The following is a 144,179-nucleotide window of genomic DNA, read 5'->3' as shown; positions in this document are numbered from 1 at the left end:
GGGCCACCGGGCTGGGGGCGCCGTCACTTGTTGCGACCAATGAACGGTGTGCAATGCTGGAGCGTTGTTGTTTCTAATATCGTCTTGAGCCGTGCAGGGGATCCCCCCCGCAGCCCGCACCCCACTGCTCTGCCGCTGTGGGAGGGGAGAAGGAGCCGCACCCCGACAGCCGACCCAGGTGGGCGCTGATGCCCGAGGGGCGCAGATTCATCCCGCCCCGGGGCATCCGCCCCAGTGGTCCAGCCGCCAGCCCCGCACTCCGCCGAGCATCCTGCTTGACCCGGGAACAGCGCGGGACCCAGCTCATCGCGGCTGCTCACCTACTTCCAAGTCGCGGTCGCTAGGATTCCCGCCACTCCTCTCAGACCCATCCTCCCCACCCTTGCCACTTTTCGGAGTCCCCCGCCCCCGCCTCCCGGGGGGAGCTGCGGGGCAGTTGCACGCGGAGCCGCGGAGCTGCGAGGACGCCCGGCAGGAGCTGCCCTCGGTAGCCGAGCCCGCACTCCCTGCCCTTCGCTTCGCCCCGCCGCCGCCGCCGCCGCTGCCGCCGCCGAGCCCGAACCCCCGCCGCCCTCGCTCCGCGCCTCGCCGCTAACCCTCCCGCCGGTCCCGAGCTCCGCCACCGCGGAGTGCGTGCAGCGGGGCCGGCGCGATGCGGCAGCTGTGCCGGGGCCGCGTGCTGGGCATCTCGGTGGCGATCGCGCACGGAGTCTTCTCCGGCTCGCTCAACATCCTGCTCAAGTTCCTCATCAGCCGCTACCAGTTCTCCTTCCTGACCCTGGTGCAGTGCCTGACCAGCTCCACCGCGGCGCTGAGCCTGGAGCTGCTGCGGCGCCTGGGGCTCATCGCCGTGCCCCCCTTCGGCCTGAGCCTGGCTCGCTCCTTCGCGGGGGTCGCGGTGCTCTCCACGCTGCAGTCCAGCCTCACCCTCTGGTCGCTGCGCGGCCTCAGCCTGCCCATGTACGTAGTCTTCAAGCGCTGCCTGCCCCTAGTCACCATGCTCATCGGCGTGCTGGTGCTCAAGAACGGCGCGCCCTCGCCGGGGGTGCTGGCGGCCGTGCTCATCACCACCTGCGGCGCCGCCCTGGCAGGTGAGCGGGACCCGCGCCAACCCCGGGTCCACCCACCCCACCCACCCGGGAGAGATCGCGGGGACCACTCGGTGCAACGCCCTCAGTGCCAGATGGGGAGACTGAGGCAGAGTGAGGCAGGCAGCGAGCTTTTGAGTGGTCCTAGGGCTCACAAAAGGGACTTGGCTCCCGAGACCCAGCAGCAGCCTTCCTCAGCCTTCCAGCCTCCTCCATCAGCGCTCCCCACCCCCAGGTGCCCCGGCTTCCGCCCCCCGCCCCTTTTCTCAGCGCGTCGCCCCCACCCGGGTCTTTCTTGTTCAGCCCTTTTCCTGCGGGAGGGATGGAGAGTCGCCTGAGCCGAGAGCCCGAGTCCAGCCCCGGACTGAGCCGGAAGGAAGGGGGCCGGGAACTTCCTCGGATCACGCGGGGGTCGGGAAGCTAGAGAGATGGGAGGGAAGCCTGGGTGGCCCAGGCTCGTTTGGAGTACCCGGGCGCTAGGCAGAAGGGACCGGGCTGGGGTTCAGGGGCGGGAGGGGCGGGGAGGACCCTGCGGGATCCAGCTGCGGGCAGGGGGGCGGGGGGACTCTCTTCCCGGGGCTCGGCAGGCGCTCGGGTGAGGCCACTAGCTGGGGTTCCCACTCCCTGCCCACGGGGCGGGGTGGAGGAACCACCCACCCAGGTGACCTCCGTGCTGGTTCAGAGACGCCCAGGCGCCCACCCCCGAGAGCATCTGAGCTCTCGGGAGCCTTCCTCCCGGCCAAAGGAAGATGGGGTGCATTGACTGGGCTTGACTGTAGCATTCTGACACAGTAATGGATGGAGGCACGGAGGGCTTCTGTTGGGTACCCGGGAAATGTGTGGGCTTCAGAAGCGGGATGCGAAGTGTGTTTTTTTCCCAAAGCGACTTGCTACCTGGAGTGGATACCCACCCGCACCAACCCTGTGTCTCCTCTCTTTTTCTTTCCCGCGCTGGCTCGACCCGTCTTGCTGCACTCAGGAGCTGGCGACCTGACAGGCGACCCCATTGGGTACGTCACGGGCGTGCTGGCGGTGTTGGTGCACGCTGCCTACCTGGTGCTGATCCAGAAGGCGAGCGCAGACACGGAGCACGGGCCTCTCACCGCCCAGTATGTCATCGCGGTCTCCGCTACCCCTCTGCTGGTCATCTGCTCATTCGCCAGCACGGACTCGATCCACGCCTGGACCTACCCGGGCTGGAAGGACCCGACCATGGTTTCCATCTTCGTGGCCTGTATCCTGATCGGCTGTGCCATGAACTTCACCACACTGCATTGCACCTACATCAACTCGGCGGTGACCACCAGCTTCGTGGGCGTGGTGAAGAGCATAGCCACGATCACGGTGGGCATGGTGGCCTTCAGCGACGTGGAGCCCACCTCTCTGTTTATTGCCGGAGTCGTGGTGAACACCCTGGGCTCCATCATTTACTGCGTGGCCAAATTCGTGGAGACCAGAAGGCAGAGCAACTATGAGGATCTGGAGTCGCAGGCCGTGGGAGAGGAACCAGCGCCAAGTGGGGACCAGCTGCCGTTCGCTATGGAGGAGCTGCCCGCCGAGGGTGGAAGTAGCGGGTCAGAGGGTGCAGAAGGGGCGGGTGGCTCCCTACAGCAAGGTGGGCAAGAGGCAAGGGGCAGCCTCAGAGGGGTCTCAAGAATAGAAGAGCATTCTGATGAAGGCGGTAGGAGATCCTTCAAGGATGCCTACTTGGAGGTGTGGAGGTTAGTTAGGGGAACTAAGTACATGAAGAAGGATTATTTGATAGAAAACGAGGAGTTACCTAGTCCTTGAAAAAGACATGCGTGTATGTACATATGTACATACCGTTATTTTATATGGCAGAAATAAGGTCTAAGGAGGGGCCTCCAGTTTTCTTCTGAGGAGCAGGGAAAGGGAAGCAAACAAAAGCTGAAAGGGACCGACAGAGACGAATTAGCACCTATTTCTTATCTATTCATTACCTAGTGGGACTTTGCCTGGGGTGCCACAGAAGGAAGACACCCATGCAGGTGCTTAACACAATCAAAAGTGATTTCAGCTTCAGACTCCTGGACATGGGTTTTTTTTTTTTTGTCTTTATAATCATAACCAAATATTTGCATGTACCAAGAGTCCCTCAGCCACCCCTTCCAAAGATGGCTTGTAGCAATGATGACATCACTTAATAAATTCAAAGATCACATTCAGGGGCACATTTCTGATGACAGGACTATAGTTTTTATTGCCCGTGAGGCAAAGAGTATATTATTGAAATGACATTTATAAATACACTGAATTGTTTACTCTTCGGGTCATCTGCAATATCGTGTTTACTCGAATTTTTCTTCCTTCATTTTTTTTAAATGAGTATTCTATTATTCTATTCTATATTAATAGGAAATGTTGAAGCTATTTTGAAGATGTGTTCTTAGCTTTGATTATGAAGTCTAAGGTTTGCTCTTTGTAATTATATATCTTAAAGGCTGTTTGGGTCCCTTGCTTTATAATATTTATTATTGAATGCTGTAACCTTTTTAAAAGCCTGTTTTGCCTCCATGTAACCCTCTTTCAAGCAAATATAGTGGCTGGAACGTAAGTCAGTGTTGACTGAAGAACAGCCGAAGGGAGACAGGCCGCCTTGGAAAGCAACCCAATCACACTGCACACCCCCAAACTCTGTTACAAAAAAGAGCAACTGATATATTCGCATTATGATATTTTTCTATCTCATATTTGTCAAAAATAAAGTGTGAGTCTATCTGTAAAGGGGTGAATTGTCAGACTTTGTTTCAGACACGTTTGTGTTCTGCTGGGCAGTTTCCATGTGTGGAACACAGTGGCTGCTTGCAGGTACCAACCCTTTGGGGCGCTTTCTTCCGTCTGACCTTCTTCAACAGTGACATCTCACTTCTGACCCTCCTGCTTTTACCTTCCCAGGGTTGAGATTACCAGCACGCAATGCCCGGTCAATTGTGATGCTGTGAAGGGAGACCAGGGCTGCCTGTGTGCTCAGCAAGCTCTCTGCCAACTGAGCTACATTCCCAGCTGCCATGGGGAGCTTTTGCAATTACCCATGGCAGCTGGATTTAACATGATAAAAACAAATGACAACAAAGAGTTTCCGGTGAAGAAGACCATAAAGAAGTAAAATACCACCTCAGACTGAAGAAAGAAAGCCACCCACACTAGACAGCAGTATGAATGGAACTTGAGACAGAATAAATGGCAGCAGCCACCAATAGGGAATACAGGAGAGGGACCGTGACACCAACACTACTCTTGCCAGCCAGCATCTTCCTGAGAGGCTCAGATAGTGTCGTCTTACATTTTTCTGTCATTTACAGAAATCAAAACAACCTAAAAAAGCAGGAGCAGAAGTTAAGTTTTGGCCATTAGCAGGTCTCTGCAGTCTGGTAAGCAAATGGAATTGTGGCCGTGATTGCTCCTGCTTGCCTGCTTCTTCCAGGCAATACCAGCTGCTTCCAGGAGTGCCACAAAGGTCAGAAGTTAGAAGTGGATAAATAAGAAAAGTCAGAATTACAATGGCTTCTTAAAAGTTAAAATAAAAAGCACCAATTTTGACATCAGCATGCCAGAGGGCAATGTCCTGGTACACCAGTATAAAGCCAAGAATTAATTAAAAGCAACAAAGTTGAAGGAAGCCTGGGATTTCTTTTATACCATCAACGAATCCCACCTGGGATTTCATACCATCAAAAAATAATTGTTTTTTTACTGAACAAAAATCCCCTTTGGTCACAAGTGTGGGTTTGCACATATTGCAAAAAGATGAACCCTTTCTCCCCAACAAACTTGAAACATTCTTTTAGAGTTTATTAGAGAAGTAGGAGAGGTGGGGACATCAAGGATTCATGATTGTGGAGGTGGCAAGTCTGAAATCCATGGCAAACTCAGGCATGGCCCCTGTGCTGATGTCCTGAGGCAGAATTCCTCCCAGAAATCTTAGTGTTGGCCCTAAGGCTCAAAACTAATAGGAGGAGGCCTATCCTTGTTAATGGAGGGTAATTTGGTTTACTCAAAGTTTACTTATTAGTTCTAAATGTTAATTACATATTTAAGATGCCTCCATATCGGCACTTGGATGGCTATTTAATCAGATTGGTCTGACACTACAATCTATAGCCCAGTTGGAGGCGATTATGGTCATAGGATAAGAAAAACCCAGAAAGACGTATCAGGAAAGTTCTGTCACGCTATTTAGACAAAACTTGGGCGTCTCTACTTAAGGTCTCTCAGGCCAAGAGCAGACAGAACACAAGAGAAGACAGGTACCATAAGCAGATGGGTGGAAGCTAGGGAAGGCTCAAAAAGAAATGCTAAAATTTGAAAGCAAAAGCACCCAGCAAGACAGCAATGAAGAATTCCCGGGAGGAAGGACATCACAGGGGCACAAGTTAGTGGTGGGACTCCTTCCCTGGTCACTAGCCGCTGGCAGGCCAGATCCTTCCACTGTCTTTAGCTCTCAAGACCACAGAAGGAGCCTGCCTCACATGCCCTGTGACTTCACAGTAACTCGTCTCCGTAACACAACAAGGTGTCAGAGCGTTATCCTTGTGCTGGCCTCCTGAATGCTATCCAGCTCTCGGCTAATGCTTGAGGCAGAGGTTAATCAGAAACAGTGGGGAAAGGACTGGCAGAGCTGTGCAGATGAGAAGGTGGGGTGCTTATCACTGCAGAGAGCTAAGTCCAGCTGACCAGTGACCTAAACTCCAGTAAGACCAGTCAGTTTACAGAGCAGTCGCCCCTTGTCACAGGGCCTGACTCTCTAGGTCATTGATAGCAATGCTCAGAAACAACAAAACAAAACAAAACAAAACAAAAAAAACAACCACAGGTGAAATTCACAAATCCTAATCTAATTGGCAGGAGGGTTTTCTTTTTGCATAGTTTTGGGGTTTATTTACTTATTTGGAAAAGGATAATGAATTAATTTTGAGGTTATTTATTTTTATTTTTCTGAGATAGGCTTTTATATAGACCAGGCTGGCCTCACGTTCTTATGAGGCTGAGACTGGCCTTAAACTTCCCACCTTCCTGTCTCTGCTTTCAAATGCCAGGATTACAGGCATCACACCCAGCTCTCAGCTTAGGAATTATTTTCATGGACTCATCTGTAAGTTCACTGACTCTTTCCTTAGCTGAGTTTAGTCCACTGATGAGCCAGCCAGTCAGAGAAATTCTTTACTTTTTGTTGTTGTTGTTGTTGTTATGTGTTTTGGTTATCAACATCTAGCATTTCCTTTCGATCCGTCCTCAGTTTTCTCCATTGCGCTGCTCATTCTCCATGCTCAGAATCTGTTCTGGCGTGCTGTCTGCATTTTGCCTGAGAGACCTCAACGTGGTTGTTCATCATTCCCTCTCAGATCATTCTAAAGCCTGCGTTGTTCACATCCGAATCCAATGCAGAGGCTTGCTTCGTCTCTTTAGACCTGCTTGGTCTTCTTGCCATTCGGCACACCTGTTACCATGACTTTCCCTGAGGAGACATGAACAGATGCTATTCATCTCAGAAAGGGTACCAACCACAGGCCTAAGAAATGACTCCACCCAAGTCGAGTTTAGGGAAGTAATGAGTTTTGGAGGATTTCTTACACGGAGCAGGAGCAGGAGTGAGGGGTTATGGGAGCAGGAATGACTCAAAGACAGTGGCGTCACCCAAGGCCCACCTAGCACGAGCGATGACTCACAAAAGCCGCAACCTTGAGCTCTCTGCTTAACTTGTATCCTGCGCTCTCAAGAGTCTCCTCTCCTCCAGGTATTATTTATTTCTTACATAAGCTCAAGGAGGGGCCTCGTGACTCTTATAACCTCCTTGTGAATTTTAATTCGGAAGGCTCCTCACTATCTTTTTGGCGGGGGGAGATGTTTCACTTTGGAGGAAACAGCTCCACACCAGTACTTAATGATTTTCTTATTGTGGAAAGCCAGATGATCGATAATGCTGGAGGACAGGAGCCGAGGCAAAGAGGCCTCTAAATGAGAGGTGTCGTGTTCATAGGGCTAGAAATTGGGCTTTGTACTGTCTGCAGCAACCATAATGCTAGACTTCAATCTCCTCTGCTGTACTTGTTCTCTTTCTCTGATGTCTTCAGCTCCTTCTGCTGCAGTCCAGACATTATAATGGATCCCTGCTGGTGTGGTTATACGGTGTGGGGGTAAGAGAGATGCTCTACAATAGTGTGTAGGGACCACTTCGGGGGTAAATATCATTTTTCTCTTGTCTTAGTTAACTTTGACAACTTGGCACAGCCAACAGTCATCTGAGAGGAAAAGCCTCAAATAAGGAATTGCCTAGATCAGATTGGTCTTTGGGCATATATGTAAGGGATTGTCTTGACTATTAATTGTAGGAAGGATCAGCCCACTGTGGGTGACACCATTCCTTAAGCAGGTAGTCCCAGGATCCATAATGAATCTATAACACATGAGCCAGCAGTAAGCATACCTCTATGGCTCTTACCTTTAGGTTCTTGCCTTTCAGTTCCTGTCTTGAATTCCTTCAATGATAGACTTTGACCTGGAAATGTAATATGAAATAAACCCTTTCCCCTCCAAAGTTGCTTTTGGCAAGAGCATTTTATCCCAGCAATAGAAGAGAATATAAGACATTTTTCTATAAATGTTTATAATTTCTTTGTGTTGAGAAGTTGCCAACTCTTCTCATCTAGTTGTTTATACAACATATAAAGTGTTGTGAACCATGGTCACCCTGGACTGATGATTCTTAGGATCCTCTATTTAACTGTATTGTGCTTTGTGATAAGTCCCCCACCCTTCTTTCTAGGTTCTAACTCATAACTGTCCAATACTAGTTCTGTGAAGCCAACATTTTTAGCTTGCACATTTGAGTGAGAGCATGTGGTAGTTGTCTTTCTGGGCTTGACTTATTTAACTTTGTATTCTCCATTTCCATCCACGGTGCTCCAAGTAAAGGAATTTATTTTTTTAATTACTGAATAGTATTATATTATATAAATGTCATTTTATTCATTATTCACCCATCATCCACAGATGCATGCGTTCATGTATCCATCCATCCATCCATCCATCCATCCATCCATCCATCCATCCATCTATCCATCTACCCTGTGGGAGCTCGTTTTCAGGTTCCTTGTGGCTTTACCCAGCAGGTCCGCATAGAGAGGATGATTAGGACCACAGGCCTGAGTGCAGGTGTCTGAGATGGTCTGCACTTGGCTGTGCTTGGGGGAGGTCTTTTGCTCCACCCCTTGGCATCTCTATAAATACCCTGAGGCAGAGACAGTCAAGGCGTGTTGGAATAGGTTCCAGCCCCTCTCAAGGCTATCCTTTATTTTCTATCTGTTTATCTCCACAATCTAAATCTTTCTATCTAATATTTCCTGCTGCTCGCACTCAAGAAAACTCTGGGGAGCTATGGGGTTGGTGGGTAAATGCCCCGCACTACCCATCTTCAATCTATCAATCCTTTCTTCATCCATCCAAACCTTAGATGATTCTCTATCTTGGCTGTGCATTCTGTTTTTTTTTTTTTTGTTTTGTTTTTTTGAGACAGGAGACAGGGTTTCTCTGTGTAGCTTTGGCACCTTTCCTGTAGCCCAGGCTGGCCTTGAACTCAACAGAGATCTGCCTGCCTCTGCCTCCCATGTGTTGGGATTAAAGGCATGTGCCACCACCACCCAGCTGGCTATGCATTTTAATAAGTCCCAGTCTTAGTGGACCTATGATCTTAGGCATTCCCCTCTTTGTAAATGTTTCTTAGCTTCTCCCCTCCTCATAGATGAGACAGGAAAGCCAGAGGGGCTTAATGTAAGAGGAGTAAAGACCCTTCCCCGAGGTACAAGAAGCTCTGTTACATCTTGGTACCTGGAGAGGGAGTCTTCGTTGGGGAAAATGCTCTGGGCATGTCTCACAAAAGTCACTCTTCACCTTCCTCTGCCCAAAGGCTAAGGAACCCTTTTCAACTCCTTTCCAACTGTGGAATTCCTGGATGGCAAACCCATGAATGGATGAGTGCACCCGAGACTGTGGTCCCCAGTTAGCTATTCATTATAGTCATAGACAGCCACATTCATCCATGAATTATGAAAATCATCATTTAATCATTGCTACAAGTTACAGCCCCAGTGGTTTCTGATTCATGTAAGATCCTAGCTGTAACTTTCTCCATCCACTTAGCCCTCCAGAGTTAGGGATGACAGCTTGCTCCTTGTCTCCAGTTCTCAAATAGGTCCAAGAGAAGTCATTGATTTTTGGTTTGTTTATCACCCCCCCCCCCCCCGTGAGGATGGGCGTGAATGACAATTTATTTTTTAAGAAAAATGTATGTGTGTGTGTGTGTGTGTGTGTGTGTGTGTGTAATTCTGTCTGTAATTGACCAGAGAGAGTTGAGGCACTCTGACAAGCCAAGTAGAGGAAAAGGGCTCAGTTGCTGTTATAACTCAATATACCCGGCTAGCCAGCGTTTGGATCAATGGCTCCTCTAATACTCAAGTTAAAATAACTCTTTCACCTCTGTACCTTCTATAACTTTGAAAAGGTTAGTCCTCCACTGGGTTTCTCAGGGTTCCTGGCATATCCTCCCTCTCCTGCTTTCATTGCTCAATGCTGCTGATGGCTTCTGTGTTGATCATTAAAAAAAAAAAATCTTTAGAGTACAATTGAAATATGTTAGGTGCCCCCAAAATTGCTTATTTTAAGTGCTCAACTATTAGGCATATAAATAAATTAATTAATCAATTAATATATTTATAGAACTGGACAATCATTGCCACAGTGCTGGTTAGTTTTTGTCCTCTTGACACCAGCTAGCTTCATCTGCAAAGAGGGATACCTCAACTGAGAAGTTGTCTCCACCAGACTGATATGAATACACAAGCCTCTGGGAGCATTCTGTTGATTAATGATGGATGTGGGAAGGTCCAACCTACTGCAGGTGGTACCACTCCTGGGCAAGTGGTCCTGGGGTATACAAGAAACCAGGCTGAGACAGCCATGAGGATCAAGGCAAGTGTTCCTCCATTGTCTCTGCTTCAGTTCCTGCCCTGTCTTCCCTCAGTGATGGACTATAAGCTCTAAGATGAGATAAATCCTTTCCTCCCTAAGTGGCTTTTGCTCAGTGTTTTATAGCGGCAGAGAAACCTACTTAGGACAACCACTGTCTGATTTTAGAACATGTTTATCACCCTAAGAAGAAGTCATCCATCCATTGTAAGTTTCTCTTTCTAACCAATCTTGGCCAGCCCTGGGCGATTCTCACCTAGTTGGATTTGCTTGCCTATCTGGACCGATGAGTTCTTGCTCTTTAGAAATTGCTTTTCAGATTACTCTTCTCAACCTATTCCTGGACACTTATTTTACTGAAGATGCTGGTAATACAAAGCTAGCTTTGGGATACATTTTACAATTTACTGAATATTCAAAGCCTCCTAAGACAAGGGTGTTTCAATGTAGGAAAGGCAAAGTCTAGACTAGATTTTCCAGTCTCTTCTTGGGCCCTTCTTGCTGCTACATGGCTATTTCCTCTAATTCAGAAGGGAGCCTTTCCTCATGATCACCCTCACTGTGGACTCAAGCTCCCATTTTCTTAATAGTTTTTCTTAAGAAGTAACCAGAAGGGTTAGAAAGTGTTTTCCAAAATGAAAGGGCAGAATTACTTCATATAATTGTTAACTACTCTTTGGAATGTCAAAGACAGTTGCTATGGTTTAAATAGGAAATCATGTCCATAGGCTGGCGTTCTGAGCCACTGGACTCTACCTGGTGGTCCTAATTTAGAGATGATAGACACTAGACGAAGAGACCAAGTGGGAGGAAGTAGATCACTGAAGACAGGCTCTTGGAAGCATTGTCCCTGGACCTCTTCTGTGGTACTCTCTGATTCCTGTTGTGAACTATGTATGGCCTGCCCTCCTCTGATACAGGCTTCAGCAGCCATGATGCTCTCCCCAAGCCAAGGGCCCAAACAACCATGGACCGAACAATCTGAAACCAGGAGCCAACATGGTTGGCTCTCTCTTGAAGTAGGTTCTGTGAGTACTCCGTCACAGCCACAGCAAAGCTAACAATACAACAGTTTGTTAAAACATCACACACCAAACTCATATAGAGGGTTATCATGGGAAATTTTACCACCTGCGGAGTTTCTGGTCTGTCCATTTGCCCTCTCCCCTTCCCTAGGCTTCTTTGCACCGGAAACTCTAAAGTTGTTTGGTACCAGTCATGCTGTGCTGAAATCAGTCACCGCAGATGGGTGTCTCTTGGCTAATGATTGGCTTAGGGAAAGCACCCATGGCCAAGCTCTAGCAGAGGAGATGAAGGGACAAGTGTTTGAGAGAAGGGTCATGGGAGGGGCCTTTTTTTTATGCTAGGAAGAGACTCCCTTGATTCTGCCTTTAGGGGCAGGCGGTGGAGGTGATGTCTGATATTTTGCCACTCTGAGGGGACAATCACTAGGATGAGCACCATACTGAAGGCAGCTTCCAGGAACATGGGGAGGATCCTGGCTTCCTGCCTTTGCTGACATGCTAAGTAATGGGACAGGCATCATGGTCCCTCTCCCTGCTATGATGGCAAATATGTATGATGCACCCCTTTCTCTGTGTCACCCCTTTGGTGAATAGAAGAGAGAAAATTTGATTCAAATCATCTGATGCCAAATGTCCAGATAAAAAAATATTCGTCTTGATGTTTTGGGTAACATGATCAAATCTAGTGACTTCTTTTTTGCTACTGGGCTTCATGTAGACTGTACCTGTGTGTTTCCTGGTATTTAAGACTGCGTAACCAATAGGAAGTGCTGCTGATCCTGGGGCTGGCTTTTCATGCGGTTATGGCTAGAGTGCTATTGTGTGATTTATGATAACACTACCAGCTATGAATCTTTGCTCTGTAGCACCCCACCTTGGATTCACGGTCATGACTGCAATCCAATAGCCTGGCTATATGCAGAGTGCTTTCCCACTGATTGCTGGGCTCTCCAGAGGACTCCCATTCTTCCTCATCAATAATTGCTATGCCCAGGTCCCTGACAGCGGTCTATAATAAGCAACTCAGTTCAAAGGACTAGTTCCTGTTCTTCCTTAAGGAATAATGATCAGTTTTCTGATGAATTGGACAAGCAAAAAAAGTTTTACATTTTTGCAATGCACCTGGTGGCCATCTTCCAAACTCTGAAATATATTTCATAAACATTATTACTGAGTTGGTAAGCAGCCATTTCTGTAGGCACTTACTGTCAATGCAGTGGTACAAAGGGAAATCCACTTTGCTGAATATTACCTTAGCCTTCCAGAGCACTGCCGCACGCTCAGGACAGCATTGCCTTTCTCGGTTGATGAATGGCTTTGTAAGTAGAGAGCCTCTTCTTTAATTTCCTAACCATATGGAGAGATGATTGTAGAAAGGGAGACAAAGGCCAGACAGTAGACCTCAAAAAGGCGGCATTCCAGCCTCCTTATCTGCATTCATCCTTCGTGTGCCTACCGCCACTCTTGGACCATGGTCTAACCCTCAATGAATATATTAGTTGGCTGACTGACAAAAGAAAGCCAAGTCATTAAATGAAAGCTTGACTTTAGTTTTCTCATTCAGTAGGGAGCCACTGTGGATTATAATCTCCCTTTGAAATGGTCCGATAGCTAAGTCTGGCTTGCCCATAGTGTCAGCCTTGGAAAAGGAAGCGCTGTGAATTGAATTGATGCAGGAACAGGCTTTGTGGTGTCGGCATCAAAGGCAGCCAAGCAGGATGGCTTGGTGCAGAGACTGGACTTCCAACCAGCCCGAAGTGCCCCTGCCCCGCATCCTGGTGCCCCGGGGCTCACTTCAGCTAGCTTTTAGACCTTCCTTCACTCAAAGAAACTTTTTTTTTTTGAGTGGCTAGGATATTTGTCTAGAAAAATAAAACAGAACATTGTTAATGATCCAGACAGGGGAGATAGAAACAGGACAGACAAGAAACAAAGGGTGACGTTGTCCTGGACTTTCTTTTAATCTTTGAGCAGTATTTGAAATAGCTCTTGGCAGCTGCAAGTTTTTCTGCAAAATATCTGTGCCAGGATTTCTGTCTTTTCCCTGGGGATGGTGATCGATATAACTAATAAAAACGAAATGACTAGACTGGGTATATGATATTAGAAGCCTCCCTAACGTGGCCCCACTTGAAGCTATCCTGGAATCCTTGCCTAGCATGCCCCAAATGCAGAAATGTAGGCCTTAATGGGGTAGTTAGCAGCCACTAAGTTAAGAAGGATTTGTGTTAATGAAGGTAGGCAGTACATAAGGACAATGTAAAAAGAAAAAAAAAAAAGGAGCTAGCAAGAACGTGAACTGAAGGAAGAAAGAAGAGGAAGGATGGGATGGGAACAAGGCAGGGGAATCTCTGTCTCCTTCTTCCATCCCCTCTTCTCCCCATTCCTGTCTTAGGGTGACTATTGCTGTGATGAAATAGCATGAGCAAAGCAACTTGGGGAGCACAGGGTTTGACTTACATGTTCACATCACTGCTCATCATGGAAGGAAATGAGGACAGGAATTCAGTTGTGACAGGAACTAAGAGGCAGGAGCTGATGCAGAGGCCACGGAGGAGTGCTGCTTACTGGTGTGCTCATCATGGCTTGCTCAGCCTGCTTTCTTATAGAAGCCAGGACCACCAGCCCAGGGATGGCACTTCCCATAATGGGCTGGGCCCTCCCCCATCAATCACTAATTAAGATAATGTTCTACAGGCTTGTGTACAGCCCGATCTTACGGAGGCATTTTCTTAATTGAGGTTTCTTCCTCTCAGATGACTTTAGCATGTGTCAAGTTGACATAAAACTAGCCCTCTCTCTCTCTCTCTCTCTCCCCTCTTCTTCCCTCTTCCTCCTCCTTCTCCTATTATTATTATTATTATTACTATTATCATTATTCTGAAGATTAGACCTGGGGGCTCACACATGCTAGACACTCTACTACTGAGCTATGTCTTCGTTCCTTTTCCTACTTTTAAATATTGAGCCAGGGTCTTACTAAATTGCCCAGACTGTGCTTGTATTCACTGTATAGACTAAGCAAGACTTGAATTTACTATCCTCTGGCTTTCGTTTCCCCTGTTGCTGAGATCTTTGCTACCAGGCTTATCTAAGGAAATCTTTCTTTAAGAACATCAAGAGGATGACCTTAATGATAGCTAAGATAATTTTAGGAGTGCCACTGTCATGGAATATTATCCTAGTACCAACACAATTTAAGTCACACCCAAGAGAATCTGTGACTAGAAAATAATGATCATGAAGAAGAAAATGTAGTCACTTCTGTGTGGGATATTTGTACACTTTGTGAAGATGTGCTGTTGTGGTTGATGTAATAAAGAGTTGAATGGCCAATAGCTAGGCAGAAGAGGATAGGTGGGACTTCCGGGGAGAGACAGGAAGAAAAGGAGGAAACTAGGCCTTCGGATTTTGCCAGCAGACATAGAGAAGGTAGGATGGTCTGTACTGAGGATAAGTAAAAGCCATGTGGCAAAATGTAGATTAATAAAATCAGGTTAATTTGAGTTATAAAAGCTAATTGGGGACAAGCCTGGCTCAGGCCAAATTTTCATAGTTAATAAGTCTCCATGTTATTATTTGCGGGCTGGAGGTCCTGATGAAAATGTACAGCTACAGTCACTCACTCAGATGCAACAGCATAAAGGTTGTTATGGTTAGAGATGCTCTTTCAGAGTCCAGCAGAAGTTGTTGGTCCGGGAGAATTTGAAGTTTAGTAGTCCCATTAGGAAAGTCAGGGAAGCGGTTCCCTTTGGAAGGCAGCCAGCCAACTGCTGAGCAAGGTACCAGACCTAAGGGCCGAGTCTGCAGTTAGCATTTGGAGGGAGTAAGGAGTTGGGTGGAGACCCTGAAGCCAGCATGTGCCTTGTGGCAAAGTCTCCTGTTGCCTTGGGGCGCTTCATTTTCCTCTTTGAAAACCAAGGTGCTCAAAGAGTTCCAGGAATCCGTCCTTAAAACAAAATAATGAGTATATCCCAACTGCTTTTTAATTTTATATTCTTTCACTGTGAATTTAAACCAAGGTCTCACACACCCTAGATGGTCTGAGCCACATCCCCAGTGCTCAGCTCCTCGTCTGAAGTTAAAGATGCAATAATTGATTTGCTTTGCAGAAATACTCTAAACACAGTTTCTTTAAGTAGGATATTTTCACAATCTAAAAAGTCTTGCCAACCTCCTCTGGCTTTTCTAGAAGAGTCTATTAAACCTGACATGGGACCACATCCTGTGTTTTTATATATGTTTCTGTTTGTATGTTTATATATGTTTCTGTCCTCATTAGGCTAAGTGGCCATGGAGCAGGGCAGGGGTCAGTCTCTATTAGTTTTCCTGTGCCTTTGGGTTTTTCAATCTGGTTGGCACGAAGTAAGTGCTTACTTACTCAATGCACAAACCTCATCTGGTGCATCCAACATGTGTTTAGACTTATTAGAATTATTTTCTAAACTAACCTAAATTCCCCAAACACATTTATTATGAAAATGAACAACAACATACTGGCAACAAAGGGGCCCTTGAAAATTGGCAACTTGCTGAAATCCGCACTGAATTTTCTGTTTGGGGATTGTTGTGAAAATATCGGCACCAAATTACAGCCCAGACAACATCTAATCTCTCCTTCTCTTTTCATTAAGGTGAGTTATTATTCTCTTGCTGAAAAAATGAGGCTCTCCTTAAACCTGGGTGAGAAAGGTGTTATGTAAGTTAAACAGTTAGCGATACACGAGTTTTGTTGTTTGGCTTTATTTTCAGATTCAGTAATGGAAAAGGGTCCTCAGGGACTTTTGCAAGCCTAGACAAACAGGAAGAGCCCAACTGTGGAAGCCTAGCAAAGGCGGCCCTCTAAAAATGGTCTCTTCAGCACAGGTACCTCTGTGCATCCAAGGGCGTGCTCAGATTTCCGCTAGAGTGTACTATTAGCTCCTGATGAATAGTGACTGTGGTCATTTTTATTGACTTAACTTTGAGCACTCTCCCAAAGCTGGACATACTCCAGTTCAGTCTCCACATCTTTTAATTAACAAACATCCCTAAGCGTGTTAGAGAGTCTCTTGGTTGAACACCCTTAAGACACGGCATAGAAGGGGATATACTCCATTAGGTAATTATTTAAATGGGATGCTGCACACTTGGCTGAACAGACATCTTAATGAGCAAAACAGATATGTGCATATTTTGCATTTGAAATACTCAGTAATACTAGTATTCAAGATTCATAAAGAGTCCTTTGTCTGAGAAGGTCAATGAAATCCCTACCTCACTCATTAACACGCATCCTCAAGTGGCTTCCTCATTTCCCGCTATTCATGTGGCTCCCATGGATTGCCCAAGGAGGGGTGTTGTACTCCGCTAAGAGAATAATTGTCACTGTAAGCATGTCGGGGATATTTTCTTGAAATGATACAGAGTGGTTGAAGCTGAGTACAAGAATATAATCTGAGGTGTTTTGGAGGGAACCACTTGTGTGTGACGGTTTTGTTAGTTATCCTGGGGGACAGGTCTTTGAAAAAGAACGATAGAGACTGTGGGTCAGCTGAAGAAGCTACAGTTAGGATCCTGAGAGGACCGGGGTTGCTCCCCCTGATGCTCAACCTTGGTAGGTAGCTATTTTGCTTGTTGTCTGCGACAGTGGACTGACTTTAAAAGTGACTTTTATAACATTTTTACAACCAATCACCTAATTAACACATATCGATTAGCACTCTGCTGTGGATGGCACCTTGGACATCCCAGAAAGTGTAAGGCTTTGTTCTTTCTGGGAAGGTGTTTTCATAGAGAGAGCATTAATAAATTGAACATTAATAAATTGTTGAGTTACGCAGTTATTTGAGATGGAGTTATTTCCTAGGCAAGTTTATCAAAATTAGCCAACCTAAGATAGAAGTAGCTAGTTGGTAATTGACATAGGTTAAGTAGCTAAAGAGTTCAATTAGAAGGAGAAATACTGGCAGTGTTCTTATTGGTTGTTGAATCTCCTCTCAGAAAGAGTCAGGTAGGTGACTGGCCTGTTATCCAAAGCACCCTTGTTTTGGTTCTTGAGATCAATGCAAAAGCCAGGTTTCATATGGCATAGAGAAATGCAGATGAGGAGAGACAAATTTAGAGATGATAAAATCAAGAGAAATAGGCTGGTAGATGGCATTGAAGTCAATAGCATAAGCCCTCAGTCATAGGCTTTGGCTGACCGTGGGAGCTGTTGTAACTATATGCCTGTGTCCTTAGAGCTGATGATTATTCCAGTTATTAAATTATAAATGTTTATGATTGTTATGCCCAGATTTCGGGGACCCCCAAAAGACCACCACGGAGACAGAATCCCACATGTAAAGGCAAAGAGCCTTTATTTCAAGCTCAGGGGCTTGGTCTGTCTATCCCACACAGCGGTGAGAGCAGAGAACCCTGAGCTCAGGTGGGTTGGGGTTCTTATCATAGCAGAGGTTGGGGTGAAGGGATTTCTAGGGTTCGGGATCTTGATTGGCTGATAATTGTCTACGGGTATCTGTAGAACAAAAGCAGGTATGTGCTAGACTCAGGGACATCTGGCCACCTTATCTAATGGTTGGAATGTTTGGGATATTAGATACTTCCCCATCCCTGGGTGGATCCCTGGGTGGGGTCAGCTTAAGGCTTTTCCTGGGTCTGAGTGTTGCCTGCCAGTAAGCCTGTCACAGAAGCTGTGCCTGGGTCCCTAAGCCTTTCATGGCAGCTGTGTGGTCAAACTGTTTTAGGACCCCTCCACAATAATATTTATTGAATATTGTTCCAAACTATGTTGCTGTTTTTAAGAGATTTTAACTAATACATTTTTTATTGTTTTAAAAAGCCTTTGTTTCTGATTTTAAAAGAATTAATAGTTTTAGAAAGACAAGAAACACATGATAGGTGATCTACAAATCTAAGATAACAAAAAAGACAGAATTCAAAGCAAAGTATCAGGTTCTTTTCAGATGGGAAGCAAAAGAAAAATGAATTCCCTGAGGTTATGTAAATGACTAGGCTGATCAAAATAACTTGAAAAGTGTGTTAGCGCCAGAGCTACACAAACAGAATTTGTTTAAGAAACAAACGAGCCAGGCAGTGGTGGCGCATGCCTTTAATCCCAGCACTTGGGAGGGGGAGGCAGAGGCAGGTAGATCTCTGATCTTGATTTTAAAAGAATTAATAGTTTTAGAAAGACAAGAAACACATGATAGGTGATCTACAAATCTAAGAAAACAAAAAAGACAGAATTCAAAGCAAAGTATCAGGTTCTTTTCAGATGGGAAGCAAAAGATGTATTAGTGTATTACCTGAGATTGCTGTTTGCAGCCTGGAAGGTCAAGGCTTGAAACAGCTCAGGTGGGCTCAGCACATGAGTGATGCAAGAAAGCAACTGGTAGGGCTGGAGAGATAGCTCAGCGGTTAAAAGCCCTGGCTGCTCTTCCGGAGGTTCTGAGTTCAATTCCCAGCAACCACATGGTGACTCCCAACCATCTCTACTGGGATTTGACACCCTCTGTTTGTGTAGCTCTGGCGCTAACACACTTTTCAAGTTATTTTGATCAGCCTAGTCATTTACATAACCTCAGGGAATTCATTTTTCTTTTGCTTCCCATCTGAAAAGAACCTGATACTTTGCTTTGAATTCTGTCTTTTTTGTTATCTTAGATTTGTAGATCACCTATCATGTGTTTCTTGTCTTTCTAAAACTATTAATTCTTTTAAAATCAGGAACAAAGGCTTTTTAAAACAATAAAAATGTATTAGTTAAAATCTCTTAAAAACAGCAACATAGTTTGGAACAATATTCAATAAATATTATTGTGGAGGGGTCCTAAAACAGTTTGACCACAAGGTGTATTAGTGCTGAGCATGGTGGTGCTTGTCTTTAATCCCAGTACTTGAGAGACAGAGGCAGGTGGATTTCTGTGAGTTGAAGACTAGCCTGGTCTACACAGTGAGCACACCCTGTCTTAATTAAAAATGAGGGACAGAATAGCTGACGAAAAGCAAGTTGAAGGTTGGGGGCAGGAGTTTATTTTGACTCATGGATTGAGATAGTACAATTCACATGGCAAGGGTAGCACAGTGGTGTTCACGGAAGCAGGACTGTGGAGCTGGGACTCTTCACATATTCATAAACTAGGAAGCAGAATTTGGGCAAAAAGCAAGCTGGTCTATAAGTCTTAAGGCCTTCCCTTATGATCTGGTATCTGCCAGCCAGGCCCCATGTCCAACGGTCCCTGAAACCTCCCAAACATATATTGACTATTATTTCAAACCACGTCACTATTTCAAGAGATTTTTAACTTCTCCTCAAACAGTGCCATCAACTGGGGACCGAATATTTAAACACATGAGCCTGTGGGGAATAATTCCCATTCAAACCACAGCAGAAAGAGAAGCAATCACTCCAGAGAGTCTCTGTTAGGTTATGGATACAAACAACAAAATGGATAGTGCAAAGGAGACCTTCCTCCTGTACCTCAAGGAGCGTCATTGTTCTTTAGTTTATCTTTACCCTATGATGCCTGATGTACCATTACCTATCTGGCTACCAAGCTCCAGGAATCTGCCAGTCTCTGCCTTTCCAGTGCTTGGGACTGCAAACATGCACGGTCTTCCCTGGCTTTTTAATGTGGGTTCTGTTAAGTTAAATTTACATTCTCCTGCTTGCAAGCCAAGCACTTTACTCATTGGGCCAACTTCCCAGTCTATCATTGACTTTGGGCTTGGGAATCTTGTCTTCTTCTTGAAGTTTATGACAGGGACTCTGTTCCATCACTGGTCTGTTCCAGGAGGCTCCTTTCTTTATCCCACCCTTACTCAGGGAGGTAGGAGAAGCACCAGTTTCTTTCTTTCTTCCTTCCTTCCTCTCTCCCTCCCTCCCTTCCTTTCGAGTGCTCTATCTGCATATATGCCTTTAGGCCAGAAGAGGGTGTCAAATCCCAGTAGAGATGGTTGGGAGTCACCATGTGGTTGCTGGGAATTGAACTCAGAACCTCCGGAAGAGCAGCCAGGGCTTTTAACTGCTGAGCTATCTCTCCAGCCCTACCAGTTGCTTTCTTGAATCACTCATGTGCTGAGCCCACCTGAGCTGTTTCAAGCCTTGACCTTCCAGGCTGCAAACAGCAATCTCAGGTAGCCCACGGATGGATGGAGTTCGAACCTGAATATGGCTCTCTACAGAGCAGTGTTAAGAATGTCTGCAAACCAGGAATTAAGGCTGGGGACCTGTGGCATCTGAGGACAGGACCAACTCACAGTCCATGGAGGTTGTGTCAAGGCAACCAATGTTATTTCTAACACAGAGCTTTGTATTGCTGGAGGAAAGGACAGTGAGAGAACCCAATGGAAAGGGGAAGAGGGTTGACTCCGAGAATCTAAACAGGAATATTTCAGGTAACAAGCTGTCGCTAGTTTAAAAATTCACAAGTCTCTGTTAAGTTGAATTTCAAACACATCTCTTCTGTGATCTGCTAATAAGGACAGTTTGACATTCTCCCAGGTGAAATAATTTCAGTAGGAACCATGTGACATTATAATCAATTTAAGAAGCTCTCTACCTACTTCAAGTTTGTCAAAGTGTTTTTACATTTAAAGCTATAATTAGCTAGCCCTTCTAAATTCACTCTGAGGTAGAGAGTTGAATTACCAAGTAAGCTTTATAACCGTGAGAACAAAGAACAAAAAATTCTCCAAAGGATTCAGTCACTTAGGTGCTGGTAACCTGGGTGTGTTAATCTCATGACAACTTACCAGCAACATGCTCAGATGTGTTCACTATTGCACAATGCAGAGCAGAAGAAAGTTACAAGGTAAATTATTCATTTATTTACTTTTTGAGACAGGGTCTCATATAGCCCAGGCTGGCCTCGAACTCACTTTGGAACTAAGACTTCTGATACTATGCTTGTTTTACATTGTGCTGGGAATTAAACCCAGAGGATTTTTTTATTTTTAAACACCACCACCCAAACATCTTACCGTGTAGCCCAGTCTTTCCTATAACTCACTATGGAGCCCAAGGTGGCCTTAAACTTATGTCTTAGCACCCCAAGCTCTGAAATTACAAGTGTATGCCACCATGCCATGCCCAGAGAAATTTAAATTTAAATATTCTAAGAAGCCTGATATAAAGAAAACAATTTCTAAAACCCTCTATTGGGTGAACTCTTCTGAAACCGCCAAGGGAAGGTGTTGTGCTGAGCGTAAAGACTTCAACATGCTGAGCCAGCCACTTACGGCGCTAAAATCAACCCACTTCCTCCTAGACTTAAATAGAGTCTGGAAAGAATAGGATTGTGTGCTCATGTGTATAGATGGGAGTTAGAAGGGCAGGAATTCAAATAGATGGATTTTTGCATGGTCTGCCTGTCAATGGCTGGCTTCTGCAGTCGGCCACTTGGGTCTTAACTGCAAATTATACCAAACGCATCTGAGAGTGAGGTCTCCCAGCCCAGCCTTGACATTCCACTGATGGGGAAACAGATCTCTAAGGAGAAGTCACCACAACAAAGCCTTCGGTCACCCCAGGGCATTGGTCCTTTAGCCTCAGACAAACTTGGAAGGAATAGGTTTGTGTGACTCAATGGTAGAACACACATGCCCATCATGCGCAAGGCCCTGGTTCTAGTCCCAGTATCCGCCACTAATTCCTAGACCCACATTCCAGCTGTGTAGATACCAGCAGGAGGCTTTGGACAGACTAGACAACATTTCTGACTCAGTTTACCTGAAGCTTGAATAGAGGCAGTGCAAAAATGTCCGTGAGGTGGGATTTCTAGAGAACAAAGGGACAAACTCCAGTGAAGTCTCTGATGCATGGAAGTGTGCCTGGAGTATTGATCCCCAGACCATCTCCACTGTGAGTGTCAACTCCTAGACCACATACACCAGGAACATCAGCTCCCGGACCACATACACTAGTATTTGCTATTTTACCTGAGAATTAGTTTAGACCCAGAGTTCCTACTGAACAGGAAGTAAAAGAACATTAAAAATACGTGTATATGTACAGATGAATGTGTATGTATTATGCAGTAATTTTCTTTTTCAGTATTGGGGATTCTAACTTGTGAATGCTCGGCAAAACCTTTCTCTAGGCAAGAAATGGCATGTCACACTCAAAATTCACTTCTCCCTCTCTCTGTCTCTCTCTTAGACACACACACACACACACACACACACACACACACACACACACACACACACTTTGAGTTGCCTCCAGTGCTGGGCTCCCTTAACCGGAGTCTCCATCCCTGTGCCCTTCTGAGTTCCCAGACCCATTAGTCTCTGAACTCTGGATTCTCCCCGGGGTTCTTCACTAGGGCTAGAATCTAGGATCTACAGGGCTCTTGGGGTTTTCATTTTGCTCATCTGCCTGCTCTCTTTCATCTCTTTTCTAGAGCCCCTTACATACTGGGGGGCCTCCATGTCTCCTCACTGATGACTTCCACACCCCCCAGTAGCACCCAAATGTATCTTTCTACCCTGCTTTCTAACTGAATTCTGCTTTTCTGTATCGGTTGTCCAAGGGATATTTCCACTGATGAAATGCATCCCATCCAACTGTGCCCACGTGTGCCTCTGGCCCCACTTTTCCCTCCTCTTTGACACCCCTATTTTGAGCCCCAAATTGTACCATCAATGCCAGTGCCTTGGATTTCGTTCACTGACTCCATCCAGCTCACCAGCTCCTCTGGCTTTCTCCTTTCTTATAAATATCTCCGGAGGCTTATGTGTTTGTTCTTTTGTTCTCAGTATATAGGAGTTCCATGGTGCTTTTTGTCCCAGCCAGCTAGCCCTGACTGGAGTCACCTGGGGAGGAAGTAGCAACATAGGCTATGCACAGCAGTGCTTCTGTTAGTACAAACCCAGAATGATTCCCCTTTACTATGCCACCGATGACATCCCACCCATTCCAGAATGAAATCCAGACTCTTTTCTTACACAGCCTCCATGGAGCTCTGTGACGACCTCTCTTTTCCAAACCTCATTTTCCTATAGCATAATCTTACATCTAGGAAACATGCAGCTCAGACTATCGGCCATGTCTTCCCTTTCCTGGAACTACTTCTGTCCACCTTTCCATGGAATTTGAGCTGTTATCTCCTTTGAGAAGGCGTCTGTCACTCTCTGTATGTGGTCCCAGCCAGGGTAGGGGCCTGGCACATTGTGTTTTGTCCATCAGTAGACCTCCTGAGGATCTCTCCTTTTGAGCATATTTGTCTGGCTTTCTCGCTAGAGGCACGGACGATGTTCTTCTGAGGCCATGAACACCATGACGACACAGACCGGTCCTTCCACACACACAATCTGAGGGAGCTGAGCTGAGATTCGGTTAGAACAAGTCCTTTGGAAACTTGGGCTGTGCTGTGGAGGAGCCAGGAGACGTGAGTGCCTGTGAACTGAGCAGTTTATCAACTGTGCCACATTCTAGAACCAGCTCGAAAGTAATTTAAATAAAAAACTGAGAAACTCATCTTTTTCCCCAGTCCTCCCACATCCATCATTTCCCTGCTACCTGGGAGACTAAAAACCATATACGTTTCTGTTGCTTGCATGACCGTGTCAAAAGATCTGAAACATGTCAGATTATGAGCAGCCTCTTGAGGCTGCCACCCACAGCTCCAGACTCCTCCCAACCTGCTTTTTCCTAACTCGTCTCAAACTTATTACATATGCCTGGGAGCTTTCTCATCTCAGGAACAATTCATCCTCTTCATCTTGTTCCAACCTCCCTCTCCACCACCAATAAACCACTGTGGATAGAAGACAGTTATTGATTTGAAAAATCCTTTATTAAGCACCTCGAAGAAAGGCATAGAATGAGATCTTAAAGGAAACAACCGACAATTTGAATCTTTCTTGTAAATGCATCAAAGTGAAATATGGAATTTGAATCCCAATTGTAAAATAGGAAAAAAAGAATCCCAATTGTAAAATGGAAAACAGAGTGTCCATTAGCGGGAAATGGAAGCTAAATGGGGCTCCAACAATCCCATTGCAACAAAGATGTTTCTCCCTTTGAAGCGGCATAAGTCAATGCTGCTTGTGATGTGTTTGACCCCATCTGTTTCCCTTTAGAAGGACTAACATAAACCAGAGGCTAAAAATTCAAAGGTGAATGATTAAGCTTAATCTTACCTTTATTAATAACTCTCTTCATTGCTATTCTACATCAAAGTCTAGATCCACTTAATTTATAAGGAAAAGAATATCTAGTCCATGACTATGTGAGGCTGGGAAGTCATCGAGTTAAAAATGGTACGGGGCGGGAGGGGGGGAGCGTGCAACAGGGAGGCAATTTTGTGCCTTTTGTGGAAGTCAGTTTCTGAAGCAGCTACCTTACAATAATAAAGACTCCCATTGCCTAGGTGAGAGAACATCTCTTGCAGGTACTATTTAATCAGACTTCCTCCATTTTCAGTGCTTTCCTAATAAAATGGGAATGCAAGGATAATTATTTGAGCAGTTCCCCTTTCACAGTTAATAAGCAAGATCTATTTTTTTTTTCCCTACGCATCTTTTGAATCGGTAAACACAGACATTAATTCCTCAGCTGTGACCAAGCGCTCAGCTGTGAGCTGCTGTTGCTGCTGGGACAATTGAAAAGAGAAGAAATGAAACTGGGATTGCAAAGCCACAGTCGAGGCCCTTAGTGGCACAGGCTTCCATGTCAATTCCCAACTCACCTCTACACTCCTTCCTCTCTGCAAAGGGGCCGCCCAGCCTCGGCTTCCCTCTGATATCCTCTTCCCCTGCCTTGGCATCGATGTTTACATGGCACCTATTAATGGGACTTCGGCATATTGGGCTCACCAGTGAGTTTGAGTCCTGTGAAATGGAAATACTCTCTAGGAGACTGGGTTTCTGAGATTGGGAGGTGATGGGACCGGCTCCCTATTACTGGCTGAAGAGGACTTTTTTTTTAGGACTATTCTATTTATCCAGAGTTTTAGCATGATAATCTTGCATTGTGTTGATCTGGACAAGGTCTTTTTCTGAAAGGGAGATCATTGACTGAGTCATTTATTGGGGGAAAAAAATAACTACAGCACTATACATTCATGGAAGACATGGAGAAAAAGATTTTCAGGAAACCTAGTAAGTTATTTGTTTCATGGGTGTCAAAAAACCCAGAACGCAGGAGAGTCAACACAACATTCAAGGCAAAGAAGACTGTTGTTACTTTAAAATGTACTGAAGGGCTGGAGCTGGAGCTCAGTTGGTAGATCACTTGCCTCGCTTGCATGAAGCCTGAGGATTTCACCATGTTAAACTGGACAGGGTAGCATATGTCTGTAAGGTACTCAAGGTGGGCAATAGAGGCGGAAGGATTCTTGGCTACATAACAAAATCAAGGCTATTCTAGAATACATGAGGCCCTGACTTGAATAAAATAAGCAAACAAACAAAACAAAAGTATCTTCCTGTAAAGTCAGTAATTCGTTAATTGATATTGGTAAATGAGTCAACAAAGAGGTCAGTGGAGGACTGGGGGTGTAGTGCAGTTGAAAGTGTGCTTGCCTGGGGTGCATGAGCTCTGGATTAGACCCTAGTGCTGCATAAAACTGAGTGTGGTAGAACAAGCTTGTAATTCCAGCATTCAGGAGTGAGAGGCAGGAAGATCAGAAGGATAAGGTTAACCTTGGCTACACAGCAAATTCAAGGCCAGCCTGGCCTGTATGAGGCCATGCCTCAAAAACAGTCAAGCAAACAAAAACTTTAACATAAAGCTATTGTAATCAGACAATGGGATTGAAAAATTTGAGTCAATAAATATATCAATGGGAATGAGTATCAAGTTCAGAAATGGACCAAGAAAAACATAGTCCATTGATCTTCAAAAAGGGGAAAAGGCAATACAACAGAGAAAAGAGACTTTTCAACATATTTACATCGACTTGCAAAACAATGAATCTGATATAAGCCTTACCCACTTCAAAAAGCATAAACAAAAGTGGATCACAGACCTACATATGATGCAAACCCATAAAATGCTAGATAATAACACAGAAGAAAATCTACAGCGTTTAACAATGACCTTTCAGATGAAACATCAAAGACACAATTTGTGAAAGAAATAATAAACTGAACATCACTAAAATTATTTTTCCCCTTTCCAAAGGACAAATTTAAGAATGAAAAGACAGGCCACTGACTTGAAGAAAATACCTCATATCTCCTAAAGGCTGGTCATCCCAAATTCATAAAAGACCCTCAAGACTCAATGATTAAAAAACAAAAACAAAACAAAACAAAACAAAACAAACAAACAAACAAAAAACACTTTTCAAAAAAATGGGCCAAAGGCCTTCAGAGACACCACCGTAAAGAAAACTTACAAAAGGAAAGCAAACCTATGAAGAAGTCTCCACATTCCCCGTTACCAGGGGAATGTAAATAGAACAATAGTGAGAAGCTATACCTATCAGAATGGCCCGAATCTGGAGCCCTGGCAGCATTTCAGCATCGACAAACGCACAGAATAGCACAGCCACTTTGGAAGGCAGTTCGGTGGTTTCTTACAATATTAAACATACTCCTACCATGAGTAGCGGCAGTCAATAGCCCTTAGGAGTTGCCTGTGGTGGTTTGGAGGAGCTGCCCCCCTAGTCCAAGCATTTGGATACTTGGTCCCCAGTTTGGGGCAGCATTTGGGGAGATTTAGGAGGTATGGCCTTGTTAGAGAAGGTATATATATCAGTGGGGGAGGGCTCTAAGGTTTCAAAAGTCGCATACCATTCCAAGTTGACTCTTTCTCTGTTTCCTGTTTGTGGTTCAAGATGCAATCTCTCAGCTGTTCCTGCTGCCATGCCTGCCTGCAGCCTGCCATAGCTCCCTACCATCATGGCCATGGACTCTTATCCCTCTGGAACCTCAAGTACCACATAAACCCTTCCTTCTGAAAGTTGCCTTGGCCATGATGCTTTGCCACGGCGATAGAAAATTAACTAATACATCGTTCAATCAAGTTGAATACTTATGTCCATACAAAAGCCTGTGCAGGACGTATATAGTGTATCTATTCATAACTGCTCAAGCTTGAAATAAGGAATCCTTCAGAAGGTCAGTTGATAAATAAACTATGGAATTTCCAGATATAAGCCACAAAAAAGACGCAGAAGAAGTTAAAGTACCTGCTACTGATTGAAAGAAGTTCATCTATATGATTTCTACCATATGATATTCTGGAAAAGGCAAAATTATGGAGACACATAAAAAGTGATTATCAGTGGCTAAAGAGCAGGAGTAAATAAGTGGAGCACAGAGGACTTTTAGGGCAGTGAAATTGCTTTTTATAATGCTGTGTGTGATGATTAGCATTGACTGTCAACATAATGGGATCCAGGATCACCTAGAAGACACATCTCTGGGCATACCTGTGAGAGCCTATTTATGTTTTCTGAAGATTATCAAGATGAGGCTATTTGAGATAGAAAGATCCACCTTAACTGTGGATGTCACTGTTTCCCCTGGATGGGTGTCCTGGGCTGAAAAAAACAAGAGAGTGAGCTGAGCACAAGCAGTTGTCATTCTCTGTCACCTGGTCATGTTGGGGGAGGAACAAACAAGGACCCCAAGTTTATCTTCAGGGTCCTGATGTGAGGTTTAGGTTTAAATAGAGGCCCAGAGGTATGCATAACTAGGCAGTTCTGGTCAAGGTGTGGTCTCATCCATCACTGGCAATCTGGCTACAGACTCTCCTCCATAGTCTGATAAGTTGTCAGCACTGTGAAACCTCTTCTTGGGAGGAGACAAGTTCTTCTTGGTCGGTAGGCTTTAGCTAAAACCCTTTTTCTTCTTCGGCATAAGATTCTAGAGGTGCTGGGTTGCGGTGGCGCACGCCTTTAATCCCAGCACTCGGAAGGCAGAGCCAGGTGGATCTCTGTGAGTTCAAGGCCAGCCTGGGCTACAGAGTGAGTTCCAGAAAAGGCGCAAAGCTACACAGAGAAACCCTGTCTCAAAAAACAAAACAAAACAAAACAAAAAAAAAAAAACAAAACCAAAAATACCCAAAACTCTAGAGGTAATTCTAATTCCTTGGGGAACACTGTGTCAATAATCTGGTGGTCAATGTTAGGGACACAAGTATGTGTCCTTAGAATGTCTTCTTCCTTTCAGGACAGTTACAAGTTGAGTGAACACTTAATACTTCATGACTCTACAAAACAAAGGTAAATCTATTTGGTGTTGTGAAGCCAGAAACCAACAGCAGCCAGGGATGGGATGGGGTGGGGGGATCAAATATGTCCTCTTAATGTTAATGCTAGGATTGGAAGGGTGTGGCCTTGAATTTCCTCTTCTTGTCATTCTCTTCTTCCTGGCATGTTGTCTTCAGCCATCTTCACCCAGTACTTGGTGACTGGAAACTTGAGGGTAGACCCAGGTCCTACAGGTGGATCCTAACAGTCAGCTGGAGAGTGAAAGAGGAGATGATTAAATCTTCCCTAAACACATGTATTTAAGTACCTCACTCAAGTCTGATCCCAGCATTCCGAGGCATCATTTTGCATTTCCATTCATAACACTCTTTGGGAGAGCATGCTGTTAGGTTATATTGCTACATCTTTAAGTGGTAGTATATTTTCAAATGAAGACATGCAAATGGCCATAGAAATACATGAAAAATTATTCAATATCTTTAGCCTTTAGGGAAATGCAAATTAAAAATGCAGAACTACATTGAGATTCCATCTCATCCCCGTTAGAATGTCTACATTTCTACCCTGTTGGTGGGGATGTAAATTAGTATAGCCATTAGGGAACTCTGTGTGGAGGTTCCTCACCAAGCTAAAAATAGAACGGCTGTACATTTCTGAGATTTGCCTCAAAAAGAAAAAAAAAAAAAGAAGAAGAAAAAGAAAAAAAGGGAAGAAACCAAAGTCAGCTGAGTATACCAGCACACCAACGTTGATTGCAACTCTAGACACAATAGCCAAGTTGTGGAATCACCCTAGAGTCCATCCATGAAAAAGGAAAAATTCCCTTGAAATGCTGTGGAGTCTTATTATCCTCCCCATTTTATGAATGAGGATCTGGAGGCTCAGAAATAATTGACCAGGAGTTTTATGCAAAATGGAGTTGTATGTAGCCATGAAGAATGGGATTATGCCATTTGAGAAAGACAGGTAGATCTAGAGATCATCATAGTAAGTTAATAAGCCAGACTTAGCAGGATGAGCATCACACATTTTCTACCATGTATGTAATCTGGAGGATGGGGAGAGGACATGAAAATAAAAGGGGAACTATCATGAATGTAGAAGGAGGAAAGGAGAGGGTAATAGAGGGGGTATGGCCAGAGCATACTTTCTGCATGTGTTTTCACATGAAACTCTCTACCTGTGCAACTACTAAAAATAATTAATACCAAACCCCAATAAGAATCTATTTGGGAATATATATATATGTATATATTATATATATACATATATTCATTTACTCATATATACATATATATGAGTCCTTATATGTACAAATACAGTAAAGGACAGAGCTTGTCCTTTAGCATTTGTTTTGAGATGGAGGAACAGGCTTGAGCAGAAAGAGGGCATGAGTCAGTGTAAGTGGAAGAGAGAGGCCAGCAGGAGACAGAGGGGAAGGTTGAGGCCTTCAGAGCACGACAGCCCCATTATGACACCTTGCAATTGAGAAAGCTGTGGAAGCAAGGTTACCCCCACCTTCCCCTGCCTTTCTTGAAAAGTGGCCGTGAGGGATCCTCTGACTTTCCTCACCCGAAAGCAGACTGCTAGACTCCCATCCCAGAGGAGTCCTGGCCTCACACAGAAGCCGCTAAGGAGCTGAGCTGCCTACCCTCCCCGTTTATCACCATTAGACCATCTTCCTTTCTGGCCAGTCATACTTCTCCACGACTGTTCATCACTTATTAAACCCAACCACACTTATTAAACCCACCCCACAGTTTCCCTTGGGGTCTTTGGGCTTCATTTCTGAGGGCTTTAGTGCCATGTAAAGTATCACTTAAGCAGATTTGCATGCTCCCCTTTTGTAAATCTGTCTTGTGTTAGGGGTGTCGGCTGTGAACCTTGTCATGGGTGAAGATAAGATAATGCTTTTTCTCCCCTATGGACTGTGTTCACAGTCAGTCAACTGGCTGTGTGTGTTTGTATGAGAGAGAGAGAGAGAGAGAGAGAGAGAGAGAGAGAGAGAGAGAGAGAGAGAGAGAGAGAGAGAGAGAGAGAGGCGAGGAGTCCTCATTAGGAGGTTTAGAGATACTTTCCTTGGGCTGAACACATCCACAACCTGTATTAAACAGCGGCCATAGACGAGCACTTTGCCAAATGACCCGCCCCCATCTCTCTACTTCAACCTCCCCTTGAAATGCTGTAAAGTGGTCTTATTTTTCCTGTTTTATGAATGGGGATCCTGAGGCTCAGAGAAACTAAATAAAAGAAGAACTCAGTAGTAAGTAAGAAGAAATGAAGTAAGGCTCTTAACAAAGTTTAGGGAGGTAAGTGCTGGGCTTCCTGTGAGAATAGCGTCCACAAACACATAGAACCCCATCTTTGAAGATACTTTTACATTTTTATTCAGAATACCCTGTGAGTATTTAGGCAGTATTGCACTATGCATAGATTATTGTGTATTTTCAAGGGAAGAAATTTACACGGCCATACAAATAATACAAATCCTTGCTGGACCTTTGGCTCAGGAAACTATGCTTGGTGCTTCCTGGCAACCACACCTGTGCCCTCAGCCACTGTACCGCAAATGTGGACAAAACAGTCTGGGGGACAGTGTTGGGGTGGGGACTGGAAAGAGGCAGAGCAGGGCCTGACTGTTAGCATTTCCGCCTTTGAGTTCCCAGAGGACCAAATTTAGAATTGTATGTTTCCTCGAACATTTTAAAGTTGATTATCTAAAACTTTCAACTTAAATGTGGATAGTTGCAAATGACTCAATCTCTACTTTTGCTTTATTTGACATAAGTTTTAATGTCTTCATTGGAGTCTTATTTAAATACAATAAAAATTTTTTAATTTTATTTCCTCATCTTTTAAACTCTTTGAAATTATATTTTAATTCTACCTACTAGTAAAATTTTTATCATATATTTTCTGTGCTTGGAAGCTTGAATATACTTATGGAACAAATACCATATAATTCAAAATGGAAATTGGCTTTTAATTTCCTTTGACTATAGGGCCCCAAGTATTTAAAGGTCTTCTGGGTTCATCACATCTACTCATCACAATTATCGGTTTTATTCTGTTGGTTCTTAGTGTCTTTATATTATGAGTATTAAAGTTTTTAAATAGCAACCTAAATTCTATTATGAGTACAACTCTTATGATATGATAGGCTATTAAAAAGTTATTTTACGTGGTCATGGAATACTATTATTGTTAGTGAGAACAGATAGGGTTCAGCTTCCATTCTCACTATTACTTTTTATAGATGTTAAATGTTGAGAAACTTCATTCACTGTAATAAGTTGGTATGAATGAGAAGAGTTTTGGTACAGAAAAGGCACTCATTTCTCAAGATATAGGTAGACATGTATGGCTGTGGTCCCACAAGGTTACGTTGCGTAGTGGTGTGCTAGCTGTCCTTTCTTCATTTTTTAAGTGGCTGTGAGGCAGGAGAGGAGCATGAGGAAAGGAAACAGCTAGCAGAGGAAGACTGGATCACCTTTTAACTGAGCTACTTGCAAACAACAGAGCATGTTAGGGCCTGGAGGGATGGCTCAGTGGTTAAGAGGACTTATTGCTCTTGCAGAGGACCCAGGTTCAGTTCCCAGCATCCACATAGTGGCTCACAACCATTTGCAACTTCAGTTCCAAGGGATCTGACATGCTCTTCTGACCTCTGCTGGTACCAGACACACATGTGATTCACGTACATAGATGCAGGCAAAACACGTACATAAATAAAATAAAATAAGTAAATCTAAAACCAAATGTTCAAACAAATAAAAACAGAGCATGTACAAGAAAAACCCAGTGACTGCCATCACAGGAGAAAGTGAGTACTGTTTAAATGACTTATGAAAGGCTAGAAGTCATGGCCCTTGTACCTTTTCCAGCTCTCTAGTCCACTTGCGTTTTCTAGAGTGCCTCTCTCTTCCTTAACAAACTCTTTCTACATCTATCCCCATCCATTTGTGCCTGGTCCAGTTCTTTGAATGGGACAAGAACCTAGAGATCTGAGTGGATGCCCTCTGGACTCAGCTCTGTGCCTGTAGCATCTCTATGGTTAGCATAAAGACAAAACTGTCAAATGTTGAGTTTTTCAGAATGTATCCCTGCCATTAAATGACCCACAAGTATACATCCTAACAGAGTCATATGATCTACATGAAGGATTGGATGTCACTTGGTTTGAAAAGTAGTGACCCACTCAACATCTCAACACCAACACTCTGAAGTCAGCTTAGGCCTGGACACACCTAGACACACCTTCCTTAAATAGCAAACTTCTCAAGTTTTCTTTGGGAAAAGCTACAATAATCCATTCTCGGATTGTTTGAAATTGACTTTTCAAGGACAGAAATGCCTCAGAAACCATATCAATGGTCAACGATGTTTTGATGTTACAAGCTCAAAATCCACCCAAAGAAACAGGTGACCTGTAAAGAGGTGTGACTGTTTACACCTGGGCAAAAGAACCAGAAAATTCTGGTTTCTGAACATCTCACCAACAAGCAACTTTACCCCTTTTCTTTCCAATAAACTTCATTCCTAGCTGATATGGAAGGCAAATTTCGGTGTCCCATTTGTGTGTGTGTGTGTGTGTGTGTGTGTGTGTGTGTGTGTGTGTGTGTGTGTCTGTTTGTCTGTGTCTCTCTCCCTCGGTTTCTCTTTCTTCCCTCTTCTTTCCTGGCCTCTTGGCTTGATGGCTGCACACACACAAAAAGACCTTTCCTTTTGAAAACTCAGGTTCCTTTGCTCTATGAAGGTTAACCCCCATTTGGTAGCAAACCCAAGATTTTAAATTGCTATCATCCTGGATGGCTCTAAGGGTTTTAAGCCCTGAGGAAATGTTAAGACCTGGTAATCTAAAGTTACTAAACGGAAATTAGCAGCTTTGGAGACCATTGAGGATGGACCTTCCTTCATATTTAGCTTTGGACCCCATCTCTGTTTCTCCAAAAATATCTGAAAGAACAACTTCACAATCACCTCTCTTTAGGAATTAAAATACCAGATGAAAAGGTGAAGGTATCAGGGCTCTGTTGAACCCTGTTAACTGTCAAAAGAATGGAATCTGAGTTCCATTTCTGACCCTGGGTGGAGATACGCCATTCTGATAAACTACAGAGGCAAGAACATCTCATAATACACACTCCTCTCTTAGAATTAATCCATGTAGACCTAACAATCACCTGGGTGGAAGACCACCCCACAGGAAATCGGATTCACCTGAAGACATGGTGTGGCAAAGGGAGGAATAATTATCCCCCCTTAATGAGATAACATACTTACCCCTCCCAGAAGCCCCTCGCCCATGCAGTTGCCTACAGAACTTCCTCTCAACAGTGCAGCCAAGTCGATCTGCTTTTCTGAATCCTGACTAAAAACCACAACTTTCTTTTTTCTATCTCTTTATCAGATACCAGCCAAAAGTCTGACAATATTTCCCCCAACATTCTGGGAGTCCTCACTGTTTCTCTGAAGGTAACCCCCCTCCAGGTCTTCTATCTCTCTACTTACTTAAAAGTCAAGGACTTCTCCTCCTCTTCTCTGGCTCCTTCTTCCTGGTAGTGTGGGGATTTGGAACTTATCTGCCCTGTTGTTTTTTCTTTCAAAGTCTAACAAAATGATCCTTGAGTTCCCTTCTGAGTCAGTCTTTAGATTTCGTTATCAAGGAGACCAAGAACCCATAGGAAAGAGGGTAGAATTCCCCAGTGACAGTAGGTGAGGCGAGTGCTTCCTTTTCTTTGTGGTGAAGGATGTTAGAAAATAAGGGATGGGCATAGAGAGCTGCTGTGTTCTCTGGATAGTCTCAGGCTCATCAGGGTCACAGGGTCTTCTTCAGCTCAATGGTTTTACCAAAACAAAACAAAACAAAACAAAACAAAACAAGCAACTTATAGAGACTTGAGGAATCTGTGAACCGATTTCCATAATGATATACAAGGAGCCCTGGAGCAGGGAGTGGTGGACTTTAATGAGAAGAGGGTAAGACTACTCTGAAGGCTGGGGTGGAGGAGGATGAGAGCAGGGTGTAGAGAGGTCAATGAGTAGGGAGAAGGTAGCGGGGTCAGGTAGGAGAATCGAGAACTGAAGGACACAAATAATTCGTTTACTTTTGTGCCTGGCCTGTTGGTGTCCTTCACTGGCCCCTGGCACATGCCACCGGCATAAGACTCAGAACCCAGTGATATTGACGTGTGTGCAGAAAACCAGCCTGACAGAACAAGGCACGTTTGACTGAGAGGCTGAACATTGGATTTAATGAAGAAAGGCACCAGGATGAAGACCAGAGTGGCGTTCACCAAGGAAGTCCGATCAGAAGATAAAGAGGGGACAGTTTGGAAGGAGGACTCATGATCAAGGCTGTGCAGGTGGCTTTTGTGTCCCTGGTTTCTGTCATTAGCACAGATTTATATGCGGATGTTGCTTCGGCAGCCCAAATTAAGTTAAAACGTCCTTTGAGCTGCAATAATTCAGCCCCGGTTCTTTCTCAACTGGAAATAGGATCTTTCTTCACTAAAACTTCCTCTGGCCTTTCGTTTGTGTGGGACCTGGTTTCTAGGGCAACGTATACGATCGTTTCTGGTGTCATGCAGAAGCAGGCTATGTTTCTGATCCATCTAACTCACTTGCAAATTGACAGGTCTGGATTAATTCAGGGAAATGTTTGCTTTTGGATTGACATGGTTAGGGATGTAATTCAAAATCACCCTGGTTAGGGTTAGACTCCAGCTGGAAAATCAATTAAGCTAATATTTAAAAACCATCTCTAAATGAGAATGGAAGTGAAACAAGATTAAAATTTAAAATCTTCGCTTGAATTCCAAGTTCAAGGAACCGAATTGCTAACTAATTCTGAATACGTGATGTCAAAATTGGGAGGAAAAAAATGAAAATGGGTTTCTCAGTTTTTAGCATAACTTTTAACTGTGTTCGCTGAAATAAACCGTTTATTGGCTTTTTGCTGAAATTCTGCTCACTGTAGCTTTTAAGCAAACACACACACACACACACACACACACACACACACACACACCCTAGATAATGTATTGTGTAATATGACACCATGGGATGTTCCTGGGTAGATGGTAGCTATTTCATTCAGCGCACTCACCTGGTTGGTCCCAAGCAGGTCATATCCTGAAGTGGGAATTAAGAGGGAGTCCTTAATTCATAAAGTGGTTGGGAGAAAATTTTTACTTAGGCATTCTCATCATTCTAACAACTTGTTTCTTTCTCTTCCCAAAGACAACTCATTAGCAAATGCCACCTAAGTGGTACTTCCTTTGTGACTTCGCAGCTGTCATTGTCAGGCATTCATCAGGCCCGAAGTGCCCTTCTGTGTATTTCTGGAAAGCTATTCATCCGCCTTTAGCTGAACAAACGGAGCTGTTTAAACTGTTAAAATACAGTGCCATAGTCATTTGTTTGTGCATTTTCAAGTTGCATTTAAATGAAAGGTTCAGGCTAATTGGTTCTAGGAATAGTATCAAAAAGCAGTCCTAGAGGGCGGGTAATTAAGTGCCTGCGTTCTGGGCCGAAGCCGACCTCGCACGGAAGGGCGTCGTGGATCTGTCTTCCCGGTGCCTCTGTTTATCTCTACCAGCTTGGTGGCTGAGGGTGGTGGGGGTCGCGGGTGGTGGGGGTTGCGGCTGGAAGCGGTCGCGGGTGGTGGCCTGCGGGCGGCCCGCAGAGGAGGAAAGGCGTTAATTATGGCACAGTGCGCGCAGACTTGAGTTCCGGGAGGCCAGGACCCGTCCTGCCTGCCACGATCTGTGCCCCCAAAGGGGCTCCCAGCCTAATGTCAAAAGCTGCCTTGCAATTCTGAGCCATTTTTCAACTTGTGTGCTTTAAGTGAGGTAGGAATGGGATAGCTGGGGGCTTGGAGCCTCGGCCACTTCCCATCTTCCTATCCTCCAGAGATCCCAACCACCGTCCTCACCCCACCCTCCCACCCACCTCGGGAGCATGCCAACTTCTCTCACCCTGCAAGTATTCCTATGCCCTTGGCATCGTGACACGAACTAGCAAATAAAAAACGCTAGGAAGGAGGGAAAGAGTTGGGGGGGGGGGAACTGTGGGAAAAGAAAAAGCCCCCATTTCTCACTCGATTTTGATCCGGTAGCCAGGCATTTTCGTTTTGCGGTAGGAGGGGCACATTAGCTCTCCTGAGCTAAAAAAGTGAGATGCCACCATCCTGACAACATCGTCAAAGTGTCCAAAGCTGCCACACTAGGTATTAGAGACAGCGGTGATAAGCCTGGGGATGCGGGATTGGAGAGATCTAATTTTCGTTTCTTTAGACAGGGTCTCATGTATCTACCACGAGGGGCTGGAACTTGGTTTTTAGCCAAGGATGACTTTGAATTTCTGATCTTCCGGTCTCCACCTCCAGCATGCTCAGATTAATGACACGGACCTCCACAGTTAGGTTACCCACAATCTTGGTTTTCAGAGAAATTGCCTGCTGTGGAGTTCATACGGAAGCCAGATGGTTGTCGTTTGGTTCTGTTTGATCAGTTATAATGCTGGGACTCCGGCACACCATTCAGTTGCCCTGTGCTACCTTAGCTCATTTGTGAATCATTCATCAGTTTGTTTTCCCCCGTCTTCAGTCTTACTATAAGATTATGGTTCAAAAAGTTGAGGTCCTTCAACAGTAATACTCTTATACAGTTTGCTTACAAAGTATTTCTTCCTTTATTCATGCCAGCTGTTTCTTACACATGCAGGATAGTTGTGTGGAAATCCTAGCTTTAAAAATGACTTTTTAGAAGGACCAGAAGCAAAGAGAGTGAATCAGTTCATTCTCTGGGAGTTGATGGCTCATCTATACGTAGACACATATATGAATTTTAAGGTGACAAATCCCTCACCCTTAAAAGTTGAGGAAAATATTTCAACCTGTGTCAGACAAAAGGTTAGTGCTAATGCGTAAGAAAGACATTACAGTCAACAAGAAAAATTCAAATGCACCATTAAACAACAGGGAAAAGCCATTTTCCAAAGAATTAAATTACAAGTGGGAGTTAATTAATAAAGAAATGTTCGTATAGTAATAAGTATAAATATATATTTGAAAAGTTTTCATTTCTCAAAACTGACAAGAAGAAATTAGTGTTGGTAAAGGTCCGAGGGGTCAGAGGTGCATGCTGACTAGAAGCACCTTAATATCAGCCACTATAGCAATGGTTCTCAACCTTCCTAATGCTGCGACTTGTGTTTTAGTGACCTCCAACCATATAATTATTTCCATTGCTACTTCATAACTGTCATTTTGCTACTGTTATGAATCATAATGTAAACATCTGTTTTGGGGTGGTCTTAGCCGATCCCTGTGAAAGGGTCATTTGACCCCCAAAGGAGTCATAACCCACAGGTTGAGAAGCACTGTACTAGAGTATTAAAGAGGGAAGAGACTTTGATCTGGAGTTCACCTTAAAAAGATTAGCCCTGAGAAAATCCTGGTCATAGATATTCCTATGTTTGTAAGAATGATGGTCAGTGTTGTTTACAACAGTAAGAGAGGGGAAAAAACACAAAGCAAAACAGGGAGTTGGTTGAATCTATAAAGACAATAATTGAGAACTGTATTTATTTGTGTATATACACTTACATTTATGTGAACAGATATTGATAGAATACTACTAGGGTTATTGAATTATTTAAATAATTATATGGATATATATTGAGTACATAAAAATTTATGTATTTAACACTGTTTTTTCCAGTTCTGGAGACCGAACTCAAGCATTCTGCTCATGTCCTGTACCATGGACCTACGGCCCACCTCTGTGTTATATTTTTAAGTGAAGAAGACTTGTGCAGTTTGGGAAAGCAATACAACATAGTGGTTTAGTACATGCAGCCAGACTGATGGATGGAATCTACTCATTTTAAGACATCGGAAAGGTTGTTGGACTTTGATTAAGTAGCTTGATATGTGAATGAAGGTAAGAAATGCAGAATGTGGAAGGTAAAGCTGGAATCAAATGAAGTTTAGCTGTGGACTCAGAGCCTAAATTCTTAACTGAATGGCTACACTGAGCAAAAATAAGTAAACAGAGATGAAGGGACACGAGAGGGAAATGGATAGAGATGGTACAAGACACAGAATCATCTATGCTGGAAGTCCTTTTAAGAGAAGGTTTTATACTGCTGCCGTCTTTGAATTCCCAGCATTTTGCTCCATGCCTGGTACCTGATGGATACTAGTGGAATAGATACAAAGGCCTGATACAAGAGCAGAAATTCTAATCCTTTGTTATGGGGCCATTGGCTGGACACTCAAATTCTCAACTAAATAAAACAAAGAAGAGAAGAAAGGCAGACAAGAATAGGCCAGCATGGAGATGCTGGTAGAGACGTGGGAAATGATACAGGAGGACCTCCAGTCGCTCAGCTCCATGAGCTCTTCTCTTGAAGGCTGCTCCAACTATTTATTAGTGGTCTCTGGGTCTCTAATTAGAATCCCTTGTTTCCTTCTGCTTCCTAAAGGGTTGGAGAGATGCCCTGAGGGCTGTCTCCAGAGGCCTTTAGCCCTTCTAATCAGCCAGATGGCAGCCGCAGGAAGTGGCTGCTAAAGTGACAGTCACAAGGTGGTGTTGACAGCTGAGGGCTTCGGTTGAGCTGAGGGGCCACCAAGAAGCTAGTGCCTGGAGTGTCTTATCCTGGGACCCTAACACGAGCTTTGGTGGTTGGGGTTTCCTGTATGAACCAGGAATAACCAAACAGCACAACTGTTTCATAGAATTAACAGAAAGTGGCTTTGATAAAAATCCCGAGATGAAAATGTCTGTGTGGGAACGTTGGTAATCCATCCCTGCTCTTAAGATTCTCAAAATCGACCCACTTTGAAAGTTGTCTGGAGTATACATGGTGATGTGCCCAAGTATTTGTTTACTTATTGTGTTTACATGAAATACTTTAAAGAAGAAAATAGATTCCGACTTGTTAGGAACTCTCTGTAAATTCCCAGATCTGTGAGGGAAAAGGGACCAGAGAAACATATCTATCACCAGGGGTTTTTCTTATCATTGTAGCCCTAAACGTCTTGGCTCTCTTGCAAGGGCAGTATACTGGTTCTGATGTGTCAGCGGAAAGGGAGCAGAGTCTAGTACAAATGCTGCTGAGCCCTTTGGAAAGATGGCAAACAGAGGCCCTGCCTGTGTGGACTCAAGCTACAGACCTCACTAGGCACCTGTTCTTAGAACTGGGATAATGTCCAATCCTATAATTGCTGAAAGACATGCACCTGCCGCTTAATTTCCGTGGTGCCCCCAGTGAATTATACCTAATACTAGACAGCAAAGATCATGTTTGTTCATCCCTCTTTCTTTCTGTTTGTCCATCCGCCCACTTATCTACCTCAAAGACAGGGTGATTATTTGCGACTGGATGTAACAGGCTGCTGCTGTTGGCACAAATTCTCTCTCATGGGGATTTGTGATATGATGGATCGTGGCTAAATGGATTGCAGCTTCCTATCAAAACAGCACTATAATCGACAGCTCAGATCAGCTCAAACTTTTAGGAAAAATTACAAAGAAGACACAAAATATTTGCCAGACATATTCAAATACTCGCCCCCCCTGCCCTACACCAAAAATGGCAAGACTCTCCAAGACACAGAATCTGATGAATGGAAGGGACTTTAACAAACTCTTAATTTCATAACTGAGAACATAAAGATTTGAAGAGAAGAAAGTATTTACCCAGCATCACCCATTTAACTCAGAAAAATTAAGGTGGAAATCCTGTTCTCACATCTATATTTCTTTTCTGATATCCTATTTATGTCCCCCCCCCCGAAACCCTCTCTCCCCCTCCCTCCCTCCCTCCCTCTCTTCCTCCCTCCTCCCTCATCTGTCTGTCTGTCTGTCTACATATCTATGCACTCATGCATTCATCATAGGGATAAAGGAAACACTCCCTCTATCCCCCGGCCCCCAAAAGTTTGGAAATGGAGTCCCCTGAAGTGAGCAGGCAGTACACAGATTCAGAGAAGAGGTATGTCAGTTAATTATAAACATGGCCGCCTCACAGGTAAGTGTATGTCCAGCAGCTTAGTGACAGCTCGAAGATGAAATGCCCTCTTTCTAGAGGAGAAGTGGAGGATGGAAACAGTCTTAGAGGGCAAAGGAAGATTTTTTTTTTAGGGTCTATGAATGAACCCCGAGAACAGAGCTCAGTCTGTGATGAAGTTTTCCTGTGCCCTGATGTGGTGTCTACCTCTAGCTTTTCTGACCACTTAACCCTCTGGAGGATCTGCCCAAAGAGGGGATCATTGGAGATGGCTGGTGTCAACATTTGAGGGAAAAAGGGATTCGGGGCGTGGAAGAAGATCAGAGAGACCTTAGTTCTGAGGCTGTTATTTTTGTTCAAAGTTCTTAGCACGTTGATGCATCAGACTTTGAAGTATTGGTTCCTGAGCCTCAATATTACATGTCTTCTTTCACATTGTTTAAACAAGGGACTAGAACATACATGTGCATATGGCATGATGAGACATAGCCGTAGTTAATGTGCCTAAATTAATGGCTAGTAAAATATAAATGTGAGAAAGATAATACATTTAAAAGTTGTATCAAGCTTTATCAAGTTGTAGCAAAATATGATGGGAGTCATGGAGAAGCCTGCTACTCCTAATAAAACTGCTCTCTGAGCTGGCAATTAAATGGGCTCTATGATTGGCTGGAACTCTGTCTCTCAACCCCTCTCCCCCAGTCCTGGGCAGTGTCTGTGGCTCAGGGGTCACCCTACCTTCTTGCCTCTGGGCCACTTGAACACACAGGTGTCAGATGTATTTACCCTTTGGAAAAGGTGTGTATTCAGGCCAGGCGCATGAGAGAAGAGGAGCTTGCGGCAGCCAGGGGGTGGGGGTGGGGGGACTCCAACAAGGTGTCTTCTATCTTGGGGTGACTTTCTGGGGGAGATCAGGTTAGAACTTCATTATCTGAGGCACCCCAACTAAGCCAGCCATTGCTGTTTATTGTTTAAGCATATTGCTGCCCTTGTTTGCAGCCCTACATGCACACATGGATGCAAATATTCCTTTCTCTCTCTTCTTCTGTCCTGTTGTCAATCTCCATGACACACAGCCTCTCTGCTTGGCGTGTGGGACAGTACGTGAATGTGTTCCTGACTCTAAGGTGCTTGTTATTATGGTAGGGCTTCTCAACCTTGGTGGCTCCCACCCCCCACCCCCTCCCCCATTATCATGCTCCTAAGGAACATATTTGGATTTCTTTTCGGATGCCCTCTCTGAAAATGTAATGGCATCGATGCACCGTGTATGTACACTGCATGTAGATCCATGCCTCATGCATTAAACAGTAATATGTTCTTGAGGAATGGCCTAAAGGAAGAGACAGAAACGGGCTATCATAATGAGGCATGTTATTATAAGGATGGGGTTATTTCGAGAAGATGGGGCATTGCAGTTTCCTTTACATAACACCCCCGTACTGTGTGCATAATTACAAAGTATCGCTGGAGATTGTTTTGTCTCGAGGCCATTCTATCCCCTTCTTTCCCCACCTCACGCTTCAGCCTCTCGTGCAGCCGACAACATTCTGGAGACTTAAGGGTGAAAAGAAGCAGGAAGGGCGGTGTGAGGGTTGTGAGGGGCACAGGGTGGTGTGTCACAAGCTCTGGTTTTATTCTTTCCTGTCTCCGCCCCAAAGTATCTTTCTAATATTTCTCTTCCTTTTCATTTTTGCCGTCGTCTCTGGAAGGCTGCATCCTCTCCAGTCTGGGTAACGATCACTCTTAAACACTTATTTTGTCTTTCAGGTAGGGGCGAAGGAATGAGAAAGTTTGATACACTCCGGCTGGCTGAAGGTAAGAGTTGGGGGAAGGGGGATTTGGAGGGAGCGGCTCAACTGTCCTACACCACCCTGGTATGGCTGAGCGCTGGTTTGCCCTTGCTCCCATGTGGAGGGATAGCCGATGTCAGTGGTTCCTCTAAAGAATGTATCCTTCTAATACCATAGAGTCTCGGAGGAAAGGAGTCATGGAAGCAAGGGACCCCAAAATGAAACTCCTATTCTCAGGCATTGGATGGCCGTCCTTCTGTCCATGCACAGACAGAACTTAGCAGCTGCCACACGGTGGCAGCAACATCTCTGGCTGTTTAGCCTGGTGGGTGATGGCTCAGTTTCTTCTCCTTTTTTCCCCTTTATCCCTTCAGAACAAGTCCTTCTTTGGGAACTGAGGGGCACCAGAGTATGTATTTCAGTGAGTTTTCTTATTGTTTCTCTTTACCTAAGTTATCAAGTCTCGGAAACATCATCTCAGGTACTTTTATCACCCTTTCTTAAAAGCTCATATTTTAAATCTGACTCATTAGATCTGTGGAGCTGGTGGTTGTGCCACTGGGTTGTGGGGACAAGGGAGGTGACCAGATGTTCTAATTGAGTCTGCCAGTCTTGCTTCTGGCAGTGGTCAGGTGCCCTGGAAGAAGTCCCAGGCAGGCTCCACTGTGCCCCTTATCTGAACCGAGCTTATGAACTGGCCTACTTCCAGAGGAGAATGGCCAGAGAAGAGAGGGATCTGGAAACCAGAAGTGACAGGGATACTCGGAAGGGAAGGGAACATTTGCAGAGGAGAAATGATGTGACAGCTTCATTTAAATATTGGAAGGGCTGCTGTCACTGAGAGGAGTTTAGAATCCGGTTGCTTGAATATTAGCTTTGGAAGGGAATCTTAGAAATCCCATAAAACACTCTTCATTTTATAGGAAGAAAAAAAAAGGCCAAGAAGATGACACTTGTTCATTGTTACAGGATTAGCTGGTAGCTGACAGAGCTGAGTCCACAGCACAGGTCTTTTGGCTACACCCAGATACGTTCACCATTCAGGTTGTGAGCTATAAGGATGGGTGAGGTGAGGAAGGAGGGTTGAAGCAGCAGTTGCATGTACAGGGAATTTCTGAATCACACCGAGGGCCAGCCACAGCCTAGCCGCTAGAAAACCCATTCACTCCAGATTCCACACACACTTGTGTGATTGCCATTTGCCTCAAAATGGTAGGCAGTAACTCACAGTGAAAGAAAATATGTGTGTGTACTCATGGATGGAAGAGTGTTTGGAAAGTCCTGGCCTTTATTCAAGTTTACCAAGGGTCAAAAAAAAAAAAAAAAAAAAAATCCCTGGCCCAGGCTGCCCAGTGTGCAAGAGTTTACAGCCTGTGTCCTGGGGGTGTGAACATGGAGCGTCCATGGGCAGCTTCACTAGGATTTGCACTTGTCTTCAATCTTCAAAGTCCTTAAGCAATACAGACAGAGCATCCAAGATTTGAAACGCTCCAATATCCAAAATGTTTCAGCTCCCACATTATGTCACAAGTGGAAAATTCCACACATGATCTTACAGGATTGGTTACCGCCAAAACGCAGGTGCACTGAAAACATAATATTTTATGGCCTTCGGGCTATGTGTACAAAGTGCATAGGAAGCATAAACAAATTCATGTCTTGACTTGGGTTCTAGCCCCAAGATATTTCATCATGCATATGCAAATATCCCACCTCCACCCCGGTCTAAAAGCTGAAACACTCTCAAATGTTCTGGAGAGGGGATAGCCAACTTTCATATGATTAAATGTGTTGTCACCTTTCCAGTCACTGATTTATTGTCTCGATTGATGTCCCAGATGACGCATGTCCTGTGTAGCTTTGATCTGCATAGTAAGAAATGGGTACAAGCTGTTTCCTAGGTACAAAACACTACAGTAATCAAGCATTGAATGGCTGTTACAGTAAGGTGGAGGGGGGAGAGCATACAAAGGAAAAATGAAGCCCTACACTCCATTCTACAGCAGCACAGATTGCTTGCTAGTACTAGAAGGAAGGATGGTGATTTTGCTTCTCAAATGTGTCACATACATTGTAGATGCCAAAATGACTTTAGGTAGGCCACTTTCAAATGAAATTATTGTGCATATATTTTCAAAATGTACTCCACACATCGAAATGAACATATTATATAGCTTTGCTGAGGATAAGCTAAAGAAATGACTTTGTTAAAAATGTAGATCAGAGATAGCAGCTATTATTCAATGCTCTGAATGCAGCTCTTCATTTAATATTTAATTCGTTGAACTCTATTTTTAAGAAAACCTGAATTGAAGCAAAAAAAAAAAAGTTGCATCTTTTGCCCAAATTCTTGTGTATAGAGAAGGCAAATCTGCTTGAATCCAGACAGACTCAGAAGCATTTGAATTGCATATCCAGACTTTCCAACCATCAGAGAACATTCCACTCTAGAATCTGATCAGACCTTGGACAAAGAGCTTTGGGTCCCTGGGTCCCAGAACACAACAAGTCCTCCTTAAGTCTTTGTTGAATGGACGACTGGATAAAAAGTGCATGGTAGATTCTGATTCTGGCGGAAATGCTAAGGTGACGTGTGATTGTGTGGTGCTTGGGTAAGCCTGACCTAGTTCACAGGTCCCGGGAGTGTTCTCAGGCACTACCCTGGGCTTCAAGACTCCAAGGCCTCTCTGAGGGTGGACGGGCTAGAGGCACATCTCCACCCCATTCTTCAGCTTCATCTTTAATTTTCTCACGGGTCTCTCCTGCTGCTGAATATGAAGCAAAACCAAAGTGAAGCCCCAAAGCCCCGATCACCCGCAGTGGACTGGAACAACATCATTCAACGGATGAAGCAACAGGGAGTCGCAGGATGGAGAGCAAAGCAAATGTGTACATTCTTTCTGATTTCAGCCCACTGGAAAATATTTCAGGAGTACCGATGTCCAGTAGGTGTCTAGTAGGTGGAGGCATAGTTACAGGGACTAACAATGACCTATGTAAGGATGTGTTTAAATGCTGGGTACAAAAACATGAGTTTTTATCACACATATCCCCCAAAACTGGTGATTTGGAAGAACAAATTTAGGAGGGACAGGTGGAATTAGTTAATCTAATTTTTTATTGGCTAATGGGTGTTTGGGTATAATATAGCAAAAAAAATTGCTCAAACTAATATGTTATTAACTCGTAGATGAAAGATAATTAATGTTTTCATATAACACATAAGTACAAGATGGATTATAGGCAGGAACTAGTAACATTAACAAGAGAAAAAAAATACTTCTAACATGGATGGCTTGAAGTATGATGTAAGGAGCTCCTGAGGGACCTTGAACGATTGATACAGGTAAGAATCCAGGGAAGGGGAAGATGTAGGAAAATAGGGTGGAGCTTGGGATAAACATCCGTGATTGGTGATGGGTGTTGGCTGGGAGTGTGGTGAATGTGGAAACTGTCATCAATCCAATCCTGTTTCATTGTTTACTTGAAATAAAAGATGAAGGAATTTTTGAGAATTTTAAGTCATGTAGAAATGGAAGAGATATACATAATGACCAATAACAATTATTTTAAAAGTTTCTTTAAGTATACATTTTTGTTACGCTTTATGATCTAGAAATGTTTTTTTTTTTGTTGTTGTTTTTTGAGACAGGGTTTCTATGTGTAGCTTTGGAGCCTTTCCTGGAACTTACTCTGTAGTCCAAGCTGGCCTCGAACTCACAGAGATCTATCTGCCTTTGCCTCTGCCTCTGCCCCTCGAGTGCTGGGATTAAAGGTATGTGCGTGCCACCATCGCCTGGCTTTAGAAATGTTTTAAAAACATAGTATACCAAATTTCTGGAAAAGATGTAAATTGCTAAGTTTAAACTGATTTTAAAAATTGCAAGCATATTTTTGTGAACTATATAGATTTTGATGTTTAGTGTAATCTTGTACCATGTTGTTTTTTTTTTTTCAGTGCTATGGATTGAGCCCAGGGTCTCATGCATGCTTGGCAAGTGCTCCCCCATTGGGCTTAATCTCCACCCTGTAATGTGATTTTATTATTATTATTATTATTATTATTATTAACTTATCAGGCAATGTATATATGGAAATTATTGAATTTGTGTTAGGAGAAATAAGGCTTGACATATACAATTCTAGAAATAACGCTAGTGTAAAGATCAACTTTATGGTGGTTTGGATGAGAATGGCCCTAATAGTCTCACATATTTGAATGTTTGCTTCCTAGTTGGTGGACTGTTTAGGAAGGATTAGCAAGTGTGGCCTTGTAGGAGAGGTGTGTCACTGTTGGTGGAATTTGAGGTTTCAAAAGCCCATGCCCAGCCTCTCTCTCTTTCTCTCTCTCTTCCTGCCTGTAACTTGTGGATCAGCTATGAGCTCTCAGATACTGCTCTCAACACTGCCTACCTGCTGCCATGCTTTGCACCATGATGGTCGTGGACTCACCCTCTGAAACTGTAAGCAAGGCCCCAATTAAATTCTTTCTTTTATAAGCTGCTTTGGTGATGGTGTCTTCACAGCAATAGAATAGTAACTAAGAAAAACTTCAAAGATTACCTACAAAAAATTAGAAAAGATTGCCAATGGAAGAATGCTATTAAAAATAAACTGCAATACTCTTAATAAAAGCACTGGTACCATAGTAGATATAGATTACTGAAGTCACAGGTTAGGCTCCATTTTGTAAGAGCATTCCCTGTATGGTGCAGATGATGTATGAGTTTCCTATGGCTGCTGTAAGGAAACATCACAGTTCAGCTTCAAACAATGTAACTTATTCTTCTATTTTTACAGAAGCCAAAAGTCTGACATCAAGACCTTGGTAGAGAATGAACTTGATGAAGTTTCGGGGTACCAGTTTCTCTCAGCTTCTATGGCTCTGTCTATGTCATGGCTTTAGTAATGCCATTTCTGCCTCTGTCTTCGTAAGGCTGTCTGTCTTTGTCCTATGTCTCTGAACTCATCTGGCTTTCTCCTCTCCTCTATAATATCACACTAATCATCTGGATTTAGGGCACACCCTACTCTTAGATGACCTCACCTTCAGCAATCACATCGGCAATGACCCTATTTCCAAATGAGGAAAATGGTAATGTCTCTCTGGAGGACACAAAATGTCCTACAATAGACAGTAACATAAAAATGGAAGGAAAGAAATAATTGCTCAATAAACGGAAAATAGATTTTTTTTTAAATTATGGGAGTTAAGGTGAGGGAGTTCGATGGATTCCTTGGTGGAAAATAGGTTTCAAATGAATAAAGTTAAACATAAAATATGAAAAGGTAAAAAAGGAAAGGAAGAAAATACAGGTGCCTATTTATTGCTTCTTAGGAAGTCAATGACTCTAACTGCAAAGGTAACAGCAGATGTTTATGAACATTTAAATCAATAAAAAATGTAGGAAAATTAAAATGAAAATAAAAGATAAAACCAAGAAGAACCATATACAACGAATACAATGAACACATGCAGAATTCTTTGAATTCAATATGAAAAAGCCTAAAATATCAATGGAAACTTAAAGTGGTAAAAAATTAGGAGAAGCTAAAACACTAACCATGCACTAAGTACACATTACTAACCTACCTCTGTACTGATATTGCTCTTATCAAGGCCATCAATGACCTTCCTAAATCAATTCTGCACTTTCACATTACTTTTCCTGCCAAAAATTATTGTCACTGGTCCCATGTTCCTTTTAAAGTCTTCTCTGTCACATTGACACCTCTGGGTCTGTGTTCAGCTCACCTGCCATCCTCCTTAGGCTGATCCCATCTCTGTAACTAGCTCCATTTTCCATATCATTAGCATTGCTCAAACATCTAGAGGTCATGGCTGATATCTCTTCATTCTAAAGGCTACACCCAATTCACTAGCCAGTTCTTTATTGTCAAAATGTGCCAAGTCTGATCACTTCTTCACATCTGCAGTCCCACATCCCCTGAGGTCAAGCTCCATTGCCTCTCACAGGCTGCTGCTTCCTTCCGGTCTTGATTCCTGCAGTGAAATCTTTACACCAGCCCCAGAAATTGGTCTTCTCCATTCAGGAATGCATATGCAGTGTCCACAGCCTAAGTTATACAAAACAGCATAACACAACGCCCCCTTTCCCATCCCCCAGATCACCAAATTCTTTTCCCAGAAGCAATACAGTCTCTTGTATTTCCTTCTAGACTTACGCTATGAATTCACCAGCAAACTCACTTCCATCCAGTGTCTGCAACTTGTGTTAGAATGATTGATCTTCCATCAGCCTATCAGATACTCCCATTATACTCAGAATATAACCTAAATGGATGGTGAGGCTGTCTGTGTCACCTAGAATAACCCACCTGCCCCCAAAAGGACCACTTAACACCAGTGCCTTCTTGCAGTTCCTAGATACAGCACGTTCATTCTTTTCTCTGCATATTTGCACAGACTTGGAATGTGCTTATCTTATTTTCTCTCTGTTCCTTGAGACTTTTGATTACCTATGACCTCAACAAAGAGGCTTTCCCTGATTCCTGTCTAAAATACCACTTTATGCCTAACAACACCAATACCTTGCTGTACAGTTCTTCACAGATCATCTGCCTTGAAATTGTCTTTATCTGCCCCTGGTGGCAGGTAAAGTCTATACAGGAAATAGTTTGCTCACTACTGTAGGTACAGGACCTACATCTACGTGTGGTGTATGGTGGCATCTAATAAAAATAGCTGAAGAAAGAAAATATGTAAAAAAAATCTGTTGTTTATCTCATGTGAAATTGGCAAACTTCAAGTTTTATAAATATTGGTAATCAAGCTGATAGGAGCTACTATTGGGATTTATAAGCTGTTACCATCTTATCCACTGGATGTCAATGAGAAAATGTGCATCAAGAAAGTTGCTATAGCCAGGCATGGTAGTTCGTATCTGTCATCTCAGCACTCATGAGTCTGTGAAATGAGGATCACTGGGAGTTTGAAGTCATCTGGGTATAACAGAAATTGTTAGAAGGTCTTATTAATAAAAACAAACCCAGAGCCAGGTATTGGGGTGAATGCTGAAAGATCAGAGAGACAGAGCAGGCTACAGCTATCTCACCTTGCCAATTCCTCAGCTGATCCTGTTTTTTCAGACTGGAAACCTCTGAATCCTCATCCAAATGAATCTCAGCTGAACTGTTGCTCAAAAGCCTAAAAGTTTAACAGGCTAGTTCCTGGTCCTCACACCTTATATACCTTTCTGCTTCCTGCCATCACTTCCTTAGATTAAAAGGCATGAGTCACCATGCTTGGCTGTTTCCAGTGTGGCTTTGAACTCACAGAGATCCAGACAGATCTTTGCCTCTGGAATGCTAGGATTATAGGCGTGTGCTACCGCTGCCTAACCTCTATGTTTAATATTATGGCTGTTCTGTTCTCTGACCCCCAGATAAGTTTATTGGGGTGCACAATATATTAACCACATCTGGGCTCCATTGTGAGATTCTGTTTCTAAGAAAAAAAATAAAAAAGTTCTTAATCTATGTGTCCTTTCCTTGTGTGTCCAGGAATCTGTCCCAGGGAAACATTTTGGGTAGCATAGACACCAAAGATGTACATTAGAACCATCACTTCCTGTAGGACTAGTTAAATAAGTTACTACAGATGCATAAAGCTATTATAAGGTTATTCAATAATATGTAGTGACGTAGGACAATGGAATGCTATGTTAGGCAAGAAGGAAATATAAAAACACACTGAAATATAAGTTGAGCACATTTTTCCCCACCTGGCTCTGTTGACAAGCAATGATATTGTCAGAAAAAGCCTTTGCTGAAATCAAGTGAATATATGAGAAGCTGACACCCTAGAATAATTTGATGAGTAGACAGAAATACATCAGATTCCCTGAAGTGAGAGGTCTGGAAGATGGTAATCAGAGCAAAACAAAGGGAAATGTTGAGTTCAAATTCAGAAGCGGTATTTCAAATCAGAACTTGCCCATTTCTATGCTGTCCTAACTCCCAGGGTTTTATCTGCATTCTAGAGATGAAAACTTTGCTGCTTGGCCAGGATCTAGTCTAGTGGAAACTGATTGTCCAGCCCAGGAGTTGGTTTCCCTGGAGAAGCAGAGAACTGTGCAGCAGTATTGATGAGGTCCTTCTAAACTCCCAAGAGGGGTCGATTTTTCCTAAGCAAGATGCCCATACCTAAGAGCTTGTGCCTGTCTGATTAGGTGACCTGGCATGAAACAGGAAATCAGCCCTCTCCTCCCCCTGCCCGCCGCCACCCCGCCTCTGCCTCTCCCTTTCCCCCTCCCTCGCTACTTCCTTCTCCTTCTCTCTTCTCCCCAGGGTGTACACAAAAACATCTGTGCAGTGTGTGCATGTCAGTGTGTAGGTGTGCATGCATGTGGAGACCAGAGCGGGATATGTGGTGTCTTCCTGCATCACTTTCAGTCCTGCTGTTCTGAGACAGGGTCTCTCACTGAACTGATGATACCTTTGCCGTTTGGGCTAGGTTGGCTGGCCAGCAAGCTCTGGGGGAATCTGCCTGTTTCCAACCCTCAAGACTGGGGTTACAAGCACTTGCAGTCACGCCTACCTTTTTATGCAGGTGTTGGGGGACAAGCTCAGATCCTCATGTCACATAGCAAGTGCTCTTACCCACGGAGCCGTCACTGTAGCTCCAGACACACCTTCATCATTAGGCACTCTGGTTTCTTCTTAAACTCCCTGCCTTCTCTCTATTATTTTTTCTAGCCACAATCCTCTGAATTTCTAGGGAAAATTCCATTTTGTCTCAGCTTCCTTTATTGTTACTGTGATAAAATATCCTGATAAAAGCACCTTATAGCTAGGCAGTGGTGGCACATGCCTTTAATTCCAGCACTCGGGAGGCAGAGGCAGGTGAATCTCTGTGAGTTCGAGGCCAGCCTGGTCTACAGAGTGAGTTCCAGGACGGGGACCAAAACTACACAGAGAGACCCTGTCTCAAAAAACAAAAAAACAAAAAAAGCACCTTATATGAGACAGGGTTCACAATTCCAGGTTACAGTCCATCACCCTAGGGGAAACCAAGGCAGCAAAAACTTGAAATAAATAGCTAGTCCCAATGACATCCATAGTCAAGAGCAGACAGCAATGACTTAATTCATGTAGGCTAATGCTCAGCCCCCTTCCTTTTTATCACCCAGTTGTCAGCCCAGCCCACGATATGGTACTGCCCACATCCAGGGTGCGTCCTTCATCTTCCCTCCTCCTCAACCCCATTGAGAAAATTCCCCACAAGCATGTTCACAGGCTGAAGGAAGATGGACAATTCCTCATGGAAGCTCCCTCCACAGGGGATTCTTAATCCATGTCAGGCTGACAGGAGCCACCACCACTTACTCCTTCCCACATGCTGGATAGCAGAAATGACCTGGACTCATGTACGCCTGCCAGCTACTAGACCAGTGGTTCTCAACCTGTGGGCTGCAACCCCTCTGGCAAACCTCTGTCTGCAAAAATATTTCCATTATGATTCATAACAGTAGCAAAATTACAGTTATGAAGTAGCAACAAAAGTAATTTTATGGTGGGGGGTCACTGCAATGTGTGAGGAACTGTATTAAAGGGTGGCAGCATCAGGAAGGTTGGGAGCCACTGGACTAGACAGTAACACCATCATAACTCTAGTTCACCTTCTATGTAGTTCTTTTTTGTTTTGGTTTTGGTTTTTCTTTCGAGACAGGGTTTCTCTGTGTAGCTTTGCGCCTTTCCTGGAACTCACTTTGGAGACCAGGCTGGCCTCGAACTCACAGAGATCCGCCTGCCTCTGCCTCCCGAGTGTTGGGATTAAAGGCGTGTGCCACCACCACCTAGCCTATGTAGTTCTTATATTCAAGGCCCTTGTGCTCTCTAAGACAGGGCTCTTGCATGCCTTCTTCTCGTGTGTAGCTTTCTGCGTGTGTCAAGCCTGAAAAGATGTAGGGAGGTCATGGAAATGGTGTAATTTTTTTTTATCTGCTATAAATCATTCTTTTTTTTATACCTCTATCCCCCTGGATATTAACAATGAATGTATCCTCATGAGGAAATGTGGGTTTTGGTTTCTGTGGGCTGGCCGGAGAGCCAATCTAACCCATCTGCCAACTCCAGGTCCACAGAGACACCCTGTCTCAAAAAAAATACAGTGGAGTAGAGGACAGAGGAAGATACTCAGCATTGACATCTGGCTGCCACACACGAGTGCACACCTGCATGCACAGGGATACCTGCACACATACAGTCACTCATTCACCTATCCCTACACACACACACACACACACACACACACACACACACACATATACATACAGGTACACACACACACACACAAACACAAGAGGAATAAAAATGTCATTACTCACAGAAGACGTGACTGTTATGTGTATAAGATCCCAAAATGTGGATGGACAAACTGTCTGAATACATACATTTATTTGGCAAGTTTGTTGGATACATATACATGTGTGATTTCTCGGTGTTCCACCATTAGGCTGTATCCCCAACTCTTCCTTTAGTTTTTTAAGACGGTGTCTCACTGAGTTCAGGCTAGTCTTGAAATTACCATGTAGCCGAGGATGGCTTTGAACTTGCAGACCTGCCACAGCCTCCCTAGTAATTTTATGACTCAGCAACAATGAATTTCAAATGAAATTAAAAGCTCTCCGTGTGTGGTATGTAGAAAAGGAACTCAACTATGAGAATAGTAATGGCACTCAGTAACATCCAAGAGAGAGAGAGAGAGAGAGAGAGAGAGAGAGAGAGAGAGAGAGAGAGAATGAGTCTAGAGATCATGCAACTTTGTTAAAAACTGACCCTTTCTTTTGCCCAGAAAATATGCTCACACCACTAAAAGTCTTGGCAGAGTTCAGGGAGAATCCTTGCTAGGAGACAGTGAGCTTCCTATCTTTAGGGGACTGAGATGAGCCGGCTCTTATCTGCTGACCTGCTCACAATGAGCTAGAGATGGACTCAGCTTGGAAACGCCCCCCCCATCCCCCTTTATTTCTTATGGAGGGTCTGATGGCCAGCTCTAGGGGCTAGCTTTAAGCTGTAAGACTAGCACTCAACAATGGCACCAGCTACTATAACTGTGCCCCTAAAGACTGTCTATGGCAGAATCGCCCCTTTCCTGACCAGATGAAAGACTCAGGTTATCAGAAAAATTCCTTTGGCCCCTTTCCTATTGTATGTGCGTGGAAAGGTGAGAGCTTATAGCCCCAGTTTGTGCCTACCTTGTCTCTTCTACCTCACATGGCCAGGAAGAAGGAATAAAGAGTGTTTGTTGTCTGTCAATAAAATAAAACACCACAAGGTTCTGGAAAGAGAGAACAGTGACTATTGCTCATAGAGGATTACATAATTTTATAACTTTGAACGACAACACATCCATCTAATTACCACCAATATGTCACCATGTTTGAAAATGTGAAAGGGCTTTTGGATTTATTAATTTCTTGAATCTTCACAACTTTAGAATAGTCAGTTACCTCTTGTGAAGCAAGCACTTGTGTATTTTTCTTATTGCCACTTTACTTTTTCTGACCCGCGATTGCTTTCTTACTGCATCTGACTAGTTTTTCTAAACCATTTCCTATGGATTAATCTGTTCTATTACGTCTGATCCCTACGACTGGCAAAATACAAAACTGTTGAGTGCTTAGCGTATTTACTTTTCTTTGCTACTGATGTCCAGGAGAAATGAATGTGATGTCTCTTCATAGTTTTCCTCTTATTTTCATGTTCTTATAAAAGTTTTCCCACCTCCATGAGTAGTTCCTATATATCATGAAATTTTACTTTGGGGTTGGGGGGAACACAATGAAATAAAATAAAAACCACAGGTAACATACCAGTATTCTACCTAAAATGAGACTGTAAACTATTTTGTGTGAATTCTTCCTCAGCTTGTGATGTTACCTCTGTTTCATAATATCATAAATAATTATAATTCATATTTGCTATGTAATTTCATTGTTTATAACTTCCTGCATTGTAAGGGATGTTAGGACATGTCTGATAAATTCCCAGTAAACAGTGCATAATGCATTTGTGGTGATTTGAATGAGAATGTCCACCACAGATTCATATATTTAAGTACTTGGTCCCCAGTTGCTGGAGCTGTTTGCGGAGGCTGAGGAGGTGTGGCTTTGTTGGAGAAAGTATGCCACTGGAGATGGGTTTTGGGAGTTTAAAGGCCCAAGTCATCTCCAGTATGACTCTCTCTGCTTCAGGCTTGCAGTTCAAGATGTGAGCTGTGGGTTTGCTATTCCAGTCGCCATCCCTGATGGTTTTTAGTGGCACTCTTACCCTGCGAGGAAAAGTCATGGAACACGATAGAATCCACTAACAAGAGTTTTATTAAGACAAGGAGAAAGGGATCGATGTGATCAGGCCTGCTGAAAGGACATGTGTGGGACAAGGGGGGACAGGGGGGGACATGGGGACACGGGGCTTGTCTTTTTAAGGGCCACCCCGCACATGTGCACGCAGGCTCACGTGGCTACTCCACGCATGTGCATAGATTACGTGGTCAGGCCTTGCGTGATTACATGACCACACAGTGCATGGGTTACGTAGAATGCATGACCCAGAAATGACTAGGTGGAAATGACTAAGTGTCCAGCTGGGGCACCCCTGCCTTCATGCCCACCACTTCCTCACCTTGATGGACTCTTAACCCTCCAGAATCATAAGCCCAAATAACTTTCATCTTCTACAAATTTCCTTTGTTGTGGTGTTTTATCACAGCATTAGAAAAGTAACTGACAAAACATTTTAAGGCTTTTGGTAAATAATATAAAAAAAAGATACATGAAGGTTTCACCGAGGTGTGCTCCTGAAATCATTGTGGGATCTGTGATCATGCCACCCCAAGCTCTTCTGATCTTATCTAAAATCACTGCAGGAGACTGTGTATATAATCCACGCTAGACACCCTCGGGAATTCATATGCTTCAATCTTCCCTTACTTGCATATTAATCTTTCACAAGACTCTTTTTTGTATGTATAAATGATGTTTTCACATTCCCCATTCATTTTTTCCCTCTGAGAGCTAATAAAGGAAATTTACTATTTTGTAAGAATTGTTTCTATATGAAAGATTCTAACTTCTTGTCTATCACAAATTTTAATAGGTTTACAATTTGCCTTCTTAATGGTGTTTTTAGGTAACCACAAATAGTTACTGAATATTATCAAATGTCTCATTGGTACCTATTGATAATCTTTCTTGCTTTGCTTTTAAATCCATAGATGTGTTATACTGCTACAAAAAAAGGTAAATGATATGTTAGACTGCTCTTGTATTACATAAACTCTAATATACGCCGCATGATATGATTTTGCTTGACAGAATTTTCAGGAAAACAAACCACCTAAAGCTTTACATTGTTCATTGCTTTCTGCCATGGAGATCCTTTGACATTAAGTGGCCCAGTTCTTCCCAACAGCAGCAGGCATCAGGTGGCTGATAGGGCTGAGCACCTGACCCGAGGGTAGGGAGCCAGTGACCAGGTTGGCACAACAGTGAATGAGACCAATTAAGTTTCCCTTTTGAGGGTTTAGCTTATTCAGTCAGTTCGTGATGAGCTCTGGAGCTGAGAGCTCATGCCAGGAAGACCAGGTGGCAAGCGTGTTGGGCCATGTGCAAGATAAATGTGCAGATATGCAGCAAGCCCTGAGGTTCCTGAGTGGAACAGGGTGCTCATGACTTCCGGTGGGCTTTTACGTTTCTCTTGTTTCCAGTGAGTTCACACGTACTTTGTCCTCAGATGCTGTAAAAAACTGCATGGTCATTTTATTTGCACATTTTCCTCTTCTTTATTTAGGGTACTCAGAGTAGGTTTTTGATTAGGCAATAGAGAAGCCTTCCCTGGGCACACTGCCACCTCCTTATCCACCATAGATCAGGGCAAAGTGTGTGGTTCTGTGGTCCCAGAATGCAGAGGATCACTCGCCTCTTCCTAACATCAAAAGCTTTGAGCTCAACATTAAATGAACCCGAGGTGGAAGTTTCCTCCCGGCCATGTAGTTCAGCGAATCTTTAAAATTAATGAAGCTTTGTATCGGGGGCATTTTCTAAACCCGGCTCGGTAGAACTCTAAATTAACCAAAGATTCAATAAAAAGTAGGAGCCACGAGGCAATGAATTATTGACAAAGATCCCTTAAGGCAGGGATAACTTCTCAATTTTAAGAAAATTATTTCTTCTTCAAACCAGAAGGAGTATTTTGCCCTTCTAGCATTGGATTCAGAGGGTCCCTTTGCTTCCTAAGAGGTGTAACTACAGCTGTTGTGTGTCTCCTTACTAACCCACCATTCTCCCAGCAGTGAGAGGTAATCCAGTCACCTCAAGGGAGGATGAAGCATCAGTTTACATCTCCAGCGCCTCAGTGACCCAGTTCGGTTTGTTCTGAGTTTCTGTGCCAGAACTGGGCAGTTTTCTCAGTGAAAGTATTGATTTAGGTCTCTAGAGGCAATTACCAGCCTCATCAACATCAACATCAAGATAAGAGAGATCTACTCTGTGAATAAAACCTTTTTTTATATGCAAAACAGAACTCTGAAATGGATTTCTTATCACCAACTGAAAAGACCAGCATGATTGCTGGGACTTTAGGAATATATAAACATAGCCTGGCAGTGGTGGCACTCACCTTTAATCCCAGCACTCAGGAGACAGAGGCAGGTGAATCTCTGAGTTTGAGGCCAGTCTGCCTGGTCTACAAAGTGAGTTCCAGGACAGCCAAGGCTACACAGAGAAACCCTTTCTCAACACCCCCCCCCCCCAAAGAATAGGTAATCACATTTTTTGAGGTGTCAGGAGGTGGAGAATGTCAAGCTATGCTCCTACAGAAGCTGGCACCATGCTGGAAAGTGTCTTCACTAACACAGCTCTCAGGCATGAAAAAGAGCCAATCAACACTGTAACAACTATGTTTTGTATTCCCTGTATTTCTTTCTTCTTGTTGGTATCAAGCTGGGGCAGTCTCAGCTGATAGTGACATTGGTTACAGTGTATTTAAACCAATTAAATGTATGTGTGATGATAGTACAACACATTTGAACTTTCTAAAGGTTCCTGGGATGGTCTCAGCTGGGATGTGTGAGGAGGGATGAGGATTTCTTCAGACATGGAACCATCATTTAAACTAATTGGTTTTGCCATCTGAGCATGGGAGTGACACCCATAATCCCATCACTGGGAAGGTGGAAGCAGGAAGATCATGATTGTGAAGCCAGACTGAACTACATAGAACAACCCTACCTCAAAAAAACAAAACAAAAAAGCAAGGAAACACAAAGCTGATTCTTTTATAAATTACTTTTGGTCAATCCCTTGTATTACCTGTTCTGTATAGCTATCTCTGAATGTGTCTTAGGTTGGGTTTTTAAGAAGTGGTCCAGAAAATGAGTAATCCTTTAGAATGATCTATAGGAAATACGACCATGAGAAACTGGTATGAGACAGGGAATTGGAAGTCAAGGAACTGTGCAAAGTAGTACAAAATGTAATACTCCAAGGTAGTACACAATGTAACACTTCTGGAAGTCAACAATGTAACACTCCTGGTAGTATACAATGTTACACTTTTGCTGGTCCACAATGTAATACTCCAAGGTAGTATACAATGTAACACTCCAAGTACACAATGTAACTTCCCAACTGAAGAAAGGAGTAGACTAGCAGCCAGAGGATGGAAATTCCAGTGGCTCATAGTCTGAGGCCAGTCCTAGACTAGAGAGGGGTAGGCTCTGCTGGGCAGGAGTAAAAGCGGGGTGATAGAAGAGATATCAGAGAATGTGGATGGAGACAAGCAGCAAGCTGTAAGTGGTATCTCAATTAACCCTGCATTTGGCTGCAGCAGATAGAAACCTGATGTAGTGAGTTACCCAGAGTACGTCTCCACTGCAACATCAAGTGCAGAGATTGGTTGGCTGGCAGCTTAGGCTTTGTGTAGCAGCTTCATGATGCTATCGGTGAACAGTTGTCCAGCTCTGTCCTCTCAGGATGACAAGATGACCTTTCAGCCTCCAACCTTCCAGCTTCATTCCTCCTCAGAAGAGGAAGGGAAACAGGAAGAAGGCAAACATTTCCCAGAAACCTCTAGCAGACTTCGGCTTTAGTTTGCCATAACTGATCATCACATGCTTTTCAGGTAAGGCATTCCAGGAAGATGGCACATGGCTCCCCTGAGAAAAACCACATTTTTAAAAAAGCAAAATCAATGGATAAATAGTAGTAGCTGTCCAATAGGGCATCTCTCTCTGCTTCTCCTTCCTTTCCTTTCTTCTTTTTAAAAAAGATAATAGGCCATCTTATGAGTTTCCATGGAGAAGACAGAACTGGAGCTTGGGAAGATAGGAGAGCTGGCCAATCAGAAGATGAGCGAGGACGTTTACAAGAGCCTTGAACTCTGAAGGGACCCATGTTTGGGTGAACATCTGCCCTTGCCACTTTAAAATAAAGAATATCTTCATCTTTGAGCTTCTGTTTTGTACGTGAATCTGACTGGATGGTTGTGCTGTGTGAAGCAGAACACAGTCCATGGCTTAGGCCTGTGGTACTGTGTGGGAAAAGAGAAACTTATTTTATGTTTTGTTTGAGACAGGGTTTCATGTAGCCTGGGGCTGGGCTCACTGTGTAGCTCAGGAATGACTAGATGAACTTGAATTCCTGAGCTTTCTGCCTTGATCTCCCAAATGCTGGGCCTACAAGAGTGCAATACCGAGCCTGGCTCAGTATATTGACTTATACACTTTTAGATTCAATTAATCTCCCTCTTCCTAGAAGTGCCTCTCCCCAGTAGTGGATTCCAGGGCTTTAGGAAGGAGGCAAGGGCTCTAGCATTGAACTTTTAGCTCCAGAACACCCTCTCCTTACGTTTGGAGACAGGGTCTCACTAAGTTACTTGGGCTTGGCCTTGAATTTACTCTGTATCTCAGGTCAGTCTTGAACCTTTGCCTCCCCCTCCAAGTTGCTGAAGATTGTAGGCTTGCACAATCAGATTGAGCTCCAAAGTTTATTTTTGAAAGAAATAGATTCATTTTGCATTTTATAAGGAAGTTGCCCATACAATTGCATATCTTTCAAAGTATCTTGTTGATCATTTTCGGAGTGCAGAGTAAAAGAACAAAAGCGGCGGGGGGGGGGGGGGGGGGGGGGGAGAAAATGAGAGCTAATGGAAAGATGAGTAATTCATCTGTGAAGACTGAATTACATCATGCTTAAGATTTAGTTGGGAACGTACCAGAAATACTCTCTAACATAATCAAGGTGCATGTGAATCAAGCAATATGCAATTATTGTGATGGTTAATTTTAATTGTCAGTGTGAGAAAATCTAGACTCATCTGGGAAGACAGTGTGGGTGAAGGATTGTCTCTGTTATGTTAATCGATGTGGGAAGACTCAACCATCTTTGGGTGACTCCATTCCCTAGGCAGGAGATGATGGTCATTTAAGTGTAGAGAGCAAACTGAGCATGAGCGCATTCATTCTCTCTGAGCTCTTGACTGTAGCTGTGACTAGCTGTTCTAAGTTCTTGGCTTGGCTTCCCCACAGGGATGGGCTTAACCTGGATGGAGAGCCAAATACACAGTTTCTCCCTTAGAGTTGATTCTGTGAGTGTATTTCAGATAGCAACAGAAATGAAACTAAAACATCATCTTTTCAAATCTTTGGGTTTTTTGTTTTTTGTATTTTGCTATCAACTCTGTTAAGCTTAATATGACCTCACTTCACTTTTCTTTCTTTCTTTCTTTCTTTCTTTCTTTCTTTCTTTCTTTCTTTCTTTCTTTCTTTCTTTTTTCTTTCTTCCTTCCTTCCTTCCTTCCTTTCTTTCTTTTCCAATACAGGATTTCTCTGTGTAACTTTGGAGCCTGTTCTGGATCTCACTCTGTAGACCAGGCTGACCTTGAATTCACAGAGATCCACCTGCCTCTGCCTCCCAAGTGCTAGGATTAAAGGTGTGAGCCACCACCGCCCAGCGTATGTCTTTATTATTCAATGCAATGCATCTGGTCACTCAACCAAGACTTTTGCCCTGGCCCAGGTTGGTAGTAATGACAGTGTCTTCTTCTTCTTTCTTTTTCTTCTTGTTCTTCTTATTCTTGTTCTTGTTTTTGTTCTTCTTGTTCTCATTCTCATTCTCATTCTTCTTCTTCTCCTTTTCCTTCTCCTCCTCCTCCTCCTCCTCCTCCTTCTTCATCATCCAGCAAGTGGCAGCAGCAGCAGGAACTTTTCTATGCCAGCCTCACCAAGACTCTGCCCAGGGACCAGTTTACCAGTCTGTCCCTGAAGTACATACATCTTTAGCCAATAATTGGTCGTTCTTGGCAAGTAAAAGTTTGCTAGTAAATTATTACAAAATAAAAATGTACACATTGATGTTGTGATAAAGTCTTTTGGGGAGTTATGGGGATTTTTTTTTGGAAAATTATCACATTTTGAAAGACAAATATTCACAAACTTGGAAATAGAAATCACTTTTAAAGATGGGCTTGCCTGGTGGAATAGAATGCTATTTACATGTGAAGACTCAGATGACTCAGTCATTAAAAAAGCAGGCAGTTTTAAATTCAATTTTCTTTTGCAGTTAATGACTCAGTGATAGCCGATAAATAGGAGTTTGAGTTATACACAACCTGTGGGGTCAGGTTTTTTTTTTCACAGTCTCCACAAAGCAGAGAAAATGTAAAAGGAAACATTAAAATACCATTGTACAAATTTGCATTTAAAATCAAATTTAGGCTGACATGAAACTGGTTTGTATGAAAAATCAAATCTTTGTAGAATATTCTTCTGTAATAATTATCAGCCCTGGTTTACTGATATTCATATTTCAAAATAATTTATCAGAAATTTACTCAATATTGCCACAACTCATAAAATACACTTAATGGTTGCATCAGCAGAAATCCCTTCCTCAAAGTTAAAATTATCAAAAAAATGCTTCCAATTTATATTTTCTAAGAGGAACTTGTATTACTTTTAATTATACTGATTGAAAATGAAACTGCCAAAAGAATACATTTTGATGACCTAGTATATAGCTATGTAGAAATGACAGAAAAATGTGGTGATCAGTCAAGATATCACACAAAGTATTACTTAGTATCCAAGATTATGACACTAAATGTTTTCTTTAATTTATAAGTATGGTGGTTTGAATAGGATTGGCCCCCATAGACTCATGTGTTTGAATGCTTGGCCCATGGGGAGTAGCACTATTAGGAGGTGTGGCCTTGTTGAAGTAGGTGTGGCCATGTTGGAGGAAATGTGTCACTATGGGGGCGGGCTTTGAGGTGTCATGTGTTCAAACAATGCCCAGTGTGGCACACAGTCTCCTCCTGCTGCCTGTGGATCAAGATGTAGAACTCTCAGCTCCTTTTCCAGAACTATGTCTGCCTGCATGCTGCTGTGTCCTGTTATGATGATAATGAACTAAATTTCTGAAACTATAAACCACCACCCCAATTAAATGTTTCCTTTTATAGTAGTTGCCATGGTCATGTTGTCTCTTCACAGCCATAGAACACTGACTAAGACAATGAACTATAGGTTAGTAGTCTCTCTTGTTGTGTGTCAACACAATCACTGTGAGTCCCAGTGGGAATGATCTGGAGGAAGGGTCTTTAATGAGGTAGCCAGGTTCAAATGAAACTGTGAGTGTGGGGTTCTAGTCTGGCAGGACCACCGTCCTTGTGCGAGGCAGAGGAAGACTAGAAAGTTTTCTCCCCACAAGCACTGAGGACAGCTGTCTAGGGATATGGTGAGATGAGGAATGGCATCTACAAGCTGGGAAGGAGGGCCGCAGCATGACCAACCTGGCACCATCTTGGTTGCAAATGTCTGTTTTCCAGAATGGTGAGGAAATGCAAGTCTCTTGTTTAAGCCATTCAGCTGGTTGTATTTCTTATGGCAGCCAGACCTAATCAACACATAGGTCATTTTTTACTATGTCTTTGAAACAGTTTCCTTTCTGTTCTTTTGCAGTGCTGGGCCATTGCTCTACCACCAGGCTATGTGATACCTCTGGCCCTTGTCAGATATTTTAAGGAAAAAAAAATCTTTATACTTTAGTACTTTTTTTTTTTGAGACAGGGTTTCTCTGTGTAGTTTTGGTTCCTGTCCTGGATCTTGCTCTGTAGACCAGGCTGGCTTCTCAAACTCACAGAGATCCGCCTGTCTCTGCCTCCCAAGTGCTGGGATTAAAGGCATGTGCCACCACCATCCGGTATACTTTTGTACCTTTAATAAAATTTCTTCCTTGCAAAAGATCTTTACCAATCCCACATCAGATAGAGGACTGATCTCTAAAATATATAAAGAACTCAAGAAACTAGACAGCAATATATCAAGTAATCCAATTAAAAAATGGGCTACAGAGCTAAACAGAAAATTCTCACTAAAAGAATCTCAAATGACCAAAAGACATTTAAGGAAATGTTCAACATCCTTAGCCATCAGGGAAATGCAAGTCAAAATGACTCTGAGATACCATCTTATGCTTGTCAGAATGGCTAAGATAAAAATACAGATGACAGCTTTTGTTGGAGAGAATGTGGAGAAAGGGGAACACTCCTCCACTGCTGGTGGGAATGCAATCTTTTACAGCCACTCTGGAAATCAGTATGGTGGTATCTCAGAAAATTGGGAATCCACCTGCCTCAAGATCCAGCAATACCACTCCTGGGCATATACCCAAAAGTTGCTCAACCACACCACAAGGACATTTGCTCAGCCATCTTCATAGCAGCATTATTTGTAATGGCCAGAACCTGGAAACAACCTAGATGCCCTTCAACAGAAGAATGGATAAAGAAAATGTGGTACATTTACACAATGGAGTATTATGCAGCAGTAAAAAAAAATGTCATCATGAAATTTGGCAAATGGATGGAACTAGAAAAAAATCATCCTGAGTGAGATAATCCAGACACAGAAAGACAAACATGGTATGTACTCACTCATAAGTGAATGTTAGAAGCAAAGCAAAGGATAACTGGGCTACAGTCCACAAACCCAGAGAAGCTAGGTAAAGAGGAGGACGCTAAGAAGGACACACATGGATTGCCCCAGGAAAGGGAAAGGGTTAAGATCTCCTGGGCAAACTGAGAGGGGGGAGTGGAGGGGAGGGCATGGGAGGTGGGAACATGGGGCAGAGACAGAGAGGGAGAGCAATGAAAGAGATCTATCTTAACAGAGTGTACCATTAAGGGGTTAGGGAGAAATCTGCAGCTAGGGAAAACCCCTGGAGCTCACAAGACTGTCCCCTGCTAAGACTTGTGGCAATGATGGGGAGGGAGCTTGAACTAGCCTTCCCCTGCACTCAGATTGGTGTCTACCCTAATTGTCATCATAGAACCTACATCCAGTGACTGATGGAAGCAGATGCAGAGATCCACAGCCAAGCACTTGGCCAAGATCCTGGAGTTCAGTTGAAGAGAGGGAGGAAGGATGGTAAGAGCAAGGTGGGGGGGGGGAAGGAGCGGGGGGGGGGGGGGCGGCGTGGGGAGAGAGGTGGTGGTGGTCAGGATCATGATGGGAAAAATCATCGAGATAGCTGACCCAAGTTAATGGGAGCTCATGGATTCTGGACTGACACCTGGGGAGCCTGCATGGGACTGAACTAGGCCCTGTGAATGTGGGTGAAAGTTGGCGTGGCTTGATATGTTTGTGGGTTCCCTGCCAAGGGACCAGGACTTACCCTGAGTACACAAACTGGCTTTTCAGACCTCCTTCGCTATGGTGTGATGCCTTACTCAGCCTTGATGCAGGGGGAGGGGCTAGATCTAGCCCCAACTTGGTATAACAGCCTGTATTGACTACCCACAGGAGGCCTTTCTCTCTATGAGGAGGGGTTGTGGGTGGGATAGGGGTAGGTGGGGGGAGCAGGAGAAGAAGGAGGAGGAACAGGTTGGTATGTAAAAGGAAAGAAAATATTTTTTGATAAAAATTATATTAAAAAACCATTTATTCCTTGCTTTTGAACCACCCCCCCATCCCCCCCACCCCCCACCCCCGCTTTTCACCAGGTAGGTGCTGGAAAGTACTCAATCAGTCACTTCCTGAACTGAGGTCTTTCTGTGCCTTCTCTCCATCTTCACAATGGCGTTTCTCTCAGCTTCCTCTCCCGAGATCAGCTGCTTCCATCCTGACTCTACATGACCTTTCAGGCTAAATACTCCACAGTAACCGGCTCATTAGAGCCCAAATTCTAAATGCATGGGGGGAAAAGCTCCCTGGCTTATCCTAGCCTACAGGTCTATGTATACAATGTCACAGGTCCTTCTGTTCAGGTGCGCTGGGGCCACGCTTGTAGTGGGTAGCCATTCCAGCTTTGATCTGGAAGTTCCAACCCCCATTGAGACTTCGGCAACTGTCACGCCTACAAGGCGGGGCCAAGGGAGGCGCCTGGGGACCCGAGATCTGGATCGGGGAGCGCGCACTGCTCCGCTCTGGGACCCTGGATGGTGGAGGTGGGCCAAGCAGAGCTCCAGAGAACACCGCTGGACTGCGATACACCTTCCCCAGACCCCGCGACCTACCTATCCCTTAATTTGTAAGTTACGCCATTAAATAAATCTCCTTTTAACTACGTGGAGTGGCCTTAATAATTTCACCAATACACGCTGGTCGACTTGCTGTCTTGGCCTTCATCTGTGAGGCTCAGGTGGAAGACAGCTCCAAAGGTGGTGGTACGGTCTGGGTTTATGCTTCTAGGTTGCAGTGTGGACAGAGAAGATAGACCGGCTTCCATTGCCAGCTCACCTTCTTCCTACAAGGGCGTTCAGCGTCTTCAACTACAGTTGCAATAAGAAAAGAAGAAATCAGTGGTGCATGCTGGGGATTATCTCAGGACTGTCTTAGGATTACTTGGAAATTTTAACAGAATAATGTAAATATTTACTCATTTTTAGTGAAGGGTATCTAAAGTCATTTGTGTGTATGTATCTCTCTCTCTCTCTCTCTCTCTGTGTGTGTGTGTGTGTGTGTGTGTGTTATTGGGTATTGAATTCAGGGCTCGGTACACGATTGTCATAAAAATATAGTGAGACTAACAGCCAGTGTGATGGCTCTGCCAATAAAGTGTCACACATGCCTGACTACCTAAGTTTGAGCCCTGCATCCCACACAGAGGTGGAAGGTGAGAATCAGCTCCACAGAGTTGTTCTGAGACCTCCATACGCACACCATGGTGTGCACACAACAATAATAACAAATCATAAGAGTATGGTAACTCAAGACTCTTGTCACATGTTTTCATAGGTGAATTTGGAAGTTTTCGGTCAAGATGAAAGTAAAACTTAAGAATCATTGATCACCGAAAATTGAACATTGCAGCACTTTAATGAGCTAGATGTAAATGACAGCTGCAGCCTGGACTGAAGCCATAGAACAAAGCTCCCCAGGCCGCTGAGACAGCTTCCACAAAAATCAATTCGGTGAAACTCCTCTGCTTTATTGCTGGAGAGGGACTCATGGAGTTCACACTCTTGGTTTAAATGGTGTCCAAATAAGTGTGCTGATTTGGTTTGCTAGCCTCCGGCAGATGAAAACAATGGTTTCTTAAGTAAAATGTTGAGAGTGCTTCTAAAATATGAAGAGTGATTACTGATCTCTTTCAAGGGAAAAAAAAAAAACAACAACCCACAGTTGCTTGAAAAGAGCCAATGACACGTGTTGTTTACCACTCTTGAATACTTGGGATAGCCTGAGTGAAGGGCCTGCCCCTAGCCAATCACAGTACGCACTCCCAGGGTAGAACAGTCAAAAACTTGGTGGCTACTTCAGAGAGTTATAACATGGCATAAAACAACACTATAATAATGTGAGCGGAGACTGACTGGGCTTATGCCAGAGCAATAAGCTAAAATGCCTTTAAGTGCTCCCGATGAGAAGATTAAAAGCCTGAATTAAGACAGTGGCTATAAAATTGGAGAGTGGATCTGTAAGTTTGCCTTTCTGCTTTCGTGATTAAGCACTGGGACTAAGGCAACTTAGAGAAGAAACAGCTTCTTTGGGCTTACAGTTGCAGAGGGTCAGAGTACTTGGTGGTGGGGATAGCATGGTAAAGCAGCTAGAACAGCCAGGTGCTCACATCTTGAACCCAAACTCAAAGCAGAGGTGGGAGTCCTTAAACTCTCAAACCCCGCCTCCAGTGACGTACTTCCTCCAGCAAAGCCACTTCTTCTAAATGTCCTCCAACAGTACCACATAAAGTGAGGAAGGACCCAGTGTTCAAACACACAGCCCTATGGGGGACACTCTTCCTCAAGCTAAGGCCCTGCTGAGACTTGAAAGATCAAAGAAGTGAACAGAGTTACTGCTGAGGTTGTGAGACTAGGTACAAGGGAGGAGAGGAGGCACAGCTTGAGAGTTCGGTGGGTGTGAAAGCGTTTGGGGCTCCTAACTCTCTGGAGAGCATCATTTTCATCCGGCTGACATTTGAAAGGAAGGCTTGGAAATCATCAAAAAAAGGTCAGGGGAGCACAAAATCCACTTAGTAGTGACTTTCCCTGCCAGGGAAAGAAACGTCTCATTTTAAACCGCTGGTGCACAGAGAGCATGGTAAGTTCCTTGAGGGCAGAGCACACATCGTTTATCCTACATCTCCAGTGCCCAAATATGGCAGCTACCTAGTAATAATAATGCATTCATTTGATTCCTAGAAACCAATCAAAGTCACCTTGCCCTTTTCTCAACATCTCTCAGTAACACGTAAAATAAGACAAATGCGTAGATGTCTTTTGTCCCTTAACTCACAGCCGTGTCCTCAGATTGGCTTCTAACTTGCTATGTAGCTAAGGCTAGTCTTGAACACCTCATCTTTTCTCCACGTCCTGACTCCAGTCATATACCAACACACCTGACCATAGTTATCTTTCAACTTGTTTCTTGGCAAGGAATTTAAAGGTCCTTGTTGTCCAATGGGACAAGAGCTTGTGATATCACCCATTCCATCTCTTCAGGCTCCAGCTGGTTTGTTTGTGTTGTTGGCTTTTTTTTTTTTAAGCTGCTGATGCTAATCATCTGCATGGCTCAGCAGGAGCAAGGAGCGCCAAGAGAGATCTCCCAATCTGTGAGTCTACAAGCCATTGGCACCCTGTATGCTTACATAGCCAGGCCAGGATTGCCACTCCCTCAACAGAGGAAGCTTCCCTTTTTCAAATTGTGGAGCAAATTGTGCCCTGAAGCTTTCCCTCTCCCCAGTACGTACCTAGGGGTGGGGATGGACATGGGGAGCTCATCTTTGCCTGCAAACAAATCAAGACATACTCAAAGGAAAGGATCTGAATTAGGTCAGGTTTGGACACAGAGAAAGAACAGTCTAGATGCCTTATGGAGCTTCTCGGAAAAGAATGCTTTCATGATTTTAGTTACTGGCGGCTACTGTGGCAATTACTTTAATTTTTTTTTTTCCCATTTGGATGTTTAATTTTCAAGTCTGAGAAATGGAAGCAATTTTATCCTTTATCAAATAGTTCTGAGTCATGGTTGATCTCTCTGGGAAAGAAAAAAAAAAGCAGTTTAAAATCTCAGTTGGCTGGGAAGCAGGAACACAAACAAAACAAAAATCTCACAAGGAAACAAGATCCCCAAAACCCTCCCAATCGTGTTCATTCTTGCATGAAAGATATACTCTACTATCTTAGAATCCGATCACCCAATCTGTGAGGCTGAATAGCACACTTTGCACTCCCAGATCTCTGGTTGGCAGCATCATTGTATATAAACCATTAAACTACAATGGAAACACAGCCGCGGGCTTATTAGTCTCTTGGCCAGAGGAACCATTTTTGCTTTATCTGCTTTCTTTTGAGTCTTTCGGAAACTGGAGCGACTTCCTACAAACCCGAGGTAAGCTGTTTTCTCCTTAGAGAAACTCTTGCGCGGAGTTCATTCAGGAAAATAATTAGCAGGAGAGAGGGGGGCCTCTAAGGTTGCCTGGAACAGATGCAGGAGCCAGGACACGTGAGCAGCTCTGGCTCTTACCATCCTACTTACTGTCCCCAGTGAGGGGCCATGGGGACGAGATAAGGATTTGGTCAAGATCAAAACTGACCCAGTGTGGGAAGATTAAATAGAAAGGAAAGCCTGAGGGTGGGCAACGGGTGAATGGGTGGGACAGGGAAGAGACTCTATTCCATTTCCGAACCGGGGAGGGGGGTCACAGACATTGTCATCTCCCTATTAGGAAAGGTTCCAGGACACGGCAGAGTTTTCTGAGAAGACTGTGAGATCAGATGGAGTCATTTTTGGATACAAACGCCTGTGGCTTCTTCTCCTGCGCAGTTCAAGGAAGACTTAATTGCTGTGCGCTGCCTCCCTGCACTCCTCTTCCCGCACTTCACCACCCACCTTCCCGAAGCACATCTGCAGGCTCCACAGAGACGTGGCAGGCAGCCACGATTCTGTCCCACACTCAACACCACCTCAAATGCCAGACTTGCTGGGATTCTGCACGTGAGAACAGGAGAGCAGAGGGTGCCTGAGCAGTCTGAGGAAAGTTCCTTTGACTAGGTGCAACAACTTCCTAGGAACAAAGTAAAACCCGGAACCTCCTGTGCTGGAGAGAGAGAGGCTGGAGTTTGTGCATGTTACAATAAACGAAAAATTGGTTGTGTGCGTTGTTATTTTTGGTGCTGGAGATTGAAGGCAGGATATTGTTCTTGCCTCTCCATTGGGCTGCAAAGAACCCTTCCACCCTTGTTTCCAAAGTTTAATTCCAAACTCAGTCTTCTGGACTCAAGCTGGAAATGCAAATCCAAACCGGAAATGGCCGTATTTACTCACTCCCCCACTGGACATGTAAGGGCTTTGTAAAATCCTTGAAAACTTTGAATCCTTAGTAATTTTGCTTTCTGTCATGTATAATGTGTGGCCTCAGAGGATACTGAATGGATTAAGATGTTTGTTTACATAGTTACACATTTGTGTATCAGGCTCTAACCAAGCCCAGCACAGCTCTCCTAAGTGAACTTCTGTCCGGTACCTAACACTAAACCAGAAGGAAGTTCAGCCCACTGCACAGCTCACTTGGGTTCATCGACCCATTTATTTACAACGATGGAGACCCAGTCCACGGTGCAAGCACACTAGGCAAGCTCTCCGTCACTGAACTTGACCTTCAGGTTCTTCCAGTGGTTCTCAACCTTCCTAATGCTGTGTCCCTTTGATACAGTTTCTCGTGGCACGGTGACCCCCTCCCCAAACTATAGAATTATTTCATTGCTACTTTATAAATGCAATTTTGCTACTGTTACGAATTGTAATATGAATTTCTGATATGCAGGGTATCTGATGTGTGACTCCTGTTGGGGTCTGGACCACAGGTGGAGAACTGCTATTTTAGACAATTACAGTTGAAGCATCCCTGGGTTGACAGCACGTTTTCTGGGGCTGACCTGAGGAACCACCATTGTTCTTACCGACAGCAGTAGGCTGTTGTTTCTTTCAGGATGGCTCATGTCAGGCATCGTTTCCTTATTTCTGATGCATTTTGAATGTTCCTATCTGAGCTTTTATGACGTGTCTGCCTTTTTAACATGGCTAGAAGGATACTCCTTATTGAATTCTCACTATTCCATCTTCATAGCTTTTGCTAGAGGCTTTAGTCCTGAAAGATGCACTAGCCCCAAGGCTTCTCTGTTCCTGAGGGTGGTACCAATCACAGATTGAATATATTTAATTTCCTCTGTTCCCCTTTCAAATAATTTTAGGGGTGGGGAAGTGGCTTAGTGGGTGTTTTTAGTTTGTGCCTGTGAAGAGACACCATGACCAAGGCAACTCTTATAAGTGGAAACATTTAATTGAGGTGGCTTGCTTACAGTTTCAGAGGTTCCGTCCATTATCATCAGGATGGGGAGCATGGCAGCATGCAGGCAGATGTAGTGCTGGAGCTGAGAGTCCTACATCTTGATTCAGAGGCAACAGGAAGTCCACTCATTGTCACACTGAGTGAAGCTGGAGAAAAAGACCTCAAAGCCCACCCCCACAGTGGCACATTACCTCCAACAAGGCCATACCTCCTAATAGTGCCACTCCCTTTGGGGGCCATTTTCTTTCGAACCACCACAGTGGGTAAGAATGCTTGATACACAGACATGAAGTCTTGAATTCAAAATCTCCAGTACCCATGTGAAAATCTAGGTGCGATCTTGCGTGCCTGCAACATTGCCACTCTGGGGAGGAGAGCAGAGACAAGGGGACCATTGGGCTTGTTGGCTGCCAGCTCCAAGTCTCAGTGAGAGACTCTGTTTCAAGTGAATAAAGTGGAAAGTAACCTCCATAAATATGCCTGCAGGGGCACATAAACACACACACACACACACACACACACACACACACACACACACACACTCACACACACTACAAATAAAAATTTTCAAATGTTACAAGTGATTCATACCCATGGTTAAAAATGAAAACAGGAAGGAAGAAAAACCATGTACTTACATGTATATGTTTAGAAATATGTATTTTAAAAATATGCATGTATACTTATAAAATATGATATACCTCATTGCTTTGAAAGCTTTTCCTGTTTAACATATTGTGATTATTTTCCTTAATTCAAATGGTGGTCTAATTTTGCTTTGTAGAGATGTAATGGAATTAATTTAATTGATCTTTTTATTGGAGGTGCAAATTCCCTTTAGGTCTTTGCTACTGGAGATGGTAGGATGGTATCTTAGAGTTTTGTCCCTGTGCATTTGCCCAATCTTTTTTATGACATAAATTCACTAGACCCAGTTTCTTTTTGACCACAGCTCTGCTCGTGGCCTCAACCTGTCTGCTTCGATGTGAACTGACTTTGGTGATGCAGACAATGGTGTTGCCTTTATGGGATTCTTCATATTAATTCCTTTGGTGTGGACTCTTGATTTTAGCTGCTGTTTTTCTTGCTGTTTCTCACTTTGGGTTTTCTGGGTTAGAGGCTGTCTGGAGTGGGCCAGGCTGACCTTGATAATCTCGTGATTCCTGCCATCTCTCAACACTGCCCCTCTTTGCCTCTTTATACATCTCAAAGTCTAACTTTCACAGATGCAAACCATGCTTTATTCCAAAATTCCAGCAAAATCAAAACAAATACAGAAAAATTAAAAAAAAAAAACCAACCTTTTCCAGGAAAAAACCTCCAATTCATTTTTCTCTTTTTTGTGTGTAATCTTTGAGAATATTTTATTCTATCTTATTTAATGATTGTAGGTGTATGTGTGCATGCCTATACTTAAGTGAGATATGTGTGTGCACTGGCACAGTGCCTGTGTGAAGGTCAGAGTGCAACATACAGAAGTCGGTTCTCTCCTTCTCCCCAGGATGTCACGGCTGGTACTCAGGCGGCCTCTCTGACCATCTGGCTGGCCCATGTTATCTTTTTTTTTTTTTTTCCGAGACAGGGTTTCTCTGTGTAGCTTTGCGCCTCTCCTGGAACTCACTTGGTAGCCCAGGCTGGCCTCGAACTCACAGAGATCCGCCTGGCTCTGCCTCCCGAGTGCTGGGATTAAAGGCGTGCGCCACCGCCGCCCGGCCCCATGTTATCTTTTTAAAGTTGAAGGTGCTTACTGAGCCACTTCCACAGTCAAATTTAATAGATCAAATTGAATAGATCTTATCGACTTTATCACATTGTATCAGTCTCATGTGTAAAGCTCTCCAGTGGCTTCCCACAGGTAGAAGAGTGTAGTCCTGGGTCCTTCTACAGTCCCTCCCTCTGTCCCTTGCCTCATATGTCCCCTATCAGCTGGCTGCTGGAGCTTCACTATGACCAGTGGCACCTCTCTCACCTCCTCTCAAGGACACACACACAAGCCAGGAACTGTCCATCTCCCCTGACCCTTCCCTGGTCCATGGACCCCTGTCTGGATTGGCCTTTGTGTATTGTAACTCAAAACCATCTTGAAACCTGAGGTCAGTTAGGTTTTTCTTCTGTGGTTTTCTTTTGAGAAGTCCTCCCACATAAAACTAAATCTTATGAAAAAAGGAGAGGCTTTTGTTTAAATTCTTTTTAACGTTCTTGGCAGTAGAAGTCCAGCTAGTTCATCACTACCTAATGAATCTACACCGTCCTTTTGTATTGAACGACTGGTGTCCTTATCAAAGCTCAATTGAATACATTTGTGTGGCTTTATTTCCTGACACCAGTTCATGTAATTTCAAGATGTATTTATTCATACTTTCCATCTGCAGATATTTAACCGAGTAACTACAATGTGATAGGTACTATTTTAGTTACTGGAATCATAGTAGTGGAAAAATGATTAAAATCCTTGCCATTTTCATATAGAAAAGACAACATTGTCCCAAAAGCCACAAATAAATGAAAAACATCCTTGTCTTGATAAAGTTGACATTGCAGAAGTCATGTGGCATATTACATATTGGAGACAATCCTATACAATAAAGGAAAATCCAGAGGCATCACCATCCCTGACTTCAAGCTCTCCTATAGAGCTATAATAATAAAAACAGCTTGGTATTGGCATAAAAACAGACACGTTGATCAATGGAATCAAATTGAAGACCCTGACATTAATTCACACACTTATGAACACCTGATTTTTGACAAAGAAGCTAAAATTATACAATGGAAAAGAAGAAAGCATCTTCCACAAATGGTGTTGGCATAACTAGATATCTACATGTGGAAGATTGCAAGTATATCCATATCTATCACCATGCACAAAACTCAAGTCCAAATGGATCAAAGACCTCACCATAAATCCAGTTACACTGAACCTCATAGAAGAGAAAGTGGGAAGTCGTCCTGAACCCACTGGCACAGGAGACCACTTCCTAAATATAACACTAGTAGCACAGACACTGAGAGCAACAATTAATAAATGGGACCTCCTGAAACTAAAAAGCTTCTATAAGGCGAAGGACCCTGTTGATAAGACAAAAAAGCAGCCTACAGAATGGGAAAAGATCTTCATCAACTCCATATCTGATAGAAGGCTGATTTCAGAGTTATTTATAACTGTTGCACAGCTAGGCACTTCATGGGCTTCCGGTGCATCTGCTTGCTCACCACAGACTCGGGCTGACTGTCTTACACCACGTAAAGTACAGGTAATATGAACATACCCCCTTCCCCTCCCATTACCTTTTACTCTGTTTCCATGTTTTTTTAACCTGTTGAGAAAGCCCAGTAGTGTGATTATGCAGACTTGAGACACTGAGCACAGTAGGAAATGGGGAGATGAGTCAAGCTATATTTAACCATGTAGTCATACTCCAGCAAAGCAACCTTCGTTCTAGTGTTACCTACAATGTCCCCGTGACAAATATCTGGGAGAAAGAATCTAAGGGAGGGATGGTTTCTTCTGGCTCGTGTTCTCAGAGGTGTTAGGCCGTGATTGGCTGGCTGCATTGCTAGGGGTCTGACAAGAGGCAGAAACATGGTGAGGAAAATTTGCTCGCCTCATGCCAAGTGGGAAGCAGGGACAGAGAGACAAGAGGTCAGGACTAGATGTGCTCTTGAAAGGCGTGCCCCCAATGACCTACTTCTTCCAGCCAGGCTCTTCTTCAGTAGCCCATTGGGTACAAAGTCAGTACATTGACCCACTGATGAAGCTAAAGCCCTTGTGATCCAGTTGCCTCTCAATACTGCCATGACCTGGGGACCAAGCCTTCAACATGTGAGCATTTGGGGGAAACATTTCATATCCAAACCACAATAACTGGCTTGGGGGTATTCTAGACAACTGAGTCAAGAACCGAAAATGTTACTCAGATTGGGGGGGAACACAGGCAGTTTCTGCCAGCTCTAAGTCTATGACTTATTCAGACTCTTGGACTGTGGCATTGACCTTACAATGTCTAGACTTGATATAGAGTTTGGAGATGGGCCCATGATTACTTCTTTGTCTGTTTGCATAGTTTTTCCTTTGTCAATAACTCAAAATTTTCTTTAAGAGAAAAAAAAAGGAATATGCTTAGGCATGGGAAGAGACGGGACAGGGAGGAGAGGATGAGGCTGAAGAGTCAAACTAAGTTCTGGGAAGGCTGAGCTCAGGGCTGCCTGTCCAGTGCCGACTCCTGAGTGGAAACTTCTGAATTGTCATGAGCCACCTTCCAGGAGAGGCACTACATGGCTCTTTGTAGGCATGTGGCCAAGGACAAGATCATGGTATTCTGTGGGAAACACACTTTCAAGCTACTGGAAGAAAAAAAGAAGGAAAAGAAGAAATAAAGATCATTCCAATCATCCCAGGTAATTTTATTTTTATATTTTATATTAGATATTTAGACATGGGAGACATTTTGGAGACCATCTATTTTAACCCTTTATTCCATGGCAGGGGCTAAGGGGGAGGTGAGGTTTCCCTCTTCAAAAGCTTTAGGATAAACCAGTCTATGCTTCATCCATCCAGCGATGGAACTCAGCCTCATGTGATCAAGAATCAAGATTGCCACTTAATTATTGAAAGTTCCTCCTGACTTGGAACTGAACTCTGTCTTTTAGCAAATAACTGTGCCCTAATTCTAATCTATGACACACCAGACTGTCTAATTTCCCCTTCACTGGAGAATCTTTGCCTGTGGCTCCTTCAGAACATCACTAAATCCTGGATTCCATTATTACTTCTCTGTACATCTTAGACTCCAGATCCCTTTAAATAGCTTTCTGGTGGATTAACAATCTTGCCAAGGTGTAATGCTCAGAAGGAACACAGTACAACTAATTTTTTTTTAAAGCTAGGATGTAGTTGAATGCCAATAAATGTCTCACTTACACTTAATTGTACTTCTGATTATACAAATATCTTCATTATATTTCTATTTTTATTTTTATTCTTTCATTTTGTTTTGTTTTTCTAAATTTCTTTGTTATATGTGGATTAAAGATGTGCCTACTCGAAAGTGTTGTTTAAACTTGTAATTATGCAGTCTTTCATTTTGGAAGTCAGTGACAATAAGCTACCAGGAAATGTGAAACCTAGAAAAAGCAAAGTCATTCTATTTAATAATGATCACTATGCATTTGTAACCAAGGCCAACTTAGCAGAGGAAAGGACAGTTCCCTGAAGTGAAAAGATCAAACATTTTGACATCTTTCTTTTCTGCACACTAAAGTCTGCTAACAGAGACCAATCGTTCAGAAAGGAAAGATGATTGATTGCATTGGTCAGAAGGACTGCCTGCTTATGTGCCTTTTTTACTTATTATCAATACCCGTGAGCAGCGAAAAGGTGCCTGCATTTCAAGTTTGTGTGAATCACAGTCCTCTTCATCTCCTGCAGGGTTCAGGTGTTCCTTTCTTGAATAATTACAGTTTTTAGGAGAGTCTAGATGCTCAGCTTAAGTTCTTCAGAACAGAAGATTTACAAGTGAAAATAATAGCCTTGTCATTCCAAAGGCTTTGACCAACATCATGAAGTCAGGAATTAGTAATGGAACCTCTGAAAATGCCATTAAAGTATACCAGGGGCTTTGGAGTTCCATTCTTGCTAAAGTAAATATACATATAAGGGCACATATAGCATACTAAATTTGAGGAAACATAATAAAAGGAGCACTCTGTCTATACTTCCATAAGGAGACTATTACAATTCTAATGACCACCCCCCCACTCTGTCCTCTGATTCCAAAGGGAAACTGTGATTTCGCATATTGCATTGTTCATTTGTCCACATTTCTTTATAGTTTTGGCACTTTATTCTTTTAAAAGCAAAACAGTGAATTAGAGCGTCAACCTCACACCTCCTTTTTGTGGGGTTGGGATGGAAATCTTCATGTTTCCCCTCTCACATCAAATATCCTGAAATGTCTACATATTAAATCAGCATAAGTAGATTTAAATACATCCATCAATCTCCATCCAAAGACTGGGGAATATATGAAGAGAAAGCATAATATGTAACATATCACAATTATATAAAGCCCTTTAGAGCAGTGTCTAGCTTTTTCAATTGCAGAGATGCAAACGGCTGGTCATGCATCTCCCCATCAGCATTCATCTGTTTCAGTGGTCTGTGTGTGAGGGGAAGCCTGTGAGTACTGCCTTACCCAGAGATGACAGATCCAGAAACAAAAAAGGTATCTATTGAGCAGGATAAGGCAGAACATGACGCCTATGCTTCCTTAGGCAACAGAAGGCAGATGTATCTCCTTCTGCTGGAAAGATTTTCACCCCACCAACACAAATATTAACATGAGGCTGTCATATGATGCAAAAATGCAACTGATATTAGGTGAGTAACCATTCAGGAAGAACCTTAATGTCGATTTTCCTGGAATTAAAGTCAGAATGAAAAACAATGGGAAAAGTTGCTAAATATGAAAATGAGAAAAGTAGTATCAGAATGTTGTAGCTGCCCAGGCAGGGAGGCAATGGTATGGCTGCACAGACATGGCGGTCTTCGATCACCTGTCTGCGATGAGGGTTGGCAGTCCTTAAGAGTGATAGAGGACCAAAGGCAGTACCCATAGGTGAAGACGCATCTGATAGTCATCAGGGAACTTGGGAGAGGTAGTGATCATCAAGAAACAATGTTTTTAGAGACTCAGTCATATTGAAAGCACACACTCTGTATGTTCCAGAACAACCAGGTCCTAGTGTATGAGAATGGATCCATGTCAAACTGAATCCTTATGGAATCTATAAGGCCGCCCCTCATCTTTTTGAGAAAAGGTCTCATATAGCCAAGGCTGGCTTCAAACTCACATAGCTAAGGCTAGCCCTGAACTCCTGATTCTCCCATTTCCATTTCCCAAGTGCTGGAATTACAGGCATAGCCACCATGTGTGGCTTATGCAGGACGCTAATATCTCCAATTTTTGGTCACTGTTTTTGCTATTACAAAACAAAAATATGCTCAGAGAAAGTAATTCCCACTATGCTGTTAAATTCTGCCACAGATAAGACTGGTACACCAACACGTAGTCATTATTAAAATAAAACAGTTCATTAGACGTGTGTGTGTGTGTGTGTGTGTGTGTGTGTGTGTGTGTGTGTGTGTGTGTGTGTGTGTGAAAGGACCAAGTCACAGACTAATTCAACATGATCTCCATTTAGGAGTAAGAGTCTAGAAAGTTCTATGGCAGGACTAATTTGGGCTGGGTAATTCTTTGTTATAGGGGCTTCAAAATAAAACATTTAGAATATTCTCAGATTCTATCTCCATTAGGAACCATTAGATGCTTCCCTCTGAGGCATGGCAATAAAAAACATGTCTCCAAGCCAGGTGGGATGGCACATGCCTCTAGGGCCAGCCACTCAGGGAGTCTATGGCAGGAGGACCACTTGAGCTCAGATATCCAACAGCATCTTGGTTTCCAAACCTAGTTCCAGGTAAACTTGGGCTGCCTTGTGAGACTCAGAAAACAAAAACAAAAACATCTCCAGACATTGCCAGTGTCCCCTGGGGGACAAAATGGTCCCAAACTGAGAACAGTTTCTCTGCCCTAATACACTTAGAGTGGTTAAATTTGTGTGGGATTTAATTATAAATAATTAAAACTATTTCCATTTCTAGTTGGTCTATGATCAATATATATATATATATATATATATATATATATATATATATATATATATATGCAGACATATTCATGTATTTTCTATAATAAAAATAATTAAAATACCCACAGCCAAACTATTAAAAATTTAGACACTTTTTAAAAAATAAAGGCTTTGAGAAACAACTGTAGCTAGAAGATTTGTGGTTGATGTAATGTGAGGAACCAAAGAAGGAAAAAGCAAAAAACAATTCTAAGGTAATTTAGCTTGAATTCATCTAGAAGATGTGGGGGTGGTAATGTGTGGGCCAGAGAGAATATGATTTATGACCCAATGCACCCAGCCTTGATGATCAACTCTCTGTTTAATGCTCTCATTATGTTTATCACACTGGGCAGGCTTGCGCTCTGGGCTGTACAAAGAGTTTTTCTCTGCTGTACTGATTTCCTTGGAGCTGGGTACAACCCAGAGCATCAGCTCTTTCTCCTGTTGCTGGGAGACAAATTCTCTTTACCCACTCTCATCCCTTGGGCAAAATATTACTTTATTTTTTATCTGTATGGATGCTTTGCCTGTCTGTATGTCTGTGTATCACATGCGTGCCTGGTGCCTGTGGACAGAAGAGGGCATCTGATACCTGAAACTGGAATTGCAGATGGTTGTGAGCCACCGTGTGGGTGCTGGGAATTGAACCTGGGTCCTCTGGAAGAACAGACAGTGCTCTTAACCATTGAGCCATATCTCCAGCCCCAGTGGTGGCATTTTGATGTATCAGTTATTTAGGAGTTATGGGCTATGGGTATAGATTCAGCGATGAATGTTTTCATGAGTAAAAGAAATCTAATGTGGAAGCAGTATGTAAACCCTGGTCTTGAGCAATAACCAGTGATAAGTTGAGTAGCAATGGTCAAGAACCCTGACACTTCACAACTACACTTGTTCCTCAGAGACAGACTCCCATGAAGATGTAGAGGAGTTGTTGGGGCCTGACCACAGAAGAAAGGACACAGGACAGTTTCTTCCCATTTCTGAGACATAGTGATCTTCCTACAAGAAATATGCTATAGGTTTGCTTGAATGTATGGATGTGACTATCCATTATAGATGAAAAATATACCTTGAAAATGAATTTAATATGCTATATTAGTTTCACATAGTCATAATAATATACCTAGCACTGGCTACTCACAAAGTAAAGAAATGTTGCCCTTTGGCTCACGATTCTGGGGGTTTGAGCTAAAAAGTGGACAGTCTCTTGGATTTGGGCCTCTTAGAGTGTGGCGTATAGTCATGAGTGCACACAGAAACCTGCGTTCACAGCACAAACCGGGAAACAAAGACTGGGAGACCTGGGTCTCACAGTTCCCTTCAAGGGTGTTTCCCCAGTGACCTAAGTCCCTCCTACTAAGCCCCACCCCCTTGAGGTCCATGGTCTATTTTAATAGCACAACCTTGGGGACCAACTTTTCAACATATGGACCTGAGGAGATACTCAAATGTTAGCATCACTGGCCCAGCTACCATGGCAACTAAGTTCACCATAGAGCTATTTCTCCTTTGTGACCACAGGGCTGACTGGGAGCTGTGACTCCCCAGCATTAAGGCATTAACAGAAACAATGGCGTACCACTAGATACACAGTGGTCAACTCTTAAAATTGGAGCTATGTAGTTTCCATAGAATGCATATACCTTTGATCCAATGAGCAAGCTGAAAATTCTAAGTTGAATTCTAAGTCAGGGATTCTTCCTCTGTCTCTGTCTCTCTGTCTCTGTCTCTGTCTGCCTCCCCCTGTGTGTATGTTCACATGCTGCAAGATACTGAAATGCTGAATACTTTTGATATGCTTAGAATGACAAGAGACAGAAAGACAACCCAAAATTAGATTTCTCTTTTAAAGGCAAAAAAAAAAAAAAAAAAATGTGGTTTGACACGGGAAGATTTCAGCAAAGGCACCGAGTAGGAAGCAAATTACTATTGTACTTTCAGGTGAGAAAAACAAAGTTAGGCAAGGCATACATTTGCGTCACTCTCATGTCAAGATGGCTTCCAGCTCTGACGCTGAGCACACGGATCGGTGGAGAATACAGATAATTTCACATAGCCACCATTCCATGCACCGCCCTGCTCTAAGTGCCCCCTGCAATCTAGCTCTTTCCACCCTCAAAACAGTGATCAGGGAGTTTTTATTTGTATTTCACTGATGAGGACATTGGGGAATGGAGTAGGCACTTCATAAACAAATATATTGCCAAGTTAATAAGCCAAAATCTCACCCATTAGTTTCCTTTTTGCTCTTACAAACAACCTATTCTCTCCTCATCCTGAACTTCATTTCCAGTTGGTAACATAAATCTGTTCTTCCAAGCCACCAGAATCATTTCTACAAAGACCAAGGAGAACAGAACACTCTGATTAATATGATTATGCTCTAAATTAAACCATTAAATCAGAAACTGTTTGGATTTGTGGATAATTGCAAAAGACCATGACCCCAGAATCCATCTCTTCTACCAGGGCTGTCTGCTTCTGCCAAGCATGTGACGAAGGAAATAGGATCATATCTGTCTTCCTGAGAGAGACTCTGTGGACTGAGTTTATAATTAAACAAATACATAAAACGTCGATGTTTCCGTAGGTCTAAAACATTGAAGCATCAACCGTCTTCCATGGTTCAACGTTATAGATTCTGTCGTGTTTAATGTAGTGTGATGTAGAATTTAATTAAGTAGGGAAGACGATGGGTAGTTACTGGAATTACCAGGAAGGTGTTTTATGATGTACTTCACTTCCCACAATAAATGGCATCAAACTTTAATAAACCCTTCCTCACATCTTCATTTAACTTGCTTTTATATGCCCCGTGTTTACTTACTACTGATTTTACTATTATGTGGCAAGATTGTATTCATTCACACTATTTCCTAAGAGACTTTGCAGTATTGATTGCCCCTTAGTCAATTAATTAGTGATTCAGCATTTCAGCCATGAAACATTCCTAGTTTACAGTTACATAAGTATATTTTTATCAATACATGTCCCAAAATAAGTGTGGTATTCTATTATAAAAATGTGGCAGGTCTTTCGGGCAACAATGGCTCCTACTAAATTATTGAGTGGGCGTTTTCCTGACTACAAAAGAATAGTCACTTAAGCTCACACTCCAGAACTGCTGCTCAAAAACTGATAAACACCGCCCCTTACAGAAGACAGACACATGAAGGCTGGCCTGATTGGCTCATTCTGACCATGGATTATCATGACTGAACAGTGAGTTGAGTTCTTTATATGTAAACCACTCTCCGTCCATTTAGTGGCATGGGTGTGTTTTGAAGTGTCCTAACATTCTCATTATCAACAAATTCTAGAAAAGGGGTGTTTATAAAATAAATGACTTTCATGAAACATTTTATCATGGTACAGATGTATGATAAAAATCTAGAAAATAACTGTACTACAGGCATACTTGTTAGAAAATAATAAACCACATCCACAGTGCAAGCTCCTGTAGAAAGTCCATCCAATCTGGAGATGCTTACTCTGTCTACAACAATGCTCAGGGCTCCGTATTCCAGAAAGTTCCTGTACTCCAGGATTTGCTATGGATTGGGATGATGGTCCTGTAGAAGTCAACCACCTGGAGGAGGCAGGGCCGACCAAGTGCATGAACAGAGACAGGAAAGTCATGTCTGACACTGGGAATCTGGACACAGGTTGACCTACTCGTCTCCATGGTTCACTCACTGGAATGGTTCATTCATTTGTTGACAGGCACGTACCCCATCACTGGAGGAGACGTCAGTCAATGGAAGTCCAGATTTAGCTTTCCATTTGTACATGTAACCCCCATTCCTCCATAAATTGTATGAGATAGTTTTCATTTTCATCCTCTGGCTTGTCAGGTACCTGGTTCTCATAGAATCTGGACAAAAGACCATCCTCCAAGAGCTGGTCTTTCTCATAATGTCCGTAGTCCACAGGATCCTGGCCAAAGCTAGGTAAGGAGGGGATGCACAGCCTGCCAGTTTGAGGGTCCCAATCCACCAGGGTTGTGGATGGCTCTTCCTCTGGCCCCTCTTCTGAGCCAGGATGCTCCTGTCCCAGGTGATGTAGGTCTTCAAGAGGTGGGCCTAAGTTTGCTAAAGTTGCCCGAGGCTCAGGTAATTCCCCTGTTCTGGATGCCTCTTCCTGCCCACAGAACTGGTGGTCTTCGGCCTGCCTGTAGAAATCAGTTGGGACACCATACTCATGTTCAGCGTCTGCCTCCCCTGTGGGCGTGGTGCTGCTGAGCCAGTCGTGACAGGCTAGGCGAGCATTGCTGTCACTTTGCTCAGCACTACAGACAACATCCATCAAATGCGAAGAGTACCCTACGTGTTGCCCCTCCACCTCCCCCAGATGGGGCTCCTGGCTCTCACTGAACTCAGGGTCGTTAAAGCTGGAACCATCACTGCTTTTTTCCAGGAAGCTCATATCCTTTTGAGAAATTTTAGAATCGTCCAACACATTGAGGGTGACAAAATTAAGCGTAACTGCTTCAGCAGGCTCAAAGACTCTTTTAATTTCATTTCCATAAATCAAAATCTGCAGAGAGAAGAGAATGGACGTCACCTTTTCACTTTAGAGAGACGTTACAAATAGCGGCCAGCTAGAACTTCCAGGGTCACCCGATGGTGTGAGACCTTCTCTGACCAACTCAGGAGAGGGCATTATGCTTGGCCTAGAGAAGAAACTTCACTCGACCCACAAAACGCAGCCCAAAGTGAACTGCATCACTGGTGAATGTTCGTCTGGTGTAAGGCTCATGGGTGTGACTGAGAGAGGGGCTGCTGGTGAGTCAACGAAGTTCTGGAATCTTCTCAATTCCTTAAAATTGGAAACGCTGCTAGATGAAGACTGGTGCTGAGTAAGACAGGTGAAAGTGAATTCTGTTTGTAGTTAGTAAGCTGGGGCTGCCCAGACGACTAGCCCTTTCCTGGATAGACTGTGGATATGAAATGTACACAGGCATAAAAATAGGATATAAAGAAGGAGTATGATGTTTGGTTTCTACTGTCACCTGAGGAGAAACTCAATGAGGAAGTGTCTATGTCTGGATTAGGTTGGTCTGTGGGCACGCCCGTGAGAGGTTTTCTTAATTAAGCTAAGGGAGGTGAGAGGGACACACCCTGAACATGGGCAGCATCTTTTCCTAGGCTGTGCCATGGAGGCATTAAATCATGCTTCTCTGTGGTACTCTGCTTCAAGCTCCTACCACCCTTCCCCGCCCCCGCCCCCAACTGATAGGCTGTAACTTGGAACTATGAGCTGAAACAATCCCCTTCCCCTATAAATGGATTTAGTCAAAGTACTCAATTACAGTACCAGATAAGGGAATGGATACAGGGATATAATGCTCAAATTGTGCTAGAAAAAGGCAAAAAGGAAAAACGGGGGAGAAAAAGTCATTTCATCTGCTAGTATATGGGAAAATTTAAAAAGTCTCAACCATGTCAAGGATACACAAGAATAAAGAAAACCAATAAGGTCCCCATAACACCAGCTACTCTGGAAGCAAAGAGAAGAAGGGCCAGCTGAAGCAATTCAGCCAGACCTTGTCTCAGAAGAAAAGATAAAGAATTGTTTGGAGATATAGCTAAGGGGTATAATACCATCTGCATGAGGAAGTCCCTAGGCTCCATCCTGAGTACCACAGACATAATTTTTGTTCTGTTCTGGGGTCTGTGGAAGGTGACTGTTATTGAGGGAAGCATCAGTGACAAGGTTGCATCTTCCTGTCACCCCATGACATGCTTTCATTTAACCGCTGAGCCCGTTGGGTCCTCTCATCAGATGGTCCTGTAACATCTCATTTGTTTTTTCAACTTGCTTCCTCTTGTAGTGGATGCTCAAGTCCTGGCCTTGTGCCTCCTAAGCGTGTTTAGATTCCATGTTCCAAATCCCTACCCTCATGTCCCATTCTCCTCTTCTTTTCTCTAAGATGCCCCTGGATGGCGTCTTAGCTGCATTTACTTTACTAGAACAAGCTGTCTTTATTTTCAGAAGATCTAAGACATAATGATGATCATAACACTGCAGCTCAGAACCTTACTGAAAATTCTGTGAAGACTAAATAAAGCTCAACCTTGAGAAGAGTACCACATACTCCCACTACGGGACCTGGTGCCTGCTCTCCAGTGTAGCTCCTCATGGAGGACATGATAGGCTGGTCACATGATAGGCTGGTCACATGATAGGCTGGTCATATGATAAGCTTTCCCACCATGGCATCCACTTCCCCTTGTCCTGCTACTTCTTCTGCTTGTAATAAGTGTTCTAGCTCTTACTTCTACATTCTTGAACATGAGAACTGATTCCCCCCATATTAAAGGTTTCAGGGCTTCATTGTACCCCATGAGTCCTCAAAAACTTGTTCTCTTTAGCCTTCTCATGCTATCTCTAACGAGGCTTGAACTTTGAGAAAGACAGAGTGATCAGGACTTAAATTCTCTGTTTACCCCACAGCCTTATCTCCAGCACTCACTAATTATGAAAGTGTTTCAAACCTGAGGAAGCTTTAGTGTTGGTATATTTGCGAGTGAATTCAGTACAAAAGCTGCTTTTTGTTTGGTTTTGGGGTGCAAATGGGGTCACACCCAGGATGGCACACATGCGGTGTAAGGACTCTCTTACTCAGTTACTCTCGGCTCAGAATGTGTTTTAGAATTCATCAACGGCTTAAGGCCACTCCGCTCTGATGTGAGACCATATCTATTCCACCCCTCTTCTCTTCTCTTCCTGTTGCCATAATAGTCTCCCACCATGCCAAGCACTCACCAAATTCGATGGGTGTTTTTCTCTGCCAACGTGGATGTAACGGTAAACTGAGTAGCCAATCACGGAAAAAAGAAAGACGATTACAGATGTGGGCAAGACATACCAGAAGATGACTTTAACCTTCAGTGCTGACATTTGATCTGTTAAAGAAAAATCACGGGTCAGGGCTGGACGGTTGTGTTTCTCATCTATACACTGAGAAGTTTCAGCTAATATTGTAAAGGGTCTCAGAATTTGTCATCTCTCTGACAATAAAGTTCTCAAGGCACCGTCTAAACTCACCCCCATCTTTACAGTAAGGCTGCATTAATAATATAAGTTACTGGGTATTCCAAAATCTTATGTCAGGCTCTGACATTCATCCTGGCTCATGTATGAGAAAATCAATGGATCTGTCAGCCCAGGAATTCACAGCTCTTCAAACTGAACAGCAGCACCCTCTTTAACGAAATCCCTAGTGCCAGACAAGGGAAACCTCCCTTTGAGTTAGTCAGAGGAGTCCAGGAAACTCCTCAAATGTTATAGACCACTGCCATTGCCCTTTGTGGCTTCCTAGAACTCGAAGGTAAGATCCTATTACTGAAGATACCACACACTCTGAACACAGAAACTGGAGAAATCAAGCTGGTTTTGACCTAGAGGCCTTTTTCCTGAGAACCAGATCTCAGTATTTAAAGGTACAATGCAAGCTGCTGAGAAAGAAGCAATCACTAGCCCTACCCTACTATAAAGCCTGCAGCCCACAATAATGATCAGCATGACATCATATACTCAAGGGCACAATAGTGGCTCTTCCATTTCGGGGGTAGCCAACAACCATCTAATTTGACCTAACATTGGCTCAATAGGAGGGAGTTCAAGCCTGGTTCTATAAACCTAGCCAACTACCCATGGCTAGTGAGGTCATAGACCTCAGAGGAGAACCTATTACTGCCTACTGCCACTTTCCTAAACCAATATGATTTCTAATTGCATTCTAAATATGTACCTGTATCCTTATACCCAAAGACAAGTGTAGCTCCTACCTCTCCCTCATCAAATAAGCTGGTTTTTGCAGCAAAGACCATTACAGAAATCCACAACCAGACAAAATGCAACTGACTGTGGAGTGCTCAGTCCCAACTGATCTGTATACCTAACTGGTCATTACATCTAAGGCCCAGGGAACATTCTGAAGTGTAGGTGGGACAATTGTAAGAGCCAGAGGACCAGGATGACTCCTGTGAGAGAGTGTCTTCTAAATGTGACAAGGAAGCTACACCCACGGAATCTAGACATCATGGCCACCTTAAACAAGACCAGCTTACACGGCAATGTGGATGGGGAAATGTTACAAGGTCCCAACCCATAGATAAAGAGCTATAGGCAATTAATGACTGCTGAGAGAGCCATTCTTCTCCAGGGACAAGGACCCTGGTAGCTTATCTATTTCCAAGTGGTCAGTCCTAACATGACATGTATACATAGAAACAACACTAAACTGACTGAGCAGGTTGTAGTGTGTGTGTGTGTGTGTGTGTGTGTGTGTGTGTGAGAGAGAGAGAGAGAGAGAGAGAGAGAGAGAGAGAGAGAGAGAGAGAGAGAGAGAGAGAGAGAGAGAGAGAAGATGAGGTCATGAATTTGAGAAGTAGTGGGTAATACACAGAGGGAGTGTTGGAGGGGAAGAAGGAGGGGCTAGATTATGTAAATTCAGTGCTTATATGTGAAAGCCTCAAAAAAGCTTAAAAATTTTAAGTTAAAACAAAAGATCTCATACTCTCCCATGCTCCTGGTGGGTCTCATTGTCCTCTGTATATATTCAGTACGTGACATGAAGATATGGCACCCTTATACGGTGGCTAACAGATTCATTTTGTGCTGGTGGACCAGTCCTTCTGGGTAGAGCTAAAGCTTAGGGATAATTGTCGGAAGGTAATAACTCACTCTTGGTCCTGTTGAGCCGTAGGCCTGTAATGACTGAAAGTCTGTCCAATAATGAAAAGGCTTAGTGAAGAGTTTGAAGAGGAATACCCTGGCTGGCTGCTGACCAGATCACAGAGCTGATGCAGGCTCCACCGTGCCTGACAAAGTTGTGGAGCTTGTGGGAACCAGTGGACGTTGGGCTGGTTAATTTTATATGTCAACTTGTATAGGCCATAGATATTTGTTAAACACCATTCTAGACGTTCCTTTAGATGTATAGTTTTTAGATGAGATTTAACATTTTAATGAGTAGATTGTGAGCAAGGAAAATTGCTCTCTATAATGTAGCTGATCCTCATCTAGTCAACTGATGCTCTTAAATAAAAGAGACTGATGAACTTGAGTTAGAGGGCATTCTACTACCACATGACCTTTGGGGATGAACTACAATGCCAGTTGTCCCTAGAGTCCCCAGCTTGATGCCTACCCTAAATATTTTGTGCTTTGCAGCTTACACAATGACAAGAGTTGACTCCTTAAAATCTCTCATGTATCTATCTATCTTGTTGGTTCTGTTTCTGCTGTGGGATGTTCTGTATGCTGTGAATGTGTTGCTCTGATTGGTTGATAAATAAAAAGCTGATTGGCCAGTAGCCAGGCAGGAAGTATAGGCAGGGTAGAAAGACAAGGAGAATTCTGGGAACAGAAAGGCTGAGTCAGCAGACACCATCCTGCCATCCAGAGAGCGGCATGTAACGGCACACAGGTAAAGCCACGGAACACATGGCAACATATAGATTAACAGAAATGGGCTGAGTTTAAACGTAAGAGCTAGTCAGTGGTAGGCCTGAGCTAATGGCTGAGCAGTTTTAGTTAATATAAGCTTCTGAGTGATTATTTTATAAGCAGCTGTAGGGTTTATGGGACTGGGCAGGACCAGAGAAAACTTCAGCTACAAGTTTCTCCAGAGAACCGCACACACACACACACACACACACACACACACACACACACACACACTCACACATACACATCCCATGCAAACTTAGCATAAACCATAAAACCCTAGAACATTCCTTATGCACTAATAAAATCAGCCAGTATGTCACAGAAGTACTTAATCCATGTGGGGATACTCTCACTGTCTGATGGAGAGAAAACAACATAGCATCTACCCCACTAACTACCATCCATAGATGGAAAACAGATGTATTATGATGTATATAGTGGTGGTGGGTATCAACCACACCAGTGGGAAAATCCATCCTGAGCATTCCTTGAAGGTTCTTCTACCCACTCCACAGTCCCCAGAGAGAGTGCTCGTCTGCCCACACAGAAATGTGCCAAGGCTGTGATGTAAATGTTGCAATTGTTGGGCACTTGTCCTACTTTAGAAGGGACCTGCTCTGGTTTAGATGGTAGCTCAGCCCTCAGCATAGCCCTTGATGTCACCATTAGACCGGGCTTATCCTGCCTAAGAAGATCATGACAACTGCTGGCACTTAGTGTGAAATAGCACATTCGCTACATTTTCATCTGGGAGGATTTAGTTGAGAAACTTTAGGGAACAGAGATATCTTTCAAGGCAAAGTCCCTAAAGAGACAAAGTTTTTATATATATATATATATATATATATATATATATATATATATATATATATATATATAGAGAGAGAGAGAGAGAGAGAGAGAGAGAGAGTGTCTTTGAAGGTGTCGTTGACTGAGTGAGATATTATGGGAAACTTCAGTACTAGAAACAGTGTGCCTGTATCTGTTCCTTTTACTGCACTGGCGAGGAAATGGGCTCCATGTTCTTACAGGGAAGAAGCTGGTTGAGCTGTTCTTAGTTGCCTTAGCTCTGCCAGTTGAGTAAACGAGCTCCTTCGGATGGTAGGTAAATGACCTGCCATTCGGCACTGATCAAACTGTTAGGGAACACAGCATTTTTTCCGGACACAAAATGGATTCCTCCGGCCTGTTTTGTGTCCCGTTCCTGCTTGCTTGGCATTTGAGGTTTATTTGTATTAGGTTCGAGAATCCTTTCTTGTCAAAGAGATAACATGATAGAGTGAGACTCAAAAGTAAAGCTATTTACTGTTCCTATGTGCTTCCAACACTTTTCCTTTTCCTGGGGACTGTTTCACCTTGAAAGGGAAGAGGAACACAACAGGGGTGGGGGGGGGGGGGAGGGTAAGGGTGGGACTGGGGCTGGGGATTCTTTTATTTTTTTTTTTTTCTTTTCATTTTTCGAGACAGGGTTTCTCTGTGTAGCCCTGGTTGTCCTGGAACTTGCTCTATAGACCAGGCTAGCCTCAAACTCAGAGATTCATTGCCTCTGTCTCCTAAGTGCTGGGATTAAAGGTGTGTGTCGCCACTGACTGGCTAAAGGCTGTGGGTTCTCAGTCAAGGATGGGGAAAGAACCAGAACCTGCAAGAGGTTGAGAGCATGTTAGAGGGAGGATCAGAATGATAATGGATGAAGATCACAAGATGAAGGAGGACCAGAATGATAATAGATGAAGACCATCCGATGAAGGAGGACCAGAATGATCATGGATGAAGACCATCTGATGATGTAGCAGAACTTGAAGGTCTATCTGTCTTCCATTTCCAGGGTTTGAGTTGAAGTTCTCACTCTAGGGCAGACTTACTAAACAAACACAAGGCTCATAACTCCAGGTCTCATAAAAGAAGCACCCCAAACTACAATTCCCTGGGAGGCTTGCTCAGAAAGCACAGGAAGGAGGCAGAGAGAAGCAACTCTAAGAGAGTGATTCTGGTGACCCCACATCCGCCCGCAGCTGACAAGGGACAGGTGATGTCTGAAGGCAACTTAAGGGGCCTGTCATTTGTATCCCAAGGGAGATCAGGGCAGTGGCTTTTGAAAGTGTTCCCAGGGCAATGCTTTGCTTCCTGCTCTATAGTTCTTGGGTGTTCTCCAAGACTTGGCTAGAGTGACTATGACTGGGTAGATGAAAAATGATTCGTATAAAAGTTCTTAATTCTATTCCCAAGGTAGGAAGCTACGTTAACTGGGGAGGATTGTTGCCAGTGGACTCCTGCTGATGGTTTCCAGGTGTCGTGACAAGCCTCCTTAATACTGACCAAGCTCAATAGCAAAACCTCAGACAGTTCAATGTAGCTAGAGAAGTAGATGTTTTACCAGTGTTTTAGCCTAATTTTCATAAACATGGATTTGTTAAGACTCTATCTAAACCCTTATATTTTGTCTGTTTTATCAGCTTTCTTTCCTAAGGCTAAAGTCTCTTGCAGCTTACCTTCCAGAGTACTGATGCATTGCTTCTGAGAAGGCAGAGTGAGGCGAGGCGGCCCTGGCACCAAGGACTCCACATGGACACAGTACAGAGTGCTCGGTTCCAGCCAGCTGAGTACCAATGTGCTGTTGGCGATACACTGTGACCACTGGGGTAGGGAAGTGCAAACAGAGATTAGAACCAAAGATGCCAGGACCTCCCCAGGGACAGCTCTAGATAGAAGTGAAAGGCCAAGATGCCACCAGATCCTTCCTGTCACTATAAGCTTTTATTTTTTTCAACATAGATTCAAAAATATATTTTCATTTAGCTGAGTAGAACATTGTTAGAAATGGACCAATTCAAGCAACACTTCTAAGTAATAACTCAAGATAGAGTTCTTGTTCAACTTTGTCCTGTGTTCTTGCTCATATGTATATATATGTATATTTTCTATGTTATATATATATATATATGATGCCTGGAAAGTGATTGATAGATGCTGTGTAAGTAAAGATGCTTCATCAGGTGAAATGCCCGATCGCTCTATATTCCAATTGTGACTTCATGCACTGTTAACAGTGTACTTCTGCAAGGAAAGGTCTGAAGTCTCCTCAGCTCTCATTTTATCTTGTACAATATCTCTTTTGAATAGTGTCAGCTGCGACATTCTCAAAAGAGAACTGGAGCACCAGGATTGCCTGTGGCAGCCCAGAAAGCGACACCCAGAGGCCAGACCCCATCTCAGGCAGGGCTCACCCTTCTTCTCGATTTAGTGTCATACACAGACACGTTGTATCTCAGATTGGAGTATATTTGTTGCATAGAAACAGAGTCATCTGTGGGATTTCTTTTCCACTTCTCTGGTGCTGTCAGGGTAATAGAGATGAACTTCTCGCCACTTGTCAGTGCAACCTCTGGTGGGCCAACTTGGGCTTAGAGGAGAAGAGGGTATTAGCATTTTCAGGTGTGAAAAAACCCTGAGGTAAAGCTTCAGTACAATCTTACTTGGATCAAAGACCTAAAACCACCCTCTTATGGGAGATCCTGCCACCATAAAAGCCCAGAGGCTCTTTGCCGGCCACAGGATCTCTGCTGCAAGGACTCCACTCAGTTTGTGGTTCAAAAGCAGTCATTGGCAGCAGTTTAAATACGTGAACAAGGTTGCCGTTCTGGAAAATTTTAGATACAGACACTGAAATTTACAAAATATTTTCTAGATAATTTATTTTTAAAATTTATTTATTTTTATTTTATGTGTATGGGTGTTTTGCCTGCATGTATGTCTGTGGACCACATTGCATGCATTGCCGGTGGAGGCCAGAAGAGGGCGTCGGATCCTGTGGAACTGGAGTTAGATGTGGTTGTGAGCCATGTGGGTGGTGGGAACTAAACCTGAGTCCTTTGCAAAGAGCAACATGTGTTCTTTACTGCTGAGCCATCACTCCATGCCCTGACATTGAAATTTAAATTTCATATCATTTTCACAAGTCAAAAATACTATTTTACTTAAAAAGCTATTTTAAAAATATAAATAGTATTCTTAGCTCATGACCTCATGACCTGTTGAAAAACAGAGGCGCTAGATCTGACCTGAGGGCACGGGTTACCAGTCTCCCACTGGGCAAACTCCTGGAAAAGGCACCACCTCCTGGGGCCTCCGCAGCCCTTAGCTATTTCATTATGGTGGCTCTGTCTGCATTCTTCATGGTCGGGTCAGTCACATATTAGGGGAAGGAAAATTATAAAAGCAAATAGCAGGAGTACTCTTGCCTTAATTTGAGTTATACCTAGAAACCACAGCACAATGCCAAGTTTAATGAAAAAGAGATTTTTGTTGTGCATTCAGGGCACATGTCAATGATGGACTAACCTACAATGTATTTTCTAATGCATAGCTTCTGCTATGATAAAACAATGACAAGACAAAATCAAAGTTTGGTATTATTGACACTTGTCTTTAACTCTGAATCTGAGAGAGACCTTAAAGACGCCTTGGTCAAATCTATCGATCTACAGATTTGACTCTGGGGTTCACCCACATGAAACACCAGGGCAGGTTATTCAACCAGCTCTACAGACCAGAGTCAAGCAGACCCTTTCTTCTGGGCAAAGTTGCCTATGAGGCCAGCGTATCACAACAGGAATCCAGATTAGTTCATGCTTAGTGGACAGCGGCATTACTCACTTTCTAAGAAAGGATAGAACCGTCCGGTTTCAGTCCATTCAGAACACTTGGTTTCCTGAATGGCCTTCACCTTGGCGTAGTACTGATGCTCATAATCTGAGGTCTCCGCAGAGAGATCGCAGTAGGTCCTGCTGATGCTTCTGCATTCAGATGCACTCAGCCATTTCTTCTGCCCGTATCTGCTAAGAAAGAAACTATGAATTAATAATGAGCCCCCTTACATGCTTTACGATGTAAAAAAGTCATTATATAAAAGTGAATGGAGGACCTTCTCTTCAGCAAAACACAGATGCCTGTCATTCTGATAAAATTGAATCCCCTTTTGCGGCTGTCGATATTTTTATTAGCTGTCAGGAGCCTGAGTCAGAGTTTCTATAAACACTATGCTTTTCTGTGAATTACAATGTGGCTAGTGCATTCTGGAAGCATGTTACAGTTTCATACTTCAACGACAGTAAAACTTTTATATACTGTGTGATCATTCTCTAGTAATTAAGTTTTTAGTCTATATGAGGTTAGTTTGATGGATGCATTAAAGGAAAGTTAACCTTTTTCTTAATTGGAGGAGACATTACTTTGACTTTCTCATAAAATTTAAAACTTTACTAAGTATTAAGAGTCTTGGGGAAATTTTACTAGGATTCAGCGTGTCTGAGCGTACCATAACTGTGTTGCTATTAAATTGAGGACGTTGTCCATACTGTTTTCTTGTTGTTGTTAAAATACAACATCCAAAGAAAATGGGGAGGGAGAAACATTTTCAGCACTTCTCAGGTAAGAGAGACTGTGGCATAAAAAGCTCAGTGAAGTGCTAAGTCAGCTGGGGAGACAGGATTGTCCTGAAGGCTACTGAAGACATTAAAGCAGGACTTTGGGGAACAAGATGACAGGTCTGGTTTAGAAGGCTGGCCACTCATCTCCAGAGAGTGCGGTGTGTTGGTGGTAGCAACGCACAGAGCAGTTTGGAGGGCAGTGCTGTGGTCCAGGAGGAAGGTGTGAGCGGTATGGACAAGGATGGTAGTGAAATGAAGAAGGACACAATAAAAACAAGAACTGTTGGGGGCCAGGACCGGGTGACTGAGTGCCTGCCAGGGACCACACAGTAAAGATGATGGAATATCTTTCTGTTTAGGGCAAGAGCATGGACTATGGTAATATCTACAAGATAAAGATCACCAAAGAAGAGTGGGTTTGGAAATTGGGGAGGGGAGGGATAGGAGGAAGGGAAACTAATAAATTCACCAGTGCCAGGCTGCATTTGAGCTGTGTTGAGAGTTCTCCAAATGCAGGAGCTTGGGGTTCAAGAGAGAGGTATGAGGGGGCGGTAGTGATTTTGGAGTCAATAGACGGAGTGCGCATGGATGGCTTAGGCAGGAATACCCAGAGCAAAGTCTGGATTAAAAGCTCAGAAGCATTAAGGTGGGTGCAAAATAGACTTGGGAATAGCAGCAAAAGTGGGGAGTGGAGAAACATTCATCACAAACGTCATGGCAGATTATGTCTTGATAAGGAGGATTTGGCAACGTTACTGAGTATTGCTAAATTCGTCCAAAGATGTGGCAACAGAGTCCCGAGGCAAATCTCTTTCGGGTCATAAATGCCACATCTGCCAAAAGATGTTAGACATACAGTCATATCTCAATCACCTTCTCCTTGTAGATTATCAACAGTGCCTTGGGACTTTCTGATCAACGATGGAAGGAAAAAAATGGGTCTGCATTTACATATATAGTTACATTTTGATTCAGTTTGTAAAACAGACTATCAACACAGAGAAACAGGTTTTACCAGATTATACCCAAACTTCTCTTCTTGCTGTGCATTTGGTTGTCCATACCATTCCATTTCTTTCCTGAAAAGATACTGTTCATGTTACTCAAAACTGATTTACTTTTCAATTTCACTTTATTCTTTTGTTTTTGGTCTTTGGAGATGGGGGTCTCATATGGTCTAGGCTAGTCTTGAACTCTCTGTGTACCTGACAATGACCTTGAACTCCTGATCCCCCTGCTTCTACCTTCCAGGTGTTAGGATTAGGAATGTGGCCTCATGCTGATTTCTTGTCCTGTCAGCAGGTCTTGACTTGAAGTCAGAAAAATACTGTCCCTGCTTCCTTTGTGTTCTCTTTTGTAAACTGCCTCACCCTGCCAAGGGCAGGGCACCTCCTCACCATGCAGGTACTGACCGAGAAGAAAATGCCTGTCGCCGATATCTGAATGGGAGATCTGACAAATATTCCAGTGACAATAATCTCCCACAGGACGAATCTTGTGGGGGCCTCGCTGGTCTCCATCTATTTCTAGTAAGCACAGCAAACACCTGTGAGTGCCCACAATGAGACGAGGGGGGTTCTCCAGGCTTACGTATTTCACCTCACTGGACTGTGTGGCAACCCCGGGAAGTGGGCTTCACTGGTTTTGCCCCATTTCTACAGAGCTGGAAATTGAAACTCAGGAAGATTAAGGGATCCAGTCAAGTTTGCAGAAGCGGCAAGAGTTGATCTGAAATTGGAATCACTTTCCCCAGTGTCAAAGCTGGTGTTTTGGGTGCCATGCCATTTTCTACACCAAATTATTTTGTGGGTATAATATAAACTTTAAACATTTAGCTCTAGAAACAGACCTCACTAAACAGCATAAAAGCGTGTAACCTGCTCAAGGTTACTCAGCTAGGTTCACAATCTGGTCATGAACCTAGGACTGTCCGACTCCAGCACTGCACCCTGTGTTCCTGTCCACTTGGTTCATACCCAGGGATGTCAGAACTCCTGTGGGACAAGTGTCTTTTTAAGGACTCATTTTAGAAAGTTGCACAGTATAACTTACTTGTTCTCATACAGCAATGACAATCCTGGTGGTTGTTATTATTATTATTATTATTATTATTATTATTATTATTATTATTTTAAGTTCTTTCTGAAGCACTGGGAAGTCAGGAGGACAGAGCAAGCTCTTTGCCCCACCTAATGGAAGAAGGAGTGAGGACATGCTGGTGAGCCATTGCTCTGTGCAAAGCTGAAGTCTTTCTTTAAACCCCGGCTCCTGAGACTATCCTTGGAAATGAGAATGGGGTGCTAGAAAAAGGCAACCAGGAGTATTCCCTGAAGTTTTTGCCCAGCTTTAGTGGTCTGAATTCATTTTCCAAGGACAAAGATGGTCACTCTCTTTTGCAAATGTGGTTCATGTTTTTAAAGTTTAGGAAGTATAACCAAGGGAGAAATAAATTACCCTTATAACTCATTAACCAGAAACATTTGGTGTGAATGATGCTGGGCACTTTATCCTACTTATAGAAAGAAGGATGATTAGACAGCTACATAGACAGAAATCAGGTCGTACCTGAAGCACATATTTCTAATAAAGCAGTGACTTTCACTTTATTTGAATCTTAATCAAAAGAAATGAGGTAACCTGAAAATAATTGCTGAAATCCAAATGTTCTGTTACCATGAGAAATATTAGTTTCTTATGACTTTCTAAATGAAGAAAATGGTTTTGAAGACTACTGGAAAAGTTAGTTATTAAATGATGATACACAGGCATTGTATCCATGGGTTCCACTTCTGTGGATTAAATCTGCTGTGGATTAAAAACGTTGGAGAAAGAATTGCTTCTTTACTGAACATCTGTAGTATGGCAGTACTTTGATAGCATTTATACTGGTAGCATGCATTATAATAACCTAGGGTGGCTTGAGGAGTATAGGCAGGTATGTGCAGATTATAGGCAAATGCCATGTCATCTAATAGAAAGGTCTGATGCATCTGTGGAAGGTCCAGAACCAATTCCTCATGGATGCCAAGAAAACAAGGAAGTTCTACAGTCACACTTCCTGTCACCATTCAGTCTAGAAGAATTCTACATTCAACCCTGTTTTTCAGTACATGCTTGTAATCCTGGCTCTTGGGAGCTAGATAGAAGAATTGGGAGTTCAAAGTAACCCTCAGCTGTGTTGAAAGTCAGAGGCTAGCCTGGGCTACATGAGGCCCCATCTCAAAAACAAGAACAAGCAAACATACAGAAAAGATTGTGTTATCTATCTACTTTAATAAAACAACATAGACCATTATTCTATGAATTCTTCTCTTACTCCCATGGGAAAGGTCTTGGAGGAACTTTTTATTTGAATTCACTTGCCTCTTTCACTCTCAATAATTATGGGTAGGTGCTATCCCAATTTCTTACTAGGCCTTCGAATGTGGCTACCTGTTGGCTAATTAGGCAAGCCTCATCTGTCATAGACTAAAAGCTGCGTGAAAGACCCCAAATGAAACCAGCAAAAGAACCATCTATCTGAACCCACGAGACCACAGTTCTCGAACTGTGAGAAAGAATAAAATAATATTTAAAAGTCTGAGGTGTAGGAGTGGGAGTCAGATAATGAGCTTTCTCTGTGCAGAATTTTAAACTTCTGCTTCTGTCAAATCCTCTTTTATCAAATCTATTATTCCCTCTGCTGGAGCGCCTGCTTGCCTTTAGCTTGTGGACTCCTGGGGGCTGATGTGGCTCATGGCACTCCTGTAAGGTCACGGTCTGCTTGGGCTGCCAACTGTTCTCTGCCGCTTCTTTCTTCCTGCATCTCTCTCTTACTCTAGAATTGTCACCGCCCTGTGACTGGGCCTCCATGATGAGTATGTCACTGCAGGTCCCCTTCCTCTGACATTCTGTGGCACCAAGCTGTGGCTCCTTGGGGCTGTCTCTTCAGTTACTGGTACCTTCTTAGAGTGTTAGACGAGCAGTTGAGCACCTATTACTGAGGAATCATTCTCACCCATGGAGCTCAAGGGGTAGAGATGGCTCAGTGGTTAAGGGCATTTGCTATTCTTCCAGAGGTTTCCAGCACCCACATCAAGGGCACACAACTGCCTATAACTCCAGCTCCAGGTGATCTGGACCCTCTTGTGGCCTTCATGGGCACCTACACACACTTGGCATACCCTCACACAGACACGTACACATGTGAAACACATATGCATAAAGAAAAGGAAATCTTAAATAAAAAGCAGTTCTTAAAAACAAAAGAAAGAAGTGCTGGTTTGCTTTTGGCATCTGTGGTGGTCTCACTCTGGGTTCTACAGGATTGGGTTTGCTTGCTTCACAGTTGGTGGTCTGGGTTACGTCCTTCTCCTTTAGCCTCTGGAAATGGACACCGTCTTGTCTATTTTGCATTCTCTCTTGCCGGTGAAGGGTCTTGAAGGACAAATGGAAAGGGTCCATGTGCTGTTCTGTTTAGTAGGAACAGGCCATCACACAGAATTCTGCCTTGTTTGAGCTAAGACCGATCATTCCCTTAAGCTTAGAGGTCTCAGAGTTGGTGGATCGCTTCGTTTGCCTATCCAGAGACCACCTCTCTAACCAACTTCTTTTCCCCACTCATTTGTTACCGACCCTGTGTGTATCTGCATGTGCACTAGTGTGTGCACACATGCCCATGCGCATACCACACTGTGCACATGTGGGTGGAAGAGGACACTGGCTGGAGTCAGTTCTCTCCTTCCAGCACGTGGGTCCCAAGAATGGAATTCAGGTCCTCAGGCTTGGTGACAAACACCTTACCTGCTGAACCATCTTGCTGGCCCCCTTTCTCAATTTTTGTAAGCATGCCCTCATGCTCTTGCCTGAATGTTGAATGCTTCTGGCTCCAAAAAAACAACCACTTTATGATTTATTATAACATCAAAGAAACAGGAAATGTCTTAAACTTTTCTTTTTCAAAGAACGTAATGCCATAGAAAGTTTGCCTCCACACAATCAGCAAGAGTCTGAGACTTGTGCTTAGAAATGACTTGCAAGGAAAAGCAGCAACTTACATGAAATACTGCACCGTGTATGTGACTTCAACTCCACGTAGACCCTGGGGTGGATTCCAATGCAAGACATTCTTCATGTTGACAGATAAGAAGGTGATATTTGTAGGTTTAGGCAAACCGCCAGAGACACAAGGAACTGGAAAAGGAGTGGGAAAGAATTGGCGTTTTAATGAAAGGAAGGAAAACTTAATCCCTAAAGTAAGTGCTGACCTTTAAAGATGGCCCCAACGCCCCAGACTCTGCATTTCTTCTCACACTCAACCTGAGTGGGGGCTGTGATTTAGGTCATCCAAAAGCATCTAGCAAATGTGACTCTGGAATTAAGGCATAAGCATCCTTGAAGCGTCCACTTTTTGTGCTTTTAACTTCCTGAGTGGCGTACAAAATGGCAGTCAGGGTGATGGAGAAGGACAACTCTGAGGGGTCATTTGAAGGAGAGAGAGGGTCGGCTGCCCCGATATCCCAGCTGAGCTCAGGCTTCCACAGGAAGTAGCTGTGCCCACTCCAGCTCCAGCTGCCCTAGACTGACCCTGCAGAAAGGACCTCAAAGGAAACCAGCCAAACCGTGCAGCTGAGCCCTAGGCAACCCTGAGAACCAAGAGCAGTACTTGGTTTGGGTGCAGTTTGTTATGCACCAGCCGGGAAATGAACAATCCATCTTCTAGAGTTAGCTGTAAAACCCCCGAGTCTGCACTGGAGGCCATCCTCACCACACAGCCAGCCACTCCTCACTTCCTACTGTGACTCAGCATGCTCTCAGTGAGCTAAAGCCCTTGTGGGTGTCAGAGCACAGTGCCTGGCCCTCCCCTGCTAAGCTGCCCGCCCTTCTCTTCTCTAAAGTGTGGTGGCAAATGCCAGCCACTGTGCAGGCTGCAGGCCCGGTTTAAAGATCGAAACAGAAACTGGTCTTAAAATTTTGGGAGTCTCATGCTGATATTATCCAGATCTTAAAGTTAATAGGGAAGCCTGGAAAAAAAAATTTTCCTTTATGGTTATACACCCGGAGTTTTCTTTAAGCAGGAATCATTTTAAAATACACAATTATGGTATTAAAGATGAGGAAATTTCTGATGGATATTATTGAAAGGCTGGCATGTTGGTGGCTGGAGCTTGATTGAATTCACTAAAGTGTATAATAAGGTGACAGACAGAAAACTAGCCAGTAAGATGAAGTTATTCATTTATTATGTGTGTATGTGCACATGTGAGTGAGTGTGTGCATGTGCAGTGTGTGTGTGCGCGCATGTGAGTAAGTGTGTACATGTGCGTGTGTGTGTGTGTGTGTGTGTGTGTGTGTGTGTGTACATGTGTGTAAGTGCTCAGATCCAAGGATGGCAGAAAAGGCACTGGATCCCCTGGAGTTTCAGTTACAGACAGATGCGAGCCACACTGTATGGGTTCTGGTCCTCCCCAAGAGCAGTAAGTACCCTTAACCACCTAGCCATCTCTCCAGCCCTGAGATTTCATTTTAAATACTAGCATGCTCATGTAATTGTTCTCTAAGCAAAACTCTGCCTTAGAGGATCTATTTATAGAAATCCTCTAAAAGAAATCATCGAGAACTGAGACGCTACCAAAAATAATAGGAAGAATACATTTTTCTGAAATAGGATGATCTGTGCCAGCAAGATGACTCGCTGGGTGCAAAAAAACCAACCACTTTATAATTTATTATAACATCAAAGAAACAAGAAATGTCTTGCAGTCAAGCCTGAGGACCTGGGTTCAATTCCAGAGCCCCACAGCATGGAGGGAGAGAACTAACTCCTAAAAGCTGTCCCCTGGACTTCTGTTAGGTTGATCCTTTTTTGGGGGGCGGTGTGTGGCAGGGTTGAGGATGGAATCCTAGGCCTTGAAAATGCTAAACATGTCCTGTATCTTGGAGCTATCTCCAAGATCAGGGATGATCCATGAATTAAAATAACTGAAAAAGTTTAGTGTTAACATGTAGGAATCAAAGCATTAACCCTGGAGAGATCACAAGATATCGAATAATAAATAGTCCACCAGATTCCGTGAGGAACTTATCCCTTTGTAAATACACATATTCTAGTCTTTGAACCTGGAAAACATAAGGTTCGATATTTGCAAATGAAGCTTAGGAAATACAATTTAGCTCAGTCACTGACATGGGGGTCCCTTGACACTTGTGTGAATTAGCTGGAACTAATATCAAGGAAAGGAATTAGCTTAATGCTTTGGGCAATCCTCGGCTCAGATTAGCTCTAAATGATGAATTATAATACCACAAGGCAAATAAGAAAAAGAAAAAAAAATTATTTGTTCTAGAATTAAACTTTGCAATACGACCCCGATTCTAAGCAAGATAAGCTCTTTAACTGCTGGGTGGCCGAGTGTGGGGCGTCATGTGTGCGCATGCGCAGTGTTCACCATGCCTCCCACCGCCCCTTCAGCGATTTTTAAAAATACTTCAGTATTATTTTTAAGAAGAAAGTTAAACACTCAAAAAGAAGGTCCGTCAGCTTATCCAGTCTCTGCACACAGGGCTAGTGCGGTCATGCGTGTGAGAGAGGCTCTGAAGGGCCGGCTTACCCTCCTCACACCTTCGCTTTTCACACTTCTCTTCGGAAACACTTTGCGGACACTGATGCTGGCAGTTTCTGTAGAGTACGGCTAATGTACGGTGAGCGGTGAGTGGGGATTTAATGTCGTTCCATGCGTTAGGAGGTCCTAAATTTTAATCAGACTTTTGAAGAGGGAACAAGGAATGTAGAGAGGCAGTACCGTTGACTGAAATAAAACGTTCCAGTCCTTCAAGAGAGGGGAACTGCTTTAACAAAAAGACACCTCTAAGATCCTCCCAGGTCTAAAATCTCACAGTTTTAAATGGCCCTGGCATGTGTGGAGTGGGAGGTATCTCATCAGAAATAAAACTAAAATAGACTGCATTATGATACCACTGATGAGAGAAATTGCCGAAACATGGCTTTATAGACATAACTGATAAGGAATGGAGTATTCTGATGTGTAGCAACATGACCTAGAGATACAGATACCAAATAATCTTAGATCTTACAGTTCAGGCATATTTCCTCAAAGTTTGTACACATAAGGATTGTCTTCTGTAAAAACTAGTTTCTATTTGCCTTTTGAAATAAGTAAACAATTCACAAACTAAAGACGCCTAAAATATGCCCCCAAGACATTTAAGAAACATTTTGGATTAAAAAGAATAGATTGCTCATTTGCTGATTATTTCAAGAGAACAAAGCAATTTTACTCTTCTGAAATTAATTATACTCTGGAATAAGCCATCAACCATCATGTTTACTGATCAATAGACCTCTCTCTCTCTCTTCCATGTGTGTGTGGTATATGCATGTGTGTGTCCATGAGAACATTTGTCTCTGCATGAATGCATGGCAGCCAGAAGTTGACATACGTTTCTTTTTTTGCCACTCTCCATTTTTATCTATCTATCTATCTATCTATCTATCTATCTATCTATCTATCTATCTACCTACCTACCTATCTATCCATCAAGAGTCCTACTCTGAACTTGGAACTCATTGTTTGGGCTAGATTGGCTGGCCAGTGAGTCGCTGGCATTCACCTGTCTCTGCCTGTGCCTCCTTTACACTGAGATTACAGATGTGTGCTGCCATACTTGCATTTTTATATTTTTACATGTGCTGGGGATCTGAACTTGGGCACTCAGGTTTTGCAGCAAGCACTTTATCTACTGAGCCATATCCACAGCCCCTCAACAGAGATCTTTATTAATATTTTGTCATTTGTTTAAACGGACTTTCACAAATGCTGGCCTAATTATAAAAACTCTGGTGATGATGGGTTTCAGAGTGTGCACAACTTTTGTAGGAATACATTTAAAGCAGATGTTACTGTTGTGCTTACTATGTCTCAGAAGAGCACTGTAGTCTCCAGCCCTGCAGATTCGTCACTGGGATCGACATTATTTGTCTTATTGCTTAGGCAGAAAATATATTGGTTTTGGATCATCTCCTTGTCAACGAATCAAAGTATTATCCAGGGGGTGGCCCCATTATGGGCAAAGTAGGTCACATCTTATCTCTCCATCTCTCCAGGATACAGAATATATTCCTTGTTGTGACATGGCTTGCTGGTTTCCAAACTGTTTTTATCAGAGCACATTAAGCCATGCTAATCATCTTCACTCAAGCACAGTACATTTTGTCCCTCTGCTCACAGACTGTTCATTTCCAGAAATGGATGCCGATCAGTTGCTGTGGATCGATGGTAATTTGTCTATCTGCCTCAGCCATACCTTTTGTTAGCTATGGGATTTTAATGATTTGTCTTTGGTCAATGACAATAAATGGTTCTAACTACAGTGAAGGGGTTATGAGTATTCTCACAGCTGCTTGCTTTCTTTGTCCAGGTCTCATTTCAGTAGATAAGGGGTCTTTAGGGACAACTGAAAATGATAGACTAAGAGCCTGTTTTAAAGCTGTGGATATAGTATGTTCCTAAAACTCAACTTGCACAAGACTTATAAAACATACGAATTGTGAATATCTTCATATCTTATAGTATTTAGTTGATGACAAGCAAGTGTGCAATAGAAATAGTTGCTCAGGTTTAGAATCCTTACTGCGACAGCATAATTTTATGTGTTTTATACAACCAACTCAGTCAGTCTCTGCAGAAGCCCTATGGTAGGTGCCGTTATCATCCTAACTATGTAGATAAAGCAACCGATGCACAGAGAAGATAATTGTACAAGTTCGTGTAGCTAATGTGAAGAGAAATGGACTTGGTAGCACACAATACCCTTTTAACATCGCTCACCTACCACCACTGCAAAGCAGTTGTACAAAGAGAAGTCAGAGCGTATGGGAAAGCGTGGATATTCTATGATGTTGATATATAAAATAATTTAAGTGTTACAATGATTTGATACCGACCTGATCAACACATTAAAAAAAAACCACATCATATAATAGAAGGCCTTTCCCTTTTCCTGTCAGAATCCTCCCACATCTGACCCTGAAGAATGCAAGTAGAAGCCATCTACTGCTGTGTTCTATTAAACACATTCCCCGACCATGAGGTGGCAGCAAAGGTAAGGGGTCCCAGACTGCTGTGTCTGAGTTTATTCAAATTTCTTTTAAGTTGATGAGTATCGGATCTCTATTCATTTGGAACCATAGTAAAACTATATATTTCTAAAAATTTCACCTTAGCCTTGAACTGTAGCAAGTTCAATATGCCTTTCATATTGAACACACTATAGTCGATTCCACCTGTATGAATGTGAAATACTGGTTCATCACTTTATTTATCATTTAACTTTTTTTTTTTGTACTATAAGTTGAATTGTGTCCTTCCCTTCCATAGATACACTGAAGTCCTAATTCTCAGTGTCTCTGGATGCGATCTCATTTGGAAATAGGCTTGGTGCAGAAACTTCCATTAAGCAGCACGGACTCTTAGTTCAAAGTGACTAGTGTCTTTATAAAAATATAGCCACGAGAAACCCTGTCTTGAAAAAACCAAAAAATAAAAAAAATAAAATAAAGTAAAAATACAGTCACGTGAAAATACACAAACACATAGAGGCACCCATGTGACCGTGGTGACCAAAGCTAGGACGATGCATCCGCATGCATGTCCCAAACTCCCTGGGACTTCCAGAAGCTAGGGGGAGGGTGGACACAACTTATTGTGGAGGCTTCCAGCAGGAGCTCAAGGTGGCCAACCGCTGGATTTTCACTCATAGCTTCCAAACCATGAAGGAACAAATTCTGTCATTTCAAGGCAGCCATATTGTGGAGCCAAAGCCTGGGACTACTCTGTGGGTATCTTAATGGTGACCAATCAGATGGTTTAGAAGGCACTGTCATGTTGCTGTGCTGCAGAAAGTGAGAAGGCATTGATTAGTGCACTGAGCACTCACAAAAAGTGCACTGCTCTAAGAGAATGCACAAAGAGCCAGGGGAAGCAGTCTCTGGGATTCCTCACACTTCCCTCCTTTGAAGTTGAGGCATTCTGACTTTCCCATCAGAAAGTTCAAAAAGCAACAAGAAACAGACTGTGGCAAGGAGGGGCCACATACAACCACTCCTGGGGACTGATGCGAGACCAAGGTGCTCAGGCCCATGACTAACTAGAAAAATCTTGAGATGGAGGACATCCTGCCCAGCCTTGCCCAGGAAAAAAAAAAAAAGTCCGCAGATGCCCAAGCCCACTCTGTTCTTCTACGCTGGAGCAGTAAAGACTCACAGGGCTCTGAGTTAATTGGCAGAGGGGACGTTGTATCTTATGGACTTTGAATACATCATATGATGAATACATGCCTTGTTAGGAGCCAAACTGAGCAGAGACCTGTCAGGCTGACAGAATCATGGCGATGGAGCAGACCCCAGACTCACTGGGGCATCTCCACTGTGGTGAAACAGCTTGAGCCACCAAATCGTTACAGTTTGATTGATAGCTTGAAATCATCTGGATGTGCTCCCACGGCACGCAGGAGCGGCATGACCTGCAGATGCTCAGCACCTCTTTTATTAGGATTTTTTTTTTTAATGGAGGAAGAACAGTCTATATGATAAGTGGCTGGTCCATATTGTAAACTCATCTCTCAATGGAGAAATACCTTAATAGGCTTGTGAGAGAAGATGCCACGTGACAGAAAACGAGCCCCTCGGCCCCGAGTGAGTTTGCTTCTGTGGCAAACGAGGTTAAAGGGAGCTGACGTACAAAAAGCACCAGACGGTGACTGGCCCATTTCAGAGAGTAGAAGTCTTAGTGACTGTATCCTAATATCCAAAGAGCAAAACAGGTACACCTGCTTTCGAGTGGGTTGTCTGAACCTCTGGCCTGACTTCAGCATGCTGGAAACAAAGGCGTTTTTCTGTCTCAAATTGTAAACCATTTACCTTGAACCACACTAGCTGCTCTCTCTTCCCCTCCCACCTAATTGCACACTAAGTACCCTTGAAAAGTAAGTCCTTCAAACAGAACTTCATGACTCAGTACTTACCTGGGAAGGAAGATACACACCTCCCAGCTGTACCATTTGGTGCTACCATCATCAGTTCCTTTGAACTTGATTTTCTTCTAGCCATCGTCCCTGCTATTATTTCTCGAGTACTCTCGGTTGTACTTGTGTGTGCCTCAGTTTCTCTGAATTGTCCATTATATAGGGCGCTGCCACTTGCTGTATCTCACTGACCTCTAATAATAGTTTACAGGAGCAGGTCAGAGAGGTTCTAGACACACACTGGAGCCTACGCCTATTTTATCACTTATCAGCAGAGCATCGAAGTAAGTTACTTAACTTTTGTCTCCATTTCTGCACTTGCAACAATGGAACAATCAACCAGCCTCACAGGCTTGCTGCAACAATTAAACAGTATTCTTAATGTAAAGCTCTTGCCAGAGCACGGCACAAAGAAAGAGCTGAATAAAATTATCCCTAGCTTGGCATTACCCTCCGTGGTAACTATTCTCATTTTATAGCTGGCTAGATGGAAGCCTAGGGAGGCTAGATGACTTGCTCAGCGTAATTCAGTTGTTTGGCAGATGTATAAGCCCAAGTATCCTTGGCAGGGCTCTCTCTGCTAGGACACTCACCCACTGACTTCACAAAATGCTCCAAAGAACAGCACCGTGGAAGGAAGGGTTATGTAATCACTCTGTTTTGCATGTTGTAGATGGTAGCTTCACAGGTCAGCAGAAAGCCCGTGAGGGAAACTACTTCTTCTTTGAAGGTTTTGTGGTGGATAAACACAGTCATATAATTCATTTAGTGAGGTGTAAGTGGGCAGCTATGATGGGCTGAAAATAGAAATTATGATAGGCACTGAGGTATGATTGGGAACAGAAATACACCTAAGGTTCCCCTCTCACAGAGCAAAGGTTCTGTATCTGGGGCATCACCCATCACTATGAATGATTGGAGAATGGCCATTTTCTCTGGGTCTAACATGACCATCAGCCATCATGAAGCAGACACTGCTGTGGTGACCAACAGAATGTTTGAGTCCTCAATAATGACATGAAAAGTAAGAATGATGCAGTAACAGCTACATCCATGACAATGATAACAGCTATAAACATTCCTTGGTAGAAAGTGGGGGCAGGGTGACAGGATGTTCACCTGGAATTCCACCCACCAAACACTCCTGCCTTCTGGCCGCACCTGGTCTTGGAGCTCTTAGAATAGATGAGTTTAGAAAAAGTAGGAGGTGATGCGGCTTCCTCCAGGTTGTCACCTATATTGTGAGGGGTCTGGAAGTGGTGGGGTGGGGATGGGAACAGGAGGGATCAGGTCAGAGGAGGATGGAGGGAGAGAGTACTGGGAGAGACAACTGGATTCTGGGGACATCTCTGGGATGAGCTAGAAACTTAGTGCAATGGAAACTCCCAGAAATCTATGAGGGTGACCCTAGCTAAGACTCCTAGCAAATGGGGATGTGGAACCTGAACAGGCCATCTCCTGTAACTGGGCAAGACTTCCAGTGGAGGGACGGGGACACCAACCCAGCCACAAACCCTTTGACCTACACTTCGCCCTGCCTACAAGATATGCTGGGGTAAAGGTGGTGCAGGAATTGTGGGAGTGACCAACCAGACTGGCCCAGCTTGAGACCCATACTGTGAGAAGGAGCTCACCCCTGAGGGTCAGGTCCCAAAGACGGGATAGCCCAGAGACAGGATAGAATCAAACGCAACTGGCAAAGAAAGAGAGAGAGAGAGAGAGAGAGAGAGAGAGAGAGAGAGAGAGAGAGAGAGAGAGAGAGAAGGAAGGAAGGAAGGAAGGAAGGAAGGAAGGAAGGAAGGAAGGAAGGAAGGAAGACAGAAAAAAGAAAGAAAGAAAGAAAGAAAGTCAATTAGATGATTCCCAGTGATATTCTGCTATACTCATAGATTGGTGCCCAGCCCAACTGTCATCAGAGAGGCTTCACCCAGCATCTGATGGAAACAGATGCAGAGACCCGCAGCCAAACACTAGGTGGAGATCAGGGAATCCTGCAGAAGAGGGGAAGGAAGGATTGTAGAAGCAGGTGAGGTCAAGGGCACCACAAGAAAACTCATGGAATTAACTAACCTGGGCTCACAGGGGTTCACAGAGACTGAACCGACATCCAGGGAGCCTGCGTGGGACTGACCTAGGCTCTCTGTATATACGTTACAGTTGTGTAACTTGGTCCTCTTGTGGGACTCCTAACAGTGGGAGCAGGGGCTGTCTCTGACTCCGTTGCCTGCTTTTGGGACCGTTTCCTCCTAGCAGATTGCCTTGCCCAGCCTTAATAGAAGAGGAGGTGCCTAGTCTCACTGGAACTTGACCTGCCATGACTGGCTGATGCCCATGGGAGACCTGCCCTCTTCTAAAGAGAAACAGAAGAGGGGGGAGTGAGTGGGTGTGGGTGGGGTAGGGATGGGGTGGGGTGGGGGGAGGGACTTGGAGGTGAGGAGGGAGAGGAAACTTTGGTCAGGATGCAAAAACGAAAAAAATAAATGAGTAAACAAAACAAAACAACCAAAAAAAGAGGTGGAGGTGACCTGAAGCACCACTGAGGCAGCTAGCTCCCTTCAGGCTGTCACCTAGGCTGGCATGGGACTGTTGAGGGACACTCTTGTGTCCCAGTCACCTACTCTCCTGTAAGTAAACCCAAGACACTCCCGGGTTCACCAAGCTGGACCCTGGGAGGAACCATGTCTACAGTTAGTCAGGGGCTCCAAATCCGGGATGACTGTTCATCCTTCTCCTGCCAGGTGTGTGCACACTTACATGAGAGAGTCATGAAGTAAAAACAAAACAAAACAAAATAAAATAATAAAAAATAAATTAAAAAATTCAGTATTTTTCCTTTTTAGTCACACCTCAATAACTCAATACCTCAATATGTAAATCTACATGTTTAAACATGTTTTTGTGTGTTTTGCTGCTTGTACTTGAAAAGCAAGTAGGATTTCAAATAGAGACTTTTTATTTTAATGAATATATTGGAGTCTACCCATCGAAGACGATGTATCTTTGAAACAGTTTCAGAGGTTTATGACTGTCCCCATGGTACTGATTAGCTCCCGGCATTTGGATCATGCTTCCTTTTAGCAACAGTGTCTTCATAAGCAGTTTCTAAACAAGCAACATAATCCAGCGTCGCTCTTCACTCACCGTGCTTTGTTTTTGCTCAGTGTGGCATTTCACAGCTGAATTGTCCAAGGTTCTTAAAGTGACACGGTGAATGCCTTGGGAACTGCAGTTTGCGCCCCCAAAGAGGCAGGTCGGTCACTGAATGGGATTTCCTGACTCATGTATGAGAGGCTCTACCTGCAACTCTGAAGAAAAGGGATTTAAGAAACCCTCCACTGTCTCACAATGGAGCATAGCCTGCCAGGTGCCTACTTGGAAGATGCTGTGGTTCCTTTGAATATGCCCGAGGACTGTCTATACAGACCCCGGCCCACTGTCACAGCATCCCTGGGGTCATCTTCTCTTTCCCTCCTCTTTCCCATCCCTTCTCCTTTAGAAAAGGACCCTTTTGGGAACAAGCATCTCATTATTTTTCCATGTTTTACGATGTTAGATTTTCATAGTACTTGTGGAGCAGTAGATTAAAATGTAGACCTGAGTCTCTAATCCTTGATTATATGCCTCAGAAAGAAAAGTCCGACAAGGAATATGGTCAGAGCCAAAACATCTGGGATCACTGAAGTATTGGAATGAACTGTGATTGGAAACACCAAGTTCAATTACTAGATACTTTTTAATATTAGTGCACATCTCCCAGGTTACTTTTCAACTCCCTTTTTCAACTTGTTCTTCCTATCCTTCCTCCAAGAGGCACTATAATTCTTCACTGACATCACCATTGTTAAAAAATCCAGAAAGCTGACAGGATAAAAAATGTGAAAAAAAAAACCCATAAAGTAAGGGAACTTTAAAGTAATAATATATTGAGAATTGGAAATAAAATATGAGGTGATTAAAAAATGGAAAAGATGGACAAAGGGGCAGTAGAGGAAGAGAGGGAAGAAAGCAGATTCCCTCCCATCCCCATTTGTAACAATGAATTATAGTGAGGAATGTCTTGTGCAGATTTAAAACACACATGTGGACATGCACCTACTCACGGATACACAAATGCATGCATGAATGCACACATACACCCACACATGCGTACACACACAGACACAGACACACCCACACATGCGTACACACACAGACACACACACACACACACACACACACACACACACACGATCCTTAATCCGAAAATCTGATGGATGCAGGGATGATTCAACATATGCAAACAAACAAATATCATGAGCCATATAAATGGACTCAAAGACAGAATCACACAATCATCTCAATGGATGCACAAAAGACTCTTGACAGCTGAAATGCAACACAGCCCAAGCCTTGTTCCATTTTGTTTTAAGTTTCAAGAAAGTCATCAATGGAATCTACTTCTGTTCACTGTTGGTTTAGCTATTGAGGGAAATGAGGTCAATAGATAGATCTGACTGTCTAATTCAGCAGTTCTCAAAAGGGTTCTCTCAATGACCCTTTCACAGGGGTCATCTAAGATCGTCTGCATATCAGATATTTACATTAAGATTCATAACAGTAACAAAATTACATTTATGATGTAGCAACAGAAATGTCATGGCTGGGGTCACCACGACACCACGAACTGTATTAAAGGGTCACAGCATTAGGAAGGTTGAGAACCACTGTGCTAATTGAACACCACAAAGGTAGAGTGTAGCCACCATTCCAAGCACCATTAGAAAGGAGAATGGCTTTTCTCTAGACTGGCTCTCCTCTATAGTGGCAAGCTGGTGCTTTGGTGTTTCTGAGAGGGAGCAGGATGAGGGGCAGACCTTTTTGGAGTTGAATTATGCCTTGGGGAAGCTACATAGCAATGTGCGATAAAATGAATGGGGGTTCCATTTGCTGCGTATGCCTTGAAGAAGGCTGGCTGATTGAGGTACTTATATTGTTGTGTCATTATCCAAAAGAGAGAATATCATGGTAGAAGCAGTCAGCAAAAACGATGGCTTCATAGAGAAGAATCCAAGACCGGGGGCAGTTTCCTAGTGCTGCTATGGTAATGTACCACACAGGGGTAGGTCTGAGATATAGATGTGTCTATCGCAATTCTGGAGGCTAGATGTCTCAAACCACAGTGTCTTCTGGCCATGATGTCTTTGAAGGTTCTTTAAAAGTCTGCTCTCCCATCTCTTCCAAATCCTGGGGCCCACGGGGTTTCTGGGCTTACGGTGACTGTAACTTCAAGCTTTGCACATCTTTGCTTCCATGGGGTCTTTCAGAGTTTTCTTATCTTCCTGTAAGTACACCAGTCTGGCCCAATTCCAAAATGACTGGGTCATGAGATCTTTAAGTTATGTCCACAAAGATCCCGTCTCCAAATATCATATTCTGGGGTTGTGGGGGAACTGAGTCTTCAGATATTAGTATCAGCCAATCCATTGCTGCTCTGACAGCGTTAGGACTTTTCTAGAAACAGGGTGGAAACTGGAACAATAAGCCACCCACTGCACACTTATTCATTAAAATTAGCAGGGCCTTTCAAGATCTGTGTTGAAGCAGGAAGTGGGACACGGCACCTTTATTAAAAACCGCGTCTTAACATTTGTGCCTTTTCATAACTGTCTGTGGTTTGATTCAATGCTGCAGAGGGCTGCAGACCACAGTGACTTGTGGAGTCTGCCAATGACCTTGAGGTCAGTCTATACTCACAGAGCTCCTGACTCCTGCCCTCTCTGTAACCACCACTTTCAGAAAGAGCATCCTTTCTACGAGGTGGCTGTTTCTGTGTTCAGATGTGTTTTGTAAATATAAAGTGTACAGGGGGAAAAGGTACATTAGTACCTAGTAATTTAGAGATAGGATTCACTCAGTGTGGGACTTACCCCTGCCGCCTCCCTTTTGCAAATATTTAAATTAAAAAAGATTAGATGTATATTGAATTATAAATATTTGATGCAACATATAGGAAACCGTTTTTGGTTATTTGCTGAATTTATATGCGTTTTCCAGAAAGCATTTAATGTTTCTTTTTCTATTAAGATGTGTTTATTTTCTGTTGTGTCTTTCCTTCTGACGTAGGGAGAATGTGATGTGGTGCATTCATTTAGTTGCGTTTGCACCAGGGCGACAGGAACGCCTAACAGAAGTTAGGACACCCCTAGTTATCTACTTCTGCTGGCTGAGCCCACGTCATAAAGACTCTAACGCCTTTAGAACAGGTCTACGAGCTGGGGAGAAACATTCAAGATGTGTATGTTGAGTGGGGCATTTCAGATTCAGACTGCCACACTCCCACGTTATAGTAAGACGTTTTCTATAGGAGGCCAACCTTACCCTAGTTCAGATTTGTCTTGTTCTGTGTGTCTATGAAACATTTCCCTCAGTTCTGGCATTTGCACCCTAATTTTTCTGTCTTCCTCTGGAGATTACATGAAGAAAGGGTCTTTTTCTTGTTCAATTAGGAGCCTGGGACAGTTCCTACTTGTATGAATGAATGGTACTTAATGAGTGGATGGGTAGGTAAATGAAAACCCTCAAAGAGAGATTATTTAAAAATCACGTTGAGTAAGGATATATTTAAATTTGTGGGGGGGGGGGACTCAAAATGGATGCATAGGACATTCCACTAATCTCATTTTTGTGTAATCTGACCACTTCAAATTCCTCATTTCTCTGCACATGCAATTCTAGTTTGCACTAAAAGTCTATGAACTACTTTTTAAAATAACACATTGAGCACTTAGGAAGCAATTTAGCAGACACTCTGCGACATATATATTTTAATATAAAATAGAGGGAGAGCTGGGTGGGAATAAAACAGGTAGTTTTGCCTCACACATATTTGGAGCAGTTAGCTGCAGAGATGGGAGGCAGGGAGCTGAGGAGAGAACTTCCGGGATGCAAGATGTTAAACACTAGCCATCTCTGTTGAGAGCCCACGGTGGCTGTCCTCCATGTTGATGATATGGAGAGCATAAGAGAAGACCTCATATCTCCTCTCAACCTTCTCAGTGCAGACTTGCAGGTCTGACACGTCCACAAAACTCCCTTTCAGTAGTGGACACAGACCACTAGTGGTGCTAAAGAGGAAGAGCTACCGTGGATACAGCTGAAAGGCACTCCCCCCCCCCCCCCCACCAGAGACGCCAAGTCCACACATCTTGCCATCTGTCTACAGATCTTGGAGTGTATGGTAGGTGTTGTGAGTTGAACTCTACTGCCCAAGAGAAATAACTGAAATTCCAATGCCCCTCCCACACATAACCTGCCCTTATTTGGAAACATGGCCTTTATAATCCATAGGTTGGGTTGAAATCCTCATAAAAAGGCAAAACTTGAACAAAAAAGCAGACACACACACAGTCTTCAAGGAGATTATGCGAAGGGACACAAAGAGGTGGCCACTTGGAGACAAGATCAGGCAGGGCAGCGATTGGGGCAGCATGCTTACAAGTTTAGGAATACCAAGTACTGTTAGCAACTGAAAGCAGAGAGCAAGCCATACACCAGACCCCACCCTCCCCACCTGTGCTTGGGAAGAGTGGCCCTGCCAGCACCTGGCACCTGGACTTCCAGTCTCCACAACTGTGAGCAATAAAGTTATGTGATTTTTAAGCTACCCAGCTTGTGGCACTCTTACGACAGCCCTAAAACAATTAATGTAGTTATCTATTTCCTCAGAAAGAATACCTAGTTTCTTTAAGAGAATTCTGTAAGAACTGCTAGATCACCTGAAGGTAGGAAGGGGGAACCTGACGTAGGAAGAACAGTTGCTAAGAAGAGAAGGGGGGATCAAATAGTGGAAACATGTAAACACATGTGCTGGAAATATCCATTGTCAGCAAACCATTTTTATTCTTTAGTTGTATGGAAGGAGACTCTGACTCCCATCCCAGAGGAAATGAAGTGTGACTGGGACAAGTGTGGACAAGATGGAGTACTTATTTCTACACTGTGTGGTCCAAGCAGAGTTGGCATCAGATTAGGTAGTGGAGAGTGATGAAAGTCGCCATCTTGGTGGCTCAAGATGGAATGTGATCACCCTCCTCAAAGAGCAGGAAGAATTCTGTACAGATAATGTTTAAAGTCAATTAAAATTTTCCTTCCTGAAGAGTGCCTTGGTTGTACTAACAGCTCACCACCACAGACATCGGGAATTCTAGATAAAACATTAAACCATACTTTCTTTCTCTATACCCCAAGAGGCTAGCAGGAAGCCATCTCGGCCAGACAAGTGAAATTGTACTAGTATGAAATTCTGAATCCGGTCAGAGTTCGTCTCCTAGAAGACAAGAGAGATAAGAGGACCCATGTAGGCCTTATGAATGGCTAATGTAAAGACAATCTGTCTCAATTCCACGTTTGGTAAGTTAGCCATTCCATCGAGCTCTGTAGGGAGTCAGCCCAAGAAGTCACACACCTTGGGAGACATCATGGAAACAGCACAGGGAGGGACATGGCACAAATATCACGTAAGAGGCTGTGAACAGAGACTAAAGAGGCAGCTGAAATGTGACAGCTGCATCCCCAGTACGAACACATCTTCCTTATCCTCTGGGGGCTTTTTCAGCTCAAAATAAATACAAACAATGGATGAAAATAGTAAGCAGCAAGTGTTTTGCTAGTTTAGGGAAGGATTTTTTAGTAGTTGGCGGGGGCATCTTGCCTATCTGGGTGCTGGTAGCGAGTTTCCTGTGGTGAGAGGTGCTCCAGCAGGGCCCAGGTAATTAATTTCCCTGGACCGATGCTGCAGGGGGTGATTCAAAGATGCAGCAGTTGGGTGGGATGACCAGTAAGTCCTGTGAAGGCTGTTTCCACATTGGAGATTAAGAGACGACCTCCCTGTGAGAGTCACACTGAGGTGCGATGCAGACCCTGAGCAGGGATAGCCAGCACAGATCGGGGAGGGGCATTCTAGCAGAGGGAACTGCAAGGATGGATCCTGGACATGTGGCTTATTCTGGGAACTGGAAAAAGACCAGAAGAGGAGTAATTAAAGTAAAGCTGGAGAGGGAGAGGAGGGAACAGGTCACACAGAACACTGCAGGATTTAGAAAATTCCGAAAGCAATGGAAGGCCTTTGAGGGGTTTTGAGCAGAGACATATTGTCCTGGGCAATCACTGTTTTCAGTCTCATATAGGCTTAAGACATGTTTATATAACGCTGGGCATTATATGAACTCTGTTTTACATGAAACATCATCATGGAGCTCCTCCTCCTCATGGACATACACTAATGACACACAGCACTGAAGATTCAGGATTATCTACAGGACCCAGTTTGATAGGCCAGAGGGATAAACTGTCTGGTAAAACCAGAGAGCCAGGAGAGTCAATAACAGGGCTACATCAGCCTTAGGGAAGAGCAGAGACATCCAGAACTCCTGTAATGGTTTACCTTAAATGGAACATCCAGATCTGCATAAAATATTGGTGCTGCATGCGACATTCATTTCTCTTTGGGTGTTTTGGCTTATATACCCTGATCCTGTTGTGAAACTCTGAATTATTGTGCAAAAGAAAAAAATTCAAAAAGGTTAAAGTGTTATCTACCCAGGAGTGGCTTGTCATACAACTCTGAAAAGTCCACATTTCTGTAGAGGGGGAGGCTTATCTGCCAGTTAAGCAATTAAGTGTAGGAATGGTATCTAGGCAGCTAATCCACCTTGTAACCGGTTTTCCTAGTAGCTCTCAGAGTATCTCTGGAGGACAGTCCCACGTTAAACGCTGAGAAAGTTTCTGGGTCTCGTGCATCAAAAAAAAAAAGCACGTTTCTATGTGTGTGTGTTTACTTGCAAATTTTGCTTTTAAGTTAGGAATATTGATGACTTCTAATGTCATTCTCTTTGTCCAATTAGTGAGCAAGTTTTATTTCTCTGATTAAAACCAAACAAATTCAGTATGCTGGCTCTATTGCATGTACTATATGTGGAGAGCTTCCCTTAACCATTCACACACACACACACACACACACACACACACACACACACACACACCTCATTCCCCTTGATGCCTGTACTTAAATCTCTGCTAAAACCTTTTGTAATAAACTTCAACTGTGCTTTAAAAAATAAAACCATTTTTTTTATCGGCGACATTTGAATAAGTCTCTTCACATTTGGCTTATCTAGGACTATTAAAATGCAATCATTTTCATCAATTTAGAAGTTAGCAAAGAAACTTTTTGTATCGAATATACTGCCCAGCAGTCTCTCTGAGGCCAGAGTGCACGTTTCTTGCCCCTGAAAGCACGCTGAGCTCCATGTTTTCTCAGACTGCCATCTCATGGACAACTCTCTGCCCCAACTCTCCGTTCAGTTCCAGGCTTAACGGTACAGGTGCCTGAATCAATTTTATATAAACTACAATCGATATTTTGGGAAGCCTTGTGGCTGTTGTCTTTAATTAAAAACTTAAAGGGAGGCTGCGTGTGAGATATCTTGCTTTTTAAAAAGTATATTTTTATATGGGAGAAATAAAAAGAAAAGAAAAAGAAAAAGAAACTTTTTTTTAGCGAATCATACTGTCTTTCTGAATCACAGCGGTTACAGCTTAAACTTTCAAACAACAAAGAAAAACCCCTCTAGGGCCTTAAGTCACAGCTCGGTTTTGTTACTTCTGAAAAAAATCAGAGTGCATATCTGTACATGTCACGGTTGCTGAGGCAAGACTGTGCCCAGAAGAGTGGGATGTGGATTTCCCATCTTTGGCTTTTCAAGCTCTGACCTAATCTTTTTCCAGGGGCAGCTCGGTCTAGGAGCCTTGGACCCGGCACGGCGTCAGTGCGAGCCTCCCCTGGACGTCACGGTCACGGGCTTCGTGGACCACTCAGGAGTGCTACTACTAACTACCCTTCCACCCCCAGCCCCAGCTCGGATCCAGCAAGCCGGAGCCCAGTCCCGGAGCACGGGAGACCGAGTTAACCTCCCGGCGAGGGTCCCTCTGAGCTCCCGCCCTGCGACCCTCCTACCTGCCAGTCCCGAAGCGGTCAGCAGCAGCAGCAGCAGCAGCAACCCGGGCAGCAGCCGCGGCAGTACCGGGCGGCCGGGAGCCGGGGTCCCGGGAGCGCGCATGGGCAGACAGCTCGAGTCACATCTCTGGGAATGCGGCGTGACCTCTCCAGGGCTTCTCTCTACACGCGGGACGAGGGCGATGGAGCCCAGAGCCCGGCGCTCACACACACGGCTTTCCCCGCCGGGTGTCCCTGCGCGCCAGGACAGCTTTGGTCCACAGGCTTCAAGGACTGGTGGAGATCAATCAGATCGAAGCAGGTAAAGGCTCACCCCAGCACCGCAGAGTGTGATCCCTTACTTGAAATGTCAGATTTCATCCCGGAAGAAGATGCTGGAAGAGGGAAATAGATATTTCTCAACGTACTGTTTGTTGGGCATGCCGTCTTCCCTTGTTCGGGATTTCCTTCCACCCCTGCCTGCCACCTGAAGTCAGGACTCTGTGTTTTACAGATGGGCAGACGCAGCCTCAAAACCCAACAAAGAGCCTGTGAGAGGTGGTCCCCCAACTAAGAAAGAAAGAAGGAAGGAGGGAAGGAAGGAAGGAAGGAAGAAAAAAAGAAAAGAAAGAAAGAAAGAGGGAAGGAAGGAAGGAAGAAAAAAAGAAAAGAAAAGAAAGAAAGAAAGAGAGAGAAAGAAAGAAAGAAAGAAAGAAAGAAAGAAAGAAAGAAAGAAAGAAAGAAAGAAAGAAAGAAAGAAAGAAAGAAAGAAAGAAAGAAAGAGTAAGCATTGGAACAGTGTGAGAAAAATATGCAAGCAGATCTCAACGGCAGTCCTTTCTAGGTAGTTGTAAATACTAAGCATAGAGCGAAAACAAACAAATTAACCACGTACTTCAGGCATATTCTCTCTTTCTCTCCTGCTCAGATTCCTGTTACAAATGCACAAATTAAGAGAAATGACCCTTACATTGCGTCAACTGCCCTTAGGAAGAAAGGAGTCTCAATAATTGCACCAAAACAAGCAAACAAACAAGCAAACCTCTTTCTGGTGGTGGAGGTGGTTAGAAAGGCAGCAATTTTCGGAGTGTCTTAAATTCCTGTTTTCAAAGAGACCTAGTCTAGGTTCAGTGTCTCCTGATGGCTTCTGTGGGTTAAAGCGGTCCAGTGTGTCAGCTGTGCCTCTAGTTCCCACCGGTAGGGGGCACTAGAGAAGGACGGACAGGACTTGTTCGCTGTTTATTTGCTGTTTTCTTAGTAATTCTCTCCGGGTCCTTACCCTGGCAGAAGCAATTAAGTTCCAGCAGCCTTTGGTCCTAGTTTCCAGCTTCTTCGTGTACTCGAAGAATCTGCCTCATTGGCCAGACCCAGTTCTCATGGGTCCGAATCTTGCATCTCCTCTTTTGTGAAGTTCCTTTACCACTATGCAGGCCTTAGGTCCCCACTTTGTTTCCTCAGCCCTAAGAGGGGAAGTCACAATGCAATCAGTAGCTACTCAGTTTCCATCTCAGCGTTCCTTTTCAGCTGTTAGTTCTCTGACTTCTGCCTCTTAAGATAACCATTGTGTTTCTCACCCTTCCTCCCAAATCGGGCTCTTACTAATTCATATGCAATTCCTGAAAACTGTAAGAAGGACTCTAAGCTAGTAATACATTTTTTTTTTATATCGGTGTTAGGACTTGTAAAAAGTTTCTGTTTAAATATGACTCATCCATAGCCTAAAAGGGGCTAGCTCAAGCAGCCATACATCTGGCCCTTACTTAACCTGAACAGTGGTATTTCTTGGGAGATAGTCTGCACCCTGCCTTCTTAGGCTAGAGGCTGAGAGGCAGCCAGATGCTGCCCTCTCTGGTGGTCCTCTGCTAGGAGTTCTTGTGGGTGGCCAATCCAAGGTCCAGTTGTAAGAAATGACATTTCCAGGGCAATAGGCTTCTTCCTCATGGTGTCCTAAGGAAGGCTGAGTGTAGTCCTAGGACTTTAGGCTCGGCTTGGATGGTGACGTTTCTCATGCACTGAAGTAGAGAGCATCATTATCTTGGTTTTGCTTGTCACCCAGAGTTCATCTTTGCAGTGGGATGTCTTTCTGTAGGCTGTGAATGTGTGTTGCTCTGATTGGTTGATAAATAAAGCTGTATTGGCCTATGGCAGGGCAGGATGGAGCCAGGTGGGAAAATCCAAGAGAGAGAATAAGGGGAGATGCCAGCCGCTGCCCAAAGAACAGCAAGATGCCAGCAGACTGGTAATAATACGGCCACATGGCAACATATCGATTAATAGAAATGGGTTGAGTTAAGTTATAAGAACTAGCAAACAAGAAGTCTGACCCATAGGCCTTACAGTTCATAATTATTATGAGCCTCTGAGTGATTACTTTATAAGCAGCTGCAGGACCATGGAGCCGGGCAGGACTGGATAAACCTTCCGGGCTACACACCTTAGGACATTTCCTTAGCATCTTTATGTATTTTTGTGGTGCTGTACCTTAGTAGCTTTGCATTCTAACCTCCCACCAAATTTCTTAAGTCCAGGGAATGCAGTCCTTGTCCTTCCCAAGCTCAATAAACTCCAGTGTATCCTCCAAGGATCTGCGAAATAACTAATCACATAGGTATTTTCTTACTTATCTACATTACAGTCACCGTTAATTGTGTTGAAATCTTCGCTTATGGAGCTTAGGGGACTAGGAGTTTCTGGGGTTTGTAGTTAAAAAAAAACAAAACATAAACTAGTATCACCTCATTACTCCCACCTCCAAGCACTAACACCACACACACACACACACACACACACACACACACACACACACACACACAAATCACACATTTTTTTCTAGTCCACTTTAAGTCCTAAATAGTTTTCAGGCATGATGCTTAGCTTTGTCGACTTGACACAAACTAGCATCCCACAAACCGGGAAGAGAGTCTCAACCAGGAATTGTCTACATTGGGTTGACCTGTGGGCGTAGCTGTGTGGGATTGCCTTTCGTTAATTGATGTGGAAGATCGAACCCATTACAGGCAACACTATTCCCTAGGTAGGAGGTTCTGCCCCGTGCAAGAGTGTAGAAGCTGAGCTGATACAAGCCAGCAAGTGAACATACACACGTTCATGTCTGTCATCTCTTGATTGTGGGTGTGGTGTAACTAGCCAATAGAAGTTTCTGCCTTGACTTCCCCCACAGTGATGGACCTTAGCCTTGAACTGTAAGCTCAAATAATGCCCCCACAGCTGCTTTTTGCCGGGGTCTTTTTTATCATAGCAACTGAAACGAAACTAGAACACCAAGTATGCTCCATAACATTGATACTATGAAGTTAGTGAATCCTTCATTTGAGCCGGATCCGACACTAAGATTTCGACATGTGCTGACTCCTTTAATGCCAACAATCCTGTGACTTAGTCATATTACCTGAGTATTAGGGGAAGGAACAGGCTAGGACAGGCTGTTCTTTAAGAGCCACAGAAGTGGAACCGGAGTTCTGGTTGCTCTCATTTCTAAGTCTGTGCCTTTAATATTTTCCTTCTATGCCTCTTGCATTAAGAAATGAGATGTGAACGATATGTTAAAAAGCCAATTGAAATGTTTACTTGTTAATTTATGATTTCGAGATGTAAACTACCTTGTGAATGGGAGAGAAATATTCATTCCTGAAAGTCAAGTATGGTCCGAGGCAGGTCCGTATAAATATGACTACTTTGAAAGTCGATGAGTTGGTGGCATTTACAGGAGAAACTCGGTGAGATAAGGGTCTTTGTAACAGGTTGCGGGTGGGGTGCAAATGCAGAAAGCAGAGTCCGGGGACGGAGGCGCAATAAACTTCTGGGGCTTATGTGGTTCCTGAGGTGTTTCAGTTATCCTGTCTTCCTGTGTGGGTATTTAGAGAGTCTTAGCAACTTTTCATATCATGTCATCAGCTTAAATACTACTTTTACATAATATCTAAAATCCCATGGAACCCCATCCCACCAACTCTTCCACAAAACCATTTCATTTAATCCTTTTCTAAAGAAACAGATTATGCTTTTTAAAAAAGTCATTCTTGGATATGCTCAGCAGCAGAGCACTTGACTAGCCTTTAGAAGTCCTTGTGTTCAACTCCCAGCCCTGAAAAACAATTGTAACCTGAAGCATAATATTCAAAGAGAAAAATGAAATGAGTAGATGTTGTAGCTCTCTGAACCATCACCAAAGGCATGTGCTGGTAAGCACCACGCAAGGCCCAGGAGCAAGCAGAATAATGTTCCGACGCCAGATGCCCAGTTAGCAGCTTTCATGTTAGAATAATTCCCTGTGTTCTCTCACATCTGGCTCCTGTCACTTAACACTACCTTTACAAATGTTATCCATGTTGGAGCTGGAGAGATGGCTCACTGGTCAAGAGCACTTGCTGCTCTTTCAGAGGACCCAGATTTAGTTCCCAGCACCAGCGTGGCAGCTCACAGCTGTCTATATCTCCAGTTCTAAGGGATCTGGCACCCTCTTCTGACCAACACAGGTACCAGGCACACATGTGGTACACATACATTCAGGCAGGCGAGCATTCATCTGCATAAAATAAAAATAAATAAAATAAATCAACCTTAACTTTTTTTAAAAAAGCGTCCATGTTGTTGCTTATAACTGCAGAATTATCCATTTTATGCCTTTCCCTCAAGTTACATATTCATTCTATTTTTGATAATATCTTTCTAGTTTGGGTCTTTTGGCCATTGTACTCTTTTGAGCATTCTTGCAAATGCCACTTGCATATGCATGTGTGTTTCTGTCATCTATATAATTAAGGATACAATTTCAGGGCCATAGGATAGATGTAATTCTAACTTAAATAATTTGTGCCAAACTAGGTTTCCAAAGAAATTGTACCAGTTTGCATTCTTACCAGCTATGACAGACGACAGTTCTCCTACATTTTTGCCAGAGCATCCTGTTTACTTCCTAACTGTGGATATTTTAGAAGGTAGGCAATGGTATCCATGTGGGGTTCATTTACATTTTCCTGATGATGAATGTCACTGAGAGTGTCTTTAAGTTTTTATTTTTGACAGTATGTACTTGTGTGCAGTGTATTGTGATTATATTTTCCTTCTATTACCAGCTTTATTCTCCCTTTCCTACTGACCTCTTTCTTTTTCCTAGCTAGTACCTCTCTCACTTTCATGTCACAGACACACACACACACACACACACACACACACACACACACACGTCTAGGTCTTGTGCAGGTGTTCACAGCTGCTGTGTGTTTGTGATTATAGTGGCCATGTGGTGTCTAGAAGATAGCATTGTATAACATTCTTTCCTACCCTCTGGCTCTCACAGTCTTTCTGCAATGTTCACTGGGCCTAAAGATATAGATATAGATATAGATATCTGTTTAGGGCTTTGAAAATGTAAAGAGTGAAAAATAACAAAGTACTTAAATGAGAACAAGGTGTAAGTAATTGTTCTGTTGACAAAAGGATCACATATTGTATACTAACATAATAACAGATAAGCAGATTAATGGGGCAGAATATTGCCCATAAACAAACCTACCCATTAATTAGAATGTCTTTGTGATTCACTCATAATTTTATCTTCTTTTTACTGTTAGTGTGTTTCATAAGTTTGTTTTTTTCTTCTTTTTATAACAGGGTCTTACTATGTTTCCAATTTATGATCCTCCTGTCTCAGCTTTTTAAGTGTTTGGATCACAGAGATGTGCCTCCCTTTCCACCTTTCATCATTCTTTTCTGAATCAGGGTCTCACTGTCTACCCAGGCTAGCCCTGAACTCGCAGTATTCCAGGAGTGTCTTGAGCTCTGGATGCTCTACTTCAACCCCCAAGTGGTGGGATTACAAGTGTGTGCTACCATGCCCAACATTCTATAAAATGTAATGCCTATATTCATTCTCCATTTAGCCTAAAGGTAAATTGAGTTTTCAGTGTAAAATTCAGAGTGATTCTTAACAGCAATGATGGACATTCATTCCCAGAGCCATCCAGTTCTTCTTCCTCTTCTGAGATAATGAGATGAGCTGAGGGATTCACATGAACACAGTATGGGAGAAGGAACCACAAATGTTGAGCAAGCAGAGCAGGGGGGATGATTTTAGAAACTGCACACTGCTTACTGCTACTCTCCTTCTCAGAGAAGGAAAGAATCCTCCCTCTTCAATGGGAATAAATTCTTTAGAATTTCAATAATTCTCCTGAGAAGGCGAAGGGTAAAGTATCTCCCTGGAATGCAGACAGTTGGCTATGGAGGAGATAATTTTTATTATCCTCATCATGGAAACAGTTGGTGCCAAGTCTAACACCCTTAGGACAGGAGAAGGAAATGAGTCTGCTGCAGAGCAGATAATCTGTTGCAGGCTGATTTCTTTGGTCAGAACGACAGACCATCTGAGATCATGAAAACATGGAGCACGGATTCCCTGACACTATTTTAGTATGTTCTCATGTATCCCTTTCCTGCTAACCAGCACTTGGCTTCTTTCGTATCATGGATCTGTGTATATCCCACATTCAGATCCTTGGCCATGTGCATGTCACAGTGGTTTTCCCGGTTTATGGTTCACCTTCATTTTTAAAAAATAATTTATTTATTTTATATCATGTGCATTGGTGTTTTGCAGGGTGTCAGGTCCTCTGGAACTGGAGTTACAGACAATTGTGAGCTGCCATGTGGGTGCTGGGAATTGAACCCTGGTCCTCTGGAAGAGCAGTCAGTGCTCTTAATCACTGAGCCATCTCTCCAGCCCCTTGTCTTCATTTTTACTTTGACGTCTGCAAGAGCAGAAGTTTTTAATTTTTTTTTTTCCTCTCGAGACAAGGTTTCTCTGTGTAGTTTTCGTGCCTGTCCTGGATCTCGCTCTGTAGACCAGGCTGGCCTCGAACTCACAGAGATCTGCCTACCTCTGCCTCCCAAGTGCTGGGATTAAAGGCGTGGGCCACCTCCGCCGCTGCCGCCGCCGCCGCTGCCGCCGCCGCCGCCGCCACCACCACCACCACCACCACCTGGCGATGTTTTTAATTTTTAAAAATGTTTGAGCCGGGCGGTGGTGGCGCACGCCTTTAATCCCAGCACTCGGGAGGCAGAGGCAGGCGGATCTCTGCGAGTTCAAGGCCAGCCTGGGCTACAGAGTGAGTTCCAGGAAAGGCACAAAGCTACACAGAGAAACCCTGTCTCGAAAAACCTAAAAAAAACAAACAAACAAACAAAAATGTTCAGTTATTGTTTCTCTATCATTGTGTTTTGGTGTCTCATCTGAGGAATTTTTGACTATCTCAAGATTAAAGATTATTTTGTCCTGCATTATTTTCAGCTTTTACCAATCTGATCTATAATATTTGGTGAGTTCTTGTGAGCGTATGTGAAGAAAGAGATTAGATGTTTGAACATCGGTCTTGTTGGTTCTGTTCCATTCTTAAAAAGACTTTTCCACACTTAATTGCTTTAGTCATTTTTAGTTCATTGAGACACTTTCCCCTCCTCCTTCCTGGGAGAATTAATTGAGTTTCAAGAGAATTTGTTCACAGTAAAGAAGGTGTCCTTCCCTCTCTCGGAAGGAGGGTTGTAGCTTCTAGAATCCCCTCCCACTTGGCTCATCATCGTGTATTGATGACCCATGAAACCCAATATACATGATACGTTGCTGTGGGATGTTCTGTATGGCAAATGTGTTGCTGATTAGTCAATAAATAAAACACTGATTGGCCATTGGCTAGGAAGGAAGTGTAGGCGGGACAAGGAGGAGAATAAAGCTGGGAAGTGGAAGGCTGAGTCAGAGAGACACTGCCAGCCGCCACGATGAGAAACAGCATGTGAAGATGCCGGTAAGCCACGAGCCACGTGGCAAGGTATAGATTAATGGAAATGGATTAATTTAAGCTGTAAGAACAGTTAGCAAGAAGCCTGCCACGGCCATACAGTTTGTAACCAATATAAGTCTCTGTGTTTACTTGGTCGGGTCTGAGTGGCTGTGGGACTGGCGGGTGAGAGAGATTTGTCCTGACTGTGGGCCAGGCAGGAAAACTCTAGCTACAATACGTATCTACTAACAATACATGAAAACGGCTGTGGATTCTTCTCATTGGTCTATTTCCTTATTTTTGCACCAATACCACTTTGGTTTTAAGAAACCTTTTCCTTGTCTGTGGCACTGGGGATCGCACTTAGGGACACTGCTACTGAGCTGTACACCTGGCCTTCCGCTGTGGCTGCTTTTGTCTCTTGTGCCTTGTGTCTAGAATAGAAAGTTGGGAAGGCAGTACAATGTTTCTTGCCTGCCTTACAATTTCAATTCTACATTTACTTAAAGAAAAAGAGTTGGGATGGGAGGCAGGAAAGTGAGCGACAGCCAGTCTTTGTACTGGGAATTCAGACTCCGAGTAATCCAGTGTGGACTAGTCACAGAGGGCAGCTGTTTACAGCGATTCGCTACAGGGCACAGAGGGAAGCAGAGTACAGACTGAAACTCAGCACCTCCCTCTGAACACATCTGCTAGAGCAAGACCGACATCTGCTCCTTCTCCCTTTGACAGGTAAGGGCATTTTAAACATATCACACACACACACACACACACACACACACACACACACACACACACACACTTCACATACATTGTGTATCGGTATTGGCTTTCTTTTAATATTTTATTTTTAAATTTTATGTATATGAGTATTTTACCTGCATGCATATCTATGTGTCACGTGCATGTAGTGCCCTTGGAGGTCAGTGAAGGGCATCAGATTTCCTAGAACTGGAGTTACAGACGGTTGTGAGCAATTGTGGATGTGCTGGGACCTGAACCTCGGTTGTGTGGAAGAGCACCAAGTGCTCTTAACTGCTGAGCCATCTCTCCAGACCTGAGTATTGGTATTTAGTAATGGACAAGGGTGAGAGGTGTCCATTTTCTTTCTATTTTCTCCTTATTAATGCACAGCTTATATACAGTAAAGCCCACATATATTGAAGGTACAGTGTACTTGATTTTCTCAGTGACAGTATCAATTATCATCCCACATCAAGATATATAACATTCTAGCTTCTCAGGAGTCTTTTTCTGGGGACTTTGCCTTTCACCCTAAGGAATCCACTCTTCAGACTACAGACTCACAATGACTAACAAAACACCAACTTGTATCTTTGCAGACATCGACAAGCTCATCTTGTCATTTCATATGAAAATTTAAGTCATTCAGAAGAGCCAAAATATGAAAATAAAAAGACCCACTCTCACCAGGTCAGAGAAACTGGAGAGGACACGTGGAGTCAGTGACTGATCACATGGTAGACTTTTTTTCTCTGAGGGAGCAAAACTTAAATCTCTGGGGTCAGCAAGTGGGGCAAAACTTAATTCTGTAGGTCTGGAGAAAAGGGGGAAAATACCACACACACACACACACACACACACACACACACACACACACCCCTTCAACATGTCAGGGTTTCTCTTGCTTTATTTTTTCCCCTACAGCTTATATATCCCAGTAAAATCTTTCAAGCAATATAAAAATTACAACGTGGTTACATTCTGTTTTTCAAGTGAATGCTTACAATGAATACAAGTAAAAAAAAAACCAGCATGTTTCTCAACACCCTTACATGTTTAAACATTTTATGTACTACAGGTGAAAAACAAATTATTCCCAAGGACCCAGATACATTCAAGTCTAAGCAATTTGTCACAGATTAACAGAGTGTAAGCAAGCAAGGTCTCCTTCTCAGCCAGTTTTTTTTTATCGTCAGGCTGCATTTTGCAGTACAAAGAAAAGATGAATCATTTTGTTATTTATCTCAAAAAGCAATCTTACAAAAAACTCTTAAGAGAATCACAGATCTAAACTTTTATTTATAAAAAACATCTCATTTCTACTTTTAGTACTCAGAGTGCACACTTACTCATCAACAATTTCTTCTTAAATCATACCAGGAAGCAGAGGGCAAAATGGGTACAAGAAATGAATCACGACCTTTGGTCACCAACTCATCTTTAGCAAGACAGGCACGTCAGCTAGTAATTGCCAGGCTGCCTTTGTTCTTGTTCTCTGACCTCAACGAGTCCCTTGCTCAACTCTTAAAAATGTGCCTTTCTAAACTTTAACTTGTTCCCAAAGATTTTCTACATCAAAGCCATTAACAAAAACATCTTAACCTCACTTTACTAACAAGCTACATCTCTAAATTCTTTCTAAGGGTGGTGGTTGAATCATTAATCTGCTCCAGCAGCAATGCTTGGAAAAAGTCAATCACTCTCATTCTAAGTCCCAGTGACACTGCCCATGGGGGGGGGGCGGCTAGAAACCCCCTTAGAGTTTTCATACAACTCATAGATTACAAGGGACGTGGTGCCCGAGAGGGCAATAGGAAGAACTATGCTTAATAGCATCACGAGGTTCTGAGGAAATGCAGTCAGAGGGCCTCTGCCTCTCCGAGGCACACCCACCATGATGATGCTCACTGATGAGCTGTTTTCCGTGAGTTCCAAAGCTGCTTGCTGTTTCTCTCCCATGGCTCCCGACACGAAGTGAACTTGTACTTCCCGATTTCAAAACTTACTAAAAAATGACAATAGTCAAGATGGTGTTGGAGTGCATGATGTGTACACCAGGCACATACATGAGAGTCTAATAATAACAGTGACTGGTCCATTGCTTTCAACATCGATGATAATTCAATGTTGAGTCTTTTCAACAAATAGCGTGGGACCACTGTAAATCTAGAAATCAAGGGATAAAACTGTACTCTACCGTGGCACACATTCAGACAATCAAAATGGGTCGGAGACTTACTCTGAGCACTGAGATAAAACTTTGATAAGGGGCCGGGCGGTGGTGGCGCACGCCTTTAATCCCAGCACTCGGGAGGCAGAGGCAGGAGGATCTTTGTGAGTTCAAGGCCAGCCTGGTCTACAGAGCGAGATCCAGGAAAGGCGCAAAGCTACACAGAGAAACCCTGTCTCGAAAAACCACAAAAAAAAAAAAAAAAAAAAAAAAAAAAAACTTTGATAAGGAAACATGGTAAATCTTACAGTTTTGGATTTGAGAATGGCTTCTTCGTGTGAGATCAAAGCGTGAACAACAAAGGAAAGAATGAATAAATTATGTATTACCAAATTAATTCTTGCTTCAGAGCACATCAAAACAGCGAAAAGTCACTAAGAATGGGAGAAAATCTTTGCAAACTTGTATCTAAAACATAACGCTAACTCTTATAGCTCAATAATAAAAAGACAAATCAATAAAGATAGCACCAAGTCTGAGGACAGTTTATAAGTTTACAAGTAAGGAAGATATAGAAATGGGAAAAAAGCACATGAAAAGATTCCTAATATCTTAGATATTGGGAAATGTTATTCACTTACCTACAAAGATATTTTCAACAAAGTTTTTTTTTTTTTTTTTCTGTTTTGGTCATTTCTTTTCCATGCTGAGGTTGAAAACTGCTCTGCATAAGGGAAAAACTTTCTATCACCAAAGACAGTTCTGAAGGGCCTTGTAAGCAGCTACAGGAGTTGCTTCAGTCACCGCCAATCATGATGCAGAAGGAAAGAAGGAAGGAAGGAAAGGAAAGGAAGGGAGGGAGGGAGGGAGGGAGGGAGGGAGGGAGGAAGGAAGGAAGGAAGGAAAGAAGGAATGAAGGAAGAGAATCCTTCAGTATAACAACTCTTGGTAGTAATTCAGTTGGTGCCTGTGTTTGCCATGTGTGTTAATTAGCCAGTGAGCCAGTGTGTGTCTGGGGGGGAAGTCCCTGAGGATTCTTCCATTCTGCTTTGTCAAAACAGAGCACATTATCTCCTTCAGTCCAAATCCAGGCGTACTAGGCTTCCCCTCAGATGCACCACCATCCCCTCGTCTAAGGAATTTAAGGAGTTACTATTGGGAGAGTTTTGAAAACGCTTGGTTGGTACGTAAATAATTTTGGAGCCTTTGATTTCAAAAGAAGCCTACAATCTCCAAAATAACATTGAAGAAGAATAAAATTGGTCCACTAACATCAGGCGATAGCTTACTATAAAGCTATAGGAAAATTAGTTTTCATTAGAATTAAAAAACCGACACAATTCTAGGAAAAGACCACTAAGGGAGTCAAGGGACAGGTAAAGGTCAGGAGAAGGTATTTGCAACATTCATGCCAAAAGAAGGCAGAGAAGGCAGAAAATGTGAGTCTCCTCCAAATAACCCAGAAAAAGGGAACCAGTTGACTTAGTCACTTTTTTATCGCTGTGGCAAAACAGTGTGACAGAGATAATTCATGAAAGAAAGTGTTTAATTTGGGGCTTACGGTCCATGACCATTAATTAGGGCAGGCATGGCACTGGCACAGGAGCTGAGAGCTCACATCTTTATCAACAAGTGGGGAGAGAGAGAGAGAGAGAGAGAGAGAGAGAGAGAGAGAGAGAGACAGAGACAGAGACAGAGACAGACAGACAGACAGACAGACAGACGGAGAGAGACAGACAGAGAGACAGAGAAAGCAAATGCTAGCTGGGAATGGCATAGGTTTTTGAAAGTCACCACCTCTGATACACCTCCTCTAACAAGGCCACACCTCTTAATCCTTCCCAAACAGTTCCACCAACTGGGGACCAAATATTCAAACATAGGAGCCTATGGGCACCATTCTCATCCAGACCACTACACCAGTGTAAAAGTGGGCAGAAGTTTGGACATGTGCCTTACAAAAGAAGACATTGAACTAGGAAATGGGCCTCTGACATCAGCGGTCATCATGGGCATGCAAATCAATGTACAAAGAGTTATGACTGTCTTCCCATTTCGATGGTAAACACTGCTAAATGTTGTGGGGTACTGGAGCATCTGGGACTCTCAGACATCGTTGGTGGAAGCAGTCCATTGGTAGCACTTTGAGAATTTCTTTTTTTTAAAACTCCAGCTTCACAGACAGGTAGCCTGAGCTGTTGCCTCAAACTCCAGAGTCCCAGGCATGGCTCACTACTTTGCTGTTAACATCCTGAAATACTTAACAAGTTTGTCTTCTAACTTGATCTTTGAAAATGAAGCCTTAGGAAGTGATGGGACACAGAGCAAGGAGCTGAACAGAGGAGGAATGTGCAACTAGGGTTGTAGTTTTTGCTTTTTTTCTTTGACTTTTTGGGGGCCACTATCCAGCTCCCAGATAAATCACACACAGAGACTTATTCTTAATTATAAATGCCCGGCCTTACCTTGGCTTATTTCTTGCCAACTTTTCTTAACCTAAATTTTCCTCGTCTATCTTTTGCCTCTGGGCTTTTCTCTCTCTCTCTCTCTCTCTCTCTCTCTCTCTCTCTCTCTCTCTCTCTCTCTCTCTCTCTCTCTCTCTCTCTCTCCTGTGTATCTTACTCTTACTCTGTGGCTTGCTGTGTAGCCGGGTGGCTGGTCCCTGGAGTCCTCCTCCTTCTCTGGATACTTCTTTCTCCTCCCAGATTTCTCCTTCTATATATTCTCTCTGCCTGCCAGCCCCACCTATCCTTTCTCCTGCCTTGCTATTGGCTGTTCAGTTCTTTGTTAGACTGTCAGGTGTATTAGCAAGCAAAGTAACACAGCTTCACAGGGTTAAACAAATGCAACCTAAATAAAAGTAATACACCTTAAAACAATATTCTATAACATGGGATACCTGCTGTGGTTGGTTCCCATTCCTTGTTCTCAAGTCATGTGAGCACAGAGTCCTGGTGGAACCAGGCACTTGTGCATTCAATGATACTCAAAGAAGGATGTGGTAAGCAGGGTGGGCATGGGGAGGGGCTCTGAATGCCTTCAGAGGCTTTGCTTTTCTTTACACTGGAACCTGCTGTGAATGTAGAAAGAAGGCTGACATCTAAGGACACACACACACACACACACACACACACACACACACACACGCACACACGCACACACGCGCACATACTTGTTTCTCTTAGTTCTTTTAATACCACTAAACTGAAAGCTGAATGTATTAATTCAATATAAAAATTTTGGTAACATATTTTCCTTAATCCCGAATAAGAAACAACACCATGAATGGAATAAACTGTGGCATATTCATATCATGGAGTACTAAATAGCAAAAAAAAAAAAAATTATTACATGTAGCAACATCAATACATTTCACAGGTGGAATATTAAGAAAAAAATCTCAGACATACACCATATATGCACATATATTATATGAGATAATGTATAGAAGTTCAGAGTGCAAGTCTACAGTGACAGAAGTCAGAAGAGTGAGTGTCACCTTAGCGGGAAAGGGAGAGGGAGTCTGAACGAGGCTCCTAAGAGGATCGATATTCTGTATCTTGATCTGGGGTAATAGTTGATGCTGTTATTGCAAAAATTGAACCGTGTGTCCTTAAGGTATGTGGGATTTACTGTATGTAAGCTGTGCGTCAATAAGGAAGAAAGAAAGCAAGAATACTTCACCCTTTTCTATAACCAAATACGAATGCATGACGAATGTGAAACGTGTGTGTGCATGAGCTCCTGTGTGTGTGTGTGTGTGTGTGTGTGTGTGTGTGTGTGTGTGTGTGTGTGTATGTGTACAATGCCCTTACCTGACAAAGGAGAAAGGATAGGGTGCCCGCCTTGCTCCTGTGCAAGGTGCTTGGGATGGGGTGCTGAGTAGAGCCGAAGCCTGCACTTCTGATTAACAGTCTCTTTGTTTGGTCATTGCGGCAAGATGCTTGGTCATTAGGCCACACTGTGTGACTCTTGAGTTGGGTTCCTAATCCCAAGACAGACCATCACTAATGGCCACAATTCCTGTCACAGGTTTCCCCTTTAACTTAAAGCAGAATTAAAGTTGTCAGGTGCGATTATTATTTTTTAACACTGATGGTCTGACTTTCAGTTTTCTCTCGGATCCCCACTCTGTCCCATAGTCATCTTTATTGTTTGCCTTTGGATGGGCTTCCCCTCAGCGGACCCTCACTTGATTCTGGTTCTGCTCAAGTATCCTTATAGAGAGTTTGCCTGGTCGTGTGAACTCAAAACAGCACCAGTCCTCTGCTCAAACTCCGTGACCTCATCCTGTTTCATTTTTCTTCTTAACATTTGCCGCAGCTTGTCAGTGCATGTGTGTGTACATTTCATCCTGTCTTTCCCGATAAAAATGTAACCTGTAATTCTGTAAGTATCCCTACTTTTTTTTTATAGGTACTCAATAAACATTTGTTGAATGATCGTCCTTATTTTGAAAATTATACAGAAATATAATTTTGGGTCTTACATTTCTTAACTGTTGAACATCAACTTTCATTACATTTTTAGGAGTTTATTTTTATTTATTTCAGAACATTCATTTATTTTTATTTTGTGTGTATGGGTATTTAGCCTACATTTATGCCTGGTCACCATGTGTACATTGTCCACAAACGCCAGAAGAGGGCGCTGGATCCCCTGGAGTTATGAACCGTTGTTCACACAGTGTGGGTGTTGTGAAACATCCAGCAGCACTCCTTACCACGGAACCACCTCTCTAGCCCCATAAAAACTACTTCATGTGTACAATTGTTGCATGTACATATGTGCACAAGCTGTGTGCCTAGTGCCTGAAAGGGTCAGAAAGGGACTTTGAATGTGGGAGTTCAGATCCCCTGCAAGAGCAGCAAGTGTTCTTAATCCCCGAGTGCCCCCATTTATTACACTTTGTGATGCATTTTAGAACATGGTAACTCGAGAGAGAATGGAGCTCTTGAGCTGGAAGTGAAAAGCCTGCTGGGGAATATGGGCCGGGAAGTCTCATCTGAAATCATAATCTTCCTGGAACATCTTTTTCCGGGCTTTGAAGGACAAAGACAGACATCAGTTTCTGGTGCGAAGCATGAGCTCCATTCTCAGAAACTGAGCGCCTAGCACCGTGGAAATGTGACCCACTGGCCACTGGATGTCACTCTTCTCTCATGCTCCCAAGTCTAGCTGTCCTCCCGGGTTTCTGCCTATGAATATGCAGATGTCCTCCTATAAAACCGTGACAGAGAGCACAGATTCACCTGTGCAGACCCCCTCACTATGGGATCCCTTGAAGTTCCTATGTAAACTTGGCGTTTGACTCTCAGCGGCAGAGAGTGGTTGAGAAGAGATGAGTGGGTTCACGTGGGGCTTTCAGATTCAGGCTCAGTACTTAAGTGGTGCTCAGAGGATTGCAGCTGTTAGGACACCTGTCGGTCAAGAGGTGGCAGACACCTCGAATCAAGGACTGCAACTGGTTTTCATTTCCTAGCTGGCATGGCTTTGTATAGACATAAAACACCCAAATCCTTTCATTCTAAAACAGAACAGCAAGTGCAAAATGGGACTCAGTGGCCAGTGTGAAACTGGAACAGCTGCTTTCCCTTGGGAAGAACTTTTTAATAGCAAAGGTCACAGCTTGAACCAGAGGTGGCTCCGGCACCAGTTCCGTGAATGTTTCCACCTACAGGCACAGCCTGAGAGTGCCCCCTTCCTCCTACCTAGGATATCTACCTGCCTCTTCCTTTACTGCCTATCCCATTCCCTGTCATTGAGCAGATGTACTTATTCATCGTTTACTCCAATGTGTGAATAAGCCTGTAGCAACTTGCTACCTTCCCTGTGGGGCACTTCCTTGAGAGTATATTTACTCTGTTATTCAACACGGCAACATGCATTTATTGGATGCTGTTTTCTGAGTTCCGGGCACTGGCAGGGCTGGGGTTGTGTGGGGACACAATACATGCAGCACCTGTTCCTGCAGAACTGAAGTACTAGTGTGTTGAGATCTCAAACCGAAGGGCACAGATTGCTTTGTAGAGATCGGTCAGTGCGGAGAGGTGACTTGACTTTCCCATCACCAAGAGAGTGGCTTACTTAGCGACGTTATCTACAGAGGCAGCTTCTTCGTGAGATTGGCATGCCGCTGAATTAAATCCTGCAACAGCCGTGAGGAAGCCGGATGAAGGCTGCTCACACACACACACAAAAAAAACCAGTTTTGTTTAGACAAATCTCTCTACGGAGCTTCTTTGCTTGACATGCTTCAATGGTTTATGGTTGCTCTTAAGGTAACTCCTCCCCTCCCCCCCAACCCTATCACTGCTGAGACTTGGATGCTGCCCCGCTCCTGCAGCATCATTAGGCATCATCTATTTTTTTGTTTTCCCTCCTCTCTGGAGATTTCACTAGCCCGTTCCCACTTCCTCTTGCTGCCAGGCAGTTTTCTACATCGGGGCTTTGGTAAGCGAAGCCTCCTCTGACTGGAAAGCTCTTTTGTAACCTCTCTCTCTCACTTCCTCTCCACCACATGCTCACTCAAATGCCAGTCTGAACTCCAGTGTACTTCTGCAGTGAAGCCAGAGTCTTGCGGTAACCAGGTCTCGCCCATTCCTACAGTCCTTATGACGCTTGTGCCCGCGACAGCTCTCAGATGCCCCCACCAGCATATTCCTTTTTTGTTGCTGTCCCATGGCTAGAGGAGTATGACACTTGACCCCTGGAACATACTACTATCAGTTCTCACGTCCCATCTTTGAGGGGTGGGGGGGGGCCTTCATTGCCAACGGGCCAGCAAATAATCTTATCTATAAAATTCGATTAAAAATTACCTGTAGGGCCGTTTCTGAAGCCCGGTGTCTTTGGTTGGGTCCCCTGAAACAATTCTGGCATGGAAACGTATTGGTCCTTTGGAGTCTTTCCAGTTGATGCCAGAGGATACTGGGGTGTGTGTGTGTGTGTGTGTGTGTGTGTGTGTGTGACCTGGCATCCCCAGTCAGTGAGAACACAGCTTTGGGTGGGGGCAGTTCCTTTCAGCCGAAGACAGAGCCTTGAGAAGGATGCATCCAGAAGCAGTTAAGACAATGGCCTTGGGAAACGAATGTGCAGTCTAAAGTAGGGTTCTGGGGGGTGCTGGGAGTGTTTACTTCAGGCACCCAGCCAGACTTCCTTCCATATAGTGAGGTCTCAAAAGCTGATTGATGTGAGCCGGGCGGTGGTGGCGCACGCCTTTAATCGCAGCACTCGGGAGGCAGAGGCAGGTGGATCTCTCTGAGTTCGAGGCCAGCCTGGTCTCCAAAGCGAGTTCCAGGAAAGGCGCAAAGCTACACAGAGAAACCCTGTCTTGAAAAACAAAAAAAAAAAAAAAAAAAAAAAAAGAAAACAAAACCTGATTGATGTCTGATTGATGTGATCTTTATTTCTGTAAAGCATGGCCCTGTCACCCTGTTAGTCACTCTGTCGGCTTTCTGCTCTCAGATAGAATCTTGGTTTGCTGATAATTTCTGCCTTTATAATTGTAGACATCTTCACCCAGCAGGAAAAGAAAACCCACCAGAAAGTCTACCAGACAGGTGCTGGGTGCTTTAAGCTTGCCTTCCTCCCAAGCGTCATCCTTTATTCTTGACCTCTTCTGAAATGTCTTGAAATCTTTCATTTTATCTCTTTGCCCCAACTTTTCATTTCTAAAAATATTTTTAAAATGTTCTAAAGGTTTCTTTTTCCCAGAAGAGATACCGTAAATGTGCACGTTGGAGGGAAATAAAAACTAGATTAAAAACAAAGAAACATGTTTTCCTAGTAGTGTTTACCACACCGTGGATTACTTTACTATGCTTTAAATGGTATTACTAACTGCTGTACACTTCCTGCTTAACAATAGCTTTTCAGTGGAAAGAACTGTAAATAAAAGTCTTACACATATATGTGTATGTCAGCGGCAGGTTTCTGCCAATAGTAATTGCTACCAAGAATCAATTTTTTTTTAATTTTAAAAATTATTTTTTTCAGAAGGACAAACAAGCAAAATTTATTGAAAAGTACAAGAACGAATATATAAGGGGCTGGGCAGATGGCTCAGTAGTCCAGAGTGCTTGCTGCTCTTCCAGAGGACCCGAGTTTGGTTCCGATACCTGTCTGTATTCAGCAGGTCACAACTACCTATGACTCCAGCTCCCAAGAATCCTATACCCTCTTCTGGCCTCTGGGGGGCACCTGCATTCCTATGCACATAAAATCACACACACACACACACACACACACACACACACACACACACACACACACACATAAATTTAAAATAAAATAAATTTTAAACAAAAGAATGATTTTTAAATGAATAATATCTTGGCTTTTCTAAATCCACTAGCCCTTATATCATGTAGCCTATAATTCTTAACGAAGTATTTCTTTGTAGTTTTCTATGGTCCTAATTCTGCAGTATACCATGAAATGATGTCACCTAGATTACTATAATATTCCTGTCTCTTTAATGAAGTGCCATCTTGAGAAACTTAGAGTATTACGTTTTTGACTTAGAATCTGCCTTTAAAAGAAAACCCACCAGAAGTCTAAGAATATTTCAAATTTCAAAAGAACTAAGGTTTGAACTTATTTCCTCCTACAATTTCAGCTGCCCCAGTACTCAGACTACTGGGATCAGCACAGGGTTACAGGTAGAAGAGCCTGGGGTCTAGGATGAACCTGTTTTCTAGTGAGTGAAAGGTGAGTCATGTTCATGTTGCTGGGTGGTGGTGGCACACACCTTTAATCCCAGCACTCAGGAGACAGAGGCAGGCAGATCTCTGTGAGTTCAAGGTCAGCCTGGTCTACAGAGCAAGTTCCAGGACAGCCAAAGAAACCTTGTCTCAAAAACAAACAAACAAACAAAAGAAAAAGAAAAAGAAAAAAAAAGAAAAGAAAGAAACTCCATGTTAACCAGCTTCGAAAGTAGGAAGACGTTCCCCTCAAAATGGTTATGGTTAACCAAGAAAAGTAAATGGTGTTTGTTGGCTGTATGGTGGTGGGTACTTCATATGTGTGGTTACAAGGCCATGCTAGGCAGCAGGTAGGTAGCATTTCCCACATTTTAAGGGAGAAGGATTCTGAGGGTGGAAGGTCGAACAATTTCTTGATGCCATTAACTGTTGCTGGGGTTTGGATGCGTGTCCCCTGAAGCATCCATTTGTAAAGGCTTGGTCTCTAGAGTGGCAGCATTGGGTGTTGCTTTGAGGGGGGGCAAGTAGGTGGTCTTTAGGTCACTGGAGGCAAGCTCTCTAAGTGGGACCGTGGAGTGAGGCTTCTTAGTCCCTGTAAACTTCCTGGTTTGAGATGTGAGCTCTTGCTCCAAGGGCTGCCTCTGTTACAATGTGTGTGACTCACTGGAGGCCCAAACTATGGGCGTGCCCGATGCTGCGCTTCATCTCTCTATACTTATTAAGTAGCTTTATCCATTATTTCTATAGAATGCCAGGAATCTATGATTAATGTAAATAGTGTCTGAGTCACGATTCTTTTCATAGGAAGCCCTACCTTCTTCCCATTGTACCCACATTGACTCTTAGTTAATTGTGGTTAATCGTGAGGTTTTCTTTTTCATTTCTTTTGTTTGTTTGTTTGTTTGTTTTCAAGACAGGGTTTCTCTGTGTAGCCCTGGCTTCTGTAGACCAGGCTAGCCTCGAACTCACAGAGATCTGCCTGCCTCTGCCTTCCGAGTGCTGGAATTAAAGGCGTGCACTACCACTGCCTTTTTTTTTTCTGGTCAGAAATTTTCTATGGTGAATTTGTTTACCTATTCTGCCCTTCTCTTTGAGAATTACCTAAGGCAGCATCCCTGAAGTTGTAGGCCGGGGGCAATGATTGCAGTTTATAATCACTTGGTAATAACAGCACAGTATTATTAGCTCCTCATGTTTACTTTAGAGTCAGGAATCTGAAGCATAGGACCACATTTTTCTATATCTGGTTTGAACCCTTATACAGAAGAAATGGATTTGAGCTTGTATCTCCCAGGTTCATTCCAGAAGGTTAAGAGGTACAAATGATCTGAGCTGTTGATTCGGCTGAGATAATTTGATGAGCATGTGCTTGCGCATGGGCCTATAATATGGTTCATCTCCATAAAACTGCAAGCTTTATGGGTCCGAGAGCACTAACTCATGTCTTAGGAACACTCTGTATAGATTATTATCATTCCTGCTGTACTGCTTGCCCATCTGCTTAGCTGCAGGAATTACAATCAAAGGTAATGGTGCTGCTCAAACCTGGGCCCCGAAAAGAAATACGACAGCACCTGAATCCTCTTCGATTTTGTTGAAGCAGCACTATCTTTTTTATACCCTCCCAGCATAATAATAAAAATTGCACTGACTTTGTGGGCTTCCCGCTGATCAGGGTGCCCTTCACCGCCTTGTTCTGTGAACGGTATGAATGGTCTCAGTGCATGCCAGGAAGGTAACCAAACTTCTCATGGCCTCTGCTTCATTTCAATTTCCAGATTTAGCAAAATCACAGCGTGGGGTGGGGGTGGGGTATGTAACAACTCTATTGGATCACCTGGTAATGGTTTGTGGTTTTATTGGCAGAAGAAAGGGGCACTAGAAGGCAATGACCACATTCCCATTACATGGCCTTCTTCCCTAATGCTCAAATATGAACCTTACAGTGACATGTAAACAACACACTTTTAACTTCTCGCCTCATTCCTGAAATGGTCTCCTCTGACCACATGACTCTATACAGGTATAAAATTGAGAGGGATTTCATCTAGTGTAAGGGCTATATGTTTCTCTCTCTCTCTCTCTCTCTCTCTCTCTCTCTCTCTCTCTCTCTCTCTCTCTCTCTCTCTCACTCTCTCTCAAAAAAAGAGTGTTCTATTTCAAAGAGAGACTAGACTACAGAGACAATGAACATGACATTGGGATTTGGTAATATCTACTAGGTTAATCCTGTTTCATGGCCACAGATCATAACGTTAAGCCATGGGTCCCTGAAAGACAAGGCAAAAGATGATAAATTCATCATGACACAAAAGTGCAAAATTAATTCCTTCTTTGTCAACCTTTTCTTGGCATCCATTAAGTGCTGGCCAGGTGCTAGTCTCGGGGACACAGGAGTGAACAAGCAGACACAGGACTTTGTCTCATGAGATAAACCTCATGAGCAAGACACACCAGCTTCACTCCGAGACTTGAGACTGCAATGGTGGTGAGCTGGGAACTGATGAGTCCTAGATGACAGGAAAATAAGGAAGGGAAGTGGAGAAAAGCCAGTTTGCACCAGGAGATCCTCAAATGAAAGTGTTTTCACAGTTTCACCACTGTCAGAAAAAAAATGTAGAATTCAACTTACAGTCCCCTTATCTCCCTCCCCTTCCTCCCCTCCCTTCCCTCCCCTCACCCTCCCCTTCCTCCCCTCCCTTACTCACCTCTTCCATTGGCTCTTCACCCCTCTCCATTCTCTCCTCTCTCTCTTCTCTCCTGTCCACTTCTGGCCATTTTCAACAGCTGCCTACTGGTGTTGAAATAAATACAATGTTTTGGGAAAAGAGTTATAGTTATGATACTTTTATATGGTTTTCAAATCAATATATACCTCACAAGCTAATAGACTTTGTTAAATCACCTTTTATGTTTTTATTCTAATTTTCCTAGACCCCATTATTACACTTTGTCTTATTCATATGTGTGTATTTTTTCAAGTGCTGCTAACTTGTAAGGTCAGGGGTCCAATTTTCACTCAGGGTTAAAGAGCTTCAAAAGAGTCTTTTAAAACACCCCCATCTTAGTGAGTCTCACTGATTCTCGGGCTGCTGTGACAGAATCAACTTACAGGAGACTGTTTGGTTTGCAGTTTCTGGGTATGGTCCATTGTGGTAGAGAAGGCCCGATACCGGAGCTTGAGAAGGCTAGTCACACTGTCAAGCAGGAAGCAGAGGATGATGAATGCCCAAGCGTAGCTACCTTTCTCCTGTTTCTGCAACCCAGGACTTAAACCCAAGGAGTACTACAGGCTGCTCTTAGGGTGGGTCTTCCCAGCTCAATTAACCTACTCAAGATAATCCTCACAGCCAGCCAACCCTGCCGCTAATCTAATCTAAATAATCCCTCTCAGGTGTGCTGTCTCCTAGGCGATTCTGATTTCTGTCCGGCTGACAATCAGCACGAAGTAACCATCCCAATGGGGACCTTTAGCTAGGCCACAGGGGAGGAGAAAAGTATTAATATTCTGGGGCAGAGCTGTGAAATAGTGAATGGATTGGTACTCAGTATTGTATTGGTGGGTCTGCCATTCTGAAGTTTGGCTTTGAAATACAGCTATGGATTTTAAAAGTTAAAAAAATATTTTAAGATACCCCAAGTATTTTAATAGGCAATTGTGCTGATTAGTTTTTGTAAAATTGACACAAACTGGAGTCAAAAGAACCTGAGACTAAACAGGTAACTGTGGTGCCTGTTAGCACACTAACATGTATGCTGGCCTCTAGGCTGTCTCAGCAAGGACCTGTTACGGAGTCCTGTGCTGGCATCCTGGCTCTTCTTAGCATTTCTCATCTGCCCCTAAACTTCTCCAGCTCAGGGCCTCCCCTTCTTCAGTTTCTGATTCTAATATAACCCTGCCATTTTGGCCGTGTGCTCTCTTGGTCCCTGCTCATGGTTCTGGGCTTTCCCTTGACTCTCTCCTGACCCCTGTTCTCTTCCTCCCTCACTCCCACCACCACCGTGGCCTAGTTCCGTCTACTGGTTATGCTCAGTGTACTACTTTCTTTCTGTGTCCTGGAGGGTCTTCCAGATGCCTCTGGCCGTACTCTCCCTTGTATCTACAATAAAAACCTTTCCCTCAACCATACCTTGTGATGAACTAGTCTGCCTCCATCTTGGGCTTGAAAGCCATCTTATAATAAAGACAAGCTAGGTTCATTCCTGTTTATAATTAAATCTTTATTTCTCAAGGATTGGGCTTTGCATCACCTGTAACCCAACTGCAGCCGGATCCAGGAAAGAGCAACCATGCCTTGTTGTGACTACCTGCTGTTAAGACTACATTCTTATGACCAACTTGCAACCAAGTCTTTGTTTCAGGAAGTCGTTATGACTAACTTGTTATGCTCCTGTAACCCTGCCGGTTTTGCCCACCAAACCCCCCGTTTGGAACCCGCTACTCCTAAGCTATAGAAACCTGTCTTCCTCAGGTCCAATGCTGACTTCTGAAACCCTGCTTTAGCAAGAGGCAGCCTGTGTAGTGTATGTTAATAAAGCGCTTGCTTTAATTAACTGCTTGCTTTGATTTATTTGGCCATGATGATTTGGGTCAGTGGTCTTTCTCATCAAATCTTTGGGATTAACCCTCGGAGTGGCCACATCCTCATTTCATTGAACAACCTCAGCTGGGTGTTTGCCTCCATCAGATTGGCCCGTGGGCACGTCTGTGGGGCACTTTCTTGTTTAATGATTGATATGAGAGGGCACCACGTGGGTGGTGCCTCTTGTGGTCCTGAGTTGTATAAGAAAGCAGGCTGAACACTGGTGGAGACCCATGAACTGTGGACTAGTGGCTGTGGAGCCCCCATGGGACTGGACTAGGCCCTCTGGATATACGGGAGAAAGTTGTTTAGCTCGAACTGTTTGGGGGACACCTGGGCAGGGGGATCGGGATCCATCTCTGGTGCCTGGGCAGGCTTTTGGGAGCCCGGTGCCTGCGGTGTGGCACCTTGGGCAGCCTTGGTGCGGCGGGAATGGGCTTGGACCTGCCTCGGCTTGGTGTGCAAGGCTCTGCTGACTCCCCGTAGGAGACCTTGATTTGGAGGACGTGGGGATGGGGGGTGGCTTGAGAGGGAGCACTGGGGGTGAGAGGAGGGAATAGGTGGGATCTGTGGGTGGTATGTAGGGTGAGTAGAAAATTTCTTAATAAAAAAAGAAAAAAGAAAAGAAAGCAGGCTGAGCAAACCACTAAGCACAATTCCTCCATGGTTTCTGCTTCAGCTCCTGCCTCCAGGTTCCTCCCTCAGTTCCCTTAATGACGAACTGTAACTTACCTATAAGACAAAATAAACAGTTACTTGTCCACGTTGGCTTTGGTCAGTGTTCTCACCATAGCAATGGAGAGGCAAATTAGGATAGCAATCAGCATAAAGTTTGGAGAGATTTTCGCATTCTTTTCTGTATACTACATCTTGGCACGTTGGTATATTTGGCCATGAACTTTCACCTGATTTCTCTTCCTCTGAGTTTATTTGTAGAAGGTCTCTGTAAACCCTAATTCCATGAGATGTTAACAAATGTTGCATATCAACAAAATGAAACAACCCCCCCCAAATCTATAAATAAATGAATTTTTTTTTACCACCCGACCACTCAGAGAATTTAAAATCCAGCCCAGTGTGAATCACCAAGGCAAGAATCATAGCAGTTTACTTGAATTTATTTGAGAATGAATCTCCTTTTTTATAGATTGGCATAGAACTGGTATTTCTTGGAAAGAGGTTTGGGAAACACAGACCACTTGCTAACCAAGTTTATTCTCTTGTATATCAATGGAGGGCAGCAAAAATGCTTCTTAATATGTGGAATGGCAAAGAAAATAATGATTGGTGATTAAGATGTTACTATTGGCCACAGATGGGTAAATTCACAAAGACAAAGTCATTGAGAGTGGTCATTCACTATGATTTTACGACAGCATAGCCAAGATGGCCTCTTCTGAATGTCTCTAGCCCAGACTGGCTTCAAACTCACTCTGCAGCCAAGAATGACCTTGGATCCAGATGTTCCTGCCTCCCCTTCCTAGTGCAAATTACAGGAATGCACCACTATGATCAGATTTTGTGGCTGAAATAAAGGCTTGTTGCATGCTAAGTAAACATATAACTAACCAATCTACATCCCCCAGTGCCCTGGTGAAGATTTTGCACGTATTATGAGATTTGGCCATAGAAATTCATTGCTGGCTTTTTCAGGACCAATTATGTAATGATAGAACTATTTGAATTTCATCCTCTCTGTCCTCCAAAATCACTGTGAAAAATCCCTCTATTTCTCACTGGCTTTGACCCTTACAAGCTTGCAGTCTTTCCAGTCTTCTTTTGCAGGGAATGAATGTCCTGGTAAAGATGTGGCTTCACTTGAGATGAATAAAAGTAGAATTTGACAGAATGCTGTGTGATTTCATACCTCTGTAAAAACCCGTGGACCAGTGTGCATTGGCCTACAGCGATTTCTTTCTGTCCATTTCAATACCACTTTCCAAATGGCCCTCGCTGCTTTCTCCAGTGGGATTTTTATAATGTCTTTTCAGGAGCTAACACACTTTGGAATTCCTAGCCTACTTCTTTTCCGAAATTTGTGATAGATGTTAAAGGTATGTGCAGTTGCATTGGTTTTTTTACAGTGATATCTAAAGATTTTTTACTTATTACTTTCTTTTCACAAACTAGGTTCACAGATCTACTTTAATCATCACCCTTTAACTTGTTGGCTAAACAATAAAAAACACTTTCAGGAGATGGGGATGTATTTCAGATTGATAGAGTTTTTAGTTAAAAAGGGGATCCAAGTTCATGCCCTAGAGGGGAGAGAAAAGATTTCTGAGACTGTGGAGTTATGATGAATAGGTTTTAACTGGCACACTAGAATTTAAAATGAAAACAAAAACCATTTTTTAAATATTTTCTTTTTTTATTTCTGTATCTTTATCTCCATGTGTATGACATCTATGTGCATGTGCCTAAAGAGGTCAGAAGAAGGTGCTGGATCCTCTGGAGCTGGAGTTACAGGCAGTTGTTCGCTACTCCTCATGGGTGCTGGGAATCAAACCTGGGTCCTCTGAAAGAACAGTAGTCATTCTTGAATATTGAGCCATCTCTCCAGTCCCATAAAACCATTTTTAAATGCCACTAAATCGAAAACTTGCAATTATGATATTTTTACAAAGAAATGTAAGTCCATTTACTCTAAGTTCAGTTCTTCCCCTGGATCTTGGGTAGCCTCTCCTGAGTGCCTCTCCTGAGTGCCTCTCCCACGATGGTTCTGCTAACTTTCCATCTCAGAGCTGGGCAAATCCTTTCACAGGGAAGCATTTAGTAAGTCATGGATTGAGCCCCTCTCTACCTTTTGCTAAGCTCTAGTGTAATTAATCTTTGTGAGTGCTCTAAAACCCTTGGCCATAAAGCACATCAGATGAATAAATTATTATAAAGCATTTGTAAACATCAAATAATAATGAAAGGGAAGAAGGCTTAGACCATCCCAGATCATGGCACATCACCTCTCCTTTAATTCTCAGGTTGGATTTCTTGATCAGTTCTGAAGTGGGATTTCTTCTCTTTCTTTATTTTAAACATATATATATATATATATATATATATATATATATATATATATATATATATACATATACATTTTTATCAAAACAAGAGAGTTGGTTCAGCAGCTAAGAGCACTTGTTGCTCTTGTAGAGGCGGGGGGGTCTGGTTTCAGTTCCCAGCACCCACATAGTGGCTCAAAACTATCCACCTATAACTATAGCTCTAGTTCCAGGATATCCAATGCATTCTTCTGACCTCTGTACTAGGTCTGTACATGGTACATATTCATATATGCAAGCATAACAGTCATACACAGAAGTGTATATGTAAGGGTCTTATTAAATAAGAAACACAGAGCCAAATACAGAGTTAAAAGCCCAAGAGGTCAGAGCAGTAGCTAAGAACTGAGACTAAAACCCTTTCTTACCCCTCGCTGCCGCTGCCGTCCTTCCCTCAGAAAGAGACCTACTTTCTGTGGGTCTGTCATTTTATTGACTTTCTGTTCTGCCTTCTCATTGGTTGTAAACCCAACCACATAACCTCCTTGTCACTGCCTGTCTATACAGACCTCCAGATCTTCTATGGTTGGCATTGAGATTAAAGGCATGTGTCTCCATACTGGTGGTGTCCTTAAACACATAGAGATCTGCCTGTCATGTGATCAGGATTAAGGGCATGTGCTACCACTGCCAGACTTCTGCTATGGCTTGCTATTAGCTCTGACCCCCAGGTAACTTTATTTATTAACATACAAATAAAATCATACTTCAGCACAAATAAAATATCACCATACAGAAGATATAAAATACATTTTGAAAAATTAAAAAATATGTTTATCAATAGAACATAATTCTAATTATAATTTGTTGAATTTTAAGGTGTAAAGGAAGCAAGATATCGACTTAACAATATGGATTGATAGATGTTGCCTACAGTGATTGTTCCTTTCATTTCTACTTTGTTCACTGAGCCAGGAAAATAGCTTCCCATGTGGGTAGAGTGTCTCCTTAATTTTGAAATACAGCCTGGGCATGGTATCAAACATGGCTTTAATACCACTTGGGAGGCAGAGCCAGGAGGATTTCTCTGAGTTGAAGGCCAGTCTGGTCTACATAGTGAGTTCCAGGACAGCTAGGTGTATGTAGAGAGATCCTGTCTCAAGCAACAACAACAACAACATTTTGGAATACACAGGTGGCTAGATGGTTGAGAGAACTTCATGTTTCGCAGAAGGCAAGGGCTCAGATACTTGGTTATAACCACTCATTGAGTTAGTATAGATCTGCACTTACTCTATTCCAGGTGATGTGTCTTCAGAGGCAGAGCCTGGAACAGTGCTAAGTAGAGCTGAATTTGAGATATTGTCCAATACTAGAAAGCCAAAAAATTTTCCTCTGCAGTGGCATAAAACAGTTGAAGGACCATGGTTAGGTTGAATGAGAACAGCCCCCATCAACATTTATATTAGAATACTTGGTCCCCGGATGGTAAAACTATTTGAGAAGGATTAGGAGGTGTGGTTTGTTGGAGGAAGTATGTCACTGGAGGCAGATTTTCCTTGCATCATTCCCAGTGTGTGTGTGTGTGTGTGTGTGTGTGTGTGTGTGTGTGTGTGTGTGTGCCTCGTGGGTGGTGGTTGTATATCAGGATGTGAGCTCCCAACTATTCCTTCACCTGCCATCATGGACTCTAACTCTCTGAAACCATAAGCCACATTCAACATTCTCTTTATTAAGTCGC

The 144,179-nt window shown here is 43.4% G+C and overlaps 2 protein-coding genes and 1 long non-coding RNA gene across 7 annotated transcripts in view; 2 read left to right on the top strand and 1 right to left on the bottom strand.

Annotated features, from left to right (window-relative positions):
- Slc35d3 (solute carrier family 35 member D3) overlaps positions 1 to 3,833 on the top strand; it is a 6,122-nt gene extending 2,289 nt beyond the window's left edge. The window contains exons 1-2 of the mRNA XM_052751134.1: positions 1 to 1,091; positions 2,068 to 3,833. The exon at positions 1 to 1,091 is cut by the window's left edge and continues 2,289 nt beyond it. Coding sequence (XP_052607094.1) covers positions 653 to 1,091; positions 2,068 to 2,879 — 1,251 coding nt within the window. The 5' untranslated portion in view covers positions 1 to 652 and the 3' untranslated portion in view covers positions 2,880 to 3,833. The remainder of the gene's footprint in view (positions 1,092 to 2,067) is intronic.
- Positions 3,834 to 46,124: 42,291 nt separating this feature from the next.
- Positions 46,125 to 64,645, top strand: LOC128118472 (uncharacterized). The gene is made up of 5 exons (XR_008221234.1): positions 46,125 to 46,519; positions 46,857 to 46,913; positions 62,041 to 63,002; positions 63,410 to 63,507; positions 64,083 to 64,645. It is a non-coding gene; the product is annotated as an uncharacterized LOC128118472 (long non-coding RNA).
- Positions 64,646 to 81,011: 16,366 nt separating this feature from the next.
- On the bottom strand, positions 81,012 to 116,534 carry Il20ra (interleukin 20 receptor subunit alpha). 5 transcript variants are annotated; one of them, XM_052751130.1, is made up of 7 exons: positions 116,484 to 116,534; positions 97,485 to 97,620; positions 91,676 to 91,857; positions 90,247 to 90,422; positions 89,512 to 89,656; positions 84,332 to 84,471; positions 81,012 to 82,099 (listed from the first exon to the last, which is right to left on the bottom strand). In XM_052751130.1, exons 2-7 carry the CDS (start codon positions 97,559 to 97,561, stop codon positions 81,335 to 81,337), a joined length of 1,485 nt encoding a protein of 494 aa, XP_052607090.1. In that variant the 5' UTR covers positions 97,562 to 97,620; positions 116,484 to 116,534; the 3' UTR covers positions 81,012 to 81,334. The 5 variants fall into 5 exon arrangements, with proteins under 5 accessions (XP_052607090.1, XP_052607089.1, XP_052607088.1 ...); XM_052751129.1 differs by lacking the exon at positions 116,484 to 116,534 and adding an exon at positions 115,463 to 115,908 and having other exon boundaries at positions 91,676 to 91,854; XM_052751128.1 differs by lacking the exon at positions 116,484 to 116,534 and adding an exon at positions 115,463 to 115,570.
- Positions 116,535 to 144,179: the final 27,645 nt, after the last annotated feature.

The sequence above is a fragment of the Peromyscus californicus genome, unplaced genomic scaffold (assembly GCF_007827085.1).
Source record: "Peromyscus californicus insignis strain IS unplaced genomic scaffold, ASM782708v3 Scaffold_22__1_contigs__length_63687245, whole genome shotgun sequence".
Lineage (NCBI taxonomy): Eukaryota > Metazoa > Chordata > Mammalia > Rodentia > Cricetidae > Peromyscus > Peromyscus californicus.
The sequence above is the reverse complement of the archived record's forward strand: the minus strand, read 5'-3'. Positions and strand labels throughout refer to the sequence as shown.

Bases quoted from the DNA above. Each gene is read 5' to 3' on its own strand.
- Il20ra (XM_052751128.1), bottom strand. From the start codon at position 115,565: ATGCGCGCTCCCGGGACCCCGGCTCCCGGCCGCCCGGTACTGCCGCGG. The intron at 97,621-115,462 runs GTAGGAGGGTCG...CTCCTTTTCCAG, and splicing joins GACCGCTTCGGGACTGGCAG to TTCCTTGTGTCTCTGGCGGT. The intron at 82,100-84,331 runs GTGAGTGCTTGG...TTCTCTCTGCAG, and splicing joins AAAAACACCCATCGAATTTG to ATTTTGATTTATGGAAATGA.